General features: G+C 41.3%; 7 protein-coding genes and 1 non-coding gene across 15 annotated transcripts in view; 1 reads left to right on the forward strand and 7 right to left on the reverse strand.

Annotated features, from left to right (window-relative positions):
• The window catches only part of sertad4 (SERTA domain containing 4), a 20,584-nt gene extending 19,990 nt beyond the window's left edge, over window positions 1-594 (reverse strand). Inside the window, exon 1 of the mRNA XM_054614362.1 lies at window positions 274-594. The gene's annotated coding sequence lies outside the window, so the exon portion shown is untranslated. The remainder of the gene's footprint in view (window positions 1-273) is intronic.
• A 5,342-nt stretch (window positions 595-5,936) lies between these two features.
• Window positions 5,937-40,895, reverse strand: syt14a (synaptotagmin XIVa). The gene is given in 9 exon segments (XM_054614377.1): window positions 5,937-6,250; window positions 9,638-9,827; window positions 10,505-10,954; window positions 11,042-11,313; window positions 18,757-18,984; window positions 22,346-22,498; window positions 30,177-30,224; window positions 40,801-40,832; window positions 40,834-40,895. Coding segments are annotated over 9 exon segments (1,749 nt in total).
• Window positions 40,896-41,288: 393 nt separating this feature from the next.
• Window positions 41,289-49,723, reverse strand: sdsl (serine dehydratase-like). Of its 5 annotated transcripts, none has more exons than XM_054613838.1 (10): window positions 49,688-49,723; window positions 47,778-47,959; window positions 47,585-47,621; window positions 47,359-47,498; window positions 47,170-47,258; window positions 46,833-47,066; window positions 46,609-46,739; window positions 46,321-46,407; window positions 45,788-45,892; window positions 43,406-43,480 (listed from the first exon to the last, which is right to left on the reverse strand). In XM_054613838.1, the coding sequence occupies exons 2-9, from the start codon at window positions 47,922-47,924 to the stop codon at window positions 45,789-45,791; spliced, it is 969 nt and encodes a 322-aa protein (XP_054469813.1). In that variant the 5' UTR covers window positions 47,925-47,959; window positions 49,688-49,723; the 3' UTR covers window positions 43,406-43,480; window position 45,788. The 5 variants fall into 5 exon arrangements, with proteins under 5 accessions (XP_054469812.1, XP_054469813.1, XP_054469815.1 ...); XM_054613840.1 differs by lacking the exon at window positions 49,688-49,723 and adding an exon at window positions 48,934-49,019; XM_054613839.1 differs by lacking the exon at window positions 49,688-49,723 and adding an exon at window positions 48,897-49,003.
• Window positions 49,724-49,924: 201 nt separating this feature from the next.
• LOC129103128 (apoptosis-stimulating of p53 protein 1-like) lies at window positions 49,925-94,186 on the reverse strand. The gene is given in 24 exon segments (XM_054613425.1): window positions 49,925-51,825; window positions 52,757-52,956; window positions 53,077-53,243; window positions 53,696-53,829; window positions 55,091-55,228; window positions 55,416-55,450; window positions 55,453-55,782; window positions 55,906-55,943; window positions 56,326-56,476; window positions 56,808-57,020; window positions 57,142-57,363; window positions 58,152-58,353; window positions 58,572-58,639; window positions 63,681-63,876; window positions 63,970-64,110; window positions 64,199-64,366; window positions 64,473-64,552; window positions 64,808-64,928; window positions 65,271-65,327; window positions 67,078-67,173; window positions 77,998-78,059; window positions 80,374-80,481; window positions 82,551-82,698; window positions 93,971-94,186. Coding segments are annotated over 24 exon segments (3,126 nt in total). The 5' UTR covers window positions 93,980-94,186; the 3' UTR covers window positions 49,925-51,783.
• A 3,154-nt stretch (window positions 94,187-97,340) lies between these two features.
• Window positions 97,341-112,289, reverse strand: LOC129103296 (protein tyrosine phosphatase type IVA 2-like). 4 transcript variants are annotated; one of them, XM_054613692.1, is made up of 9 exons: window positions 112,206-112,276; window positions 102,656-102,708; window positions 102,277-102,409; window positions 101,106-101,231; window positions 100,174-100,922; window positions 99,973-100,065; window positions 99,688-99,818; window positions 99,323-99,397; window positions 97,341-99,145 (listed from the first exon to the last, which is right to left on the reverse strand). In XM_054613692.1, the coding sequence occupies exons 5-9, from the start codon at window positions 100,267-100,269 to the stop codon at window positions 99,034-99,036; spliced, it is 507 nt and encodes a 168-aa protein (XP_054469667.1). In that variant the 5' UTR covers window positions 100,270-100,922; window positions 101,106-101,231; window positions 102,277-102,409; window positions 102,656-102,708; window positions 112,206-112,276; the 3' UTR covers window positions 97,341-99,033. The 4 variants fall into 4 exon arrangements, with proteins under 4 accessions (XP_054469667.1, XP_054469668.1, XP_054469666.1 ...); XM_054613693.1 differs by having other exon boundaries at window positions 102,277-102,412; XM_054613691.1 differs by having other exon boundaries at window positions 102,277-102,467.
• LOC129103295 (gap junction beta-4 protein-like) lies at window positions 104,181-109,405 on the forward strand. The gene is made up of 4 exons (XM_054613689.1): window positions 104,181-104,304; window positions 107,099-107,287; window positions 108,293-108,594; window positions 109,063-109,405. The coding sequence occupies exons 2-4, from the start codon at window positions 107,117-107,119 to the stop codon at window positions 109,403-109,405; spliced, it is 816 nt and encodes a 271-aa protein (XP_054469664.1). The 5' UTR covers window positions 104,181-104,304; window positions 107,099-107,116.
• A 243-nt stretch (window positions 112,290-112,532) lies between the features above and the next one.
• Window positions 112,533-112,614, reverse strand: trnas-gcu (transfer RNA serine (anticodon GCU)). The gene has a single exon. It is a non-coding gene; the product is annotated as a tRNA-Ser (tRNA).
• A 1,040-nt stretch (window positions 112,615-113,654) lies between these two features.
• Window positions 113,655-116,563, reverse strand: marcksl1a (MARCKS-like 1a). Its single transcript, XM_054614126.1, has 2 exons — window positions 116,224-116,563; window positions 113,655-115,079 (listed from the first exon to the last, which is right to left on the reverse strand). Exons 1-2 carry the CDS (start codon window positions 116,314-116,316, stop codon window positions 114,531-114,533), a joined length of 642 nt encoding a protein of 213 aa, XP_054470101.1. The 5' UTR covers window positions 116,317-116,563; the 3' UTR covers window positions 113,655-114,530.
• Window positions 116,564-144,179: the final 27,616 nt, after the last annotated feature.

A 144,179-nucleotide genomic window follows, 5' to 3' on the forward strand; every position in this document is an offset into this window, starting at 1 on the left:
CTATACTGTTATTGCACTTCCCTTAAAAGTACAATAACAGTCTTCCCTTAAAAAAAAAAAAATGTCTTGTATGGATTTTTTTTTTTTTTTTTTTTACCAAAACAACATTAACTAATACGTTATTGTTTAACTCTCAGTGTAAAGAACAGATGTTCAAAAAAAAAAAAAAAAAAAAAAGACATACTTTTACTTTTCCACACTAAAGCCACTGATCCTGACCCCCACTGGACTCAACACGGGGACACATGGGGCTCGGGGACACGGTCATCTCACCTGTCTTCAATGGTTTGGACCTCGTCCTCGGCTCCACACTTGCTTTGTGATAACGACACAAATCCAAGATGTGTTGGTGAAAAACGCAAAAAGTCCTATTGAATAAATACCACCATGTCCTCTGTTCTAATCTGAGCCGACTGGCAGACGCACCGACTGTTTCACTACCACTTATGTAATTACCAGTTAATTGGCTCGTTGTCTAAATAGTTATCATTAAGCGCGCGCGTTTCTCTCACTATGCCCGCGCGGAGCATCCCCACGCGCTTTTCTTCCCCGGCAGACGTGGACGGCTGATGCGTTTAGTCCGTTCAGGGTGGATTCCCGTGCAGAAGGGTCCGCGGAGCCGACAGTTCACGTTGATCTGAGGCGGAGAAAACAACACCAGCGACGCAGCTCCATCGCTCCCAGCCAACTACTGCTGAGGAGTTCATGCACGGCTCGGAATTTCCCCCTTCCTTCTTGTGTCCTCAAGTTTTAACTGGATAGACAGCGACTACTGATTGCAACTCCATTCAAAAAAAATTGCTGCAGATTGTTTTCCCGATCCACTCAATCGACTTGTGTTTCGGTTGTAATTATGTTATATGTCTTTCTATTATTATTATGAGTTCATAGTTGTCCTGTGCGTTTGTAGGTTCTATTAATACAACAACATAGCCATGCTTCAGCACATACTGGCTTATTCATCTTTTGTTTACCTTTGTGGGAATGTCTTAAATGTCCTAGATGTCACATTAATATTAATTTGTTTGAGCCTGTGGACGGAATCTATAATTGTCATAATTCCGCCAGGACTTAAAGGCAATCTTACACTTTTTTTTCGGATGGTTTGTGTGTTGGAGATCTGCTCTGCAGGGATGTGAACGACAAAGAGAGGGGAGGGAGCAAGCCCCTCTCATCTGTCATGCATTTCCCCTTTGATTCAGCTGCAGCCACTGAATCTTATTTTCCAGCATTTTTTTTCCCCCTGGGCCCTTTGTTCTGTTTTCAGTTGAGGAATGTGCTGGAGAACACAGTTAATTGTAAAAACAGTATCCCTGATCTTGCTTTTTTTATGTCTTTACCTTTGCTTTATAGCTAAAACTACCACTGAAAGATGCAGGTTTTCTGGCAGGATCGCACAAAGCAGAGGCGTCAATTCACTCAGACTTACATCACAGCCAAGTCTCTGCAGAGTGGAACAAACATCTCTGGCATGAAATATATTATCTGTCTGTGTGATGAAATGTAGCTTACAAAAGAGATCAGCTAAGATAAATCACTGCTCCCAAATGTTCCCTAATGTTATGCATTTTGATTTGTTTTACCTTTTCAAAACAAACAACAGGATCCAATTTGGACTCAAATAAGGAAGGTGTAATGGATATAATGAATATCCACCTGATAACAAACATATTTTTATTTTAAATATATTTGTTGGCCTTGAATATTTTTTTCAATTTCACCAGTCACTCTGACCATCTACTCCCCATAAGAGCTGAAGGCAATCTGCTTTCAAACAATAGAAAAATTCAAAGTTTACATGTATTAAATTAGTGAAGGTCAAATTTGCAAAACACTGCCAAATAAGCAGCAAAAAGCAATACTTGCTCCACCTGTTGGTTGTTTTCTGGCGGTGTGGATGTTTTGTTAAATAACTGTTTTAGGGCCGAGCTGCTCCACTATTTCAAAACTTAACAAAAGTTGTGTACAAAGTACAAAGTAGATGTTTGCTCATATGAACACTAGTGTTGTTGCTTTAGGGTAAATGCCAGTATGTTAACACACACACACACACAACAAATGTTATAAGATGTAGAACAAACTGCTCCAACACAAGTGTTTTTTCTTCTTTTTTTAAACAATAATATCACATATAAATTCTCTCTATCATAAATTAACTTGTAAGATATTTTACAAATCAAACCCAGCCTAAAGTACAGAAGATAAGTACATGTAGAAGTACATTAAGACACTGTGACACAAGGTTGCTGAGTGAAAAACAGTAAGGCACCAATGCCGTCTGGGGCACAGGTAGTTTCAAAATAAAAAGGAACAAAAATTAATAATTACCAAATGAACCCAGCATTAAAAAACAGCCTTTTTTTCCAAAGTGTTTCAAGAAAATGAATGCAAAAGAAACAATACAGCAAAGCAAAAACGTATTGTTAAAAAAGTGGAACACATCTTGTGAAGCAGAACAAAGAAGGAAGGCTATAATAACAAAGCCTGAATTTGAAACGCAGCCGACCTTGTGGTGAAAATAACCCCTATTTTACTGTATACGTAACGTTGAAATTTAATTTCTACGGAATAAATAGCATTAAAATACAGTATTTTACTTGATAACCATATATCTCAATTCAAGTTGTTGGGATTTTTCAAAGCTATAAACTCAGAAGTAAATTATGTTGTGTCTTCAGTTCCCCTCTAGACATTCAGTTGCTTGTAACATTAAAATCCCCTTGGCCTCTTTTTTCTTCCGTAGATTTGTCTTAAAAATAAGTGGCACGTTAATCACACTAACAATAGGATGTGTGGAGCTCTAAAGAAAGTGAGAGTCAATATTTTAAATACATTTTCACTTGCTAATTCTTTCCAACATAATTTATTTTTGTCACCAATGTTCATCAATCCAGGATGCACAAAAGGCAATTTCTTCACTAATAAGTCTTGACTCTGGCGCATGGCTGCCATCACACACCCACTGACAGTGTGAAAGATCACACTCTTATATTCCGGCACACCTTCTGTTGATTCAACACTTTCTGCAGGCTGTAAAACAGCCATGCATAAGAATAGATTTACCAAAGTCAGATCAAACGATCCGGGCTGATCACAAAACAAATATTGCAAGAGTGGATTTTTACTTTTTTGATCTCTACGCATACAAGTGAGCCACTGCCGTGCTATCTTTCACTCTGTGTGTTTCACTGTTGTGCTGTAAAGTCTGTACTTCTGTGTCACACTGTTAAAAAGCATCAAAGCTGAAAAGTCTAGACAGATTGTTTTTAGAGGAGCTCCGAAGGGAATGTGAAGAGGACCAGAGCTATAAGACATAACTGTGTTACTCTCTTCTCTAAAAACATTAAATAATGTACCGGAATAAACAATAGCAATCCAGAATAGTATTGCTCACAGGGTGGGTTCATATTTGATTCACTATTGGACTGTCATTATTGATACAAAAATAGATATGAAAACATTTACTGTATATAAAGTATATGGCAGACAATCTAGAAGTGGGTTACTTTGTTCTAAATACCAGTAATTAAATTCAGAATTGTTACACAAGAGAAAATGCCACAACTACCTATATCACAACCCCCCCCCGACGCCCCCTTTACTGTACCTTTCCAGTCATGACACACTCACACACACAACTATACACATCCACTTGGTAAAAACACTGCACAAAGCTAGCTTTCACCACAACCACAGGCACAGTAAAGAGTATATGTATTTTCTGTTGTCTGTAAATGAAATGAAGTGAGTAAGATGCCGCAGCTAAAAATACAGCCCATTCGCCTGTAGACATTCTGAAAGTCTGTCAATGGACACTGTGGCTCCAATGAAAACAGTTTGAATTCCCTTCGGTGAGGTTGAGTGGTGCTGTGTGTGCTTTCTGTAATTATGGATTCAGGTCTGTGTGCTCTGAGGGTGTGTCCGGGTTTGTGTTTTTCTACTGGATCCGCTAACGGAAATTTATGAACTGGCTTAACCGTAAGGCAAGGGATTCAGTGTATGCAGCCACAGCACTTATTAGCACCAGAGCAGGTTAAAGAGAGCAACAGGTACATTTGCTCTTCTCATCTGTTAAAATAACTGTGATGTGTGACTAAGTTATTTTTTTAATTCAATAGATACTCATATATAAAAGTGTCTTTGAATATGCTTTTGACATTCAGTGTGACTTTTGAGTTATGGATGGAAACTCAAGATCACACAACCACCACAAAAACGACTTGTTTTCTATATATAACATATGTCAGTCTGTCAGTGCTTCCACAAACTGGTGTTTTATAAAAAATACCTAACAATGTGGAATGCAAATTTCTTCTGAGAGATCACTACTCAACTCCATCTCAACATCCACCACGACACTTCCACCATCAGATTATATGTCGTGAATTTGATTTGGCTGACAACAAATGTCTACAATGATTTAGTTGATGGATTGTTTGCTTAAGGTGAGGCTCAGACAATGGTGGGATGTTTTGCCTCCGCAGTGTCGACGGAGAGGGATCCATGAAATTGTTGTAATTCAGATCATGTCTCTAAATTAATTCTTTATAAGTTTTCTCACTAATGTCTTCCTTGCACGGAGGAAGTGTTTTACATTTCTTGCCAAAATTGGTTGTGATTAATACATGACGAATAGGGTAGCTAGAATGACCAGTGTGGTAGCTTCATGAAGCAGCACCTCTGGCTTAAACAACAGGCATCTGGATAAATTAAAACTCACCAGCTTAGTAGAAAAGGTCCCTGTTGGTGTTGTTGTTTTTTCTCAGGCAGAGCATTGCATTGGTGCTTCACTGTTCACAGGTGTCAAAGGAAAGTTGCTACAAGTAGCCAGCTGTGGATTCTCCTACCATGAAAATAGCTTAAAGTTTTCAAAGCACTTCTCCAAAACATTAAATATGAACTAATAAATCACCAATAAATAGCCAATGTTAGGTTTGGAAAAATATATAATTTTGAGTTACTATTCAATAAGAATGAGCCACTCCAACACTGTGGGTGTGGTTTGTTTGAGGTACTAGCAACTTAAGCAAACAATCCCACCACTGCCAACGGATTTTGATTCAAATGTTTTCTGACTCTGACAAGTGCATGTTAATACATGACATCACCTTCTTGCAACCGAGCCACGCCCTAACCAGTGAGAAAAACAAGGAGCAAGAAAGCAAATATAGAAATCCCTCATGTGAAGTTACCAAAACTGTTCTATCTTAAGTGGAATATGTTATGTTCACGTGGGATTACACCGTAGTAAGTTTCATAGGAATAAACTGAGAAAGACTGAGAAAATAGGTTCTTAAGGCTTTTAACAATGGTGGTGCAAAGTTCATGACTAAGTGTGAAATAATTAACCACAATTGATGTGAAAAGTGGAAATGCATGTCCTGTTCTGGCCTCTAAAAGGGAACGTTGTCCTTGGTCAACCCTTAAATTCATGATATACACTTGTTGAACAAGTTGCAGAAAAACAAAAGAGAGGGCCCATGTTTCCAGTTGTAAACCTGTCTGATAAGATTAAGGATAATCCTGATGTCATTTGTTAGAGCTGGAGGTGTGTATAAACAAAATGATTGGATTATAATTTCCTCAACAGTTGTATCCAGAACCGGTTTCTTGGAACAGGTCCCAGCTCGACCAGTTCAACACACAAAAACAGAGTGCCATCTGCAGAAACTTAAAGGTCATTACAAGGCAATCCATGAAATAAAAATGACATGACTATTCAATGGCTGTCAGTGATTTTACAATGAAAATACTAAATTGAACACCACTGAGTGCAGACACATGTTGTTGTGTGTCTTTTTCTTCATCTCCACTGACCCTGGATCCCTGGACATCCGTCACACTTTTTCATCCCAGCTGAACTTGCGCCCATTTCTCACCCGGCTGGGACGAAAACTGCTCTGTGCAGTCATCCCTCACTCGCTGCTCCCCTGCTGCTAGGACTCCAACAAACTGTGCCAGCGGCAAACCTGCTGTCCTTTAGACTCCTTCATCTGAGTCCAGTGGGTGAGCTCCTCCTCCCCGGAGCTGTTGAGGCCGAGCGAAATCCAGCCAATCATCTCCTTGCGCTTCATGCTGCGCTTGTTGTAGACGGAGAGGATGAGCGTGACGTCCGATAGCTGGAAAAGAGCTACCTGGAAGACAAACGTCTCTTTGTAGGTTGGGTTGGGCTGACCTCGACAGATGGAGGTCTTACACTTGGACATCTCGTGGCCCATGGAGTTCAGTAGGGTCAGCTTAACATATGTATCTGAGCAAGAAACAGTGGGAGTACACAATTAAAGGGGAAATGATGTTAACCTTTAGAAATGCTTTATTAAATGTATGGCACCTGACTTGAGTGCGTGATCATTTGTGCAAAATCCTTATGTTCCTCCGATGGTAGCCTCTTTGCATTAAAGTGCTACTATCTGCTGCAAAGTATGACCCATTTTACCCACAAAGTGTTTTTTCTTCTAATAATGCCACTGCAGCAGTTGATGTATAAGATCATGACGGCATAGGATGTGTTTTTTTCTCCCTCTAGATCAAACACACAACGCAGCTGTGTGTGTTCCTGATAACAGAGAGCGAGAACTTGAAAGGGTGCAAGGAGCGTTACTTCTGTCTTGTTGCTATGCAACTACTGTATGTCTAACCTGATGTAGGGGATAGTGTTGAAGATGAAAAATGGACTAGTTCAAGTTAGCAATACGTCTTCCTGTGCTTAAAGGGTGAGGAGCTTCTTCTAAAACAGATGATGTTGCTAAAATTAATGTTCCTCATCAGGACAGCCCTGCAGGAGCTACTATTATTTCCTCTGACTTTGACATAATGTCAGTGTCATGACATAACACGTGCACAGACTTTTAGAGCCCAGGGCAGCATCCCAAAACATGCAGCATCCATCATCCACAATGTGATGCATGCCTGCTGCAAACAAATTAGATGGTTTAAACAGATGCAATAATTGACTGGTGCCTAGTTCTAAAACATCATGACAATGATATTAAATAAAAGTAAAAATAAAAATGCTCAAGATATTTATAACTGAACAGAAAACATAATCTTTGGACCTGTTTCACATTAGCAGTTATGTTACTGTTAATTTTGTTCTGTGTGACATTTCCCATCTTTTTCCCCAGCTTTCTGTTCTATTGTAAATCAGTGCATATTCCAAAGAATCATTCCCAAAAGAATCCCATTTATTTTAATAGAAAAGACAAGAAAAAACAGTGGTATTATTAAGTGATACAGCATTCACGGTTTCCTCATTTCCATGCAGAAATCATGATATAAACTGAAGCCACAAATCCAGCAGGAAAGTAAACGAGGCAAGACTAGCAATCACAATGGGTCTTTGAGAGTGTTTCGCCCCTCGTCTACAACCATACTCAATAATAATGCTGTGCATTATGTTCCCGTCTAAGGGGGAGTATAAGGAATGAATTGCCGAGGCTTTCATGCTGTCGAGTGCCAGCTGCCTTCCAACGCCTCGCTCACCGCCTTGAATCACACATTCAGTTGCTCTCTTTGACATAAAAGCACAGTGAAAAAAATAGCCTTGATTTCTTTTTCGACTGCTGCTGAATGGTCTCTGTAGAGCTGTGGATGTCTTAAGTGGTCAGTAGCGGTGATGCATGGCTCTTTGGTATTGTCGCTGAATGAGAGGGGCTGCGACTGATGATTAACTTGACTTGTCGGCTCGGTACTGTTTTGAAATTGTAGAAAAGGAGCTCCGAAATTGCATCTTTCACGCGCTCTCTTCACTTTGTGAGACGCACAAAGTCAATCAAGGCCTTCATAAGGATTTTGCAAAAAAGATTCTTTTTTTTTTTTTTTTTCAGTGTTACCAGATGTGACTATTTTCTACCCTCAATTTGTATACAGCATGTGGATATGCTATTCAGGAAAGCACAGACAATATCAAAATCTGGCAGCTAGTCAAGGAGACATTTATAAATACGAGGAACGCGGCAATTAATGGGAGGACAGTGCGGTGAGTCTTTCACATGAATATTTATGATCTACTCCGTCACAGAAGTCCTGTTTCTGTTTCATATGCTGTAAGCAGAGCTGAAAAATGTAAAATAACACCAAAAGCATGCCAAAGTGTACTGTTTGAGAAAAAAAAAAGCCAGCAGTCGATGACGCATAGCCTTTCCTTTTAGCTGGCCATCGGCCACCAAGCAAACCGGATTGAGTGAGCATGAAAAGTGTTACTTCTGAGTGAAAACATGAAAGAACTGCAGGCATCACTGGCACTAACACAGAACAGTGACACGGCACAGGTAGCGAGAGCGGTTGCAGGACTGGATGCATAACACATACACATTCAAAACGGAAGGGAACAGGGTTTACAGCAAGCAGCCATCTTCATGGAGAAGTGTGTGTGAAGGAGTAACAATGAAAATGTGAAGTTACTGCTATAGTTCATTATGCTAATTTTTAGTAAGTTGATTTTGGAACATCTTTTAATTTTGTATAATGAGAAGACTGATAGAACTCTCATGTCTGTCTGCTAAATATGAAGCTGATCTTCTCATCTCTTATCTCTCCGGAGACACACACTTTTAGCTTTGATTCTTGTGATTGTAAATTTCTTGGTTGTCACATCCTTCGTTTTTCCTCATAAACCATTCATTTTTCAAACTACTTCTTACAAATCTTGTTTAACAGACACTATCACAGAAACCAAATTAAAACATAAAAGAGTTGAGAAATGTAAAAGAAATGTGGGCCAATGAAACATGCTTTGTGTTTGATTGACTGCATCCATGAAGATGGGTTCAGGATTCAAATGATGGCACGTCACTTTGCGGCAGGACAGAGACTCACCTCTGATAATATAAACCTGTCCACCTATCAAGTGTTTTAGACAACAGAACAGCCCATCTGACAACAAGGGTTGGACAGCAGTAAGAAAAAAACAACGGACCGAGATGTCAAAAAGGTAGTAAGGTGAGAGAATTTCAGGTGCAGACATAACAGAAGAATGCGAGGAAAGAGAAAACAGGGTCAGAAGGCGAACAATAATGCACAAAGTTCAACAAGAGGCAGTTTTTGTTTGAACTTGCTGCTCGGACCCCTGGAGACTGACCGGTAAATGAAGGGAACCAGGGATCAAACCAGAGGAAAACTGAAAGGCAGGTAGTGCAGCTGAGATAGAGCGGACTATCTCTCAGTTGGAGGAGTTACAAGCTGTGCATAGTTTATCTGTGGCTCAGTCTTAGTTGGAAAAATGAAAGCAAATAGCATTGCATAATCTTTCAAGTCAGTTTTGACCACATTTTTCCTAAGAGTGATTCAAGCTCTTCTTTTTCTACAAGTGTGCAAATGCCATTAACAAATTGAATTAATAAAAGGGGAATTAATGAGCTGTATACTGACAATAGAGAACATGTGAATCTATATCTTTAAAAACTAACTAACATTTTGATGGAGTTTGGTGTAGCGTAACAATATCATTGGTTGTGACATTTACTTTAGAAGCAGATTAGAGTGGCGTTATTACATGGTACAAACAGGCTGCCTAAACATACATACCTATGCACAGACTCAACTTGTCCTTTATTTTCCCTGGACAGTTTGAGAAATTGCTCATACTGTTCACTGCTCTTCTGGCAACAACTCAAATAAAACGTTTTAGAGTACTTACTGGGTGGCTTGTTGGCAGCCAGGTTTTTAAAATGGATGCCTTTGATGATCTCCACAGAGAGACGACCTGTTGTGGCGTTGTACACCAGGCCCACGAGGATCTCTGGTGTGGAAGTCTGACTGACTGACTGGAATGATGAGGCGCTTTCACTGCATGTCATATCGGAGAGGCTGACCTGGGATTCACCACCCTGAATATTGTTTGCAGACATTTGGAAAATGATTCACTGGTGCGCATATCAAAAATCACAGCCAACATTCCCCTATCTAGTAATAACAATATCATGAATGTTTATTCGTTCCTATCACCACTTTAGTTCCTTAGACTATTAACAGCCTTTGCAAAGCCCAGTGTAAGATAATTCTGATGACACTACTTAGAAATATCTGACAATTGACTTTTATGACTAATATGACTTGCTTATGTATTTCTCCACACATTATGTTGCTCCTTTGCTAAAGCACAAAAAAACTGGAGAACCAATAACAGGCCAGTAAACCAATATATGATACATTTCTATGCATATGCTGCTTTTCCTTTTTGTAATCTGAAATGTATTTAAATTGATGTATAATTTTAAATTCTAGGAAAAGGAAAACAAACCACCACAAATAAACTGATTGTTTTATTCCCTGAAGTGACAGGGAGGCAGTGCCACACTACCATGTATTCCTCTGACACATTAAACCAACAATTCAAACAGAAGAAGCTGGTTAGATCTTTAAACTCCCTAACACTGGAAATTATAACCACATTCTGAAACACAAATGTTATCCAAACACCTGAAAGATCAATAAATGTAGAGGCCTAATTAGTGAGGTGTTGAGAGAGCGCTTGAAAGCCAACACCTGCATTGATCCTACTTACCGGGAGAGCACAGCAGGGGTCTAATATGACCGGCACAGACACTTTGCCCTGAAGGTTGAGCTTGGTGAGGTAAAACACCTTTTCCCCGAGCACCTTCTCCTTCTTCATCCGCCGCATGCTGTAGAGGCGGAATCGGATGGCGTAATTGCTGATCATCTCCGACTCCACGTGGCTGAAGCGGAAGGTCTCGGTGAAGATCGGGCACGGACCTCTCTGGATTCCCGTCTTGGCCCTCTGCTTTTTGGTGGGCAGCAGCACCAGGTGGACCTGCCAGGAGATGTTGCCCGTGCGTTTCAGGGCGGGAAGATCCGATACCGCCATGATGGTGAGTGCCAGCTGCTGGTCCTCTGAGTCGTAGTCAAACACCACATCCAGAGTGCCGTATTTTGCAAGTGGATCTGGATCGTAACCTTTAGGGAGCCGAGCTGCTGATCCACGGGCTGACATGTCCTAAAGAAACCAATGAGATGCTCAATGTGCAATAAAAAAACCTCAATATGTACATCTGTGGTCACATCTTGAGCGACCGTTTTTTACCTCTGGGCTGAGGACAGCCGTACTGTCACTGGGTACATCCTCCTCGTAGCCCTTGTTGAGGTAACTCTCCGTCTCCTGGCCGTCGCTGTACTCACTGGGGCATTTGCCAAAGGACATGTGGGGACTGCCGCTGGTATACGATAGATCACACTTGGCGTCCCCCAGGTCAGACAGCGTACAGGACATCCTCGGAGAGCCGTTCTCATCCTGATAGGGAGGGGGCTGAAGTTCGTCCAGCGGCGGCGTCCGTCTCATCCTCTGGATGCAGTTGGCTGGTTGGAGGGAAGTCAGGAGGGAGATCAAGGGTCACAATAATGGACTTTGTGTTAAGTATCATATGACATAGGATTTTAGTTTGAACAATGTGGAGAAAGTTAACCGTGGTTCTTGCAGCATTAATCGGCGCATGACAGAGTGCATAGTGGCGGCCTTGAGCTAGCCAGTGGGTCGCGCTGACATGCACTAACATGAACTAAAAGCAAACCTGGCTGGCTCATGTAAACAAAGAGGGGAGTGACTTCACCCTCTGCTAAGGTAGACATTACTCCACTATACCTAACAGTTTCAACTTGATGTTTGCTGCTACATTAATGTTCGGAATATATCATTTAGTACCAAGCCTACGACTTTGGGAATCCCTGACATCTCATGTCAAAAGATTTCACTCCCAGCAAATTGTCTTCCTAGGATCAGGATTCTTATTAATCCTAAAGAAGGCAATTTGCCATACATTGATCTGTTTAATTGAGGTGAAATAAAATCTTTTATCAATGGCATGTCATACTGGCATTAACATTTAGTTGCCTAAGCACAGCCTCACAGAGCTGCAGGCATGACTGTAGACATCTCAACCACAGCCATCACTGTAAGCGAGGCAATACACTTTTATTGGAATAACAAAGTTTCAAACAAACAAGAACATGCTGAGAAAAAGCAAAAAGGAAAGAGATAAAATAAAATGAATTGCAGATTTAAAGAAACCCTAATATTTAAGTAAACCCAATGGCAAACAGATATTTTAGATTTGATTGAAAGCTGAGACATGCTTCAAGCAAGTGCAGCTAAAAGCAGCCTGGCCATTTTATTTAACAACATGCTGATAAGCACTTGTTTTATATAAAACCAGACAGAGTCGCCCTCTGAAATATCGTAATCCACTTTTACCAACAATAGAGTTAACAGGAGAAAAAGGTCACTTGTGGATGTGCTAATAAATTGCACTTAAGCGAGCTACAGTGTGCGAACCTTTAGCGGTGTTTTCATTGCTGTCTAAAATTGGTCCAGCACCTCCTTCATAAGGTCTGGATGTACCTGACTGTGGTTAACACAAGCTTAAGAGATTTTAATGTTTTTTTCTAAGATATAAATACTTCAGTAGATAACCCTCTTGTGTATTTTCAAGTGTCTTCAAAAATGAGGCTGCTAACAAGTTGCTAAATGAGGGTACAAACCGTCATCACTCCGACCCAACAGCTTCAGTTGTGTTATATTGCTCTCATGAGACCGTGGTGTAGTTTGTTTATAGCCCAACATTCACCCTTGAATAAGCATAAAAGTGATGTTCATTTGTTAAGATTATATTACTAAACAAATCGTGTAAGTATCATAAACTTGTGTTTTCCACAGACCTAATTTACTGTAAATATCCAATGGAAAAATCCCATTGACTGGCTCCCTGTTGAGGGAACCAGTGCGTAGCTAACTTCCTTTTTGGTCTACAAAAATATCTCCTTCCTGCAACAATTTATGAGTTTACAGAATTCTTTTTAGATTACAACACAGGCTGAATTGACTGACAGTGAAGCTCTCCTTACTAAAGCTTTACACAGACATTAACGCATATGTACTCCTGCATAGCCATTTTATTTTATTTTACATTTTATAAATAAAGGTTAGAGTAAATGTTTTATCTGTAGCTGCACCTCTATTTTCTTTGCAGTATAATGTTCAACGTTCATGTAATTCTTTAGCATTAAGTCGTACACCGTTGTGTGCAATTTATCATATAATTCATTTTCACTCTGTGGAGAGGTGCTCAACCTGCCCCTCCTTGTGAGCATAATGTGCTCTCTGAGAGGAATCTTTTGAATGCACAACCTAAATAAAACATCAGAAATGCACCATTAAAGGACCAAACTGAATACTCCTTAATCTGCCACAGATTTCATGCCTCTCACCTTTCTAAATGATTCAGTTTGCCTGGAAGGCAGAGAATAAGGCTATACTGAGAGTCTCTGTGCCACTTATAAAGAACCTGAATAGTGTTGTCAGCTGCATTCTCAAATCTGCCTCCCTTGTCCAATTTGGATTCACAAAAATTGAGCAGCCGATGCTAATACTCCCACAGGGACACTGGCGAAGAGTTCTTTAAACCCCGGTCTCTTGCAAAACAAAAAAAGACAGAAAGAAAGAAAACAAAAGATAAAGAACAAAATAACTTGGGGGGAAAAAAAATCTTCTTTTTCTGTCTCCATAACTTTTGGAAAAAGCCAACACTGTGATGTGACGTAATCCTCTCCAACTTATTGTTCTAGCTTTCTCCCAAGTTCTTGAAACTTTCACTCTTAATAATGTCAGTGTGAGACACCACCTCAAAGTGGCACATAACAGTGGAAGGATGGAGGCAAAGGAGTCTTAACTAAGTGTCATGGAGGGCTTGATAAAAGGAGCAAATCCATTTTGAGCAGCTTTTTTTCCCTCGCTGAGCCGGGGGCGGTTGATTTGATAGAAGCTGCTCTGTAAAAGCACTACTCTTTTCTCCAGCCCGCTAATTGGGATGGTTACCATTCCTCCTCTCGTCTAACCCAGCCTTCCTTCACAGAGTTTCATCCCCTCTGTACTGCCAGTCGCCTTTTTTTTTTTTGCCTTCTTGTACCTCTGTATGTGAGGAAACAGTTTGTGCTTTGTGAATCTTGACTGTGAAACTCAGGTATAAATATCTTTGGTGACAAATAAGCAGAGTTGCACTACATTGTCCTTTCCACGGCTACAAGGACCCCTCCTTGAGTGTGCCCTCACCCAAAACATCATGACTGTTAATCAGTAGCTATCAATAATGCAGGCAGTAAAGGCTCCAACACCTTTAAGCAAAAGGCCAGTATCATTTTATGTAGTATGCTACTGTGTAATGAAGGCTTGTAACACAATGATTATCACCTTGATTAAAGGACAGCAATTTCTGAGTGAGGAAATTTCAAACAAGGTTTAAGTTTTAATACCTAATGTGTTGTTTTTATGGATCTGTACATGGCTTTACAGTTAGTACATGTAGTGAAAACAGATTTACAAGGGGTTTTACTAGATACCCCTCTTTGTGTGTGCCCCTGAGCAGCAAGAAAACACAAACACACTTGTTTGAAAAAGGTCTCAGGTCTGTGGCTCCCTTGTTGTCAACCTTGGTTAATGTGTTTCGCTTTCTTTCCCAGAGTAGGATCAGAAGGTTGAAATCATTCTCCGTGCGTTAAGTGTGGAGATGGAGTTAGGATGTAATTAGCTTAGCTTAGCTTAGCATAAAGACTGGTAGTAGGAGTAAGGGAAATGTTCGAGGGAGTGATGTGTTGAACCTAGACTGGTAGAACTAAACGGCTGTTAAATAACTACAGTAGTGCGCTGTGTTGAAGACTTTCTTTAAATGTTTCAGGAAATGCTACTGTTTCCTAGTCTGGCTAACCATTTTTACTCAGAGAAACCTTGGACACATTCGGCTGAAAGTCACCAGTTAACACGGTCACTCGGTAAACTGAAACACCTAACTTTTTATTAACAATTTTGACAGAATCATTTAACTGACACTGAAATAATTCATTAAAAAATGAATGTGACGTACCAAACATTGTCCTCATCGAGAGGTCATGACAGCAGGCTGACCCCAGAGAAGCGAGCGGAAGCTGTCCCACAAACCTCCGATTATTTCTTTCTTACAGCTCACTTCCTATTTCGGGAGGCTGTGCGATGCCACCGGAGCACCCGCCCTGCCTGATACTGCAGCCTCTGCACAATCGTCCTCATGTATAATACATATGTCCTGAGGATAAAGCTCTTCATATTCACAGACAAACACGCAGCAGTGGGAAGTCGAGAGAAAATAAAACAGACCAATTGGTCTTTTTCATTTGAAATGAAGTGCACTCTGTCGTCTATATCACAGAAACTATCCAAGTCTACATTTCTGATGTCTTTTTTTTTCGTTTTGTGAGGGAAAGAGTGACCTAATGTCATGACTGGTGTGAGGTCACTGCGTTGTCGTTGCTGATCCATGACGGGTTAGTGGGAGAGAAAAGCGCAGCCATCACAGCCGTACCTCAGGGAGGAAAATAATGAACCTCTAATACTTTCAACCAAAGAGCAGTCATGGATGAGCGGAGTTCTCGCTCCACTTCCTCCCTGGGCAACAGATCAGGTTACTGCATTGCTTATTACAAGTAAACTGATTACAATAATCTGATGATCCCAACAATTTTAGAGAAACTGCAAACGTATCCGAATTTCCCTCCATGGATACGTCCTCTTAGTGAAATAATCTGATTTCAAATGTTGAATATTCTTTAGAATCCTACAAACCTTTAAGGCTATTTGACTCACACAAAACCAAACACAAGACCTTTCATGGCTAAAATGTTGGTGTATAAATAAACCAAGTATATTTTTAAATTATTGCTGTCAGGCACACATGACTCAAATCCCTGCCTCTCTCTCTAACAAGGAACACTGACTGCAGAATCTTACTGCTACTAAAAAAACAAGTCAGTGATGACTTTCACCAAAAAAACAAAGGTCTTAAATCCAGTGTGAACTGCTTCTTTGAAATACATTAAATAAGAAGTTACAGTATTGTTCTCTAGTCATATCCCCACATATTTTTCGTAAAGGACCCTGTGCCCTTGACTTAAGAATATAATAATAGAGCCATTTCCTTACAAACATGATCACATGACGCATTGTGTCATTTAGGAGGTCAATCTTCTAAGCCAGTTGGACCCCAGCAATACGTTGCATGATACGAGCTGATTAACACAAGTAGAGAGCATGTTTGTGCTACACAACGCTGTGCTTAATATTTTAAGCTTCCCTCTAGTCTCTGCTTTTGTTCTTGTAAATTACCTCCTAATTAAATTTCTTTGGGACTTTTATTCTAATAAGACTGGTAGACATGGGTTGGAGTGGAGTTGATGGTGTAGTTGAAATTATTTCTTGATTAATTGATCAAAGTAATTCAAAATAAACAAAAAATCTATTCATTTTGATAACCGATTTGTCATTTCAGTCATTTCCTCCGACAATACATTCAAGCTTAACATCCTGTAGGTCCAGCTTCTCAAATGTGAGGATGAATATCTTAGAGTCTTAGTGAATAAAACGAGCAATTTCAATTAGTCATAATGCACGTTTTCACTATTGAGACATTTATAGACAAAAACAATGAATCTAATAACTGGGTAAATAGACGAAGTAGAAAATGTTGTTTTAAAGGGTCCAAAATAAATAAAAATGTTATATAGTGGTTTCTTTTAACTACATTGCTGTTTGATTTGACTGACAGTTAATGAAGCTATATTTATGATCTGTTTTTTTAAGATTTAGAAACTAAACAGAGTATTATGAAAAATGTGCAAGCTACTGAAAAATAATCTTGCTCTGAATGTGTAAGTGGCCAACCGCTCATCAGATATGTGTTAAAGGCGACGTCTTCGTAGCTTGTGTCCTCTGAATCTCAAAATGAATTACTGTGACTGAGAGACAGAAAATAAATTAGGCCATTTTGTTTAGATGATGCACGTCTCCGTTTACCAAAAAATATCTTTATGTAATATCACTGAACAGCCCATCTGGTTCAATATCTCTGAGCCCAGACTGAGGATGACAAGGACCATCTAGTGGTTATGAGCAGACATACAGCTTTGGCAGCACTTGCATAACGACTTAACCTTGTTCAGCACGCTGCTTCTTTACTAATGGAGACAGAAGCATGTCATGCGCTATTTATCCCTCAGCTACACATTCAAACATTGCCTTAAATAGATTGTGCCAGACACTCTGTCTTGGAACCCAGTGTCTTATATAACACAAGGCTGGTTCAGACATGATTCACCAATTGAGGACCCTGGCAAAGATTAGATTGTTTTTGTCTTTGAAAAACGCTGGCAGACATCAACACGGCGGATTTCTGTCTGAGTGTGTTAAACACAGGCATGTCAGATTTCCATCTTTGTACGTGTCCAAACAAAAATACAATGTTAAAGTCTAATACAGATCAGCAGGATATCCTCACCTCTATATTTATTAAACAAAAACCCCATTGCATGCAGCTTTACAATTACAGTTCTTGCCACTATTAATATTGACAAATTTTCCTGATTTCCTTTTGTTCTAGTTTGTTCTAGTCTAAAATTTACTTGCAACAGATCAAATGCTATTGTTCATACGTTTGTTTCTTCCCTTGAAAGCAATAGTTTGACATCCGGGAACATAGGTTTATATGCTACTGACAAAACAATAAGATTGACTCCAATCTCATTACTGTCTGGTAAAAATAAAACTTCAAGCAGCAGCATAGCTTATTTTAGCTTAGTATAAAGACTGGAAGCCGGTATAAACAGCTAGCCTGGCTTTTTTCTGACAGTACATAAAATAAATCTCCTACCTCCTACCAGCATCTCTAAAGCTCACTATGAATTATTTATTTTTTTGTACAAATTAGACAAATTAGATAAAATATGTTAATCAGTGAGCTTTAGAGGTGCCAGTATGCAGATGTTGTTGTATTTGAACAGAGTTAGGCAAACTATTAATGCTAAGCTAAGCTAACCGGCTGCTGGCTGTAGCTTTGTGTTTTAGCGAGGTGAGAGTGGTATTGACCGTCTTATCCAGCACTCAGTTTTCCCAACAATTTTTCCTTTTCCTTGAAATACTTTATCACAGATTATTTTTCAATGAATTCATCTTCTCAGCCTCTCAATCATTGTAGCACCATTCCACCTGAATGCATGAATCGAATGTAACAAAAATAACTGCAGTATATCATATGATATCATATGATGTCAAGTGTGTTACAGGCGCTAAATGATTGATTCACATTCAGGGTGCAAGTGAAGTGTGCGTGTCAAATAAAAGACTGATCCAAATAGGTCAGTGCTGGTGTTCTCCTGTGACTTGCTCCATGTTGAAATAAAAGAAAAACCTGCCTTCCATCCGCCGCGGTAAAACGCCTTGTGATGGAGAGTCGGGCAGATGGGAAACAGAGATGCATCAAAAGGGAAAAAAAATAAAAAGAGAAGTGGGAGGCTGCGGCTGTGTAGATTATGCAGACAGTTGACTGTTTCACAACCCTCCCACGGAGAGTGTGCTGAACGGGAGCTTCGCTTTGATCACCTCTCTGGATTAACTGACAGAGTGTGTGAGTGTGTACGTTGTGTGTGCGTGTGTGTGTGTGTGTGTGCGTGGTGCATTTGTGTGAGTTGGTTTGGAGGTGAAGAGCAGTCTGTGCATTTGACTCAAGCTTACAGCAGTAATGAGGGGAGAATCTCTGTGTTAATCTAGTAAACAAGCTATATTTACCATTGTTTCCTTTGTGGATGTTTTTGGAGAAAATAAACAAAACAAAAATCTAAGAGAATATGAATAGCAATAACCTTAAAGCTGCACTGTCTCTATATCTGAATACTAGCAGGGAAGAATACTATAACTCCTAATTTAATTCAGTTTAATTCAGGGTCTACCGTCGTCAGCCGAGGCGTCGCTGCTGTAGCCGTTATAGTCAGCAGTCAGAGGGCTGTACTTCCGCCGGCTCTCCCAGCTGAAACCTCCTGCGTGTTTGGTACTAGCGGCTGCCTTGGCTCCTCCCCGGAGGCCTTGGGAGCGGCTGACCGCCTCCTGATACTGACCCATCAGTTCATCCTCGCTGTCCGATGACGAGCCCTGCAGGTCGGCGTCAGAGTAGGCCTTGTCTGTTTGGGACGAAGAGAGATGGCCATGTTACTGTGGCACAATCCGAAATCTCCACAATCATGGACTCACAGACCTTAAAAATGCATTCCTGTAAAGTCCCACGGTTCAAATCGTTGAGTGTTTGAGGGCTCCTTCGCAGACATTTTGAGCTCTTTTATGAACCCTTTCTGTAAGGCCTCATTCCTGCATACTTTGACTTAGGGAATTACCCAGAATTCATAGCAATGTGACGTTAAAACACAGGGTTACCAGTTGAAGCCGGAGATGTAAGAAGAAAAAAGGTAAACAAAGAGGACGGCACATGTGTGGTCAGACTGGCATTTTAAATTGTACACAGAAACATTAAGTATCGAAAATAATACATAAAAACAAATGAAATCAGAGGAATGCAAGCATAGACTATATTACACAGTTGGTTTATTCATCAATCATTTATTTTCATTTTGTTATTAAAGCTGACAAAAACGAGTGAATAGATTATTTGAAATCACCTCTCATTTTGTGAGTAGAGAGCCTGGAAAACGTTTAAATAAGGCAATAAAAAATGTTAAATAAATACCCACAATTGTACCCAACATGTTATGATGTTGTCAACTGATATGTTGCAGCAAAGCTCTGTCCCATTCGTATTTACACCATTTCAAGCCTTTAAAGTTCCTCACAGGGGGTGTCAGATATGCCGATGAGGGTTCAGGGTTTAAGGCTTTAGAGGGGAGGTTGGGCTTGGGCCTGTGGGACAGACTGAGATGTAAAAGATCAGGTAGACTGGCAGCCTCTACTGGCCTCAAAGCTGTACTTCACAGGAAGTCTGCTGATATGCTTTATAAAAAGGTAAAAACTTTAAAAACATTTCAAGCATAAATCAAGTGTCAGACTAAATCTCAAGAAAATAATTTCACCAGACTTTGTCTATGAAAGTGTCACTTAAACTAAACTTGACAGATGACAAATGCTTGAACAGAAAAGGAATGAGACACACCTTAATTTTAAGGTTGCGGGGTCCATTATCTGGTAATTATTTTTGTCTCTTATTTTACTCTATTTTGTTTGACTTTACTTTGCTTTTCTATTGTTCCTTCGTTGTTTTTAAATGTCATGACTCCTTAATTGATCTTATGTCTTTAAAATGCCACTGTGTTGAAGGTGCCAGACTTGAAACACTATGTTTAAATGTTTTATTAATCGCATTATATCAAACTAATTACAATAATTGTGGTCGTGGCATATACATTTGGGGGAAAATAATACATTTACATATTGTATTGAAGCATAAAAGTATGAAATACATTCATCCATTCACTGCACTGTAGTGTTTGGTTGAGGCAGCTGTTGCTGATTGGATCATTCATACGGAGCGCTTCGGATCATTCAGTCACACTTTGTTAAGGTGCTGCAGTTAAAGAGACATCTGCACACTCACCCTGCCGTGCTATTTTTTCTATTTTATTTCATTTTTCCTGCCGCAAATGATCTAAATTATCCTTCCAGTGTTTTGTACGTGTTGAATTCACTAAGATGACTACAAGGTGACGCGATTCATTTTGTTTTATGGCTCTGGGTTTCATCACACACGATTTCATCCATTCTTAAAAGATGATGATGTTTAGTTTTTTTATTCCTTGTCAAGTGACTCAGAGATGTGGAATATAAATGAGTCCTGGAAATGTACATGAAAAAAAAGGAGATTTAGAACACGTAGACAAGATTATTAGCTATAATCAATTTTGGATATTTAAACAGTTTTGTGGAATTGTAACAGTATGTACTGACTTTTCTACCACCTAAATCCTTTATTAAAACATGTTGTCAGAATGGCTTTGGTATTTTCTATGAGCACATTGAATTCTACATTCTGAGTCACAGATATTTGCACACAACAACCAGAAAAATAAAAAAAGGGATTCATTATCACTGACGTTGCCATGGAGCTCTGTTTATAATTAGGCACATTATGCAACAAAGTGCTTTGTTATGCAACGGAAGTATATTTATAGAAATATAAGTAATACATTAATATGTTGTTAATAAGTTCTGAAATTAAAGTTTGTTAGATACTGTAGACCACTGGAACAATGATATATCTGTGAAACTTCAATATTCAGTGTCTCTGTGGTGATTTTTGAGGCTATAGTTACATAATGATGTGGATTGATTTGGACTACTACTGATATTCTTCTAATGTTTGGGCCACATGTGGGGAAATTATGAACAAAACAAAGGAAAAAAATGAAGAAATCTGAAAAGCAGGTGAAGAACAACTAATATATTTGTGTATGTCAATAAAACAGTCACTACAACATTCTTTCTTTTTCTATCCACCAACCACTGAAACACCAGTTGTAGCTTCACGTTTGTTCCAGCAAGGGGCAGCAAAGCTTTAAAATGACTTTGCATTTCCGGCGCAGACTGAACAATCTCTCAGTGTTCAAACTAACTGTATTTCCAAAATGCATTTAATTTCAAGAGCATAAAGTAAAAACTAAAATGAAAAAATTATGTATCTATCTAAGACAGCAGTAAAATATTATTTCACTAGATTGCATGCTTGACTCATTTAACACAATCAATGAAAAATAAACACAATTGTCCCATGCTTTTGTTATACCGGACATTACAATGCAAAAAGATAAACAGGAAAAGACTACAAGAACAATCGCCTCACCACTTCAACCTGTTTCCTTTGTTTTTAACTGAATGTTTACCAGGCGGTAGAGCCAACTCCCTGTGCGGGACCCCCTGGGGCCACCAACCTTTTAAACTTCTGAAGCCCTGTGGATGGATGACAAGTAAACAGGCCTACATCTGTCAGCAACAGTAATCCCTTCATGGGTTGAGAAAGGCCAGTGCCATTGGAAAATGTCCCCATGCAGAGGTCAGGCCTCATGGTGCAGTCGGTGGCATGGGCCCATCGTTTTATGGGGAAGCTGGATAACACAAATTACAAAACTCTATGTTTTCTAGGACCTGGGGGAGGCCAGGATTAGATATCTGAACAATCTTCTGGTACTGTTAAGAATTTGTGCCCTAAACTGCTAGTGTAAAATATATATTAAATATATTTATCCTTTAAATCTATTTGGTATGCTTTTGTTGCACTTAAGTGCATCTACTTTTGGTTAATTGTGGAAAAAGTAGGATATCAGTCCTGTCCTCAGCTGTCAGAACATATCTGAATAGAGATCTCTAAATTGTGTTGCTCAACAGTCAGGCTAGGACTATTGGTTATAGCCAATAAAAATGCCATTTGCCTAGGGGCAATGTGTTATATTAACACTTCCAAGATGTATGTGACATGTTGAAATATTTGTGAAATGTGCCTTGAAACTGCACAAAATCGCAGGTATGTAAAAGCGGGCTCACCTTGAATCTCATTCTTTTTCCTGAAGTCATCAAGGCACTGAAGGCTCCCTGGGTTCTCCAGAGACAACTTGTTGTTGAGGTACCAGAACAGGAAGGTCATGAGGATGATGAAGAGTCCGATGGCCGTCAGAAACCCCAGCACCTCTGGAGAGACTGAGACACAGAGAATCTAATTAAAGTTGCTCAAATTAAAATATATGCACACTATAGCCAAAAAACGTTGGTTTAATTTGGGCAAAGGGATTGGATCATGGCTAAATGTATTTCCCAAAATGTTGCACTATTCTTTTAATTTGTAGGAGAAATGTTAGCAAAGTAAGCTAACATGAAAATGACAGCAGGCAGCAAGAATTCTGGTGCTGGAAATGCATACATTGTGGTAACCAAGACAACTTATTTTGGCCATAAACCATCGTATTTCCTCCAAAGACGGCTGGACATACGTAGAGCGTAGAGGACGGTAGAACCAGTCTTATTAGTTAAGATAATTAGTTTTGAATATTATAATTATCTTGGTATGTTCGTGTTCAAAAGCAGCATGATGCACTGTTGTTATTTAACACTCGAGTGCACCTTAAAAAAACATGTAAGCCACTTTCCACAAACATCAGTGAGAGAGACAGAAGCAGGTAGATTGAAAGAAGCCAGGAGAGACAGAAAACAAGTAGAAGTGAGCGAGAGCGGGGTTGTGTCACTGTAGAGAAACAACCGGTTTGTTGCCATAGCAACAGCTTCAGGTGCAGCTTCACTCCATACTCCAGACACACAGTCAGATCTCATTAAACGCAACGCTGACTGCCTCACATCAGAGGAAACGGTTTGATTTGGAAACAAACACAATCTGATATGGAGACGGGATTCATATAAGAAGAATGAACATTGTTGATGACGACAATCTGAGAGAGTTCTTTTTACAGACGACAGATATCTGTATGACCTTCCACCTCATATTTGACCTTCCAACACCCTTGGGTGTGGTTACAGGGGAGACTTCCCGTCTTAGCTACCAGAACGTACTTTTTCCTGTCCTCTCTGATTGCATATCAACCCTAGCAATCAAATGAGCTTTATATCTTCGTCCTCAAATGCTGCCCACAATTTAATGTCCCCCTTTCAAACTTAAATTACTGCCAAAGTAATGAAGCGGAACATTTTTTCAATTCATAGCACTCGACAAAAGTTCAGGAGCAGTTGACCTTCAATTCCAGAGATTGACAGTCACCTCCTGCAGGGAGGTGAGGTAATTAATTTGACATTTTACACTGGCAAAATAATGTGTGGTAATCTGGGACACACAGAGGGGGTCACAGAGGGTAACTGACTGTTCACAAGCTGTCGCACATTAAAAGCCAAAAGTGCTCCATAATACTAAAATGATATCCCCCAGCTATGAATATTGTAGAGAATATATATAACAGATCCAGGAGGAAACTGACAGAAGGGCGGGGAAAAGTCTTACTTACGAATCTATCTTCTACTTCAGCACCACAGACAGTGCCGTGGATTTATCGATACACAAGCACAGTCAGGCTGGTGATGTTTCAGAGCCGTGGACTCTAACTTGTTCCAACCTCAGTCAAATAAATTAGCAATGAGTCAGGCAGACTGGACTAACATATTCTGCCCCTGCACTCTCTCTGCTTCGAGGAGGTGGAGAGAGGGGGGTTCCAGGTTAATACCCAGTTAGGGTAAAACAAATGGACCCCTATTTATGCCATTTCTGTTGAGCGTGACTCATTGCAAAGACTTTTCCAAGAATGATTGTGTCTTTGCAAATTATTCAAGAATGGAATAAAAGTGCCAAATTGTGTGTGTGGTAAGTAAGGAAACGGTGAATTATGGGATTAAACAGCAAGTCAGTGTTCTAGAGGAGATTTGTATTCACAGTCTATCATGCAGGCTGCACCTAGGGATTTATGTATGAACACTGTGCACTATCCAACACTGCATTCAAACTTTATCACACAAAGTTTGGGATAGAAAAAGCAAAGTTGGGCATTGCTCTTTATTCTCTGCAGGACATGATGAAGATGAGAGGGATTTGGGTTGTGGAATGCAGTGGAAAGGGAAAAGGATGCGTCCACTCCAGACCAACTTACACTTGACAAAACCTACAATGAATGGTTGAAAATGATCAAAGTTTTACTATTTAGGATTTAAAATAGTCAAGTCAAGCGTGGTTATGTAGCTCCATCATGTACACATAATGCTATAAAGTTGGGTGACTTATAAAACAAAGCTAAAAAATAAAAGAAATAAGAGGCCGATATAAACTGATTTTTAGCTCCAAAAACACTGGATTCTACAACTCCCATAATGCCACCAATGGCATGATTTAGTTTGACTCTCCCTACCTGACATATGTCCACATCTTTTAAACTACAGGTTTGTGATGCATGTTGGTTTTATATAAATGTTTAGTTTATGAGCATAAGGTGATTTGACATTAATGATATCATCAGGGTTATTTTATCAGACTTTAGAAAGCTCCCTCGAGAGCCACAAAAGACACAATACGATCCTAATGATGAGTTAACTAAAGCATCATGGGAGGACTGATATAGTTTGAACCCCTGACTGGTAATAATTAACAGAATCAAGTGTTAAAAAGTACCAGTCAAAAGTTTGGACACACCTTCTCATTCAATGGTTTTTCCTTATTTTTTTACTTTTATTTTTTCTACATTGTAGATTAATATTGAAGACATCCAAACTATGAAGGAACACATATGGAATTATGTGGTAAACAAACAAATGCTCAAAAAACCAGAATATGTTTTATATTTTAGATTCTACAAGGTAGTTGAATGAGAAGGTGTGTCCAAACTTTTGACTGGTACTGTATATTTATATATATATATGCCCACAGAACATATAGTTCTAGATGCTTTACATAAGCAACAATCAGCATTGCAAGAGTCTTTAAATTTACACTAAACTACTGAAGAGTCATATCAGGAAGAAGAAGTGATAAAGGAGATACTATTATAGCAAAGGAGAAAAAAGGAACAACAGTTTTTTTTTCTGTGCAATTAGGAAGAATAAATTGTTCACTCCTAAAATTACTGCTGAGTTCATTGACAATGATGTATTGAGCTCTTCGCAACACGGAAATCACTGTACGCAAAGTCCATTTAGTTATATTAAACCCAACGACTGCCTTGGTACAGATGGAGGATAATGAGCTCATTTGGCAAGAAAGTGTACTTAGATGACATCTTATTTTCCGATCAGTGATGATAATTATGTTTGCTGTTATTTATGAGACCCACATAATGCCTGCAACAATTAACTGGACTCAGCCAACCGTGTCGCTGTGATCAACCTCACTGCCTGCACTCCTGTATTTGTTTCAGTCTGTAGTGTAGTAAAGGCTGGTTTCTATTATTTTATCCACATACATGATTAGTTATTCTTATCTTTTTTTCTCCATTATGAAAACAAGGAGCTGCAAACTGTTCTTTTTGTTAAATATTTACAGCCACACTCAATCTTTCCGCCTAAATAACCAGAAAAGAAAGCTACATAACCTGCTGAGCTCTTTATTTCCAGCTCCTGTTTGACTTTTTAGCTGTGTTCTGTGTTTGAAAAAAAAAATGAAAAAATAATAGATTGAGTAATTGTTTGTAAAATGTGCCTGGGCTGTAATGAGCCCTGATTATTGTTGGTAGCCCACAGTGTTTGGTCACATGGCGAGGTGGGAACAGGAGGCGTTATCCCACGGGAATGCCTGTCTGCTCACGCTGTACCAGCTTCTCACTGTTGACTGAATTATTCACAGCACAGATGGAGCCGGATTCTGCTCTCTATAATTCCCCAACTGGCTCAAACAGGGAAAAGAATATTAAATCACAGAAATCTACAGACAGTGTCTCTCTTTACTTTTGGCTTCCTGACTTAAGACCACAATATTCTTTTTCTTGTTTTACTCTGTGTTTGTATTCAACATTGGTCATGATACAAGCACTACAATAAAAGTGACGTAACACAGTGTGAATGTTATTTCTCATTTTCCTTATTCATTTTTACTAAACAGAAACTCACTGCTTAATTGAAATTCAACAAGTAATTTAGAGCGTTTGAATTTTCACCCTACATCGGAACAAGTTGCTTGTCATTTAGTATTCAAACCTGCATTCACTAACTGGATCTAACTAGAAGTGTTAAGTCAAACATTATATGATTTAATAAATTAGTCAAGGTAAGATGTGTTTACTATAAGCTAATAATAAGAAAGAAAATGAATTTGGAAATAAATTTGTGAGTAAAGCAACAACAAAAAAAAGACAGTTTCAGCATTTACAACATATTTAACCAAATCTACTGTATTCAATTAAAAATACTGAGATAGCCGTTACACAATGTGTGGGTGACTGACTTTGTTACACAAGAAGCTCAGAGATCAATAATGTGTGAGAGCAACCTTGTCATGGTTACAAATAGTACCACGCACCTTTGTAAGAGTCTTTAGTTAAAGACACATTAAATTGTGTCTTTAACAGAACCGTGAGAACATGAGAATAAAAAATGCATCAATACAGTAAAATGATTCACGATTCACACTGCCCCCTCATCATGATGATCACAGTTAACTGAGGAAAGGCATTATGGGTGGATCAGCTCCTAATAATATGTTGAATACTTTTAAATATATGAAAACTATGTTATGATAACCTGCAGGGTTTATGATGCATTGTATTACAGTTTAATCCAGACTGTGTTCAGATGAAAGTTCAGTTTTGGTTCAGGCAATTTAAGTTGATAATAACCTGTTGCAACAACTGATTTGCATGAGACGCTGACCCTGAAGGTGGAGACCAGATATTAAGGATTAACTGGTAGGTTAGAATGTAGATGAGGGAGGCGGTGTCAATTTAACTCTATCTCCCCCAGTAGATGATATGACAAATTGAAAATCAAGAATAACTTTAATAGTATTTTGTCACCCGGCTGAATGACATGAGGAAGAAGTGAAATGCATTTATAGGGCAATTTGTAAGACTGCCCAATCAACGTCCAAGGACACAATGACCCTTCCTTGTGTTAAGCACATGGAAGGCATGTAGGTCATAGAAAGGTTTCTGCACTGTGCACCATGAAAATTACATCTTGACTAGGGATGCACCGATCTGACTTTTTCAGTCAATTCCTGAACTTTGGGTATCGTCCGATACAGAGTACTGATCCGATACAAGGGTTTGATCAATAAACTGTATGCCTCCTCTTGTGAAAGTGACAGGGATTCACTATTTTATGAGAAGGCATAGTCAAGCTTGACTTAAAAATTGCGTTTAAGAACAAATTAATAAAAAATGAAAATAAATGTACCGAATTAATACTTATTATTAAAATAACAATTTGTACACCAGCAACTTAGTAAAAAATCTTCTAAATTAACAGGAATTGCAATTACATTTGCATAAAATTCTATTCAATACCACAACAAATTCCAGTAAAATGTATACAGTAGAACTGAGTGAAATATATGGGCTCTATTGTCACAGATACCCAATCCCCGATGCCCCGATATTGATATTGGTGCATCCCTAATTTTGAACCGACCAAACAGAGGGAGCAGGGGGTCTCATCCCTAGAACTAGGTAACCTTGATTTGATCTGACAGTTGTCACGTTGGTCTAAAATAAAACTACAGTGGCTACAAATAATGTATATCTTTAGTTAGAGCCAATAAAAAGCATGTTTATAATATTATAATCATAATCAGGACAATCAAAGACAACCAACAAAAAAATGAGAGCAGGTGTCCCTTTCAACTATCATGCTTTGACACAGAGATAACTGATACACTGGAAGAACTACATTCCCCACAATCCCTGGGAGCACTGAGGTAAACTCCCAGGAGCAAGAGGACGTTGCTGGGGAAAAGGACATCTGGGTTACTTAACTGACCTTGTTGCCATGGCGACCTGACTCAGGTACGTGGCTAAAAGAAAAAGATGGATGGCTGGTTCATGATGCTGTGCTGATGCTGGGTTCTTAAAAATGTCAGTAATGTTTCGGTGTGTAGGTGTCGGGAGGTTTTTGATAGTATTTGCTCATAAATATTGTACATGCGGTAAAACCAACCGCACATCATTTGAAAACTAATGTATATGTGCTTTAGTCTGAAGTTCTGGGAGTCGCTTTATTGTATTTGCTGGGTTCTGTCCGCATGGAAACAGTTGCCATGTTGAATGTCAAAAAGCACAAAACCATCTCAAAACCACAAAAACACCCACACACTCTGCAGGCAGCCCATAAGCACTCTCACCAGCACTCCCATACACACTCCCACACATGTTCATACAATGCCTTGAAGCACAGTACCTAGCCACAAACCTGTCCACACACAGACCTCTAGAATCACAAAACCAACGATATAACCCAAATTATTTAACATGCACACACTCACATAACCAGCCAGACCATTCAGGTGGCTCATACACGTTGATAAGCACCCTCTGAAACTACTTGTGCATTTATTTGTTTTTTTCTCCATCCAGAATATGAACACTGCCATGGCAAAGAGAGGCACTTAGTGCTCTGACTCAACATGCAAGATTATGATTATTCTAACCAGCCTGATTTGCTAAAAGCTTGTTATTACAGAACTTTATAGATACGACGCCATCATGACCTTCAATACATCCAGTTACATAAAAAGAAAAAAAATCACATCTACGCACTTTTTTGTCATGACAGTACAGTAAATGTTGCAAACTATAAGTTTAGAATTACCAATGTAGTGAAGTATGGTTGATCCATTTAGATCTTCTTTACAAAACGAATAAATATAAATCCACAATAATATAATATGGTGACATTTCAGATTACAACCTGCAGATTTCAGTGTAATTATGGGTATATACAGGGTATAAAACATAATAAATGACAGTGTTAGTACCTACTGAACAATAACTGTACCATGTAATTGTTACTAGGTAACAAGACAGGGAAGAAGGATAAAACAGGCTTATACTGCAAACAAATTAGTTACTGCAGTATTATTTCAATAATAAAATATGATGGTTAAATGGTTAAAGTACTTATTTATTATCAATAGTGAGTAAATCATTTTCGCTGGGGCAAAAAATATTATATATATATATACACACCTGTGAAGAGGTTGTACTGGAAGATCTGAGGATGTTTGAAAACCTGTTTATAGCTTTCTGGTTTCTACACTACAAAATTCAATATCTTTCTTTTTGTTTTCATTACTTTGTTTTAGTACAAGTGCCATGTGAAGTATGTCCCCTTTTCACGACTTTGCTATTGTTAAAGACCATATAGGAAAAACCTGTTATTCTACTCTCTGCACCCTGTAATTATTCAATACGTACTAGGTGATTAAAAGATTACGCATGATGTAATTTATTTCTATGTCCATGCGTAATACACATTTGTAATTCCCTTATTTCCTGTACTTTTTCCCCCAAATAGACAACAGTGTTTCAATGGTTCTCCCATATGTATGAAATATTACACTGTAATTTGATGGCTGTAATTTTAAGTATGACCATATTCACCATGTGCTCTAGTCTGACTAGAACTTTAAGGTTTAAAGATTATTCATTTAGGAAAAAAAATTTCAGTTGACAGTTCTCGAAAAAAATAAAAATTGTACACAAGCAGTGAGCACACACAACACAAAACAAGACTCAAACAAAACGACACAGTCACACAAACAGTGAAGGCGTCACAGCCGGGACACAGTGGAACAAGAGAACAAGGACGAGTGTCAGTGGTGACAGCTTTACAGTAGTAAACGCTGATGAGGAATATGGGGGGGGGTCAAAGGTCAACCTCCCAGAGCTCTGATCTGCCCTACCTTTTCTGACGCAGATCAGCTCATGCACTCCACAGTTACGCTCGCCACCTGGAAAGACAATGCAGTTTCAATGAGCCACACTGTGACGACGGAGACGGGAGACAGAACAAAAAACATCATGGCAGCACATTCACATATGCTGGAACATTTAGACAAATACCTTGAAAAAATGACATGAACAACACAGATATAAGACACCGACAGACACTGGATGGTGACAGTCTGATGGTGTGGGTGGTGTTCAAGCTGCTTGACTTCAAATTTTACTGGTAAGACTAAGAACAATAAAGACAAGTCAAACAGCCTGTACATGATGGCTAAAATATATCTTTGTATGGCACTGGCATGGAGTTTAATTGTATTTTCTAATAATAACTGGAAAGCTCTAAATGCCTACATACGGTCCCCAAATGTTTGAACAGAAGCTGATGACAGCAGACTGACAGCTCCAGCTTGATTTGTGCTCTTCTGTGGACAGAGGAGCTTTACATGATTGAAGGCTGGTTTTTGTTTTTATCGTAAGGGCGACATGAAAGTTTACACAAATCCATCCAATAGTTGTTAGATATTTCATCCAACACCACAAATGTAAATCTCTTGGTGGCGCTAGAAAAAAAGTAATGGGATCACAAAATGTCATTAGGATTCATCTTCTGGGGACCATAAATCCATTCCATGGCAATGCATTTAATAGTTGTCAAGAAGTAAGTCAGTGCCCAACAGCCAGACCAACATCATTCACAAAGCCACTAAATGAATTTGAAAAAAAAAAAGTAAATTACAGTGTTTTGTAAAAGAAAGACGATGGCTTCCAGACAGTAACTGTAGTTCAGAACTATTACTCACTCTTGTGAGGGCCTCCCAGTCTCTGAGCTCTGCCTCTGGGATCATTCTACAGGTTGAGGTTTCAAATAGCTCGGGCTGCCCTCAACTGTGACACTTGTTAGATTTGTACAGCTCTGTACCAAAGCTACAGAAACGGTAGTGTAATGGTCGCGCCACATGGTCTTTGCTTCATTTCATTTTTTATACCAAGCTAAATAATGACGTATCAAAGAAAGATGTAGAGCTTTAGTAAATGCTTCTTTTTTTTTCATCTTAATTGGCAGCAGAGAACCACAAATGTAGAAATACAAGAAACAGTATAAACATCTGATATAAAAATAAATTTCATATAGTGTATGGAGTGGTGGTGCAGTGTATCACAAAACAAACTATTTCAGATCGCATCGTGGTGTCAAGTCATGGATCAGATCAGCAGAAAAAATAGAGAGCCAATATTACTTTTAGAAATGCCGACGTCACGTTTCTTTGTCACTGATTGTCACGAATGTCGTTAGTAGATGAGCCATATCGACCGATACAGATTGTTTTTGTTGTTTAGGTGTTTTGTTTTGGCTTTGTTGTTGTTTATTTTCAGGAAATCGCATTAATGTCGATCTCTCGGGTCAATTGCATTTTTTTACTGAATGTTGGCCATCAACGAGCGGCAGCATAACATTACTGGGTGGGAGTGTACCTGAAGTCAACCCAGGGGCTTCCCTTTTTTCTACAGTTGTCTAGTTTGACTCCAAGAGCACCTGGAGTTTACCTACTTCACAACCGAAAGCACCCAATTTCCTCTTTTTTACTGTCTGAAAATCTTTCCTGCACAACTTGGAGCTGAAAGCAGAGTTGTTGCTGTTATCCAGCAGATCGATACACCAGCTGTGTGTGGGAGGAAGCTCCCTGTGCTCTTTCACTCCTCTTTCACTCACCACACACCATACTTGTCAAAAATAACATTTTCTTGCAATGTGCTCTTGAAAACGTTACACAGTGCTGGTTGCTCATATCACACCGCAAGCAATCTCTCTCCCATCTTTTAAATAAAGATGGAAGTTCCTTTAACCAGCACTATAGTTCCCTACGTAGCATTCACAAGATCTACTACAGAATGTCATACTTTATTTATTTTCAGGACAAAACATGAAGCACTTTCATCCCCTAATGTCTCATCTTAAATATCTACATGAGTATATTTAAACATACTCTGATGCAAATGAGACTGTCAAGTAAATGCATTAATGGTAAAATATCTGCATTAACAAACTTATCATTAACAGAAAGGGAAATGAATATGAAAAGAATGACAAATTATACTCATTAATACATAATGTATTCAGCAAGTTCTTGCAAAATCCAATCAATTCGCTCTTTGACTCCTTCCAAACACAGTAGTTTGGAGTCAGTGAATGGTTTTAATGTTCACTTTAAATCTGAGCACACAACCAATTTCACACATCAATATCTGTTTATATATGAAAAGAAAAGTTGTATGAAGCCTTTTGTAGCTCCAGAGAGAGCTGTGTGAAGCTGGTGTTAATAAGAATAATAAAGTTGTTGCCATCTTGGTGCAGACTACAGAGCCTCTGTGTTATTATTTTATTACACTCATAAGGAACAGGTGCAACGTCGCCCTCTGCAACACCAGCTAAAACCAAAGCTGTCTGTATGTAGTCCGACTGTTGAGCTTAGTTTGCCACGTATTTTTTAAAATTTTTGTAAGCTTAGTTCCGGAGGAATGACTGATACTTACTGATATCTGTGTTCTTCATTCTATATAAACTTCAGTCAGTAATGTATTTAGATTTTGTTCGAGTGAAATTTTAATCAATTTATAAAGTAACTTCACTGTTGTAAACATTACTGTTGCTGCTCTAGAAATGTTATTAATATTACTAATTCAAAGACAACCATGCTGACATAGGAGATGCATGGCTTCAATATTTGATCATTTTTTGCAAGTCAAATCTTCATCTCAATATTGAACAGTGTTATCGCAGATATTCCACGTATCGTGCAGGCCTAGGAAGCGCCAGGTTTTGACCAATGAAAATAAATGCATAAAAGACGATATCTCTGGTTCTACTGCATCAGTTTTGATCTTTTTTTTTTTTTAATAGCAATGCTTAATCGATGGTGTACATGAATATGCAGAAGAAACAACTCTAGCAGGCAGAGAGAGACAAACAGCGTGTAGAGAAGGCATATTTTATACATATATCTTACTCTGTAAATGAAAGGATTATTTCAACCAGACCAGAGTTGGTGATATTTGGAAAAGTGGAAAGTGCTAACAAAGATGTTTTTTTAGTTCATTTAGTTTTAAAGTTTTAAACTACGAACAAATAAAATTATTGAAACATTAGGCTATTTAAAAGTGTCTGAATCTGCTCTTTTGATTTCAAAAATATTAGCAAAAAATGTACAGGGCTAAGGCTGCATTATATAATATTCCAAATTGATGTGAAGTTGCATAGTTTTAAGACAAAAAAAGTTCAAATGTTCTCTTGGAACTACCCCCAAACGGTTGGTCAATCAATTGATTAGAAAGTACATTAAATGGCAACAGTTTTGATATAGTTTTGAATTCATGGTTTCAACTTGATGTCAAACAAATATCCTCATGACAAATATGCTGGACATAACTAACCTAAATAAAGTCCAAAAGGCCAAACAAGACCAGACATAAATCCCCCTACAGAAAGAGGAATTTGAAACCAAGCACCAACACAAACGTTGTCTCAGAAACATCCTCAGAGTTAACCCAAAGTTACATTTACACAAAAAAAACATGGCAGAACAATCTAAAATCCCATTATGCAGAATAAGCCGAGAGAGATGAATATTTTCAGACAGACTGATGATCAAACATACATCTGGGGGTATGTTTCAGCTGCTGCAACTGTGAGGAAATAATCCTTCACACTGGGTGTAATGCAGTATTTGTGAAAGAGCTGTCACTCAGACTGGCATGTGCTTGATTATCTGCTTCCCCATGATTTCAACTCTTGTCTTTTGCACTTGTGACAATACAGTGCCCCATTACTTAAACACAACAACTACTAGGTGAGATATTTTGAAGAATGTGTTTAGGTAGGCTTCACTTTGTCTACCTTTGACCCTTATGAGAGCACACCGAGCAGAGAGCAGTATCTCTTTAAACCTTATCAATGCATCAATGAGGTTCACGTGATCTCTTCTTGTGTCTGATAGAAATCAATTTTAAGTAACCAGTTGTGATCAATGTGTGCTGCTACTGAGTTCTTCTCGCCCTTTGCTTCACCAGAGAGCATGTCTCACTTCTTCGAGCTAAATCAAGGTGAAGTCTGTGGCTTCACAGTCTTCCCTCATGCAGACAGCTGGGGCCGGGCTGGCACGTTTTTTTTTAGGCTTTGTCCCAGTTTCTTTAAGGAATCTCCTCTACCTGCCCCCTCTAATCAGGCTGCTGAGGCCAACGCGTCTGGGTTGAGGAGAGAGGGATGGGCCGAGTCTGTGACACAGTGAGTTGGGCTGAAGAAATTGACCTGACAGATATTTGGGTGTTTGAGGTCAGTGGAGAGTACATGCTGTGAGAGAAAAGGACAACGGAAACAAACTTTTGGTTTGGCCCCATTAAGTTTCAAGGCTATTATTCACTTTCTTTGCAATTTCTGAGGAAAATGTCCGGCACTTTAGCGGCTTTCTGCTATACTCTGTTAACCCAGCTAGTTGTTAACTTTGCCAGTATGCAGTTTGGTGCTGGGCAGGTAGCGTTAGGTGAGTATAGGTGACTATCTGCAACTTAAATTTAGTCACCGAGAGGCTGAGTAGGGGAGACTAACCTGCGAACGCGCTGGCGACCAATGAATCAAAGATCCTTTGTTTTATTTGCAGGAAACAAACAAACGATTGTGTTGGATAACAGGCATTCCAAAACTTTCTAATGATTTTCGTAACAGTGTACAAAGGCAATCAACAGGGTATACAGCGTCCAATAGCGATAATAGCATTCCTAACAGCAATAAAAAGCATAAATAACTCAACCAAATATAAGACTCACTCTCTCAACCCCTCTTTCAATTCAAAAAACTAAAATACTGAACAGCATATATCTCGATTGCTAACCCCAACACCACGTTACTGAACTACGGTAAGTGACCAAAAAGGTGTACAAAATGGCACAGGCTATACCTGACTCCCACAATGAGCTTAGCTGTTTTGCTAATGAGAGCTGAGTGCTAATGTTAATGAAAGCTGAGTGAATCAAAACAGTAAAGTTGAGGGCTGTAAACCGAAAACAATGAACTGAAAGATGCTAAAACGCTTCGTACACCTGAAGTGGACAACAGAGTTGGTTGATCCTTCTCTGTGGGTTCGTCACCAGAGTGACCACTTTACTGACCTTCAATTTGTCATTTTATCCAATTTTAATATAAAAATGTTAATCAGTGCAGCTTTAAGATTAAAAACTAAAAGTAGGCTTGCAGGAAGTCTTTAAAATAGACTGGACATAGGGAAGTAAGTCATCTTAATGTGCACTTTCTCAGCTTGCGTTGCTTGGTGTCACTTAATTTCCTCTCAATAATAGCAAGAATTGAATCATGAGCCAAATTTCTTGTCAACGGCTATTAACATAAAAAAATCACTCAGTCTCTTCATTGAAACTGGCAGAGGGAAGGTTTTTGATACATTAGGTTGTATTAGGTAAACTTGTTTGTGTTGTCATGACGGGTGCCGGGGAGAGGCTTCAGGAAGAGCTCCAGCTAAGCCAATTAGTAAATGGAGGATACAGTAAGTCAAAGATTAGCCAGCTTATCCGACGCTTCAGCTGTAAGTTCACAAAGCAGCGACCTACACACTAGTGTGTGTCCGACACACTACAGCAGTAACACATACACTGTTGCACAGACTTTTTCTTGTGAAGACCTGTCACAGCATACTATTACCAGCTCTATATTACCAGCACTGCCCTTCGCTTTGGGCAATGGAAACACACTTTCAAAGTAGTGCAGTTGATGCCTTATTTTTAGAACGGACAAAGACATATATACCCAATTTAGATCCAGAATATTCATAACAAAAACACTGTGAAGTAGTAATAATAGCTTGAGCCTCAAACAAGCAAGCAGACAACGATACAGAAGTACAAAATATAAAAATAAAACCTGAGAAATATGCATATGAAGTTTTTTCTTCCGGCAAATCTGTTATTCCCAAATCCACCTCAAACCTCAGTATCAAATGCTTTTTGCAGCCTTTCTCTGTACATTTCTATTGGGACAAATTCATCAGTGTTTGAAAACAAGCGTTGGATTAACACTCAGTCCCGCTCTAAGAAGGATGAAATGATCTGAGCTCAGAATGTCCCTCTGTTTCTTGCGATACAACTCCCAGCTTCCCTCGCCATGTGTCAACTGGAGAGCCTATCAATAAGTCATCTGCATAAAAACCCTTCCAGCTACAAATCCCTCCCTTTGTCTCCCAGCCAGACAACAAGCCCTGAGACGACAGAAACATCAAATATTAGGCTTCAGACTCGTTTCTAGAGATCATTTTCCAGGACATGTTGCAGTGATGATCTAGCTAGTATTCCACAGGCAATGTCCATCATTTTCAGGGCCTCAATACGTTAAATAAATAAATCATTACTTCATTAATCATAAAACTTTAAGCTGCATTTTTCTTTTTTTGTTACTTTGACCAACTCAACAACAAGTTGAAATAGTGGCATATTATTGCCTTAGTTGAAATAGCCAACATGTTGACAGACAGCTGCCTCTTTACACATTGAGCAGACACAAAGCAACATTAGCATTTATTAAGAGCTGTGCTTATTATTTACTCTACTTTTAGCTCTGTCTTAGTCTGACTCCCGTTGGAGTCTGTCTCGCTGCTAATGACTTCACTGCGTTCACAATCTAGTCGCTAACTTTGTCTGTCTGTCTGCCTTTTAGTGCTAACAGGTAGTGTACAGTCATCGAAAACTGCTGCTTTGGGCTGAAGGGGAAAAAATGACCTTTTACATTATGCATAGTTATTTCATCCATTTTTAATATAAAGATATTGATGAATGTAGCTTTAATCACATCATAAATAATCAAGACTGTCAATGTAAAGACTGGCAGCCTCCTCACGGCCCTTTTAGCGTGTGCAACACTGAAATGTGCAGCTCAGATTTATGGCCCACATCAGGAACAGTTTTGAAAGTAATGCATTGCTCTATTCCAGTTGCAATGTTTCATTGCACACATTAGCTCAAATGGTCCGAAGACATATTGGCTATTATCGCCACATATCCTGTTTCTCGCTCTCCAAAACAAGCAGACATGCCAGGGAGGAGGGGAGGGGAGAGGAACTGAAAAAATAGTCTTTGACAGGAAGCAACACGGTTAATGGATTGGGAAAAAACAGTGTACTCATATTTGATCTACCATATATTTCTTATTGGATTTTAGCTCAACTGGTTGACAAAGGCACCAGAGGACCAACGACACGACACAGGCTCTTCAGTGAGATTTGAAGGATCTTATCAAAATGTCAGCATGAAGAGCTCCTCTGTTGCTGTCATTTCAACACATCATATTTCCACAGCTAAACACCTCCTGCTCCGCCTGCTCTGTACTTGGCTCCAGTTCAGGGTTTGACAAGGCTCTACACACACCACACACATTGAGAATACCAAGTCCTGCCGGCGAGAAAACCGGGCTCAACCAGGATATGTGAAAGCCATTTGGGCCTGCGATCGATCCGTCTACAGCTTGTCACAGGAGTTGATGCATGGAGCTCAGTCACTGGGCCGAGCAGTGGAGCAACACACAATATATACCAGTCCTCCAGAGATAGCATTTACACAAGAAAATACTCTGATAACAGCTTCTCTAAAAGTTGGTGAATTTCTGATTAACATTTTTCCCTATTTTGATTTCTATTGCATTCACTTATTTAACAGAGAGCTACCGTGACATGTACCCAATCTTGGTTAAGATGCTCAGTGATCTTTTCACAGAGTGAATGCTGTGAATATCCAATTAATTAGCCTAAGGAGCTCTGATATTTTGGGAATTATAGGCATCACGCTTTGATGATGGTAGTTTTAAGATGATGATTCAGAAACAAAGCACAACCTGTATGAGCAAAATAAACAGACTTGATCGCACGCCTGGATGTCAATTAATATAACAACAAAATCTTTAAAAAATCCCCCAAAAAATCTGAGTAACACTCAAGTCTGTTTCCTAAAACTACTGTAAGAGGAAATGTTGTACCATTTAATAGAAATAATTTAAATCTAATGCAATGCTTGAAATGCCACTGGGCTTTTAATTTACATCTTAATTGATAATGGAAATAATTGTTAGTTGCAGCTGTATTGTGCTGTTGTATGTATATGTTGTTTAAAAAATTAATTTGTTTCCATTTAGTGACCGTGTCGGCACAGAAAACCTTATGGAGTTGCACTTACACGCATGTAAACTTTAAATGAGACAACAGGTTGAACCACTTCTTCCCCCTTCCTACCCCATTACTTCTGACGATCTTGCTCGGACCACAACCATCTTCAAACTCAACATTCATTTTGATGTTAACTACACACATTTCGAGTTCCATGACCACCTCTTGCCCAGTTGTGATACTATTGTGGTGAAGAAAACTGGTCTATAGACAGATTTACAAACATCTGGCAAAGTACTCAAAAGTGCTGCCACGACAGTAGGTTTCTCAAGGACAACATTTTGCCACGATGACTCACACACAGAGTTGCAAGGCGAAAACAATATCTACGTCACTGTCGCGGCTGGGAACAACATAATAACTGGCAAACACTGATTCCCGCAGCAACAAAAAAAACATCATAACATCAGTCTCTAAAATGTCAGGCTGAAACAACTTGTTCCTGTAGTTTTTGCGACACCCCATGATGTTCATACAACCTTACATCACAAGTACACACAGAAACACAGCCTCCCACTTGGTGTGGACCGCTCGGCCTCTGGATGCTGCATTTGTCAGTCAGCCCCGCAGCTGGTGCATAAATCTCAGCAGAGCCAACAAGTGCAGATGAAATATTGCTCACAGGGGCCCCTTTTAATCACGGCCTTTAAGGTAATGGCACTTTGCTGACTAATGTAGTGAGAAGTTCAGGACAGTGGGCGGGGTGGAGTTAGCTAACTCAGGCGAGGTGTGGCAGCCTGATGAGGAGTTATGATGACAGTTAGACTACTGTTGATGGGGCAGGGTGAGATTTAGTAAGGCAGGGGTAAAGAACTGCCCCTCATAATGTGTCTAATGGTGACTTTATGGTTATGGTTATAAGACCCTTTTGTTCAATTACTTCTTTATGTGCTCTACCCTAACGTGTAGAAAAAAAAGACTCCATCTTGGGGGGAAAATTTAAAAAAGTCCATTATGCTTAAATGAAATTGAAAAGACTGGGATCAGATTTGTTTTCACGACCTCCATCCAATCGTAAAATGTCCAATAAATAAGTTCCAGATTAGTGCATGTGGCTGTGATTAAACAACACAGAAATGCAACGCTTAGCTTTGGTTCAAACCAAATGAATCAAACTCTCGGTGTAACTGGCATTTATATAAACATATTTTTCAGATTCTCCATCATACAAATGATGAGTCTCATGCCAAACGATGTGTTTCTTAATTTCACAAGCGGTATTAGTAAAGCCCCGAGGGCTGGTGGGTGGTCTAGTTGCCTAGTTTACACCAGGAACTGGATAGTTCACATTTACTGTGCTGGTTTCCAAACCCAGCTGTCCTGTTTTCTTCGTGGCCTACTATTTTCCCTCTTTCTCCTCAGACTGGTACGGACCTTTAACCTTTTACAGGTTCGGGGCGTCCTACTGGCCTAGTGGTTTAAATGTAACCTACTTACCGTGATAATGGCGTTCTCCCTTTCAATCAGACAATGTAACAGACCAAGCACCAACATTGATTGATTTTGGGAAGTGCATAAGATGGTATTTTTTAAGAACAAAGCTTTATATTCTGATCGAAAAGTGCAAATGCTTCCATTTGTAATCGAGCTATGTGATGTCCTCTTTTCTAGTGGCATTTAAAGTGCTGTATTCCACGGCTGCAAGCATTATGATATTTAAACTGATTGAATAAACACAAAAGCTGCTTACAACCTGAAAAAGTTATATAAGCAGAGAAAGGTGTACAAGCACAAATCTGTTGGGAAAATCACAGCAGCTAAAATACAAAAATCATATACACAGGAAATAATCTACTATGCAGCAACCATGAGCTAAACCCAGTACTTTGGATATTACAAAGCTGGAATAGAGCTTTCCAAAGCATAGGCTTTCTATCCTGGGCTGAGACTTGGCATGGTATCACACTCTGCCTTCACAATTACACCCACTAAATAAAAACCTTAAAACCCCATCTGGGTGAAGTTTGCTCCCTTTGACCCAAGTTGTAAAGTAGCAGCGAGGATGCAGAAAGACCAGCAGACTTAAGCGAGAACCAGATGACATGATAAATGAACAGTAGGGAACACAGGGCATCGGATAGAAACACAACGATCCAGTCCCTCTCCATCTATGTAAAAGGTGTACCGTTGAAATAGCGGAGCTGTCCTTTCAGCACCACCGTCAGAAACCACACCGATCCAAGATCCATCTGTCTCTACTGACACACACACACACACACACACACAGCGGAGGGGAAAAAAACAAACAACTTTCCAAAGACGAGCAGCCTTCTCCTGAAATCAGTGGCAAGAATTCCGCTGTGGTGCATGTGTTATTTCCAGCTGAGGTTAATTACGAGGAAAGGAGAAGCGTTATTAGCCTACTTACCATCAATCGCCATGATGTTCTGTTTGGGCTTCCACCGGAGCGGGCGGTGAAGAAGGGGGAGCGGCCCACTGCCAGGGGGGAAGGGGGAGGTTCATAGCGTGGTACAGTCCATGAGACACCGGGAGAGAGCTGCCTGTCCTCTCTCTATACATCCATGCATGAAACAAACAGGCGCTGTCTGCATTTATAATCATAATCATTTACAGTAAATAGAAAAAAAAACATGCTGCAGAAAAAGGATGGTTATTAATGTTGCAAGTGGTAGACAGTCTACATTTTTAGAAAGGTTAAGATATAGTTTTAGTAAATTGCATTAAAATCTAACATGCTTCCACAGTACCAGACAAAAGTTTGGACACACCTTCTCATTCAATGTTTTTTTTGAATTTATTTATTTATTATTTTATTTTTTTCTACATTGTAGATTAATATTGAAGACATCCAAACTATGAAGGAACACATATGGAATTATGTGGTAAACAAACAAATGCTCAACAAACCAGAATATGTTTTATATTTTAGATTCTTCAAAGCAGTTGAATGAGAAACTTTTGACTGTATGCTATTAGGTTTACAATCTGACTTTCATGAACTTCATTTTGTTTTGAGCTTAGAGACATGTGGCATATTGTTCATGTAGCCCACTATAGGACGGTGTTCATCTTCTCAGCAGTGGTTGTCATCTCCTCTTCATGTAACTCAGTGCTGCTGGTTCACCCCATAACGTTACCTTGGTTTTTAAATCCGCCCCCTGATTGCAGATGGCCGGAAAAAGAAACCCAGCATTGCTCTGATTCCTGAGAAACAGACCGGCCGACCCTGATTATGTTTGTGTCAGCCCCCCTGAACCACAGAACAAGAGCCTCTTCCTACACCGTCTTGTTGACAGTCATACAGGAAGACATCCATCATCACAGACCTTAATGGGAGCTGCGGAAAGGAATTCTGGGAGTCACAGGACAGAATAACTCCTCATGACAATGTATCTCCTGAAATGATCTGATTAGTACGATGACATAGAGGAACGTAGAAGCGCGTGATTGATGCTTGCTTTGTGTCCCTGTAGTGTGCATCTTAAAGGTCAGGTGTTCACTACAGAACTGGAGTAAAATATTCGTAAAGCAGACATTAGGCACTGTTACTAATGAGAATATCTGTTCGAAACAGTGTTGTTTCCATTGCTGCTGTGCTTCTGCTGGTAATATTGATGTAGAAAAACAGCAATGAAGTTGAAGGATATATTAAAATATAACTTGCTTTAAATTTTTCATCCAATCCCACAAGCGGCAGCACAGCCCAATATGTTACTTCAAGATGGTATTCATGTTTTTAAGAACCTCAATGTAAAAACCCATTAAGTCTCAGAGGTTGGATTGACACTCGCATGCCTCATCAGGTTGCCATGGATACATATAGCAGCTGCTGAGCTCTGCCTTGTGATTCCCTGCCAAAAAAACATTAGCAAACATCACCAAATCGAGGCATTTTGTAACACACTCTCTCTGTTGTGCCTCTAATTTTAGAACCCTTATTTTCAGTCTAACAGAGCTGTGTAACAGTATTACGCATAGGGGCCCCCGTATAAAGATTGTGTTCCTTGTGATGCACTGACACACGTCGATTACATATTTGAAAAATGCTTTGTGATCTTAAACCATCTTTAAACAGAAAAGGGAGATGTCTGCTCAAAGCCTCACAATAATCAGGGAGGGCAAACAAAATCATCGTGCTTTGGCAGTATCCTCCACAATTTCCTCACCTTATGAGTGCAGCCAAAAGATGTCTGATATTTGTGCACTTACTGACATTCTGCAAACTGAAATAACTCCTTTATAATAGATAAATACAAAGTATTAAAACAACATATTAAGAAACATCTCACTGCAACCTTTTGTCATAGGTAGCATGTCTGAGTCAATCAAAGAGTCATTTTCCCCATATACGTTTTTCATATACATTATTTTTAGTGGCCTGAAAAGGGCAAACTGTTTTTCTGCTTTTGTGTACAAGAACCACATAAAGTTCATTTACAATTGAAAAAGAGCAAATTACCAAACCATCTCAAGAGTAATACTGTTGGCTTCAAATGCAAACTTGGCCCAGTAGGCTTTTCCTCTTACCGTTAAGTTAAAACTTAAAGTTATTAAATGAGCAAATTTACACAGAAGGACCAATTGAAAACACAACCTATATCGTGTTAAAATAATAATAGTGGCTTGCTCTTATCCAGATGTGGACAGCTGTGCCCAGGGTGGAATAGGTTTGATTTTGTTGAAGTTGAAAATGTTTTTATCAAATTATAATTTACTGATAGAAGTATGGCTGTTTTTTGATGGTTTTCACTTTTTGCAATTTAACAAAAAACTTGGATGGCACAACATTTAGAATACAGTCTGTCAGGAAAAGAGCCTGCTGGTTGAAGACTGTGCAACACGAGCCAAACAAAAGCGTGCAGGAACATGTCCATGTACATTGACATGCGTGTACCGTTTCCCTCTCTGCCTCTCCTCCATTCATTCTTGTTTACTTCGTCCTATTTTTAGCCACAGCTCGGCTCAAATGCCCTCTGCTGGGCTCATCAAAGCAGCTCCTTCCTGTTGTCATAGAAATGAGCTGGCACGTCCATTAGCTTCTCCGTCTGCAGGCTGTCCAATCACACTCACCAGAGGAGGGAGCACAGCTGTGGGACAGGTAGATCATTGAGACCAGGAGAGGATGTGAATAATCCATCTATGATTTAATTGAAAAGATCATTTATAACGATGTAAACATCTCCAATTAAGCCCTTTACAACAACACCTCCTAGTTCAGTCTTCTCTCGAATTGTCTGTGAGGCAGTTTTTGTCACAGTCTGACACGGGGAGGGTCAGCATTTACAATACAATCATGTTCCCTCCATGTATGACTTTGCGCTGTAGACACCAACGGTGCTCCTGGGAATTAAACACTTCAATCAGCCCACTGCTGCTATGGTGCCGCTGGGAGGATTGGTTATTCAGAGGATGTTGTGAGTGAAAGAGAGGCGTTTCGTAACTGCAACATGCGGACTAATAACACCTGTTTTATAATAAAGGTCCTCATGCAAAGGCAAGCAAAGGTGTTTGCTTAGCAACAAGCACCTCCGAATATACCTTACCCTTTTATTAATGTTGTAAATGTCAATCAACCGAGTCAAATCCCTTGTATCTGCGGTGCACGCATACTTGGCCAAATTAAGATGACTCTGATGAAGGTCATTACATGCTAAGGGCTGTAACTGATGTGGAAAATATATTCATATACAAAAGATGTACAGAGCTTTAGGATCACCTTCCCTCAGGATGGATTTGATAAGGGGAACTAGTGAGTGAGAATAGATTTTAAGCTCTTTAATATTTTTAGCATTAAGTGTATAAAAGGCTTGAGAGTACTATAGTTGGTAGTATTCCTCGAGGTAAAACTCCTCCAGTGCAGAATGATTGATCCGACAGAAGAATCAGTTGTATTTTTGCCCACTTAAACAAGCCAGGTGATGGTGTATACTGCAGACTTTTATACAAGATGTGCACTTTTTACAAATCTTGGAAAAACTATTTCAAAATAAAACCAGAATTAATATTCTGTTTGTCAGTCATTCAGCAGTGGCTATCATGAGCATCAAACAGTTACTGCAATATAGAGTAAGAGATGCATCGGTAAAAAATATATATCTTTGAGTTGTATTCAACACCAATTGGGAGAGGAAATAAAATCAAATATAACTACTACAGTGTGAAATATGTAGGATAAGTAGGACTATATTTACTTTTTTGATTCAATTGGTTGTTTTCTTTTAAAATATATATATTATACAGTTGACCTGTTGCCAACCATTTCCATGACAACTGAGCAAACTCCATTTGCAGATGAAGGCCATGTAATGTGGCAGCTCAATGCTCCAGAAGAAACCTTATAAGTAGACATTGAGTTATGAATTCAAACTGATGAATTTACCAGTGCAAACACCTGTTCACATTTATTACAGATAAGTCTCCTGATCAATAAATCACTAAAGGTGCTATTTAATAGATAAGGCTATGTGATAGCATGTTACTGTTAGCTATAAAGTGTATTTTCTGCTTGTACTCTTCGTGAACCCGATATCTTATGCAACTGTCTGAGAGTTAAGAGGGCAACGATTACCGCAGGGTTGTTAAATGCAACACTTTCCACTGACTTCTCTGACGCAGGCCGAGCAGTGAGGAGCTGTTTCCATAGTAATAACTTCCTACACATGGCAAAAATTGACTGAGCTGCTAACTTCCATGTGATGGTGAAAAGGTTACAAAACAATTCAGCACTTAAGATGCTTTTATTTAAAATATGGAAATCATTCTGAGGCTGCAAATGTATTTATAAAAAGAACCAAGGGAAGATTAGAATATACAAATATTTGGGTGGAGTGTAATATTTTGTAATGCTTCAGAGTGGCAGGGCTAAAGTACAATTCATTTACAAATGATATCACATCAACAAGTATCTGTTTAAAGCAAAAATAAAGCCTTGTGTTCTGTATCAGACTCTGTGGACGGCCATTGTATTTTCTGAATAGTGACAATGACACCACCATGTGGTGAAATGTAGTAATTGAATCCTGACAGTTCATTGAGATGAGCACGGCTGAAACACATCCACCATGTAATAACTCTCTGAATTATTCATATCTTAAGAAATGTGGGTTTTCTAAGGAATCTCATTTCATTTTTTAGTTTTATGTGACACTGCAAATCACATCATTTGCTGCTAAATTAGATGATACATAATTTGTATTATTCATTTATCCTATTCATCCAGTCATACATTCACACATCATGAGTTGAACTGATGCTATCTTGTAGCCCAACATTAGACACACACACACACACACACACACACACACACACACACACACACACACACACACACACACACACACACACACACACACACACACACACACACACACACACAAGCTGCCACCGTACAGTACTTTAAGCCTGCAGTTTGTGTCTGAGGTGGGTCAGCTGCTCCATGTCGACGCAGCTGCCACCGCACACGATCACCAGCAGGGGGCCCAAGAGAGCCGGCAGCTGGCCTAAAAAAATAAAAGAGTAGTGCAACAAAACTGATCATCTTCCCCAGAAGTTTCCCTTCATCAGAAAGGAATCATTATATACAAAAAGTTGAATCATATTAACTATTAATATAAAAACATATTCTGGGAACACGGTTGTAGTCTCAAAATATCTCCTATAATGCACAAATGTATGAGAAAAAGAACCACGAGAAAACAAAGAGCATTAAGATCTGCCACAAGACGAGTTTGCAATGAATTGTCAGAAACAGATTACTCGGCTGAATTGCTGTGTTTCATTTCTGGTCTCAATAAATGTAAATGTTGTAGCAACAAATGGAAGAGTTGTAAATTGAGAGGAACCAATAAGGAGGTTTGGTACACGCACAAAAGAAGCATGGTGACATTATATCCCTCTAAGGGTGATGATGACTCCACAGAGTAGTTACCTTCCTCCTGTAGTCTGCCTATGAGTCCACTGTAGACAGCTGCTAGTGCCGCTCCGCACGCCATCTCCACCAACACACGCTCCTCATCTACAAAGTGACACCAAACAGAGTTTAAGTAAAACACAGGCAAAGCCAACATAGAGCCAAGTTCATTAGAGACTTATGCTACCAATTAAAAAAAAGGAAAAAAAAGGATTATTCATTTTCTTAGATGATATATTGGCTGTTCATTCAAATCATTACCGGCCAAGAGAAAATTAAAACGCACGTTCAGGCAGACACACTAACCTAGGAATGTTTCCACAGCACTCAGAGCCTGCTGGTCAGTCACAAGTTCGGAAATGATGGTGAGCTCGCTGCATTGGCTGTATTCAAACGCTTTCTTGCAAACTGTCTTAGCTCCGAGACATTTAGCCTCACTGTGGAGAAACAGAGGAGGATGGAGTCAGTTCGGATGCACTGGAAAACAAACGTAAGCGCCAGAAAGCATTCGAACACCCTTAACCTCTCACCTGGTGATGTCATCCAGGGTGACCAACCTCCCCGCCTTGACCGCTGCGTTGAAACAGTCGGCCCCCGCCGTCTCCATGGCGACGACGGGTACATCCATCCAGCCCACATCCTTCAGGCCCTGGACGACGCCGCAGAGGAGCCCTCCTCCGCCCACAGACACCAGCACAGCTCCAGGCTTGGCGCCGGGACCCAAGGAGGCCGCGACCTCCGTGATCATGCTGGCGTGGCCCTGCCTGGGCGTGTGTTGTGTGAGGAGGGAGTCATTTATTATTGAGATAGAGTTTTGCAGTCGCATTGCAGGAAAATGGAAACAATAATTGTGATGAGTGTTTCTACCAGAGCAGCGGGTGATCGAATGGAGGAACATAGGTGAGTCCTTCGGTCTCCTGCAGTCTGAGCGCCTCTGCATTGGCATCATCCCAAACCTAAAAAGATATGACTTCCTTTTCTCGTCTTTCTTTATTCTAAAGACTGATGTGTGTGCCACAAAGACAGCACTTACATATGTAGAATATTATACCTTACCTTGCCTGTGATCTTGACAGTAGCACCGTGATCCTGGAGTCTCTGAACGATCAGCTGAGGAGACGAGGAGGGGACTACGATGGTGGCTGGTATACCCATTTTTCTGGCTACATAGGCTGCAGCCATACCTGCATTACCACCTACAAAAAAGGCCATATTATATTGTATTATAGTCAGTACGGACACCAATTGATACTGTAGTGTGCATATTAACGTGCTGTCTCACCTGAAGAGCAGACCACTCCTTTGGACTGTCTGGTGAGCTGCAGAAGAGAGCGATAAAATGAAAAAGGGAAAGTATGCTTAGCTAAGATCTACACCCGAATCGGTCAACAATGGCCTTTGAGTCAAACCTCCTGATATGATGGAGGTGAAGTAACAGCTTTTTCAAGCATCAGTGGAGGGTGGAGGGCTCCTACCTGCTGGCAGAGGTGTCCGATACCACGGATCTTGAAGGAGCCAGAGGGCTGTGAGTTCTCCATCTTCAGGTACACGGTGGTTCCCACACGTTTGGACATGCTGACGCTCTCCAGCAGCGGTGTGTTCAGGTGGAAATGCGTCGCCATGGTGCACCTAATTTTCCTTAAACTTCCCAAACAATCTGTTAAGATGAGTAGAAGGTTAAATGTGTGATGACAGCTGAGGAAATGCCATCTTCTGACGAGGACTGTGAAATGTGGTTGAGAGCTCCAGATAACAAAACTACAGAGTGGACCATGAGATAAGGTCAAAGTGGAAAGTTAACCACCAGTACTTCAATCTGTCTTTCAAAAAAGTAGGATAATTTTATGAAGTTGGTCTCGAAATTAGCAGGAGGCAGCAGGTGGTCCACAGGAAAAACCTACTTTACTACAGATGTTTTACATGTTTTACACTGATTTCTGTCCTCTTGTGTGCAAGGCACGGCCTGTGCTGCCTTCAAGTGCGGCCAGAGACATTGTAATAGTACGCATGTACACATGGACATACAATTTTAGTAGTTTAGTAAACATTTTGTAGATTATTTTCTCTAGTTGCAACACTTAATGAAACAAGCCAACGTTAAAGATGAGAAATAAGTCATTTTTTTGTTTTAGATAAATAGAAACATAAGGCCTGATAAGGACTACAGTAAATAACAAAAACAAGAGAGAATCCCACAGAAAATAAGTGATCTGTCAGTGGACATTTAGAAATGAGTTGAATCTCTTTCTATCATGTGCAGGTAGACATAATCAGAAAACATGTGCTCCAGATAAAACCTCTCAAAGTGAGATCTGGGAATAATCCTGAGTAACTGTGGCAATATTCCTGTAAAGAAACATCTCCATTCATTCCACCATTGTATTGAAAATATATATGAGTATGTATTTAGATTATTTTCCAAGTTTCCTTCACACAGTAGAATCATTTCGTCCAGAAACACAAGTGTAAGTAAAGCAGCAAAATCTTACCAACACTAATAGAAACGTGCAGAAACGTGAGGGGTAAACAAGGACGCAGCGTTACGTCACACTGACTCGCACTGTGCGTCATGAGGTAACACATTGTTGACTTACGTTTGAATGACACGTGTGGGTTGAACGAGCCTCTGACCTTTAAAGGATACGCTGGTTTAGTTCATGCAAAGTGAATCATATCTTCAATGCACGCCTCTGACGCCGGGCTATAGCAGATGAGCCTTCATAACAGCACAACAACACAAAGAACTACAAAAACACTACCACTTCCGGTTCAACTTCAAAATAAACTTGGCACTTGATTCACCTTTTTTCAGTAAAAGTAGTAGATATAGAGCATCTTTGATAATAGATATATCAATTGCAATAGTAATAAAAAAAATAATCTTCAATATTTTCTCATCATATACATACATACATATAAGATTTTGTCATTTGTATGGGCCCAACTCCAATGTTTTCTTGGTTTTAAGTTTTGTCTTAGTGTAGGCCTACTACATTTTTTGTCTTTCCTCTGACACAAGCCAATATTTATTAAACATTCACTGTAATACCGTAATTGACTGCCTGAGAATATCTATTCTATTTTAAAAGGTAGAAAAAAAGACGAGAGGACAAAATGAGCAGAAACCCTTGAATCTATAAACCCTTGTTTCTGTGTCACCTTTGTGAAGGACAGACTTGTATTTTGTTGTTCCACCAACTTGGTAGTCTGTTCTTTCCATATCAGTATTTTGTGAGTGTGCGGTCACCTTACACACAAGTTGTACCAGCATGTCAGCATGTTTTAGCTCTTTAAAGAAAAGGGAACGTTGCACGACAAACTCAGTCCCAGTAAGAACGGTACAGTGTGACAATAATAATATTCATTTAAATAGAAATACACTCACATGTGCAGAGGACTGCTGTCGGTGCAGAGACTTCAGTGACCCGTGAACTTTGTTTCCCTTCTAAAGTCCACTTTTATTACCAAGGCTTGAATGTGTGCTTGTTTGTGTGTTTCTCTGTGTGTCTCTGCAGATGTCACAGACGGTATATGTTGATTTTTCTTCTCTTCTTTATGTTTTTATCACACACTCATAAAATTCTTGAGTGAGTCAGACACAGTCACAGTGTTTATTCTCGGTAGGGATTATAATTTCTTTATTATTGTTAGTATTAATATTATACATTAACAGAATAGTTACAGTTTGCATGTACACAAATGAATGGTTCGCACTCCTCACACCGATAAGCCATTCACACTTCAAACATTACTCATCTTACTGCCTCATATTTTACACAGCATGTAAAAGGAAGTGACGCTCTGTGTCAGAACCTTTTCTGTACACTTGGTGGCAGCAGTGAGTGGAATCAGCACCGAAAGATACAGAAACAAGAGCAATGTGTACAATAGAAAAAGAAAAAAACAACAGTTTAAATAAAACAATAAATCAGGGGAATAATACATTTTAACAACTACTGAAATATGAAGAAAAAAAACTGAGAAAAGTCTAGTTGTTTTCACCCTTTAGGTTCATTCACGCTCGGGTAATTCAGCCCCATTTTAACACTAAAGCGGTTCGCCCAGGGATAACGTATACATTACATTTTCAACCTTTTTAACTCAGTTTTTTGTTTAAAATGTGCTGTGCTGTTTTATAATATTGTTAGTGTTAGAGCCTGGTATCAGCACTGCCCCAGCATGGGAACCAATATGTGCCAGGCCTTAGTCTGGACTGGAAGCGTTGTGTGTTAATGGGTAAAACTGGCAGAAGTTTTATAAAAAATGAGGAAAATATTGTCTCTTTAATTCCTCCTCCTCCTGCTTTCCATGTCGTAGCTGCTTTGGTTTCACAAAATCATTTCAAATACACACTTCTCACTTTCTTGTTTTCCTTCTTTCCTCCTCTTTTCCTCCTCTCGTACCAGCAGCAACCATGTTGCAGTTGAACAGATGTTGCTATGACAGCATGCACCAGTGCTGAGTCAACATAAATACAGACTAGTAGTAAACGGTTGAGACATCCTTAACTATTCACAGATGCTTCTTTTATCATGTTGTGAAATCTGAATTGAAATATTCTTTTTTCATATACCATGCCATGATATTATATCGTCAACATCTGTTCGTGCTCGTGTGGGTTGATGTGGATCTGAGCCACCATGCACCAAAAGCTTGCTGGGTTCTGTTTTTTTAGTCTTTGGGGTTGCACTTCCATCATTATTCCTGACCAACACTGCTAATAGCTGCTCCATTTACAACCTGAAAAAAAACAGACTTCCTTCAACACACATCCAGAGTCACTCTATCTGTTCCTCTCCTCTCACTTTCCTTTCTCCAACTTCACATCTCACACATACTTTCACCTCATCCAGCCTGTAACTGTACTGCATTTAAATCCTCTCACCACACAGTGTGAAAGTGTTTACCGACAACATACTCATTTGTTCATTGCTATGCAACCGATCAGCTCGGCTTCATGAAGATCCATCTGGGTGTTTTGAATTAACACCATACAAAAATAAAGTGGCATTATTGTGATGAATGTCAGATAGAGCCTTTTAGAATCCAAGCTCGTGTTTTCATGTTCTGAGCTCAAAGCTGCTTCCAAACGATAGATATTTCTCTTTTTTTTTTGTCTTTTCATTTGCAGCTTCTCTCATGCGGCTGAACTCGTGTGAAGTTGCCAAACTACTGTTTCTAAAAATAAAACCCAGGCAATTTGTTTTTTACTGCAGCAACTCAGTGAAAATATATTATGATTCTAGCATAAAGTGGCTCTGTGGTTCCAGCATCACATCCAAACAAACAGGAAAACGTTGCTCCGTTAGAGCAGTGAGCTCCGGCTTTGTTTCCCTCTGTCTCTGCCTCCCGACTACCTCCATCCTCTGTTCTCTGTTCTTTCATTTCTCGGTTAATTCTTACGCCCACATGCTGCTGTTCCTCTTCTGCTCTGTGTGCATGCGCCCTCTGCGAGCGTGCACGTGGCTCCTGATCTGGGCTTTATGCCAGTGAGCGTTGTCTGGGTTTGATCCTTGGATACAGCTGGAGAGCGAGAGAGAGAGAGGGCAATGTCATATCATCATGTTAACATTGTTCTCAAGGTGCCTGAACATCATGAAGGCTGACCGTAAGACACTGTGTGGGGATAAATCCACCATTCAAGAAGGTGATTCCTCTGGTGAATCAGTTAATACGCTCAATGAGTTTTGGTCTTTTGTGTGAATTAAAACTTAACATGTACCTCCTACTGTATATCCAACACTCAGTTATCACACCGAATGGGACACAGTATAGTTGGTTGGAGGTTGTTTAAGGAGCACAGTGATGGACAGATTAATTGCAGCTATATTGTTCAGCTTTACTGGTACAATAACTGAGTTCTGAGCATTTGAGTGTTTACATACTGTACTCACTGAGGCTTAGATGGCACTGTGCATAGAAACACAAACCCTGTCCAATAATGCATAATTCTCTTACCCTGTGTTAGAGCCAATAATGTTTTTTCTCATTGTTTCATTTTTACAGTTAAATTGATTTTATTATCGGGTAAACATTGCTTGCTAAACTCCCACGGATGAAATCTGTTAATTATAATAATAAAGTTTGATCGGTTCACCAAATTTAATTGAATTAGTTATTTTTCTCACAGATCACATCAACCTCAATGATATGCTAAATCAAGATATATATATGTATTTTCTATTTAAAGAATCATTGCTTTTACTTTATTGTGACATAATTATAAATAAAAAAAGTTGATTTCTCACAAAAAATCTTGATATGCTTGCCGTGCCTAGTTATGGTTGCTAAGCACAGCCATTGGACATTCGCTGTTTATTCATACATATATATATTTTGCACACACATTATTGTGTTTTGATGGGAACTACTTGACACTGTGCACATTACCTGTTAGCCAACCAACCCCCTGAACTATGTAAAGGCGTCTGTTGCAATGTTAGTGTTCTCTTACCCCCAGCAGGTTTCTGGGTACGTATCCCTCGCGGTCGTTAAGCCGCGCCCACCACCACTCCGTCTCAGTGTCGTCACGCCGACGCAGCACGGTGAGGGCGTCGCCCTCGCTGAAGGACAGCTCATCAGCCTGCTGGGCCGTGTAGTCCCAGAGAGTGTAGACCAAGCCTTTGTTCATCACACCCAACTTTTCTTGAACACCTGGGAGAGATACAGATTATTCTCTGTTAAAAAAACCAACTGTCGCTTTCAGTGATCGTTCAAATGTCTTCCCCTGTGGAGGGTACCTGTTCCGTCATGTGTCTGTCTGTATCTACGTACCATAGAGGAACTGAGAACACTGTGTGTAGCCCTCCTCCATTTCTTCACATTTGTCCGCCGCAGTTTCAACGTCGCTTATGGTTGTGGCGAAAATGGCGGCCCCCGACTCCACCAGCATCTTACAGAGGTGGACGCTGTTACATGAAGCTGCACAGTGCAGAGGAGTCCTGGGAGGAACAACAATAAAAACATGACTTTAAACAGATTTAATCCCTATGCTAGGCATAGTTCATTCATGAAAGGGTAAAGATGTTCCAGTAATGCACTTGTATCAAAAATCTAACACCACAAACACAATTAATATCATCATCAAACAGGCTGACGTTGAACAGACATGAATTCAGTCAAATGCATCAGTAATTAAATAAAGTAACTTCTGAATGCGGATCTGCATTAGACTTGGTAATCTCTTCCTTCAGTACAGCTGAGGCGGCTGAGTCAAAAAATTAATTTAGAAACGTTATTATCTCCTTCATTGTTGCCTCCGAGCTGAGCTCCAGTCTCGCTGCCACAGAGCGTGTTCATTACCCAAACACCCTCTAGCCCTTCAGCAGCCACTGTTCTATTATTAGTCTGCTCTATTGAATGCATGATTGAATGGCTGGCTGAAAGTACTGACCATCCGTCGCTGTCGGCTGCATTTACATTGACTCCAAAGTCCAGCAGGAACTTAACAATGTGGTGATGGCCGGCGCAGACGGCATTATGGAGAGGAGTTATGCCTTCATCGTTGGGCATGCTGGGATTTTCAACCTTAAGGACAGAGATAATGAGAGAATGTGAGACTGATAGAATGATTGGCTATAGCAGTAACAATGAAAGACACACAAGGTATCAGCCTTGAGAAAGCCTTCACTTAAACCCACTGAAGAAGTGTCAAGCACCCGGATTTCACTGCAAATCCGGGGATAGTGCAACATTTTTCGAACAGCTTGGAAGTCTTTGAGTCTTACTGCCTCGGGGTTTGATAACGTCAAACTGAGCTTGAAGCATCTGCATGTTTCCTTGAGAGTATCAGCTGAGGTTTGGAGAGTCAGTAAGCACTTTCGTCCGCTCTCCAACTGAGAGATGTCGGGGATAGACGGGGGTTTGCCATGAAAGATGTAAGGCTTTGTTCTCAGGAGCTCTGTGCTGCTGTGATTCAGAGTGTAAGTGTGTCTTCAACAATAACTTTCCCCCACCTGACAACGGAGACTGACTCTCCCCTGACAGAGCTGCTGAGGATCAAAGCAATAATGCTTAATAAGTGCTGACATGAAGTTATTTATAAGCTTCAAAATCTTCCAGCTATCTGTTGAGGAAATTTGTTGCGTGGGAGTACAATAATCTTTGCCATGTACTAATGTTCTTCTATTGCATAAGGAAATGTGCTTTTCCATTCAACACAGAAATGTTTCAAAGGCCCAACATTTTAGAAATTTAGTAACAAATTAGAAGTATTAGAAACAAACTGTGTCCAATAATATTCAGCTCTATTTGACAAGACAGCAACACAAAGTGCTGCATTATGTTTTTCATACTATAAGGTCGGGGTTTAGACCAAAGAACAGAATTGAAGACGTGTATTCAAAACATTGCCACTTTCCTCTGAACACAATTCAGATTCTGACCAATCAGACGATGCTTAACTGTGAGGGCTCCTTCTTGATTGGCCAGAGAGTTAACAGCATGGCACGCATCAGACTTAATAACGCGAGGGAACTGTAATTAAATACGTTATTATATATAAATTAAAAATAATATATTGTGCAGCCCTATTTTGAATTGCTTCTCCACACAGTAAGTTTCTCTGTAGGATTTCTACAGGATGTTTTTACCTGTTTTCTTGCAAAGCACCAGATGGGTTTTGAACCACCACTAATGTAGGCTTGTAAAGCCCTTTGAGCCACTCTAAATTATAACTGTGCAAATAAAGTGGCATCGATTAGATGTTCAGCTTTCAGACAGTAAAGATGCGTTCCAAATTTGAAATAAGAGAATTTATTATAATAAAAATAACATAATCTTGTGTTACCTCATATATAATCCTCTGCACCAGATCAAACTCGCCCTCCAACGACGCGTCCAGCAGCAGAGCCAGAGGGTTAAACTTCACTCTCAGACCGTGGCCTGTTCGCTCTGATGACGGCTTCTTCAGGTTGGTTCGCTTCACCTGCAGCACACAGGGAGGGAAACGGAAAAGTGTTGACGCTGCAGAATCAGAACTGCCAAGTAAGTACTTGCTGCGCTCAATCTGCCACTACAGCTTTTGCAGAGAACAATTATTTTGTTGAGGTTACCAGTGACGAATAAGAAAGTGTTAATATGTGTACCCGATCCCAGATACAAGCCATGCCTACCTTAGGCAGTGAAGGGGGGGCAGGAGGTGATGGAGCGGGGAGGCGTGGCCTACAGAGTTGTGTGCAGGACTAGATCCTCTCTTGTTGTTATTGTTCTGGTCCTCTGGCCTCTCAGGTGCAGGGGTCGGCCCGGTTTGGGCCGGTGGAGACACATTAATGGTAGTATCTGCTTTTGCCGTCGTCTCTTTGGGTGTTTCTATCACGACGGAAGGAGGGGACAGGCGGCGGGAGCCAGAGTTCAGGTTTTGAACCTCGCCCTCCACGGGTCCCATACTGACGTGCTTGTCACCAGGTTCTACATTTCCATTTGCCGAATGGATGTTGTCCATTTCACCCAAAAGGCATTCAGGCTGGTAGAAAGTATTGCCTGGAATTAAGAGGGAAACAGCTGATTTAAGCACCATCAACGCCTAAAGATAAAAGGGAACAAAGGGAAACACTTTTCAGACCAACTGATGCATCCTTCACTGTTGTCACATCAGTGTCTCACCTGAGCCTCCCTCCATGCCTCCTGCCAATGTGTTGAACCTGCACAGCACAACAGAAATGAGCGTTAACCAAGCAGCAGCAAACTTCATTCATTATCCAGCTTCTGTTTCACATTCAGTTTCATAAAAATGTATATTTGTTTTAATGGTGCAGTGAGAAGCAGGGGTTCTAAAACGTTTTGGGGCCAGGGACCCTTCACAGGGGATAAAATAGTTTCAGGTTAAAAATAATTAACTTATTGATGTCCGTGACAAACACATCAGTAGTTTCTATTGGCCCAAAGCTAACGTGGGTGGGAGTCATGGACACAATATGCTTGTTTCATTAGCGCAAATGGTCCCCATCAGTAAATATGTACTTTTTAAAGATAAAGCACAATTTTATCAATTATAGAGTAACTCGTATACAGTTAAGAACAGACCTCTGGTACAGCAGTTTTTGGATGTTTGGCCCCTGTGGGCCCTCAGGCTCAGTGATTGAGCTCCGTTTCTTCAGGGGTCGTGGAGCGTTGCTGAGGCGACGGCGGAGAACCTCCAGGTCAGCATCACTCTGGTAACGTAGCTGGGAGTGGGCTGTGGAAGGGAAAGATGGAATTCTGTATTGTTTAAAAACTGCACAGGCCTTCTTTTGTTATTTGTTTATTGAAATTATGTCATGAACTGCTTTTTCCCCCCCTCAGATCCCAAACCATCATTTATTTTGCACAGAGGATTTAGTAGAAACAATTAAGAAAGTGATCACAATGGCAATGAGCCCTATAACTGAAAATAAAGTAATGTAATGTTAAAGCAAGTGTAGTGTCACAGATAGAATAAAAACTTATTAGACAAGTACAAAATCTAAGATATCAGATGGTAACAAGATTATGGCAGCACACAGTTTGATTTATTTTCTGGTACCTACCAACTGGGGTGAGTTTAGTGGGACTGAGGGGACGAGGGATGTTGTCCACAGTGGGCGGTGGGAGGATCTGCCCATCGCTGCTCTCGCCTCCTCCTTTCCCTCCCTCTTTATCCGTAACATCGTCACCTCCTGCTTTTCCTCCTCCTCCCCCCTGGAGAAAAGGGACAGGTGACGGAGAGGTGGAGGAGGTGGGGAGGATAGGTTTGCCATAGACTATGGAAGGAAAGAAAATGGCACAGAGCTCAGATGGATTTTTGATTGTGGACATTGTTTCAACATAAAAAAACATACACCTTTATATGTAAAAACATATCTTAATCTGCTGTTAAATTACCTGCTTTGACAGTAGTCCTGTTGCTGAGAGAGCCATAGTTTTTGGCCTGAGGGTGCTGGAGGTACATGCTGTAGATGGAGCTGCTGTTCATAGTGGCGGGGCCCTTCCTGGGGGACTGGGGTCTGGAGGGGTGGTCCGGGACGTAGGGACGTACAGCCACCGCTGGAGGGGGATCTGTTCGCTCTGTTTGCGGGGACAAGGGTGATGGCTGGGAGGTGGAGCCTAAAGGTAGAGACAGTGTAGGGAAAATATACAATTAAGTGATAAAATAATATATCATTTATTTATTTATTAATATATCAACACCGACATCTCCATAACATAAAAAGGTATTATTTGAAGAGTTCATCATTGAATATTTTTCTACATTTCAGATTTTTTTTCACTTTTGATTTTTTGATAATTTTATCATATGATTATTTATTTTTATTTTATTTTTCTAGTTAAAAATTTAATTTAAAGGGTTAACGTTCTGAAAATGTATGTATATTTGTTAGTTATGGATTGTTAAGGACTGATGTTGGTTAAAATTATTAACTCTGTTAACGTAGTTTGAAAAGCATTTAAAGTATTTTTATAGCAGTTTAAAGAAAGGGGACATTTTTCCCATCAAATCTGAAAAAAAAGAACAATCAAAAATCAAGGTTCTTGCTTATCGTTGGCATATTCTAGACTGATATTTTTTAATTAGTCCAGTATTGAGCAGGTGCATTGCAGTGTTATCATATGGGATTACATTGCAGCCCGTTTAATGGCTGCTGGCTTCAGCGTTCCAGCTCAATACTGGACCAGTATGAATTTAGTTCATTTGAATTGTTAACCACGTTAGTCACTTAGTCAGGAAAAAACATGAAAAAATTGATTCTGGTTAAATGTTTCTCCCTTCAAGTCTTTATAGAACAAAAAACTCCCGCACACTGTCTTCTTCACTTGCGTATAAATATATTTTAGTAAAAACGTTTCGGTACGTAGACCTTCATCAGGTTATTCCCTTTAAGTCTTTAAATTACCTTGAATTGAACTTGGAGGGACGGCGATCCGTTGCTGTATTTGTTGTAAAGCTGAAGACGATGAGGATGAAGTGGCATTTGCAGCATTGGATCGGGGCCAGCCCAGTGTACCAGGGGCAGAACGGGGCAGGGAGCTGGTGGCACAGTGATGCCCTGCCGCCTGGTGGGTGGCACTGGGGTAGGTACCATAACCAGAGGGAAGCTGGTGAGAGGGAGAGACTTTTAAATGAAGGGTGACAAGAATTTTTTTTTTCTAAAGCCTGACTGCATTCAAGAGATTTGAAAAGATCAATGTATTTAACTTCACTGGTCTTTAAAGTGGGACAAGGCTATAAACAAATTCATAAAAATGTGAATAACTATTTTCATGATAACGTTCACTATTATCTCCCCATGTCTTGTGTAGAAACGTTACAGTACCTGTTCTGGACTGTTGGTCCTCCAATCCGACACATTCTTGCTGATGCTAGGCCATGACGCTTCATTAGCTAGACAGAAAGAATGTGTTGAGAAAGGTTAAAACGAGAGAGGCAATTTAGGAGAGGAAGAAGCATAGAGAGACACAAACTTAAGGGAAAACAACAACGCATGTATGTTAGAGAAGGTTAAAGTAGGGAAGTTGTAAGACAGAGTTAGAGACAAGGCGGCCCCTTGATATGAAGGTAAATTCATTTGTTACGCTAAGAAGAAGTTGGAAGCGGTATGGATGCTTATATTTAACACTACTGCCCTCCAGATGCGGGTAGGATCACTGAAGAGGGTTCGCTTTGGGGAAAAGCCTGATCGCTGCGGCCATATGCGCCCTTAACCGCAGCCTCCATATTGTGTGACTCCATTGACACATACAAACATACAAGGAAAAACAAATGACTAAAATAAAACCATATTATTATCTAACATATGGTTTACTCCAAGAATAATATAAACATGACCTTCAGGCTTCATTACCTAGTATCAAATAACAACTATGCAATAATTGAAACAGACTCCATTTCATCATGTTATTTATAATCTGAAATAGCTTTCAGTTGTTTCGCCTCAACATAGCAAATGCTGTAAAGCAAAAAGACAAGTGGTAAATAGCTTAACAACTACTCTACATGTTTAAATGGGTACCCGGGCTACGGCAGTCTCCAAGACACTTAACCAGAGGTGGTATGAATGTTATTTAGAATGGCAACCAGCTACTGATTGTAAGCATAAAAGCGTCTGCTAAATGACTGTTCATAAAATTAACTTTTGGGTGCTGTTCTGTTAGTTTTAAATAAGTTAGATCAAAATTTGAAAACGATGAGCCTCAATTTAACTACCACCAGAGGTGGTGTTGAATAACAATTCATGCAGCGCTAAGGTCACAGTGCAGGTTGATCACTAAATCTTGAATGTTGCTTTAACAGATTACAGTGTATGCTCTATTGCAAACATGTGTTTAGCATCCTGTAAGTAGCACAGATCGAGCACTAAAGTGTCTGGTCATGTGCCTGGTTGCTAAATTTATGGGTAGTGTATAGTTGTTGTCAAGGTAACGACTGTATCTGATGATAAAAAAGACAAACAATCCACAGCGCGGCTGTGGCGCAGTGGAGAGCAGGGTAGTTCTCCATTCAGCGGTTCGATACCCGGCTACGGCAGTCGATGTGTCCTTTGGCAAGACACTTAACCCCAAGTTGCTCCCGTGTGGACTGGATGTTGTATGAATGTTATTTAGAGTCTGACGGGCAGGTGGCACCTTGCATGGTAGCCCTGTCATCAGTGTGTGAATGGGTGAATGAAATGTAATGATATGTAATATAAGCTTTGAGCTACTGATTGTAAGTCGCTTTTGATAAAAGCGTCTGCTAAATGACTGTAATGTAATGTAATGTAATTCATAGTAACTGGCAATTTCAGTCATAAAATTAACTTTTGGGTGCTGTTCTGTTAGTTTTAAATAAGTTAGAAAGCTGCTCCCTTATAGCTCTAAAACGGATTTAGCTGACTGTGCTAAAACGATGAGCTCTTAGAAAATGAAGCCTGCTTGCTATGAACTTGAATTTAACCTCTTTCTCCACCACCAGAGGTGGTGTTGAATAACTAATTCAATGCAGCACTAAGGTCACAGTGCAGGTTGATCACTAAATCTTGATCCACTGTTGCCTATTAACTAGTGACAATCATGGAGGTCCGGGGTCTAGCTTAATGCTTTACAGTTTCACAGCCGTTTAACCTCACCTTACCTCCATATCAACTAAAGACTAGCTTTGAGAAAATTGCCTTGTGAATCTTAGCACGAAGCTATTTAGTTCTGATGAAGAAAAAAAAATGTGTTAGTGTGCTAGCAGGTGTTTTTAAGACTGATACTGATACCAATCTTGTTCTGAAGCTTTAGGCTGCCTACATTTCTACATTAGCATTTACAAAAGTCTTTGTGTGAGCATGTGGGAATGTCACTCTATTTGCTGGTACTTGAGCGCAAAACAAAGTATTGGAAGAGTTCAAATTTGACCTGGTGATGGCGCTCTGAAAGTCAGGGGATCACCAAAGTTATTACAAAAGGTATATCCAAAGTGGTGGGCCAACCAAAATGGACAGATAAGCATTGCCATTTTCAGAGCCATGTCGCCAGACTGGCTAAAAATAATAGAAAAAGTCCATTGCCATGTTGGACGCATGTCTCAGACGTCTAAAATTCAGCAACTACTCATTTTAAGCTGATACCTAACCATTTGGCTTAGCTATCGGTGGTACAGCCACGTCCCAGTTTTGGCACATACCAGACTAATACTGATTAACTAGTGAACCTGGGAGTCCTGCAGTCAGAGAGCTGTGCTGCCTGTCGAAAGCGTTCACTGCCGCTGTAACCTGTTGACCTCAGGTTGAAAAAGGTCACAACAGGAAACAAACAGCCAGCTCTGTGGGAGGTGGAAACTTGGCCATCTGCCTGATTGCCAGATTAAAGGCAGTCACGCAGTGTCTCAGAGGAAAGACAGTACAGTTAACAGCACTGGCACCATCACAGTACTTCCTGATGCAAAAGGCAAGCAACTCAGGTCAGGGTTAAGGGTTTTAAGAAGCCAATCAAACTCATCACTACTCACACCTCTGCTTTAGGTAACATATAATGTGAGTTTATGAAAGCCAATCTCTGTATTCTTCTCAATAATAAATAGGAAACATATTCATGTTATGCTGATCTGATCGATGTCTCATAGTTCAACCTTTTGGGAAGAGAAGACCACTCTTGTATCAGTACCGTAAATATAAAGAACGGAAATAATATTACATTATTACATTAAAAAAAATAAAGGGGTGAGTGACAAGCAATTTTTGCTGATTATTGGCATTATAAATATTCATGGCTGGTTATAATTATGATTATATGGTGCCAACAAAATCAATTAATATTTAAAGATGAATAAAAACTACATTTAATACTGCATAGTGCGTACTGTAATCAATCAAGCTGAACCTACCTATCGTATCACAGGTAGACAACACTTACTGGACCAGATCAGAATTGAAATAAAAAGACAAGTTTATCTGAAGCACTAGAACATTTGTTTTGGAAAACCTGGCCCCTGGATACTGGTACCACTTTCCAGAAAATATTAGTTTAAGTCAGTGGAATACAAAGCCATTTCCCTCAATCCAGCAGATTTTCAATGAATTAATACATTATTCACTCCTAATGCTCATGGGAACCCATAAAATTGTGATTTGATGCTAATACTATAATATCATTCATACAGCATAATCTGTATTCAGCGCTAACATTTGTTAGCGAGCCTTAATCTATCTGATGACAGCAACAACAGCTACCTTGACACCCCCACCCCCCTTTCCTAAAATCTCTCCTTATCTGACTAACACAGACACACACACTCACACTCACACACACACACACACACACACACACACACACACACACACACACACAGAACACAGCCTGTTTATAGCTACAAGCGAACCCCAGACTTCCTTTCATTCATTTGTTGTGTCATTTGTTTGACTGTTGAAGCGATTTACAACTATGTGTTTTCCACATTACATAAGCTGGGACAAAAAATAGAGCTGTGGTATTTGCTCTGGCATTCAAGAGCACAATGGGATTTGTATCAGTGCTGGTTTAAGACACTTAAAGACACTTAAATCAAGTAGTTTAACTAAGTGAGTAGAAATGCTTTGCTGCTTCGAGCCTTGGTGTACTGACGTAGTACTATAAGCAAGTGTCTGACGGGCATATTAGAAAAGGCCTGGTACATACATGGTCATGGTTAATGAGGCAGGGCTATGTTATGTTGAGGGGATTCTAGTTATTTGGAATGGATGTTGACATTAATAAATTAAGCTAGTGTGATTATTAACTAGACTCAATAATGTGCCATGTTAGAGGAACGGTTGCACATTTTGGAAATACACTTATTCGCTTGCCGAGCTAGGGGGGCAGAGAAGATTGACAACAATCTCATATAATATGAAGCTTCAGCCACCTGATGTTAGCTTAGCTTAGCTTAGCATAAAGGCTTGGAACAAGGGGAACCAGCTACAATTTACCCTCTCAAACCAGGGAGGAAGACGTAAAGAAACAATCCAATGTGTCTTACTCCAGACTGTGGTTTGGCCTCGGTTTATTTTCTTAGGCTGGGCTTCCTAACCCTGAGCAGCTGCTGGCTATCAGATGTCATGTGACTCATGTCTGTGTCCTTATACACATGATCCTTCAATTCCGAGGTCGTTTTCTGTCGCTGATTCAATTATGTTCTTCTAACCATCTGTTCGGTTTAGTTAGACGAAAACACTCCGCACCGTGCAATTTGTCAGCCCAGCACTTAAACTAAGAACATATCTGACTTTGGATTAAGGCTCAATAAAACAAACTACGGAGATATTATCAACACGCCAACAACACCTTAAAGTACAGATGAAAGGGGTGGGGAAGCGGGTGCTGCTAATCTAACACCGATGGAGATGGTGGGGGGTAAGTTTCTCTAGCGCCTTCTAGGGACTCACTGTTGTTACTGTCGCCCCCCTGAGGGGACCGAGGCCCCTCCCACGTCTCAGTGGGCTCTGACAGGACGACGTCTAAATCTGACTCTTTCCATTGGCTGGGATGCTTCCTGGTGCCACTCCTGTCCTCTTCTGCACGACCACGCCCACCGCGAAAGACAGTAACAAGAACAACCACGACAGTGACAGCCACCAAAACGACATCAACACGAACATCATCACCACCGCGATGATGTCACAAAACAGGAACAGGAACAGTCACAACAGCAAGCACCACAACAACATCGACACGGGATAAAACAATGATCACAAAAACACCATCAACATTGGGACATAATATTTAAGATAACATCAACAGAGAAGGGAAGAGAAGAAAAAGGAGCACACAGACAGGAAAAAGAAATAGACAGAACGTTAGAGCCCAGACAGATATATAAGATAAGAGACATAAGACACTCTGAAGTAAAAGGCGGCAAATAAATCAAACAATGCTAGTACAGTGCTTTGACAACTTCAAACAAAGAGAAATGTAACTCTACCAACCTGAGAGGGAGCGGATGTGGCTGAGCGGCGTGGGTTTGGGCGGTGGGTCAGGTGGCAGAGGGTACCTCGCCTCCTGTCTCCCCTCCGCTGGGACCTGGATGTAGGGGCAGACAGCCGCCACTCGCCCCGAAACTCCAGCACCCGGGTGGGAAGAGGTCTGAGGCGAGGACGGGCCTCCTCCGTTCATACGGCTCAACTGAACATGTGCAAGGATTGACAGACAGAATTAGATCTACAGAAACTGTCAGGCTAACTTTAAACCAAGAGAGACTGAAGTTAAGCTGCGTACTTCTGCTCTCTTCTTATGCAGTCGTTCTCTGAGGTCGCCGATGCGTTGATCCATCACCGTCACCTGGGCGTTCCTCTTGTTCAGCAGCTCCTTGTTCTGGGCCAGCTTGCTGCTCTGCTCCAGGTTATGGCGGTTACGAGCCTGAAACGCACAGCATCAGAAGTCTCATACACTCTTCTCCCCTCCCCAATGCTGTAAAAAATAGGAGATTATGATTCGGATAATTTACCTGCAGCTCCTGGTAGAGTTTCCTCAGCTCCAGGGCTGCGGGACCAGACAGGGGTGATCCTTTCTGGCCAGTGGGGGCCCCCTGGGACCCGGCGTGTGGCCCCTGAGCTGGTGAGACAGAGTGCAGCTGAAGGCGTCCTCTCCTCAAATCATCCAGCTGCTGGGTCAACTGGTAAGACCATTTAGAGAGGGCTTAACAACTTAGTTTTGCTTGATTTTGACAGTTATCCCAAAGACTTCACTCCACCTGAGTGACAAACAAGCCCCCACGTTACCTGGTCCACTCTGACCACAGCAGACTGCAGCTCTGCCTGCTTCTCCTGAAACAGGCTGCTAACATGGTTGATCTCTGCAGCTGCACACAAACACCAGGACAAGAGAAACGAGACAGAAATAGTTCAAGTTAAACCAAATCCCTATCATTGTCTTTGCCTACAAATTAAGCCTATTTAAGTTTGCCTCTATGTTTGCATGGCTGCTCACATCTACAGCAATGTGAACAGGGTTCCCTCATACCATACACTATTTTACTATTAATATGTAATCATAAACTGCAGCGTCTGTAAGCCATAGTCATACTGTAATCTCTGCATAATGTGGTTGTGCTTACAGAGGTTTCCGTTGATCAGTTTGCTGTAGTCGACTTGTCCTCTCATTGCTCGGATCTTCTTCAGCTTGGCTTCCTGAGTATCCACCCGCTCCTTCAGCCGCTGCAGCTTCTCAGCTTCAGACTAAACAAGTGAGGTAAAAGAAAAAGACAAAAGCTTAAATACTTATTTGCATTTTCATCTAATTTGAATCAGCATTTAATGTTGCAGAAAGAAATAAACGTGTTTCCGTAACTTTAGTTGAATCAACAGTGTCTATTCTTAAGTTTTCACGCTATACCAAACATTCACTCAACAGATGGTATTTAGTGAACACTAGTGATTAAAGTGTATAGATTTAACAGTGGGGCTTCGACTAATAAACCTTGGAGCTTACTCCTGGGTTAGCTTGCAAAAAAGTGTCTTGACTGACCACTCTAATGTATAAATGCAAAATAAAAGACTGATAAAAGACGAACAGCCCACCTGCGTCTGTCCCTGGTTAGATCTGCCTCCCTGGTGAAGATACCTCAGTCTATGCTCCTGGAAGAAGAAAAAAACAAAAGTTGAGGACACACACACTTAAGTTTACTGTGTTTCAACAGCTTCACATTCATCAAGTTGTCTTTTAGAATGTTCTCACTGATGCTGTCAAAAAAGAAAAAGAATGAAAATGTTGCAGTTGCAAGTGTCATTTGTTATTACACTGATAATGGCATCATTTCCTGTGATCATAAAATGGAGAATATTTAAATCAAATACAATTTACTAGTTTGTAATGTCGCCATTGAATCACTTATTTCTTCACGAGAGATTTAACGTAATAATTATGTAAGCAGTGATATCCAGAGACCTTGCCATGGATTCAATGATGGCAGAGTAGCTGGAAGATGACACATTACACATTTTTTTTTTTACATGCAAAAATGAATTGTCTTAGTGAGACCTTATGTCATACTCCATGCCTCTGTACTAGCACCACCCTCCCACCCTTTTCACCATGTCATGTAAAGTTTCAGAAACATAATATTTGATAATAAATTGATTTATTTTGCATCCTTATTTCTATACACACATTGTAAAGCAGAGGAGGAACAGACAGACAGACAGGCAGAGAGAGAGAGAGGCCCGTCCTGTGTGATGCTGACTGAGGCAGTTTGCAGCTCTCTCTGTATCGTGCTGGCACGTAGTACAGCTGACCTGTGTGTCTCTCTCAACGCACAAACACACGCACACACGCAGAGGAAGAGAGAAATGGAATGTTGGCAAGAAGCCTCCCATCATTCACTGGACACACACACACACACACACACACACACACACTGATAACCCATTACATAACAGTAGCTTGTTTCACTAAATAGGCAGGGGCAGGGATAAAAGTGCATGTGGTAGGTGCCAGTACAGTAGCTGTGTTTAGAACTTTCTTCCTGGAAGTCGTCAATAAATTATATTAACGTTTCGAGGCTAGATCTGCCTCTACAGACAAGGAAATACTAGAAACACTTACACAATGGAAGGACACACTTAATAGCTGTCATTAAGCAGGGGAACTGCTGCTTTTGAAAATGCTGAATATCAGCATAATGTCGCCAAATAAAAAAAACGTCATACCACAGTTGGCCTTGAAATACCCGAATTGGCTAAATCAATGCTGTGGTGGTTGAAAATATCCCATTTCACTTTAGGGAAATGAATGGAGAGACTTTAACTATTTGAAAGAATCAGATTTTTTTTGTTGGTTCCCCTTTCTGTCCCCTTCCTGGAGTATAACTCTGCTTAAACTTCCCAGCAGCTCCCCTATGACCTAATTTCCTGTTAACTCAAGGGTCATTTCCTAGTGTGGGAATGGCCATGATCGGTGTCTCACACACACACACACACACACACACACACACACACACACACACACACACACACACACACACACACACACACACACACACACACACACACACACACACACACGCACACACAATACCTAAAGCTGAATGGTTTTCCATTGGCTCAAATGGAGCTGTTCTTTTCCTTCCAGACCTTAAACCCTGACCTGATCACATGTCCTGTTTTGCAAGGAAGATGTATGACCCGAGATCCTCACGCACTCACACACACACATATTTCTCCAAGGCTGAATGGGGCCTCAAAGCCGACCATTTCAGACAGACTCTAGTATATAACCTTACACTAACTGACAGGCAATCCATCCAACAGCTCTGTCTCTGTGTGTGTGTGTGTGTGTGTGTGTGTGTGTGTGTGTGTGTGTGTGTGTGTGTACGTGTGCACAAGTTACCTTGGCGACCAACATCTGTTGCTGAGCCTCTATTTGTTGCTGTTGTCTTGTGGCCATTTCCTGGAGCTCAGAGAGGGTCAGCTCCACACGAGGAACCTACACACACACAAACGTTACATATATTAAAACAATAAGTCCATAGAAATAGCTTTGTGTTTCTCCCTGTGTATCTCTAATTACGGTTTCCATACATCACACTCAACTGAGTTTAGTCACTGACAAGATGAAAACCCAAACGGCTCAAGGAGATAAATGCTAGACTACAGCGCACAGCTGCACACACATATCACCTCACACTTCAGGTCGCAGAGCACCTCCAGTGTGCTACAGAAATGTTATTAGGCTAGCAGCTGGTGGCCTTGGCAGAGTGACAGAATTATAGTGTGTGTTCGGGTGGGAAATCGCCGGAATCCTATCTGCTCTGGTCATTTCAGGTGTGTGACATCACAGACATCAACATCAGCTGGAAAAAAATCTAATCCGGCTGATCATTTTCGCTGCATTGTACTATCAGAGGAGTGTTTTATCAAACGGGGCAGAACACTTTGTTATGTAGCTGTGTCTGTGGATGTTCTTCAGGACAAACATTTCTATGATCGTACATTGAAATGTGTGTGCGTAAGGGAGTGGGGATAAAAAAAAAAATATCTTTTTTCAGACAACAACGGAAGGTTTCTGCCGAGTCACATCCTGCTATTGTGTATGTTCACTCATGGACACACACGCACACACTACAGACGGTCTGTTTCACTCGTTTTCAGTATGCATTGAAAAGTGACTCTCCTCTGTGTTAATAGTCAACACATCAGATACAATTTAAAACTTTCTAAACATTATTTGGTTGATTATCTAAACGCTGGCTGTTTCCACGTGCCCGATAGAAAACAGCTTTCTACTAGACCTCTGACTGTATAGTTATAACACCATAAGACGTGCTGTATGACAGCGTCAGCCCTATGCAGCTCTGCACAGCATCAAATAAAGCTATAATGTAGTGTACAATACAACACAATGACAGAATATCAAGCAGATCTTTGACCATCAGCAAAACGTGTAAATGACTTAGTATGATGTTACATTATCAGTAATGCTTATTGCATAATGTATTCATTCAGGCCTACTCCAGGCCTACTTAAACATGGCTGGGACCAAAGCTGTGAAAATGTAGTTTTCTACCTGGGATTAAAAAAGACTTCTGCACCGCCAAATGGCCTCAAACAGGGGCACAGTTTCATCTTGTTCTTGTTCCAGACAAGAAACACTGATGAATGGCACAAAGAGAATAAGTATCTGCCATTTTAGGAGTCATTATGAGACTAATGATTATGGTTAATATGCATATCTAACACAGAGGTCACACAGAGAACAAACTGTTGTGAATATAAAGTCAGTCACACTGCAAATGTCTTAATACTCTCTTGCTTTAACCGTTAAAAAGATATAAATAAATAATAATATGGATCGCAGAATAAAAATGTCCATCAGCTATATTAAAACATGTGTTTTGCTGAAAAGTAGTGCTATAATAAATAAGAAGCTCACAGAATTGTAGTTTTGGATGTTGCCTATGCTGTAGGGCCCCTCTGTATATGGAAATGAGGATGTGTATACAGCTTTTTAGGTTAAATTAATTGCAGTCCATTGCAATGATTTGTCTTTGAAGAATGTAAATAGATCAGGAAGGGGCCTGAACTGAAGTTTTCTCCATAGAAATTTGCCCGACCAATGTTATGTATTGTAGTGACTCTTTTACTGGACGCTTCCTAAGAATTTGAGGTGGTCAGTTAATTTAAAGTGTTTATGGTGTAAATATCCTCACGAAGAGATAGAACTGTTGAAGAGTCAGTTCATCCGCATTAACAGACAACATTGAACAATTTTCTACTTTTGAGATCACTGCCAGCCCTCCGATACACCCCTCCATACAACTTTTTCATCTAAAAAGAATGTCCCAGATACACTAAATAAGACTTGTGTGCTTTGAAAAGATTTTTATCTGAAAAAAAGGTAAAAAAGGCTAAATGTTTTGTGAAATTGTATATATTAGTTGGTTGAACTGACCCTTAAGCAAGAACTTTCATCACAGTCTTGATAAACGTATCCACTCCAGCTGTCTGTACTGAGCATTGCCATGAAACATGCTGCAGATAATTACAGAGGCCTGTAGTCATTTGGATTTAAGGTTTAAGGGTCTCAAAAGGATCGTAAGCTCAATTTTGCTAAATGTTCCAAAAAGTCTTTGTATATACCAGTGGAGTCTCTATTGCCATGACTCAAGGAGGAGCTGATGAAAAACTCCATTACCCTGAAATGAGCCCTGAGGGTAATGGCAATTCTTAGATATGAAATCATTGAAATAAATTAAACCCACTGGCCATTTAACAACCCGGGGATCGGAAGCTCCAACTCTGGCAGCATGAGCGCTATGCTAAATATCAGCATCAGTGATTAATGACACTAATAGCCACTGTGCTATCACTGCCTCCAGGCTGACTCATTTCATTCTCAAAAATGTAATGCAGACTCACAGTATTTCCAACATAATGCAGACTACATCATGTTCTAGACGATGACATTACACACATTACTCTGGTTTTCCAGTCAGTGGTGCCACATGTCATTAGCTTTCTGCTGACCCGTGGGATTCTGCAGATTCTCATTTTCATGCTCATTATGAAGAGTCTGCATAAACAAACGGGTCTCTGGCTAATGCTTTCTGGTTTCACCTCAAAGGAGACCACACACCGGCAGTGTGATTAGAACATCGGTGTCATCATGACATCTTTGTGAGCAGCGATGCAGTGGTATATGGATAGATAGAGCTACGTGAAGTTTTCCTTGAACATCTATCTTCATGAAATGTATTTCACTTTGATACACTCATTTGTGAATGGACTCGTATGGAAGCAAATGAAGGACATAACAATTAGAGTTTTATAAGGGGTTGAATATGTCATTGTGAAAATGAAATACTACTAAAATACTGCATTAAGTTGAAATTTTAAATGAATAGCATTGAGACATTAAACTTGAAAACCATCAAGGTGAATTTATTCCATCTCGAATCTCCTTTTTAAAATTTCTTCCTACAAAAATTTTAGTGTCTGAGTCTTGGAGCACATCTGGTTCACAGCTAAGCTGATAGGACAGACATCTGACTGCTATTCAGTTGCCCAGATGTTTAAATATTCTTGAATCTTGAATTTTACTGACTGGATTTTTTGACTTAATTCTATTTATAAATAAAGTTTATAATACTGGACTCAATTCAATGTCTGAATTTGCAAAGTCTTAAAAAAACACATTTAAAATCAAGTTTGAAAGCTTGAATCAATCTTCTGAAAATTCAGAGAGGGGGAATTCATACCACATACATTTAGAAAGATGGCTTTCAAAATGAGGTATCGCAAAGCTATGAGTTCAGTGGCATTTACGTTCAATTCAATATGCTTTATTGGAATAAATGTTAAACAAGTGTTGTTGCCCAAACAGAACAATCAACAATGAAATACTTTATAAGAGAAGATGTAAATTTGATAATTACACTACACCTTTAAAGTTGGTTAATAATAAAATAAAAATAGCAAAATACCACCTGAATAGTTCTTATCAACTTTTTTTGTGTTACATAGTGTGCGGCTGGATGTATGAATTGTGTATATTTTCAACAATAACTATAAAGTAGTGACTAAATTTCACATTTGGTATTTAGTTGCTTGTAAGATTAAAACCCTTATGCTGTTTTTTCTTCCATTTAAGTGCATAAGATGCATTAAAAAAGTGAGTAAGCAGATATTCTTTGAGCTTTCACAACAGCATTTTACAGGAAGCCTGAAAAATGTTCAACCTAAAACCCTAAAAAGCAAACATTTAAAAGAATATGTGGATAAAATATGCAACACTATTTGCATTGTTAACACCCTCGACAACACCCAAGAGCAGTTGATTTAAAAGATTGTCATTGGTTGTAATAAAGATCACTTGTCTGTCCAAACAGTTTGGTCAGTAGTGTGACATTTGTGAGCTGTGATTTTCTGTCACTGAAGTTTATATCCTCTAGGCACTGCCTTTCTAATCTCTCTAATGATGACATGCATCCTAGGGCTACAGAAAAGTTAACAATTGGCCTGACACTTAACAATGGTGTCATTCATTCTGCTGCTCACGCTGTCAACACATCTCTGCAGACTGTGCCGCCGGGAGCGCCCCGGCCGACGTTAACATGCAGCCTCAGTCAGCCTCCCCTTGTGCTGTATTTACCTGCAGGCTGTCCCATGTGATCCTGCAGGAGCGGACTTTAATTTTGCTGCATTGTCCTTCAACAGTAAACTCCTGCACCAGATCCACCTCGTTCCACTCCATCCTCACACAGAAAAAGACCCTTTTGTGGTTTCGGAAAGGAATAAAACAAAAAAGAAACGCTGCCAGAGGCTTGACAGAGAGGAGCTTGGACGAGGGGAAACGGGAGCGATCCTTATCACAACTTTCCCTCTCGTCCGCCCGCTGATGTGCTGTGATTTACGACACTCTCTCCCCCTCTCCCTCTCCCTCTCTCTCCCTCTCGCTCGGCTCCCACCTCTTCCTCTCTCTCTCTCTCTCATACAAACTCTCTCCAGCATTGGTGTGCTCTCATATGACGTGTAAAGCCCACTAATGTGACACTGCATTCAATTACTACAGTTAACAAACATGTACACCTATAAACCAGTACAAAAAGAGGGGGAAAGTCATCACACCATCCTCTTTTTTACTCTTTTTCTTTCCTTCCATCTTTCTTTACCTCCTTCCCTTCTTACACCTCTCATCATTTTTCTGCATCACCCTCCTCCTCCCCTCCTGCCTCACCTTCTCCATCCTTCTTAATCCCCATCTCTTTCTACATCTGCATTCCTTCATCTCTCTTTCTCTCAATCCTTGTCATCCATCTTCCACCGCTTTTTTTGCTGCAGCGACATCCCCTTCTCTCTCTCTCTCTCTCCCTCCCCTCACACCTCCCTCTTTCTTTCTCCCACTTTCTCTCAGAAAGGGAAATCACTGCACCACAGACCGATGGGGCAGTAGCTGCTCTCAATCAACCTCCCGCTCCAGATGTGTGTTATGGAGAAGAAGGTGATGACGCCGGCAGATAAACCGCCGTGGCGACGTGCACGGCGATCTCCCGGCACACACTGCCACCAGGACGTGTCCTGCGACACACACATGTATGTGCACAAACTCGGACACGCGCTGGAATAACAGCTGACTACTGCAGCGTCATATTGTCCTCCTCTTTTTCCTCTGTCTCGCTCTCCGCAACACACACACACACACACACACACACACATGCACAGTGGCATGTGACTTAACTGCTGCGTCACACATTTTTTGTTTCACTCTGAAACAGACACACATCTGTCTCATTCAGATAAACACACACACACACACACACACACACACACACACACACACACACACACACACACACACACACACACACACACACACACACACACACACACACACACTCAGAGACACACACATCCAGTAATGAAAGCAGACTGGATTTTTTGCCAGTGCTGCTATTCTGGGTGCAGGCATCTGTGAAAAAAACGGTCACATTCATATTGATGAGGTATGACTTTGCACATTGCATATTCACAATTTGAACATGTTACAATTATGTTTTCAGAAAAGCCTTTTTATTCACTTTTGCCAAACGTACTTGTTACTGAGCTCTTAACTCACTTCACAGCAGGATGTGAGCATATCAGTAATCTAATGGATCAAAAGCTGGACTTGAATCATATTTCTTGCATACATGTGAAACACTACTAGATGTTGGCAGAGCTTAGTGCTGCCAGAGTGAACGGCTTTCTGCCCAGATTTTGAAAATCTTCCTCAAAAATTTAAAATCTCATTGAATGGGAAGACTTGTGATAATTTAGGATACTTGGCCAGTTTACCTTGATTAAATGTTAATGTGAATGTCAGCTCTTACTGCGAGCCAGTTAGCATAGATATTGTAAAGGACGCGCCATAGTGAATGTAATCTGCCACAACTTTAAGAAAAAGAAGAAGAGGCGTTAAGAGGGCACCGACTTGGGAAGGCTCGACCTACTGTGATTAAATCCTTATAAAAGCTTCCATTGGTTCATATAAACGACATTTTTAGTGCTTGACGTGACTTTAGCCAAGACTTTCCAGAGATTTACTTGGATAACTAACTTTTTGATTATAATAACTGGCTTTGAGTTTCCCCAAACCACAAAGCACACTCTAATAAAACAGAAGACCAGAGGAACAAATCTTCTGAACACTTTTTTCTAGCACTCATATTATTCAGCCACATAACATATCATGGAGGATCAGAGGAGCAAAATTCCTTCCAACCACAGGATTTACCCAATAATGGCCACAAAAACACAAAAACAGAATATCATATCCTACTAAAAAATAAATGTTATTTCATAAATACAAAGAACAAATAAATCTCCTCTCCAATCCAAAGCAAAAAAAACAGGCTACTTTTATGATAACTGTGGCAGGCTCAAGGCTTTGACTGGGCCGGCAACACTGGTACAGGCTTTCCAGTTGCAAAATCTTAGTGTGTCATGAACCGGTCATGTGGCACAGAAAAGTCTTCACACTGTTTTCTCTGTATCCTAGTGGGAGCGATGCCATGCAGTCAGCATGTAGAGACTTACTGTGAGGGTTTATTCGGGATGAAGGGGAGTAATGTGCAGGACAATTTATGAGTTTGATTAAAAAGTCCTATTAAGTGCTTTAATATTGAATGCAATTGTCGGCCGCTGTATTGGTGTCAATAGATTATCAAGTAGTCAGAACTGTAAAAAGAGATACTTCTGTACTAACAGCAATCATTCAGAACAACTAGATCATGATGGTCAGCCCAGCCCTCTCATGTTGCAGCTGTTCGCGGGTCTTTGAGGCCGCTTCGTATGTTGCGATCAAGGATATAATCTGAAGCACATGGGGATTTTTGACCTTCTCAGTGTGTGAGTATTACATTTCCAAACAGCGTGTATGCACACATATACGCGGCGCACACACACAGAAAAACACAGACACGTTGTTCTGATCACACGTCCCTCCAGTAATGGAACCCATCCCCTTCCCATCTGCCGTACGCCTCCAATAAAAATATTCCTCCTAATCTGCAATAACAGCCTTCAGACATTCCTGCAGCCACCGGCTGAACCAAACGGGGGAAACTCTGTTTTCAGAACCGCTCCGGTGACCAAAGGTTCACACAGCAGGGTGGCCTGCAGGTTACAGAGATCATCATGTAACTGAGAGGTCACGTCTTTGAACCCAAACCACTGACGGATCGTTCATCAACAGCCATGTGTCCTCCTCGGGCAGAGCAGTGAAGACCGGCTGCAGGATCAAGGAACGAAAACAGGACGAATTGCTTGATTTCAGGCATGTTCACTCAAGTTCTCTGGCTGACAAAACTCCAACCCGGTTCATCCAAACAGGGGCTTTCCAACAACTACAGAATGATTTTAAATGTTCTTGATGTATGAATTATATAAATTATATTTCTAGATGTCAAACTGTCATCACAGCATTAGCAAAGTGAACTTTAGTCACATCTATTGATTTGAGTCCCAGAACCAAGACTATCACATAACATACAGAGGCATTTCTAGTGATGACAGTGAAAACATTCATCTTAATCTCTACATCAACACAACCCCTGACACGTGTGTTTTTGCCAAGAGCATACAAACACACAAATACACATCTGACTTCTTAATATATCCCTCAGCAGGGCTCTCACACGCAGCTGTATGGGGTAGAGTTACACACAGTAGGATCAAGAGACTTGATTGAGTGCGTCCGTGCGTGTGTTGACTCGAAACGTGCGAGTTCTGAGTTTTGGGGGCGAAGTTTAAAGGACGCTGTCGTAAAGCGGGAGAGAGGAGGGAGTGTTGGGATAGGACACCGGAGGAATAAACGCCTTCTCTTTACTGTCTGCAGAACACTAGTGCTATTACCGAACACATACACGTTTCCTTGAAGCCTGAGAAGTGGATTTTTTGTGTGATATGGGATCCCGCTATACTCGCTGGATCTCTTGACATTGCGAGTATCAAGCCGCTGTGCAAGGTAACTAGGGACGATGAATACCTGTGAATGTCATGGCAATCAATATTTGAAAAGAAATGTCACTCTTTATCAAAATAGTGGATTTACTGACCAACTGACCAGCATTGCTACCCCTTGGCCCTGGGTGTTAGCGCGGCTAAAAAAAAGTGACATTCTCCCTACTAATTGTTTGAAAAAAAAATACATCAACACCGCCTGGTTTCCCGTTTATAGACAAGAGGGATGGCTGAATTTCTGTAGTCGTATAGGTAATATTGAAAATGCATTCTGCTGCAAAGAGTAATGTCATTAGTGTTGAGGTGAGTGATGAATAACAAATCTAAAACTGCTGTACACAAAAAAAAGAAAAAATATATATATATTTCTCACACACCCACTAATGTCAGCGCTGTCATGTTAACATCATTCTGTGGGAGGAAACAGCATCTGGTGTGTATGTGTGTGTGTGTCAGTGAGAGCTATTGGATATGATTATATATATATATATCCAAAAGTCACACCCTGACATGAAGTCATGCATCCACAGCCCTAACAAAAAAACACACACACACACACACACACACACACACAACAACACACACACACACACACACACACACACACACACACACGTACAAACAGACAAAATAACGCTGTAAAGCCCAAACACAAATGGCCAAAAGACGTCATACCTCTCCTGCACTAGGCATTCAGTTTAAACCACACTAACCTAAACACACACTGTGCTCTGATTGTGCGACACTAACACACACACACACACACACACACACACACACACACACACACACACACACACACACACATAGAAACACACTGCCAGCAGTCCCGCCCTTACACACAGACAAATCTGCCTGTCTGCCAATGTGTGCGAGTGCGTCGTGTGATTGTAGTTTGGATTGTGAACAAAGTCAGAGACACAACTTTCAAAAACTTAAAGGGGAAAAGAAAGTAAGGCACATTTACACACCAAAAATAAAAACACATTTCAGAGTCACCTCCACATTCACTCCCATTTCCAGTGTTCTATTATGTATGACAAGCTGATGGGAGAAGAAAGCAACAGAGTGGAGACTGGGTTGAAAGTTTAAGGCTTCACACACACACACACACACACACACACACACACACACACACACACACACACACACACACACACACGCTCATACAAACACCAACAGAGCAGAAACACATTTCCTAAACTCACCCCCACGCTCCTGTCTTGTCTCAAACTCTTTGTTTGGGCTTTAAACCAAATGTTTAAAAGGTAGAGGACGAAAAAAGACGGATTCCTCAAAGACGACCGTGAAGGAGTGCACTAAGTGAGAGGAAGAGGAGAGGGAGGAGGAGGAGGAGCTGTTTGGCTGGCTAACAATCCTCTTAGCCTGGTTATGTCATGGGACCAAGCTAATCCTACCTTCACTGACTGACCGACACATACACACTGGCTGACTAATCAGCAGACTGACCAACACAGATACACACACGCAAACATGGTCGGTGACTGGCTACCCGAGGCCTAACCCACATGCACAAAGCAGTCCAGTCTGGGGTTAAATACAATAGCTACCATGGTTGAAAATAGATGTTATTGATGAATGAAAAGCTGCCAGCATGAGGTCAGCTGCTCTTTTTACTACATGACTCATTATTTTGTAGGGAAGACAACAGGATAAAGCAAACTAGCAAAACACAACAAAGCCAACAGCAATTAGTCAGGCTAGTGACAAACGGCTAATTCCTATTTTAATTATTTTCCCTTTGTCTGTGAATACAGTAATTATACTGTGAGAATATAATAGTATGTACAACATGTGTGTTGTACGTGTGTGTGTGTGTGTTCGTACTTGTAGAGAACTATAATCATCACTGTCACTAATCCGTGGGCATAATCCCCTAGACTACACACATACATACAAACAGACCTGCACATACGTTGTACTGTAAATATGTGAACACTCACACACACGCAGCAAAACATTTTTAAAATGTTTGATTTGCATTCCTTGCAATAACTGAGCCTGGTTTAAGTAAGATCCAAGCTCTCTCTAACATTAAGCTTGTAACACTTAATATTTGAAGTCTGCCAAATATCACAAGCAGCAGCTTGTATTATAGGAATTTCAAGAAACATCAGCCAGTAGATCAACAGCAGGGTTTTTTTTAAAGGCGAGAGTTTTTTTTACATAGGACAGAGCTAGGTTAGCTGTTTACCCCAGCTTCCAGGCTTTATGCTAAGCTATGTTAAGCTGAACTGTTCTTTTAAAGAATATTTGAATGTGCAGCTTTAACAGGGCTTGTGTAGGCAATAGGTTTATAATATCTGAAAGGTGAAACAGAGGGTTCAATACATATTGTTCTTTGAAGGCTTAAGATTATGGACATTAGGTTTAGAGATTAGTATTTGGTAAATCTGATCTTTTTCGTACTCTAAGGGAACTGTTTATGTACAGTATTTGTGTTTATATATGCTTATTTTTATCAAGTAGCCCATCCATGAAATAAATGTGGGCAAGGTCGTTACCATAAACCCCAGGCGTATACTGTAGGTATCGACTTTACAAGTTGCAGGGCAGATATCTTTATATACACAATGCACAATAGACCTTGGATGTTGAGATTGAGCTTGTTAGAGAAGTATCCTGTCCTGGACTTTCAGCCCAGCCAAGCCCTGCTCCAGCCTGTTTGTGTGTGTGTGTGTGTGTGTGTGTGTGTGTGTGTGTGTGTGTGTGTGTGTGTGTGTGTGTGTGTGTGTGTGTGTGTGTGTGTGTGTGTGTGTGTGTGTGTGTGTGTGTGTGTGTCTCCACCTACCTCGTCATTAGCACTCTCTGTTGCTTCTGTGGTCCAGCTCTGCTCCAAAGGCTGCGGACTTCCTGCACAAAGATGAACAATGACAAGAAAGTCTAAACATGAAATATCAAACAAGGTAAAGGGTGAGTTAAGCCTTGTGGCCTTCTAAAGATAAATGGACAAGCTAGATTAGTTTTAGGGTATAAGGCACTTTCCATTACACTGCATACACATCATAAATTTACTATTTCTATCAAAATGTATGTATGTATGTATGTATGTATGTATGTATGTATGTATGTATGTATGTATGTATGTATGTATGTATGTATTGCAAATATATGTATACCTTTAACAATTGTTTTTCATATTGTACGAACATGTTTTGATATTTCTCACATCAGTCTGTTCTTGTCTTATTATTCTACAGTGTTTTCTGGTGTCGTGTACATGTTACTGTGTTAATGTGTCCTTATTCATATTCAGCCTCTCTTAAGGATGCAGAGAAAGTTGTTGGCAACTTGCCTGAAACACAAAGGACAAGGTGTTGACTGCTCAGGCAATATGGCTATATTGCAAAACTATTTAATGCCACTGGCTAAAGACAAAAACACATTCAATGTTGAGTGGAAAAGAGTGAAATCTCCCTCATCTTATCCCTACCCAGCTCCATCTTTCTCTATGTGTACAATCTAAAAATAGCATCATTCCTATTATTTCTACTAAGACCAGACAGGCTCAATGTGGGCTAATCCCAGCCAGCTCCAAGTTTCACCTCTAGTCAATAGAGCAGCCAATGCAGTAATTGAGCTGACGACTTTGTGTCTTACAATCAATAAAGACCTCAAAACAGTATTTAAATTCAGTTGAGAAGTATATTTAACAGAGAAGCCATCGTTAAAATAGTATGCTAATAATAATGGGTAATCTATGCAAACAGGTAGAAAAACACCATTGTTAGTTGGGGTGAGTCGGGATTCATGTCTGACTGATTAATTACCTCTGTTTTGTCCCAATACGAACATTTGGCTGATTATTTGGAAGGCGAGCAGTGTAAGCTTCTAAGAAGGAGGTGGAGTCCTTGTGTGGGAGGTGCAAACTCGCCACAGGCACCTTCGATAAGCCACGGAGGGGCAGAGGATGTTAAATTACCGGGGTGAAGGCAGTACATTAGAGTAATGTGTTGCTCCGCTCCATGGAGAGCAGATGGCTAGATTAAGAAAGTTATTTTATGATAATAGGTGAAGAGTCAAACACAAGTTGGCAGCAAACTGGAGGGACTGTTTGGATGATGAAAGATTGGAGGTCATTCATGACAATTGTGTGTTGAATGGCAATCATTCATATCAAAACCACATCTGTGTTATAGTCTGGTGCTGGAAACGGGGGAAAAACAGAATCTTGTTTCCACAGCAGCACTTTTTCTTTTTTTTGTATTATCTTAGTTTAGATCTCACCCTGCTGCTCCTAAACCTATTACAGATCTGCTGGCACACAAACCGCGACTGGGTGGAAAATGACAGGGATAGAAAACTGCACCAAAAACCTGTTCATAGTCGACCGACCGCTCAATAGGAATGAGAGAAGCATAAACGGGTGTAGACTTAGCTCAGATATTATTACAAACAATCAAAACACACATGGGAAAACCTTAACGGCCTCTATGACTTAGAGGCCGTTATCTGGCCAAATAGTGTTATGATTAATTTATTATTCACAATACACTTCACAGCTCACAAGCACATGGTAATGATGGGATTCTAATGAATGGTAATTATGTTTTTAATGAATGGGGAAAATCGGGAATGCACCAGCAGGTGGTGAGGTTGTCCTGTCCCTGCGGGGAGCAGACACAAAAACACACCACTGCGACAGCTATGACAGCAGCAGCCTTGCTAACATGCACTAATATTACAATATCATTCATTAATTGTTTTTTTGCTGAATAAGTTTAACAGAGAAAGGAAAACCATTCCTTGTGACTGTTTTGGTTTAGCATCAATGCTTAATGCTGAATCAATTGTGAAGTGTCTGGTCTTGTCTTTGTCCCTTTGACCCCTCAGGTTTATCTTGTTCATGTTATGTAACACTAATCATCTTATCTGGCTAATTACTGGGAGAGCCCCTGACCTCACCTCTAAATCTCATAGACACCACTAGCTCTCTGAGTTTGGGAGTTTTCTACATTTGAGTTAATGGTGCTTTATACTGGGAAAACATCTATTTGTAAGCTGTAGCTGAGTCAGCTGATATACTCATATTTGACAACTGGTTGTAATTGCTGTGTGTGTGTGTGTGTGTGTGTGTGTGTGTGTGTGTGTGTGTTGTGTGTTGTGTGTGTGTGTGTGTGTGTGTGTGTGTGTGTGTGTGTGTGTGTGTGTGTTGTTTTTGCTGTACCTTGTGTCCAGGAGGGGCAGTGTCGGAGGTAGAAGCTGACCTCCGGCCTCCTGGCTCCCCACTGCTGGAGAAGATCCAACAGCAACACCTCATGAGGGAGAACTCGCTCTGAGAAGAGACAGAGGTTGAGAAAACGTTAGCAACGCTATTGCAGAGTGTGCTTTATTGTGGTTCACCCAGAGAAGACATAAATTAGATGATTATATTATATAAATGAATATATATTATTTACATACTATAATTTGAAGTTCTACTTTTCAGAACATTTTCACATTTACAATTAACAGATACACTGTCTGAGTAAACTGATAGTTTTGATCACTCATTTATTTTATTACTATTAGTAGTAGTAGTAGTAGTAGTAGTAGTAGTAATAGTAGTACTATTAGTATTATGAAAAGTAAGTATTATTATTAGAATTATTATTACTATTATTATTATTGTCTCCTTTTCAGGGGTTTGGAATTATATTCAACCATCCCCCTGATTGGTCAGTCATACCAAAATCATGCACAGCAGCCCAACAAGATTGTAGTGTATTTTTTCATCCAATTGTAGTTCCCGAAGTTCCAAAAGATGCCAAAGTGGTCTGGATGAACTTTGTGAAAATGTGTATGAAAGTCTTGGGTTTGAATATTTGACTCAGTGTAACCATCATATATTTCAGCTTTAAAGCTAGTTAAATGGGAAATGAAAAAGTAAACTGGACGTTGATAGGTTGTATTAAACACAGCAAAGCTTAAAATAATGTTAACCTATTGTTAAAACCTTTCTCCATGATACAAATTTAAACAAGAGGTTAAACCACTCCACAAAAAATGTACTTGTATTATTATTATTCTTTATCTATAACTCAAACTCTCAAATTATCTGTAACTCTTGTATATGATTAAAGCAGACAATCTGAGTCATGTATTAAAGTGTTTTCAGAAACCCAGCAGCAACATTTTTCACAGCGAAATACACCAATCCATAGCTAACAATACACACACGTAGACAACAGCTTAGCACCCACACACACACACACACACCGGTAGTTAGGCCAGTTGTGGCCTTGAGGCATGGCCTCTCGTGGCACAAGCAACACAATTTACGCCACCATTTATTATGTGCTGCTTCACAGCGTCGACCTCTAAGAAACAGTATAGTATTAGAGCCATTTATAGCCTTCCTGACCACTCAGTCACACCACAGGGCTGCACAAACACACTGTCAATCGCCACTTCAACCTTTATGATTGAATGGATGTGGGCCACGCTTTAATAGACACAGCAGCTCTCAGTGTTTGCATGTGATGGACGGGTCTATTCAGGTTTACAATGGCATGCAATATACAGTCTGCACTCTTATTGATTTTGCAAGGTGTAGCCGTGATATAGGTCGGACTTTGTTTACAATCAGCTTCAAAGCAGACAATCTAGGCCAGAGTCACACTGTGATTATCCTGTCATATAATTCCAGATTATAATCATGTAAATACTTTAATCCTTTAAAAAGACGGTCAACAGGATGTCAATAGCCATTATATTAGTAATGGACATGATGATGAATTATTTTTGTGTAGAAATACCGGTCTGACGACTGTGAAAACAGCAAAACAACAACAATTAAAATTATAATCATCATAATTTTTTTAATGGAGCTTCAGTGGGTTCATGCTTCTCGATATCAATGTTCAACAAAAATACTCCCACAAAAAAAGGATTTCCACTCCCTCCCCTCTGTGATAAATACTAGATTAGAGTCATATCCATTTTATTCTTCTAATTATCACCTAGCAGTCTGTTGGCGCCTTGTTGCATATATACAGTATATATATATATATATATATATATATATATATATATATATATATATATATATATATATATCAATATTATGTTACTGTATTGCTTCAGATGAGCTCATTTGCTGCAGAAAGCTGATGCTACAAGGTGGATGCTAATGGAGAACCATGTAATTTATATATATACACAATAGTTTATCATCTGCATAGGCGGACACTTTCTGAAGATCTTATTTTACCTTTCTTAATTATTCTTGTCTGTTATAATTCCTTGCTTGGTTTAATTGTTTTAAATACATTCAAAATGTCAGAATTTGACTAATCTCACATGTGTAGATGTATAGATGGGAGTATATGTATGCATGGGTAGATGGCGCAGAGATGGACTCACCATGCCCATTCCATACTTCGGCTAGGTGACACTCTCCCTCCCCGGCTTCTTTGCAGTATTCGACCACGTCAATCACTCTGGTTGCCGGAGTAACCGGGACCTCAGTTAGCATCTGCTGGGTGTCATTGAGGTAAACGGTCAGGATCACCTGTAACCACAGAAACAAACATGTTAAATGTCGTGATACGTCTTAACCTTTTACCACCTTACCATTTTGGGAACATGGACCCTATCGATGATGTATTTCTCATTGATTACTGATTTGAATCACGTATGACGACATTATTAACTTGGTTAACTATTGGTTTACCAATCAATCAACACATTGTCAGTGATAACTACAAATAAATTACTCAGCCCTGTTCCTATCTCAGCAATAGGAGCAACTTTGTTAATTACATTCAGACTGAAGTGGAAAATCCAGGGGAAAACTTATGGTTAGCTCAAATAAACCACGTCTGCAGACAGTCAAAGATACATCAACAAACAGAGTGTGAATGGAGAGTGTTTCCAATCCACATAGACTGCAATAAATCCAATCAGGAGTGGCCCATTTAAATCCAGGAGGTTTAAGGCAACTTGGCCTGGAAAGCAGAAAAAAGAAACCCGAGCTGCTGATGTGAATTTGAAATCGAAAAATATTTTCAAGAAATCAAAATACAACATGTTAATGTAAAGTGATAAGAAGACCGTTGAGATCTCTAGGAAGGGAAAAGGCGCAGACTACGTTCAAAAGCCATCTATGAAAGCAGCTTGTAACATGATACAACCATTAATCTAACTAAACAAGACATTAATCACAGCTTAAATTACCTATCAATAAGTGCTTGGATATACACAGACACACGCATGCAATTCCCTCTGAGCTTTGACAAAGGTTTAACCTGATATAAATTGAATACTATGAAATTAATGGATTTTGTGTGTCCATATTTGGTCCGAACTGTTCGGAAATCAAGTAAATCTTATTTAGTTTAGTTAAGAATAAAATAGCATATGTCAATATTATTTCAATCAAGCTTTACGTTTGGTTTATCATTTTTAACTTATCTGAAAAAGCAATATATGACTTCAAAGTATCAGCTGGGTAGAAATGATCCCCTCTGAAATAATTTTGTTATGAAATTCTCCAAATGCTGCAACCAAAAGATTAAAATAGCAATCAGAAAAGGACATTCTGTGTTATCGTCCGTGATGTCATCGCCAGTGTCACTGGTGATGTCATGTCAGATCGGCAGTCGGCAGTTGAAAGATAAATTTAGGGTAATCTGGGATAGGAGCAAACAGACACACCGAGGCACACAGACAGATACATATACACTTTTACTCTCTCAATGTAGCATTTTCTTTCTCTCTCTTTCTTTCTCTCTCTCGCTCTCTCTGCTTCCTTTCCTCTCAAACATTTAAAATAACCACTGTACAGTAATCGTCAGTATTCAGTACACCTATCCCAGATCATGTGAAGTATTCTCTGTTTGCATGCAGACGGACTGAGCAGGGACACATTCTCTTAAGCTTGGATTAGACATACACACACACGCAAAAAACCCTGCAAACACAGCAGGGGTTTTACTAGTCCACAAATCATTTAAAGCACGGCTAATCTTGGCCTCACGAGGGCTGAAATGTTTCAGTTTTACATGGTGGGAAACAGCATTTCTTTCACTGAAGGGCTGTCGGCAGAGATGAAAGGGGCGTTTTATATAATCAAATCATTCAGAGTGTTTTTTTCTCATTTGAGGCAGATAGAAGCAAGACACTTTCCTAAAAAACACTTTCCAAAATTGCCCTATAAATGCAGCACATACTGTCATTTTGCGTTGGGACTCTCTGCAGTTACGCCTCTTGTTCTCATACCTGGCACCATCATAGAGGTCCAGTAGTAGTAGAAGTAGAAGGCCTGAAGTCCGTCAGTCATGCCGACTTGGAGACTTTCTTGCTGGATTCAGCGTCTTTTAGAGCTAATGCTGCTAAGTACTTTCACTGGTAAAGACTTGGCAACACTTTCTCAGTTGAATTTTACAGACTCTTGCCAGTTTCTCAACATTTGCCAAGCATAGCTTCAAAACTCTGGAAAGGTTTTGTTCTCTGTAACAGAACTTCAAAAGTAGCAAGATGAAAAGGGTCCGACCTGAGATCACTGAACTGGACACCCTCTGATATTTTACATTTGACTGGACTGCTTTCACACAGCGCTTTAGCCAACCCACCCACTCACACCCACACACACACACACACACACACACACACACACACACACACACACACACACACACACACACACACACACACACACACACACACACACACACACACACACACACTTATACGCATACACATACATCAAAAGTGGCAAAGCTACCATGCACGGAACTGGCCTCATTATTGGAGGCATTTTGGGGTTCAGCGCAGAGACTTGCTCAAGGACATTTTGACATGTGTACAGGAGGGGCCGGGGACAGGGGCCGGTTTCTGGTTTCCATCCATGCAGTGTACCTTTTGAACTGTAAATGAGCTGCTTTGTGCAGTTGCAGATGTCTAAAGTTCCTCGCTTTTTAGTATAAAATTACAATTAAAAATGACTTATCCTACTTAATCATATTGTGTATATTGTGTACTAAGAAGCCAACGCTATCTATACACAACTAATTAGATGGGCTTGTTGTGAAATTGTGAATTTCCTCATGTTAATTAATCATATAGGACATTCTCACAGCATTTTTGACTTGTCATAGAAAGGGAAGCACTGGTGTTATGAATAATATGAATGAAGGCTCAGTTAAAGTGTCCCACTTCCTCAAGACACAATACCAGCTAAATGGAATTCCTCCTAATTCATATTGGAAACCCAGTCTGCTGTGGACTTTCAATATGGCCACTACAGTGTAGATTACAATACTGACTTCCACTCGAAAAAAAACCTCTATAGATAGACCAGACTATATAGGTCAAAAGCAGGACAGATTTACCAAAACACTAAATCATATATTGCTGTTTGATGGCTACCATTAGCTTACCGGCATATTATATATATTGTTTTATTATATCTGTATAAGACTGAACATGTCCATATCTATGCATAAGAAAACATCCCAGAACATATCATAAAATAGCAATCTAAGAATGGTTTGTGAAATATGAAATAAAGTCACAAGTGCATTCTTGTTCTGATCTTTTGTGCATTTGAACATAATGAACTCTCAACGAGGACAACTTCTTTCTGTCTATCAGTGGACAGGACACATATAAAATAACACACACACACACACACACACACACACACACACACACACACACACACACACACACACACACACACACACACACACACACACACACACACACACACACACACACACACACACACACACACACACACACACACACACACACACACACAGGCAGATTGAGTTGTGGTTCCGGTGCTGAATGGAGTGACTCTGGCTATTTTAGGCATTAGAGAAGGAGAAAGAGATAGACAGAGTCAAATAGTCAGAGAAACAGAGTGAGACTTTATGCAGGCAAGAGTGACAAACAGACTAGTTTTCTCTGTTAGTGTGCCGCTGCAAAAAAAAAAGAAAAAAACACACATCAATGCTCATTTTATTAGTTACTCCAGGGCATTTTCAACACAGTGTTTCTCATTTTAGGAGGGGGTGGCGGGATGGCACAGTGGCCCCAGCCTAATACTGAACAACAGCAAACTCCACCACACTCTGGGCTTTCCTTACATACAATGCATGGCACTGCGATTTTAATTTGACCAGTCCTTTAGTGATATATCTGAGTCATAAAGTCAGACTCACCAATGGTTTGCTGTTCCTGAGCTTCTTCTTCTTCTTCGTCTTCTTCTGTTTCCTGCACTGACTTACTTTGAAGTTCTTAGACACAAACACCAGTCGCTCCAACAGCAGCCCAAAGAAACGCTTCATTGGAAAACCATCGTCCAGAAACACACGCAGGAGTGTGCGCGCGCTCGTGTGTGTGCATATGTGTGTGTGTTTGTTGTCTAAAGATCATTAGTCGTGTGATAGAGAGAAAGCAGTGTCTTTGTAGGGAGGGAGCGTGTTTGAAATGTGTGAATGTCAGAGCGCAAGGGCACGGAATACAACTATGAGAGCGTGTGTCGGTGAGGGTGGAGGGGACGGAGGGGAGGGAGGGAGTCGCCTTTCAGTAAATTTGAGGAGAGGGAGAGAGGGTGAGGAGGAGAGGATGATGGGAGATAAGAAAGAGAATCTGGACCCTTTTCATGGATGTTAGTGGGGGTGGACCGTGATATTGAACTGATATTGGTTTTTATTAGAAAAACAATATGGTCCATAAACACCATCCTCCTCTGATATGATGGAGGTGCTGCTGTTCTTATTGTTTGAAGTCAGGTGTGACATTAAAAGTAATGTGAGTCTGATGGGAGGATTTTACTCATCAGCCATGAATGTAATCATTACGAGGCCTCGTGGACCTGTACCAATTGTTTTGCCACTATAGAGGTGTAGCAAGTAACCCAGTTTAAGGTTGTCGACCAGTGGAAAAGTTTACTTTCTCATTATGGTGTTGACCCTTACAAAATAACCTAAAATAACTTTAAAAAATCTAGGAATTACATACTTTTTTGTGCTACAAAAACTGATCTTAAAGAAAAAAGGTACTACTTTACCTTATCAAGGTAAAGTAATGCAACGATTAAGATGAGGGTATAATCAGGTTATCTCATGTAATATATCAACTTTACATGTTGTGAATGTACTATATATATATATGTATATCTTTTCTAGCAATCTTGCACTCAGAAGGTGTCTTTTGTACACTATTTGTTCATGCTCAAAAGCATATCTTGCCATATTTGTTTCTGTAAACATTTTCCACATACCAACTAATGTACAATATTTCATACCAAAGTCTAGACAGCATCAGATGTGTACAAATATTACACAGCTGACTTCTTGATTAGTTCGAGCATGTGACGACTGATTTGTCGAGTCGTAAAAAAAGCCCCAGACTTCTCGATGCCAAAACATTTTTTTTTAGCTCTGAGTCCAGCACGGCTGGAGCCGGCCGGGTCACCTCGGGTCAACACTAACACCTTCACTTACAAGATCATAAAAGGGACAGTACTGGCACATATTAAAGTACCGGTACTTAGTTTAACTTCTACATGTATACTAATGATTGGTGAGCTTTTTATTTGAATTTAATAATAATCATAATTATGCCTGATAAGTATATTTAGGAAACAGTTAGCAGAACTTCTATCTATATTTAAATGAGTTAATAGTACATGTTTCATGGACGATTACTGTAAAAGAAGAAGAAAAAGCCAAAACAGTATTCTGAATGTCAGACATGACCACCAGTATTGACTTGACTTGTGGAATGTAACTAAAAATAATCGTGAAAATATTTATTCTCTTTCTTCTAAATATTGACAGTTTTAATGTTCTAATATTAATATATCTGTGTGTGTGTGTGTGTGTGTGTGTGTGTGTGTGTGTGTGTGTGTGTGTGTGTGTGTGTGTGTGTGTTGTTGGTTATGGTGTGGACTGAAGCTGACCAGACGCAGCAGCGGTAATGCTGGAGGGGAGAGATTAGAGAGGCTACACTGATATACTGCAGCATGACTGCACTGATAGACACACTGAAACACACACACACACACACACACACACACAACACACACAGAAGGTACATTGGCAGAAGAGCCGTCTCGCTCTGTCACACACACACACACACACACACACACACACACACACACACACACACACACACACACACACACACACACACACACACACACACACACACACACACACACACACACACACAAGGTCACATGTTTGGTGCATGTGCTCAAAACAGCCACATTGAGATTTCTAATGCATCTATCGGAATGACGGAAAATCAGTAAACAGTGCGGAGGAAACCAGATAGAAGAGAGGTGAAGCAGAATGAAAAATATTGTATCTTACTAGGAATTACTGTCTATCGTCATTACCTTAATAAAGCCTATATAATTACTAAATAAATTCCTCAACAGACCAACAATAAGAAACAACCTCTTCTCTTCCCTCTTGACCTCTTTGTCGCTCCTGCTGACACACACTCACACACACACTGTAAATTTTCAGTCACAGATTACTTGTCGTGTGGATCCGACTGATATTTATGTCCCACAATCCTTTGAAACTGCAGCCAGGAGATGCCAGGCTGACCTATGACCCTTGACTTGAAGCACATCACAAATCAGAATGACTTGAAAATAAAAAAGGGGGATTTTGAGCAACATCAGACAATTTGAGGTCTGGTAACGATTCTCAAAGTTTCCTGTCAAAACAGTAATTTGAGTTGAGTAGAGAACAAGCAGTGTTTTCTTATAAATGGTTGAAGCACTTTCTGTGACTGCCATATTTATTCTTACAGCACTCAGAGGAAATTAAGAGGTACTGCCCTGCCTTTTAAGAGAGAGCGTGTGTGTGTGTGTGTGTGTGTGTGTGTGTGTGTGTGTGTGTGTGTGTGTGTGTGTGTGTGTGTGTGTGTGTGTGTGTGTGTGTGTGTGTGTGTGTGTGTGTGTGTGTGTGTGAGTTTGTGTTTGCATATGTGTCTCTTAGCAAGAACTGGGATTTTTATAAACAAAATGTTCTTCCAAGTTCTTGCAAAGGGACAGTACTGTACTTCCACCCACCACAGACAATACAAACACATACCGTCTCAGATAGAAAGTTAGACTCACACACACAAAAACACACTCACACATTGACTTCAAACTGATTTAAATCAGTGCAGGATTTTAAAAAATTATATAATTTTATAGTCAAAAAAACACATAAATTTGGAACACTTTTAGTTTTTCTGTAAGGTAAAGTAAGGTCAGCTGACCAGTGTGAATGTTTGCCTCGGTTCGGCTACTAAGAGCATAGAGAAAGTCACAAGGTCACATGGGCACGACACCACATCAGCTGTCACCAACTGCACACTGAGAGGACAACCGTATAGAGTCACAACAAAACTTCAAGTTCTGTTCCAGAAAAAGCTCATTCAAAAGCCCAATTACTTTGTAACACAGCAAATAAATACAAATACAGCCTTGGATCAAAACCTCACTTGAGTTGTTCAGATAAGTATTGTATATATATATTTTTTATTTTATTTTAATATAATTTTATATTATTATTTATTAATTGTTTTTAGGTGTCTTAAACAAACACCATTTCCTATTTAATCGACTCAACGTCAAAGGAGGGGGGGATGGAATGACTTGGGAGTGTTGGAGAAAGTTTTACGGTAAAAATGAAAACAAGTCAGGATTAAATTGCAGTGGCAAATGTTCATGGGAGCTGTAGTTTTAACACAGTTTTAACGCAGTTTAAATTGTTTCAATTTCGTATAGCAAGTGTACGCTTTTATCTTGGAATATGAAAAGTACACCAAGTAAGGCTTCATTTTTTTTAGAAAGGCAGATGACAGAAAATGCGGAATGATGGACGTTATGGAGTAAAAGAGGCCAGTTGAAGAGACGCTAGCAAGGACGTGATCTCATGATTTCGTCTCACAGCACAATGTACTCTAAACCCGCAATAATGGTTTAGTCTTTTTGTTTGTTTTATTGATTATGTCTGAGCTGAGGCCTATTCAGTTGATTATGCACGGTGAAGAGATATCTACATTTGTTTTTGTGAATGTGAATTATGTAATAGATATGATTGGATGCTGTCCAGGCTGCTGTAGCATTTTTCTTTGTTTGTGCAAGTAACCCATTTTAAATGATGATGGATTCTGTTGGGATCTGGGCTGTAGCGTGCTTATACCTGCTGTGCCAACCATTCAAGGAGAGTTATCCTCCTGGGAGTGAAATGGTATTCAGTCAGTTCCATCTGTCAGACTGTCTGCCCTGTGGCTTTTGTTGTCCCAAAGTCCGGTCCATTGTCCTGACTCCTTCCATGTGTTTTGTTGCAGTTCCTTTAAACGAATTGCATCTCCTCCTCCTACGATCTTGGGCTACACCTGAACTCTCTTTGGTCTTAAATCGAATCAGGATGATTTGAGAGCAGCTGGTGGAAGCCCACATAATCTTAATTTAATTTCTGAGGCATTTCAAACAACGGTCGGCTCACTAATGATGCATCATGGGAGGGTAGAGCAGCTAGTGTGGGAGTGGAGGAAACGGCTGCCATTTAATAACCACACATGAAGTCGTCCTTTTTTTAGGCAGTGCATCAGGAGAATTAGGAAAGTATTACACACTGAGGAGAAAATAGCTCAGTGAGGCCGCTTCAAGTAACACCTGCTAATAAGAGTCTATACTACATTACAATTACACTTTAGGAACTTGGCTTTAGCGAGCAACTAAGATGAATGAACAGTGGGATGAACTTTGATTTACGTTCTGAAGTGAAAGTGCTTCTTAAATCTGCATAATCACAAACAAAATGATGCTCCTGTGGTATTTATTTCTGACAACAGAATGGCAGTGTTGGCAGTTTGAACGTGTGAGTGAGACACAGTGGAACACAGTGACAGCTGGAGGTGATTTGTGTTTCAGACACCCCAGCTCCCACTGCCCACCCCCAGACACACACTCTCACATACACACAGGGCTGTCTCTATAGGAACTGCATGTGACTGAAGAAGCACGAGCTTCCACCTCATTGAGAAAGAAAACAATCCTTTCACTTCTGAAGAAGTATACCGTACCTCCTACTGTGTGTGCCTCTGAATGGTTTATGTCAATTCATTGACTTTCTTGAAAGCTTTCTAAAAATGGTGTCTTCATTGCGTTTCCTGTACAACCTCACAGAAACCGTGTACCAATCTCAATCAGCAATAAAAATAGATTCCAATATGCCCAAAACAATTCAAAACTTGGGTCTATAAATTATTGAAACCATATTTATATTCACAGGATAAATGTATTAAACCCCGCAAAAGAACAACACACTTAAACAATCTCTATAGAAAACACAGAGCATGTTTATTGGTTCCACTCGGCTCTCGACATGGAGAAGGCTTAACCGGCGGCTAACAGCTAATGCTAACAGAACCAACAGTCTAGAACAACTGCAACAGTGCTGACTAAGCTCAAAGTTTTTGACGTTGTCGGTCAGGATGCTGTTATCAGCTATGACCACCGTATGAATGCAGGGAAGCGTAATTGCAGAGAAGCATAAAAAGAGACAGCCATCATTTGTTATCCATAGAGCTATGTCGCGATGGATGGCTAATAAATGTGATTTAGCAGGAACAACTTTGTGTGTCCATGTCAAATAACAGTGGTGGCAGCATAGTTGCCAGCTCTCTACCCAGGAGAATATGTGTTGGCTGCTCAACATTTCAGAAGAAGTTGCAAGATGATATCATGCACTGTTTTGAATTTGCTGTTTCGATCATGTGAGCTGCCCCGTGTTTGCAGAAGTGAAGGCAAAAGCTAAGAAGGAAGACGTACATGAAGTGCTTTAGGAGCCAATACAGTTTTCCAAGCAGTCTGAAGAGCTAAGTGAACTTGTTGATAGCAGCTTCAGGCGAATACTTTCACAAGGGAAGTCAGGGCTGAATGTCACAGAGCTATGGTTGACACTGGACGGTAGAAGCTAAAACTCCCTGAACTTTAGGAAAAAAAGGAAGAAAGGAAGGTCTGAACCAGGAAGAACATTCACGGTGAGGTCAAAGGTCAAGGTAGAAGGGTGTTTTCTCTCTTTCGCTCTTCTCTCTCTCTCTCTCCGCAGTTAACACATCTCTATATCTTCAGTGTATTGTCCGAACTTGACAGCAGCCCAACCCAGCCACAAAGAAACGTAGTGTTTTCAGTCTGTGTGTGTCTGTGTGTGTGTGAGAGAGAGAGAGAGAGAGAGAGAGAGAGAGAGAGAGAGAGAGAGAGAGGGAGTGATTAAGAGAGTGGAAGATTGATATAGGAAGGACAGGATGGAGGCGGGAATCCCGATGGTTCACTTATTTTACAGTTGGTTTGCAGGTAGAAACTCTGTCATGATTGAGAGGGGTGCCAAGAGATTTTTTACAATAAACGGTTACAGTTTGCCAACTTTAGCCAACATGTGCATGTCCCCAAAATCTCCCAATCTACCATTAACTACTGAGCAGGAAGTGATCATGCATCAATAGGACATCTTTAAAACTATTTGAAAACGTCATCAAATGCATGCATGTGCCATTTCAATATTGTCTAAGGGCCTTCAGTATTTGGGCTGAGTAGAAGGGCATTAATGCATTTCAATGTGCATGAGTATAAATTATGCATATATGCAATTACGTCTGTCTAAACCCAAAAATATAAAAATGTTTCAAACAATTATGAATGAGTACTTGCACCACACTCACTCACTCTCTCTCTCTCTCTCTCTCTCTCTCACACACACATATTGTCAAGACAGCAAGGAGAAAGTGGAACTTCTGATTGAAACCTTCAGAATAAAAGCCTCAGTGATAAACCAGATAGTATCTTCTTTGGAGCAATTCGACAAAAATGAAAAGCACAAATGCATAAATTAATTGCCAGAAACAATATGTATATGGAGAGTATGTAAGGTAGTCTATCTAAACATGTAACAAAACTAAATTTACTTGTCTTATACCAGAACACTTTGCAGGGTATGTAGCAGTTTCAAAGTCCAGGACATTTAACTTCAAACTGTGGCAAAAGAATTTGGATTTTGCTGATGCTACAGATTTAAGTACCACCTTTACCGGCCAGAAAAATAGAAAGATGTTTATTAATTTGTATTTTTAAACAAAAATAAATACGATATTTGTATTTTGACATCATCATTTATGGGGATTAAGTTTTTGAAAATGTGATAATTGAATTTTACATCCTTTGCACACTTAAAACTACCGTACATGGCTTTGACCAATGACCATTGAAAGTAACCTTGAGGGATTATGAACCAAATGGCCAAAATGTAAACTCCAAAAGTTAAGTTCCCATTTTGAAAAACAGCGCGCGCAGCTTCCGGTTTTGATCTGTTTCATTTTGGTAAATTGGTAGATCTCAGAGCGCTCAGACAGTAAATCACGGTGATTTAACGGTGATTTAACGGTGTTCAAACAGATTATTTTTTTCTCTAGTCATTTAATACACATTACCTTTAAGCTCCTTGTCTAACGTGCCTTTAATTAGAGATATTAAAATCATACTTTCCGGAAAAAAGTTTCACGCGCCCTGCTTTCCTCTCCATTATTTTGGGAACTTATTATTATTATTATTATATATTGTTTTATTCTAAGAGAGAAAGTGTTTCAAACGTATTCATAATGATCATTTCAAAATGCAGAATGACATTAGGTAAATGTAAAACAACTGTCTGCTCACCGCTCAGTTCAACGGGAAAGACTCACAGCCGTGTTGGTACACAGACCATACATTTGAATTAAAGTATATATAGTTTTAGTACATTTCATCAATGAGAACTCACCGGCAACATTCCTGCTGATCACTCTTCCTGTCCCGTTAGGAGAAGTTACTTTGTTTCCCTCTCCAGTCCTCCTCTCCTCTTCTTCTCCTCCTTCCTCTCTGTTTTCTCGCTCTTTCTTTGGTGGTATCAGGTAATTTTCCATACAACCAAATCCTCCTTTATTCTCCTTCTTCTCTCTGCAGACAGATATCCAGATGCCCAGAAAACTAAAACTCCTGCTCCTATCCACTTTCCTCTCTCAATCCCTCCCTCTTCCTTCCTCCCTCTCTCTCTCTCTCTCTCTCTCTCTCTCACACACACACACACACACACACACACACACACACACACACACTCTCTCTCTCTCTCTCTCTCTGAGTGTGCTGTTTATACACCGGGAGAGGAAACTACAACTAAACACCAGTTGTAGTTTCACTGTCAGATGTTTTCACTGGTTTCATCCTTTGGTGGATCAGCGGTCTGGTCTGCAGGGTGAACTGGGTCACCGTCCCGCTGATCCCTCCCACCGGCCCCCGGGCTCCTCCTCCATACAGTACCAGTCAAAAGTTTGGACACACCTTCTCATTCAATGGTTTTTTCTTTATTAAAATGTTTTTCTACATTGTATTACATTACATTCTTCAAAGTAGTTGAATGAGAAGGTGTGTCCAAACTTTTGACTGGTACTGTATGTTTATTGGTTTTATACATTTAACACAATTTTACATACATAAATGAACCTTCCCCCCAACCTGAACATATGGCAGTATATAAAATAACAATAAATAATACAAATATCACTTGAAAATAAATAAATGGCTAAATTATACAGTACCAGTCAAAAGCTTGGACACACCTTCTCATTCAATGGTTTTTCTTTATTTTTATTTTTTTCTACATTGTAGATTAATATTGAAGACATCCAAACTATGAAGGAACACATATGGAATTATGTGGTAAACAAACAAATGCTCAACAAACCAGAATATGTTTTATATTTTACATTCTTCAAAGTAGTTGAATGAGAAGGTGTGTCCAAACTTTTGACTGGTACTGTATATATATATATATATATATATATGTGATATAAAAAAAAACGAAAACTATTTTCCCAGAAATTCTAAGTCATGTTATTTAAATTGAGAGTGTGTGAACGTTTCCCCTTAGCTTTCTTTTTATTGTCTACAGTTGATTTGTGACAGTTCGGTGCTCTAATTTACAGTATCTGACTCCTAATAATGATCTTATTTTTATTTCACAATGTTGAATTTAGTATAATATCATGACTCATGTATTTCCCTAATTTTCTTTTTTGTCTTTACATCCCTCCATCTGAATAAAAAAAATATATATAAAATGAAAAAAAGCAATATTTTTGACTCCACGGGACATTGAACACACACACACACACACACACACACACACACACACACACACACACACACACACACACACACACACACACACACACACACACACACACACACACACACACACACACACAGTGTCGTGTAGCTTACAGCGAGCTTAGAGATGTTCAGCTGTCATATATTCAGCAGATTATCACAGAGCTGTCCTCTGCTGCCAAGGACGCTGTAGGCCTCTGTGTGTGTGTGTGTGTGTGTGTGTGTGTGTGTGTGTGTGTGTGTGTGTGTGTGTTCTGACTGATCCAGTGACATTGTACAATCTATATGGACTATGGAACGTGACATTGCATTACAATAGTAACTTTGCTATATTCCTCTAACACTTTGTACTGTAGGACTCTATCAGTTATTGTTATAATGTATTCTACCTTGAGAACAGAAATTGACTCACTGTTCTACACCCCTAAAAAACATTTCAAAGATTGTGAAAGTATTTATTTTTACATTTGTACCAAAGTGCAAATGAGTCAATTGTAAAGTTCACTATTTGGCAGGACGTTACCGCCCTCTACTGTCCGAAGGAGCTACAGACAGTCCACTAAACATGGAAACATTTGAACTTGACCTCCCTGCACTTTCTGCTCTGGAGCAGTTGGTATTTTATTTTTATCTCTGCATATCAGTTAAGCAGGCGGTCAGTGTAAAGCCTGTTTGATTCATTTGAGTAAAACTAGTGTTAACTGGGCAAACAGGCATTTTGCAGAGATATGTTTACCACTTACGCTCAGAAGAGACGATAAAAAAACTGCAACGACTGCTGTGATTAAAAAAGAAGAAAAAGGTAATTTTGCACGAAAAGTTTTCTTTTTTGCTGGTGTGTGTGTGTGTGTGTGTGTGTGTGTGTGTGTGTGTGTGTCTGTATCAGTGTTAGAATTTATTTTCTACTGTTGGATCACTCTGTACAACACCTAAACTACAATTATATAAGATTGTGCTCAACAGATATAACCAAACTTCAGCAAATAAGGGAAATTAAATGTTATACTTTCCTCCGACAGTGAAATCCACCTAAATATGTGTATTTCCTCTCAGTTCACTGCCCTTATGTTGTCCTGAAAACCTGCTTCATGATGTAAAATACAATCCAGTCAGGCGTTTCTTTGTGTGAACACGAATAAGGAAAAGTAATGAAAAGCAACATTGTCGATACATTCTCTTCCTCAGAGATGTATTTAAAGAATCGAGTCGTGGACATTTACTGTATTCATCCACTGTGGCTCTTTTGTTCAAGGTTAGTTCATGTGCCTGTGTGATGGCGGGTCAGTCAATAAAACCAATCAACCTTGAATTGGCTCCATGTGATGCTGTCACACCGCCACGACGGCCACGTTCACACAGCATCACCACGGCCAGAGGCAATCTCTCACTGTCACACACACACAAAGACACACACACACACATATATAGATACACACACACACATGCCGAGTTCACTGAGGGCAGGTCAGGCTCAGCATCACTTTGGGCAGCTGCCATATTACAGCTACAGCCCCATATGCAGTCCTGTTAGTGCGACATTGAACTGCGGTAGAAGCAGCTGGGCATTTAGCAGAGCTTCGTTTGAAAATATTAACAAAAATGTACTTTTGGAAATATGTAATATGGTTTCCACTGGCATAACGTTTGATATTTTTCAAAGGGATGTCACTGTTGTCAACATCTTGTTAGATAGATATTAATGTGGAACAGAGCAGCACTATATTAGTTGTTTTTCAAATGTCTCTTAATCGGAAATGTTTTCCAGAATTTGAGCAAAATATGCTTGAAAATAAAATAAAGAAGTATGACAACTCCTTGCTCTCTAAACTCACACCACAGACAGACACATCTAACTAAAATTAGGGTGAGGAAATACAGTCTGCAACAATTACATTACTAAACACTTTAATTTTCCAACAAGACTACTAGATTTTTTTTTTTTCTAGCAGACAGACATTTCAGAAAAAAAAACAAAAAAACTGTGGAATCTATAAATAAACGACAAGTACAAATAGTTAACAGGGTACAGGGAAAGAAAATAAAACCTATTAGAGAAATAATAATAATAATAATAATAATAATAATAATAATAATAATAATAATAATAATAATAATAATAATAATAATAACATCACAAGGACCCAACAGCATCTTACAAGCACAGCAGCTGACCGGTTAGATAAGTGGGTACAGAGCCGGAGATGGACGTGGACCCAAAGGTTTCAGTGGCGGCCATGTTGGCTCTGCAGTCCTGTTCTGTGTTGGTTGTAATGAGGAATTCATAAACAGACCTTTTAACATGCTGGCCCCGTTGCCTCGGTGACGTTATGAAGGACAGTGTCAAACATTTACAGCCGGCACAAGTTTGTTCTAGAGAAGCAGACTGCCTATGTCTCTGACATGGGACATACAGTAGGCGGGTAGATAGTAGTGTTTGTTTAATACAGGATACGTCACATGTATACAGCTTTTTAAACTTTTTATCCTCTTTAGCAAATTTCTTTATTTAATTGCGTCTGCTCTCTAACTTCTTTGTCAGCTGCATCACATTTTGGCTGCAGGACATCGATTTGTTCAGCGAGGAAATATTGGAATAAAAAAAAAAAAAAATCAGTCTGAACCACCGTGTGGATTGATGAGCAATATAAAACCAGCAGGCCACCAAGAGCACATTTATTCACCATTTGTGGTGTTGGTGCTTCAAATAAATATCAAGCTGCAGACCAGTTTGACATCACAAGAATAAATCAACTGTCGACAATACTTGACTACTGAAACAAAATGTTATAGAATGTCAGATCCAAATGTCAGATTAGATTTAAAATCAGAAGTCTGTTCAAGGAATACTTCACCACTTAAATTCAATTTCAAATTTTATATTTATGCATCCATTATTCACCCAGTGTTTTCTTCAGCGTTTTTCTCGCATGCCCAAAAACGGGAGAAATCTCTCGATGGATCGAGGTAAATGTGGGCCGCATTTACCGACAGCAAAACTATATCAAAACATCCGTTAGCAGACTGTCACACAACCTGTGCAGTATAATCAAAGTCTCATTTTCCACATAAACAGTGTTGATGAGTTGTGGGACAGTTTATAAACTGGTGTTTGGATATAGTTTTGCTGAGGTGAATCACTTCCCCCATTTACTTAAAAACATCTAGAATGTCCTGCGTTGTTTGATCTTTGGTTCGGTGTGGAGGCCGAGAGAAAAACCGAGGGTGAGAAACTGATAAACAAATGGTCATTTTGTTGGATGGAGTATTCCTTTAACATCAACAGCATTTATCGAAGCTGCATCTGTAATAGTGTTTTGAACTTTATAGCAGACAGTCATGCTGACAGTTAAAATGAATTCTGTGTGAGGGTGGGGTCTGGCTCTAGTGGGCTATGAATCTGTGGGGGTTTTGCTACATATTAAGGTGAGGTCACAGACCAAGGAGCAGAAACAAAAAACTTATTTTTACATAACGTCGTCTGCATATATTTTTTAAAGATTTTCAGAAATTTGACAATAAGTCTTTTCATTTTTGTAAATACACAAAGTGCTTTGATTGGATTTCATGGGCCTTAATGTAAGCAAACATTTACCCCTAAAAATGTCAACTTTCCATTTAACATCACAAGGTGAGAGACTCCTATGAAGCTGCAGTGAGGATGCATGGGGTTGGAGATTCCTACTGTATGGAGCAGCTCTGTCCGTTGGCATCTTTGGAGCGCAGACACAGTTTAGGTTTGTAGCTCTCCAGGTACAGCAGCTGCTTGGAGTTGAACGCTCCGCGACGCTTCCTGACAACATGAAAGAGACAACGTGCTCAAAAATGAGAAACCTTTATGTCTTAAAAACAATGACAGGGGTGAGCAATTGCAGCGACGGCACTGAACGTGGTACATCAGAAAGGACGGAGCAGCTGCAAGTGCGGTCGGGTGAAACGTTGAACATTAAAATCTGTGTTTTGAACTCACAGTCTTATGAAGTGTACAGCATCTTCATATTCCATCCCACACTCGATTAGAGCCAGGGCCACCAACACAGGAGCTCTGGAGGACAAACGACAAATGGATACAAATTTGGACAATAATCCTAAAGCGTAAAGCAGACTTTATGGGCTAAACTTTCTAGAACCACACAGCTTTATGCTATGCAATGCAATACGACTAAAACTGACAATGCATGCTAGGTTTAAACAGGTTTTGTGCATATTGGGGGGGAAAAAAACTACATCTGAGACGTGACTAACTTGGGAGGGATATTAATACATCTCGTCAAACAATTCATACTGTATGTGATAAACACCACGCGGTAAATATTGTGTCTCGTGCATACTAACCTCCCTAATCCAGCAACACAGTGCACAGCCACACAGCAACCCGGCTCGTCTCTAAACTTAGTCTGCAGGAGGTTCAGCCAATCATCAACCACCTGCTCTGGAGGGGCGGAGCCATCGTCAAACGGCCAATCCTGAAGGGGGACATCAGGTCGTTATTTGAGCTCATAGATTTGTTGCGACGTGCTTTCAATGTACAATGTAGGATTTAGGATTAGCATTATATTTTAGACTTTGTTCGTAAGTAAATGAGTAGGCTTCATCTGCTGCGTATCTTTTGTTACTTACCACGACTTGTATACCTTCTTGCTCCACTGGTGTCTTGTCATATGTGGCAGCACACACTCTCACCAGGGTGTTTACTCCATATGCCTTCAGATCCTGCACATCAGAACACCCTTTTAAACACAGCATGTCACGGTGGCTTCCCTTTATTACTAAAAGAAAATGAATAATGGATATACATGAATTATTACAAAGGTGCGCTACCTCTATGAACCTTCCGAGTTGTGCATTGGTGGGGTTGTGCGTAATGAGAAATCTCAGGCAGTCATAAGAGATCTCCACTGGAGCCGGTCGGTTCATGTTTAGACCCTCAGAAGTTAAATTAATACAGGGAAAAAGGGGAGGAATGTTCTCTGCTTATAAGATAGATTAAAAAATGAAATAACAGACGGGGTCTGATAGTGCTCTGATTGTTTCTAAAAATGTTTTAAATAAAAAACTTTTCTAATAAAAGAAATAACTTTTTAAGAGCCAAAAATGCAAAATCACGTTGCAAATCCGTATGACTTCGAGGCAAAATTCCTTTGGTGACAAAAAGTGGTCTAAATAAATAAATAAAAACTTAATAAATAACAGGAATAACAGGGGGCTTTAAACTTTTTCTTGGCAATGAAGGAATAATAACTAAATTTGGCTTGGTAAAAGAAAAAAGTTTTAAACTCTAGCAGATTGGAATCAAAAACACTGGAGCGGAGAACCAAAGTCGAGAAGAAAGAACAAAAAAAAAAACAAAGACAGAAAAAAGATCTGTCCTTCCTTTCTTTCAAATCTGCTAGCCCATTCAGAGAAGACTGGTCCCAAACAGAGCAGAAGAAGAAAGGGAAAGCAGAAAAGGAGAGAATCTGTGAGGAAACTCCAGGGTTAAGCCCAAGGCCTCTCCCACTCCCCACGACAGGTGACAGGCTGAAGGTTGGCTTGTCTTCATATGGGTTGAACAGGATGGCAGTACGGACCTAGGGGGGACATGGAGACGGCCATTAATGTTTCCTTCCGTATGGGCCACCACTGTGGAAGACTGAAATGACTCGCCACATATATGGACATGAACTTAAATCAGTATTGGTATCTCCCCTGATCCAGAGTACCTCTACTCTCTGACTGGAACACGTGTTCATGATGTGCCTGAATAAACACACCTGTGCACCTCAATGGCAGTGTGTGCGCCTAGCTGGTGTCTCCCGTTCACTTGTCCACAATAAGCAGCAGGTGCTGGGCTTGGCAAAACTCCCCTCCGAGCCTCGCAAACGCCATACATGTGCAGCCTGAGAGAGAGAGAGAGATGGAGAGAGAGGGAGAGAGAGGGGGAGAGATGGAGAGAGAGAGATGGAGAGAGAGGGAGAGATGGAGAGAGGGACAGAGAGAGAGGGAGAGAGATGGAGAGAGATAGATGGAGAGAGATGGAGATAGATGGAGAGAGAGAGAGAGAGAGAGAGAGAGAGGGAGAGAGATGGAGAGAGAGAGAGAGAGGGATAGATGGAGATGGAGAGGGAGAGAGAGAGGGAGATGGAGATGGAGAGGGAGAGAGAGAGGGAGAGGGGGAGAGAGATGGAGAGAGAGAGAGAGAGAGATGGAGATGGATAGAGAGAGAGAGGAGATGGAGAGAGAGAGATGGAGAGAGAGAGGAGAGGAGAGAGATGGAGAGAGGAGAGAGAGGAGAGAGAGAGGGAGAGATGGAGATGGAGAGGGAGAGAGAGAGGGAGAGGGGGAGAGAGATGGAGAGAGAGATGGAGATGGATAGAGAGAGAGAGGGAGAGAGATGGAGATGGAGAGAGAGATGGAGAGAGAGGAGATGGAGAGAGAGAGAGAGGGAGAGAGAGAGATGGAGAGAGATGGAGATGGAGAGAGAGAGAGGGAGAGGGAGATGGAGAGAGATGGAGATGGAGAGAGAGAGAGAGAGATGGAGATGGAGAGAGAGAGAGAGAGAGATGGAGATGGAGAGAGAGATGGAGAGAGGAGAGATGGAGAGAGAGGGAGAGAGATGGAGAGAGAGAGAGTGAGAGATGGAGATGGATAGAGAGAGAGAGAGGGAGAGGGAGAGATGGAGAGGGAGAGAGAGAGGAGGGAGAGAGAGATGGAGATGGAGAGAGAGAGGGAGGAGATGGAGAGAGAGAGAGAGATGGAGATGGAGAGAGAGGGAGAGAGAGAGGAGATGGAGATGGAGAGAGAGGGAGAGAGAGATGGAGAGGAGGAGAGAGAGATGGAGATGGAGAGAGAGAGGAGAGAGAGAGAGAGAGAGAGAGAGGGTAATAATGCATCGTGAGTGTGAGGTGGACACAGGGACGTGCTCCTGCAGAGGACGGTCCTCACCGTGATGAGGGTGGAGGAGATGGTTCATTGAGCGCACACAGGACGACGTGTCTGCTCCGGGATGTGGACACACCATTGATGACGCTGCTGCTCCGGGTCCTGGCTGACAACGGCCCGCTAGCGTGCTGCTAACCTGCTGCGCACGAGAGAAGACGTCAGTGGTGCTCAGCTGGTGTGTCTCCCTGCACCGCCTGTTTATGAGACAACAGCATCACACACACACACACACAGACACACACACACACACACACACACACAGACAGACAGACACACACACACACACACACACACACACACACACAGACACAGACACAGACACACACACACACACACACACACACACACACACACACACACACACACACACAAGGTTACTTACAAAACGCAGTTGTTTCACGTACAATCCAGACGTTGCTACTGACAGAGGCGAGTCTGCGAAGGAGACATGTCGAACGGAAATGTCGAGTTAGACACACGAGAGACGACGCCACTTCCGGTTAGAAGCTTCCAATAATAAGCGCTTTTAATTTGAAAGAACACTTCCGGTATTATTCAGCCTGACTCCTGTTACCTTGACGAATTTTTTTTTTTCTATCTAATAATAATAATAATGGATTTTATTTATATAGCACACTTTAAAATACAATGAAATCTCAAGGTGCTGTACAGGGTCAAAAAAAAAATCACAATAATCAAATATAATAATAAAAACAAATAAAAAATAAAATAAATGAATTAATTTAATCATAATGAAATCTAAGAATATCTAGTAAAACTGAACAACTACCCAAGAAACGCAATCTAAATCTTTGCAGCAGAGTATGCGAGGTTATGTTTATTAAGGCAAGTAGTAAGTAATAAGTAGTAGGTAAGTTAGTGAACTTGTCTCTCTCCTGTGTCACATTATATAAATCCAGGCATTACTGAGACTTCTAACTTGCTGAGTTATATTTATTTTATATACTGTTACTGTATGATAAAATAAGGCTTCAAGCAGGCAAACTTTAACTGACAAGCATTGCTGCCATCTACTGTTTGCACAAGTAAACCTACCAAGATAAATACTGGGGGAATTAATGTCACTGAATTCCATGATGACTCACACAAAACAAGAAAAACAGGCCTTTAAAAAATGTGAATGTTTTAATGTTTGCTGTCAGCCTAGTTTTTTTTTGCAGCCGTACCTTTCTATATTTACAACTTGACCTCTTGCCTTTATCCTGCTGGCATGACAACACTTTCTAAGATGTTTTAAACCATGTCTACGGGACAAGTTGGTGTATGGTTGAACTTGACTCTAGGTTTTCTCCTATGTTCATAATTCTTTATCGTCATGTATTTTACTATAATAAAACACTTTTCAGGTTTCACTTTTTCTTATGTAACTTTGCATAATTTTTCATACATCGTGACTAACTATATATATATATCATTACAAATAAACTGCTGCAACAAGTTACTGAAACTGTTAACACACTTTATTTCTTTAAATCTGATTTAGTTCTGTAAGTCTGTTACCATGTGAACACATTGCTCACTGTAAAAACACATCTGCATTACTCCCGCAAGGGTGTGGCATCCTCCCTCCTCTGTCTTTCTTACTCTCTTTTTCCTACACCCTCACACACACACATACAGACACACAGGCATTCTGTGCGGGAAGGATGGATGTTTTGTCACCCTGCTCAATAAAGCATATGTTTCCTGTTTCTTTACCTATTCATGAGGTGTCAGGTTACATAGCTCACAGGGAGTGGAGTCTCCCTGTATCATGCAGACTGACAAGACAGGGCATGTGAAGTCTGTGTGTGTGTGAGTGTGTGGTGACGTAGCAGCTGCTGAATCTCGTTTGGTAGGATTTCTGAGGGAAGGGCGAGAGAGCAGAGACAGACACAGAGAGAAAAAGCAGCAGAATAGTTTGAACTAGTTTTCACTGATCTATAATTAACTTTACAACTGTTTATGAATCTTTTCCTGCTGGTGTCGACGTATTGGGTTTTCTGTGTTTGAGTCTGGTTCCAGCACAAGGTAAGGTTCTTTTTTATTTTTTTGGGATTTCCATTATTGTTGTATCACATGCTTAAAAGGACGACTGAGCGGTAAACAAAAGACTGTAGCCAGTAGTGTTTAAACTGAACACAGGCTGAGTTACACTGGTGTCTTTTTCCTTATTTACCCTAAAACAGGACGATAGAAACTGTTATTTATGCCAACATATGCGGAAAAAACCTCTAGGTTATTTACACCTAGAAAAAAAGACACAATGAGAGTAACATTTCCTTTTGCTATGACTAAGACACATAGTATGGCAAGATGTTGCGCAATCAGTATAAAGAAAATGTGGTTTTCATATCAACTTTAGATTCAGAACACAGAAATGTATGTAGCTCTCTTAAAAGTTAAACATTTACACACGCGCACAAACACACACACACACACACACACACACACACACACACAAGCTGATGTATATCAAGCAATCTACTTTATAAATAGCCTACCATGCAATTGGTCTTTAAATGGTAGATTTAATGCCTTCCTGAAATTAACACAGCTTCATGTGTTAACTCTACAATGACGATCTACGGTTTAATTGGCCCCTATATCCCTCACACAAACAATACATGTCATTTTAAATTTACCATGCACATATTACGTTTTTAACATTTTATATTTTGGAAACAGCCACTTCCTGTTGGGGGTTAAAAAAAATATATATATCAATGTAGAATCTGAAATGGTCTCGGGAGGCTGTGGCGTAGTGGAGAGCAAGGTAGTTCTCCAATCAGAGGGTCGGTGGTTCGATACCCGGCTTCGGTCAGTGTGTGAATAGGTGAATGATATGTAATATACTACTGATTGTAAGTCGCTTTGGATAAAAGCGTCTGCTAAATGACTGTAATGTAATGTAATGGAATGTCTCATCGCAGTCTCATTATAACCCAGCTGTATGTGTGTATTTTATTTACTGGACAAGTATCATTGCTGCGGAAATTTGTATTATTTAACCCATATGACTTGACTAATCCAGAGTGTTTACAACGAAAAGTCCTCAGCAGTGAGCCACTACGTTTTGGTGAAATCCAAATATTTGACTTGTTTCTAAACAGTGTGTGATCATTTACTGCTCCAAAAGCCATGCACGCGTAAGGATGGGGTTTCAAATCCCATTTGGGTTTTTATGACCAGTAATGTGGAGGGACTTCAAATAAAAACAATGGGGGAAATATTATATTAAGAATGGGTTATATTTTCAGAGAAGCGTACATTTCTAAAAAAATATTGTTTAAATCTGATTAAAGTTTTTGCGGTTCACATTTTCTGCACCGAAGTCCCTGTTTGATATTTGACTACCAAATAGGGTCATACATGTGGCGAAATACAGATTTAAATACACATTCTTAGTGAATGACTGTAACTGCATTTTACTCCAAGTGGAATGAAAATGAGTCAATCGAAAAAGAATAATCTGTACAATGCCAGATCCATGTTACTATTGAAAAACCTGAAAAAGTTCAATTGACTAAGCACTGACTGTGTAGCCTACATTAGATTTTGTTTGCAATGACAAAGACATATTTATCAAACACACGCACAGAGTTCATTCAGCAACGAAAAAAGCAGCGATGGTTACTATTAACGCACACAGCAGCTGTGTGTACAGAATAAACGGCGTCCAGGATGGAGCATAAAGACAAACACAGACTGTTTGGGTGGGGAAAAAATACAGCACCCATACAAGTAGCCACATTTAGCTTTGAATTATAATGATATCAAAATTTCAAACCCAGCTTCAAACTGGTTTGTATGCTTTACAAAGCACATTCTTTGTTCGCTTTCAAAAACAATTTCGCATTCGAAACGTCAGATTTTGCATGAAATGTCAGGCTAAAAGTATTAAGGGGAGCAGTGGATGATCTTTCTTTCTTTTTTATTGTTACAGGATAGGTTGTAGGTCTATGTGTTTGTTTAAAATGTGATTACAATTCTTATCATAGAATCTATGGTTTGAAAATAATGTGCAGATTGATACCACTCTCCTGTCATTACGCTAAACATGTAGCAGGTTAGCTTATTTTAGCATAAGCTTTGCATAAAAAGGGTACTAAGCGAGTTTAAATGAAAGAAACTTCAAACTTCACTGTTTTTTTGACAAGGGTTTGTGTTTGCCAGACTACTTCTTGGTCGGGAGCAGTTGCCAGGCAACCAGCGGACACTCCAGGAAGTGGCCCCAGCCAGAAATGAAACCGCAAAAATGTTTTTTAAATGCTTACAGACGCTATGCTAACCAGCTGCTAACTTTATCTTCTCTGGCCTGTGTACAGTACATCTTGTTATGTGAGGGGCCTGATACCATTAATAATCCTGAATAACAATTTATGAAGCATTGAACCAAAACATTGAGCAGGCTTTCAACATAATTTGCTGTTTGCAACAGTACAGAAAATAAAACCCCCTGCAGACATGAGATTAAACTCTAAATGTCTCTCAATGTCAGCCTCCATCTCCTGACAGACCTGATTATTAGTTGAATAATTTCAAACAAGCCCATGCACGCTCTAACTCAGACACACCTGGGTGCAACATTCACTATTCATGGAACTTGCATCAGTTGGGCGGAATGTTGCTCATCATAAACCAGAAAACTACATTCTATGTTATTGTTATGGACAGCAAAACCAATATTTTGCAATATCTAAAATAATCACACACGTTATTCAGCTATGATCTTTTGATCTTGTCATAAGGATGTGGAAACACAACCCTTTTTTCATTTTCTTTCTTTCTTTTTTATAAAGCGTTCGTTTGTTTCTATCACCAGGCCCGTGCAGCAGCAGTGATGAACTGGTCGGGACTGGAGAGTTTGTTGAGTGGAGTCAATAAATACTCCACTGCGTTCGGGAGGATTTGGCTGTCCATGGTGTTGGTGTTCCGTGTCATGGTGTTTGTGGTGGCGGCGCAGAGGGTTTGGGGCGACGAGAACAAAGACTTTGTGTGTAATACTCGGCAGGTAAGTTGATCTCTTCTATTCTTACACTTCTATTCTCCCTTTACAATACTAAATGTTTATTGGAGAGATTAGTTTCTAACAAGGAGGCCCCACATTAACATCATGCTAGTTCTAATGATAAAATCTGAAAAATGTAAAGGACTTTCCTGACTGTTTATGAGTTAAACCATTTGAGTTCGTTTTGTCGACTTTATGTGGTTTTTATGTTAAATAAGCATTCCAAAGATTTTACTCATTATGACTCAACCATTGAAAACAGCAACGTCTAGTGTTACCCTGAATGATGTCATCAGGGTTATCTCGGATCGGGACACATTCATTTTTTGTACACAAAACTTGAGTTAACTTTGATACCAGACAGGACAACAAAACAAAAGACAGTGTGTAGTTGCATTATGGGAAATGTAGTTGACAGTATTTTGTGGAATACTAGAGACTTAAGGTAAGGATTTCTCAGGCTCTGTTGCGACAATTTTGACGTTCCTCATTTTTAATTTGTCTCTCGTGAGTCCCCGAACTTTGTGAAAATGCAACACCAGATCGCCCTTTAAGGGGCTATGCATTCAGTGCAGGCAGCCTTATCATAGAAATCTGCTGACTTCTTGTGACTTTGACAAATTTGTAAGCTTACATCCGTGAATAGAAGATCATCTCTGCCAATTCATTTGGCTCACATGCTAAAGTTTTAGCATATACGACACAAGGTCACTGGTAGCCAATCAGCATTATTTATTACAGCAAACCTTTCATCAATATAGCCTTCTTTTAGTATGCAATCCTAATTGAAATATGAAATTAATGTTTGTCTTAAAAGTTCTGTTATTTCACTGATCCCCTAAAAGGGCCGCAGGTTTAGATTTATTGTAACTTTCTTCCAGTGTAGTGGCACAAAGGCAACCCTACACTTTTACTCGTTTTAACCATCTGAGACATTTAAGTAATTATAGAAAAAGCAATTGCAACACATGTTTAAAAAAAAACATGTTTTTTTAACTCTGTTTCCAGCCTGGCTGTACCACCATCTGCTATGACCACATCTTCCCCATCTCACACATCCGTCTGTGGGCGCTGCAGCTGATTTTCGTCACCTGCCCGTCCCTGATCGTGATGGCTCATGTTAAATTCCGCGAAGGAAAGGACAAGAAATACGAGGAGCTGCATCACGGCTCTCACCTGTACGCCAACCCCGGCAAGAAGAGAGGGGGGCTGTGGTGGACCTATCTGCTGAGTCTGATCCTAAAGGCCGGATTCGACATGTCCTTTCTGTACATTCTGTATCGGATATACCACGGATACGACTTGCCCAGGTAATGCATAGTATCTTTGACTTTTCTTATTTTTAATCATCTATAGCAGTGGTTCTCAACCTTTTTTCAGTGATGTACCCCCTGTGAAATACTTTTTTAGCCAAGTACCCCCTAACCAGCGCAAAGCATTTTTGGTTGAAAAAAAGATGTAATACTAAGCGCTCTGCCATCAGTGTCTGATTTATTAAACTGTCAACACTGACGATTGCATTGTTGCATTAAATTCAGTTTATGAACTTACACTTATATTTTATTGAATATTTATTAAATAACAATTTTTAAAGGATTTTTGAATGGATGCTAATTTTAAATATATTTTTTAAAAATCTCACGTACCCCCTGGAGTGCCTTCACGTACCCCCAGGGGTACACGTACCCCATTTGAGAACCACTGATCTATAGCATAGAGTGAACAGCCAAAACTGATTATTTATTGAATCGGTGTTCTTCTCTACTCTTCTCTTTAAGGTTATCAAAGTGTTCGCTGGCACCGTGCCCCAACACCGTGGATTGCTTCATCAGTCGCCCCACAGAGAAGAAGATCTTCATGTTGTTCATGGTTGTGTCCAGCGCGCTCTGCATCTTCATGTGTCTCTGCGAGATGATTTACCTCGTCGGCAAGCGCATCGCCAAATTGAAGAGGGCCCGCCAGGAGAACGAGAGGTTCCGGTTTGCTGAGGAGCACGAGCTCACCAACATGGCCCCACCCAGGTCGCAGTATCGGAAGTCCGATCCGACGCGGACGGAGAGCCAGCTCAGTTTAAACAATAATGACAAGGTCAGAGAAGGAGGTTTTAGTACGACCTTGTAGGACTCGGGGGGGGGGGGGGGTTACAGAAACAAGGGGTTTGTTTCTAACTGTCGGAAACATAACTGGAACACAAGATACCCTAATAAAGTTATTAAACCGAAAGACTGTGACCCAGCTGAACATTGGTGGCTCTCCGTTGGAAGGATCTCCGACACTGGCTGGTTGTATGTTGAACACTGTTAAAGGAGAGGCCCACTAGTATTGCTATGTAAGCTATCACTTTTCTATCTTTGTACTATAGGTCGCATCAGCTTATGGCTGACTATACAAGGACAAACATCCCGTTTTGAGTTGGCTTTTAAAAACTCATATCTGATGTTGCGTCAAAGGCCACTGCTGATTGATTTGTTGACCGCAAATCAACGTCAAAACGTTGCGTACGTCATGTCACATGTATTTTCGCACATCTATTTCCACAGCACTGTGGCAGCGCTAAAGAGAAGTCTGGCCTTCAGGCATTATCATTCTGGTAAAAGGGGGGAAACTAATGCTCTGACTTGTTTGTATTTTTTTAAGCACAATCACATTCGCCTTGGGGCGGCGCTAAGAACAGTAGTAAGGAGTCTTTAAGTCATAGTTATTTTCCCACCACATGTCTGACTAACATTAGGGTGGTCACCCACTACAAGATTATTCGCCAGGAGGAAACCCTGTTGAGGTCTCCACGTTGATGAGTTCACACAGGGTGCTCGGGACCCTGATGTGCGAGCAATGAGCCGACGCAGATCTGCCTCTGATCTGGGGCTTTTGATCTGATGGTTTGTTGCTAGGAATCAACTGAGAAGCTGTGCAGGCACTTTCATAAAAATACATTTGGCAGGTGATTGGATGAACCATCTGTATAGACAAAAAAAAGTGCCGCTCTTTGCTGTTCTGTCAATAAAGAAATATGCTCCAGTTCTGATATAACTGATGCTATTGCAGCGTCTACGCTACTCTAGGAGCTACCATTGTTGTTTTGAACATTCGCCTCTCCTTGTCATTTCGCACACACCAAAGCCACGCCCACAGCTGCAAGTAGCTCCTCACAGGACGCCGATTGCTCCGTGATCTGGTTTACCGGAAACAAACGCATCACCTGAAGCCTGACAAGATGGATTCTCATGTTATATGTGATCCTGGGTGATATCACAAGAATTCAGCTGCAGTACAAGCTAAGCATTTGTCTCTGAGCTGAAAAATCTGGAAGCGACCAGAAAAACAGGGCTAAATAAAGTCGTGAAATGAGAATAAAGGGACCAAAACATTGGTATGATGGATAACGTTGCGTTATCCATCAAGGTTTAACTTTTTGCACCATGGAAGATGGGCTAAATCTAGATTTTCTAAGAGGATATTTGTAACCAGCTTGGTGAACAGTAACTGAAATGGCAGAGTAAAGTTACAAGACAAGGTCATCATGTATGCTTTCATCTTTGGTTAAATCCCAAAACACAACTACTTCTGTTCAGACTAAGACTCAACTGGAATGTCGTAATGTGGTCCAATAGTTTATTTTAAGACTTGTTTTTATTGACCCATAGAGTTCTATATTTAATTGCTTGTAAAATAAAAATGATGATCAAGCTCAGTGCCTAGACTTTCCTTATTTGCTGAAAGGTCTATTCTGTTATGTGTCCCCGACGACATGCAGGGTTTGATAATAAAGTACATTGCTGCTCTTGATTTTAGTGTCAAACCTTAAAAAAAAAATCAGCTTAACCAGCAGGTTTTAAATTATCAATTATATTATATTCAACTATTTGAGCCCGATGGAGCCGTACCAGGTACTCTTCCGTAGTTAAGTTACAAAAAGTCAGGATGGAAGATGGTCTATTTGAGAAGATGTATGTTATGAAGTTTTGAAAACACGGAGCTTTCAGCTTTAAAAATCAGTAAAGCAATGGCATGTTGTCCAAATTATGTTTTACTATAAAGTATTTTAAACAATAAAGTCAGAATTTATATAAGGCTTGTTAAAGATAGGCAAGACCGTCACAGGCCGGCACAACTGAGATCACCATATTGCTAAGTAAATTGCATGATGGTCCCAAGCAGCAAAGTGCTTGATGGGAAATGACTTGCCTATCAATGGAGCCAAGCACTTATAGGGAGATTTTACCTCGTAAAAGCTCCACAAAAGTGTTATGTCCCAACGTACATTAAAGAACAGCACCTCCATTATAATTATTCATCATTATTAAATGATTACATTTTTGCTCTGCCCAAGAATCCAAACTGGACAGAAAGGTTTTTTGTAAAAGTAACAAGTGGTTCTGCCTTTTACAGTGCAGTATTCAACCCCCTTGTAATGATTTGTTTTAAAATGAACCTGCGTCACATTAAACTGTGTTTTTGCAGTTTTTGCAATCACCGCTGTTGCTGCTGTATAATGTTTAAAACTTGACTTTTGTTTTTTTTATTATTATTTTAATTATCGTTATTATTTATTGTATTGCTGCAGCGAAGTGGAATTCAGCCACCATAAATTGTATTATTTATACTAATGCTTTTCCATAATAAAAAACCTATTGTGCACAAGAACACACTTGTTTAGTTGGTTAAAGGCAACATATGCATCACACAACGTCATCAAACAAAAGTTGGACAAAAAATTATGTAATTACGTCCTGGTACCACTAGATGGCAGCATTGTCCAAGTTAACCATATCTGACGATTTATCCATTTATCCATCTATAGATTATACATTTTAGGGATTTTGTCTAGAGATGCGTTATTTTTTAATAAGGAGAAAGAGGCAATAGCAGCCACACTGAACACTTATTAACCATTCATCAAGGTAAGAGCACACATATTTACCCGTGTAGTCCTGTCATGTATTCAACCACGTGCCGGTGGCGTGCATCAAGGGATCTAAACACAGCTGCGCACGTGGACGGCGTGAGTACTCCAACCATACGAGCCTATAATATTGCCTTCAAGTGCTTCTTGAAAAAACATGGATTTTCCATTTTCAAGTATTTGAGTGGGCTACTAATTCATACGATGTGATGTCTTACTAAAGCGAAAACCGTGCCATAGAAGAACAATACTTATATAACGGCTATTATAACACATTTATTAATCTATTTACCTTTCCTTTTTCTACTTGATAAATACTTTAATATTTTTCACAGTGAAAATATCCGACGAGGATGGGATTCGAACCCACGCGTGCAGAGCACAATGGATTAGCAGTCCATCGCCTTAACCACTCGGCCACCTCGTCTGCTTCATGCACTCTGCACATCATAATTTCTACTACAAACATTAGTATTCTCTTTCATAATTACGGTTTTATTATAACCATAACTTATTATGGTCTGCATTATATTTAGGTGGACGTTACTGCTCTAACCTGCCTGTGTTGGACAGAAACGCTAAAGCCAAATCTACTTCTGCATCTCATTAATGCTCATTAATAAGTATTGCTGAAGATACTAAGGATAAAAAATATCTAACTTTGGTTAATAACTTAACACGAACAAAGTCTGAATAAGACGTTAACGTGTATACTCTAAGCGAGAAAGCAACAATGTGCAGATTCATGTACAATTCATATCTCTGTCCACCACAGGGAGCCAGAGACCAACTAATACAATCTGCTATTTTAAGCATCTGATAATGCATAGCGCATTTAAGTTGGTCTTAGTCCAGCATCTGATGTAAAAACATGTTGCTATAATTCATTTATGATGTAAAATAACTCTCTTATGACATGTAATTCTCTTACTCAGGACCACATAATCCACTTCGAAATGTATGGTGAAATTATGCAATGAGATGTGCGCCTAATGTGCTAAAAGACTAGTCTAGAAAGTGACCATATATATATATATATATATAAATAAAGGATAAAAAGTGAATATGAAAATATTGTTATAGTTATGCTGGAGCAGATGTGATGATCATAACATAAGGTGAGCAAACACGAGTGTGAGTCAACGTGCAGCCTCCGATGTTCATGTTCACTGCTTTTTTGTGCCTGTCTGGAGTTCAAAAGCAGCATTAAAGTTTTCATTTATTCTTACATTTTCATAATTAGCTGTTTAAATTATATAAAGCTTGTTTGTACCTCATTTAATCCAAATAATCGTTGCTTTAAATTACTCTTCATCCGAGACAGAGTGTGTTCTTCCATCCATTATGTGACTGAATGTTTGTGTATGCATGATGTAATAACTGACCTGACCTCACCATAAGTCTAGTCTTTATTCCAATCTATCACATCGACTTTGAGTGTGAATCAAAAGGCAAAACACAGACAGAGGGGATCGAACATTTATTTACCCTTATTAAAAGTTACAATAAAACCATTAACATCTTCAAACGATAGCAAAATAAAGAGAACCAAAAAATATTGGCCAAAACATATTTACAGAGACGGTTTGCAGATAAAAAGCTCACATTTTGTACACAACCCCAACCCCTGCATCATAAACTCTGAAATGTGAACACTGCAATACTCGAGAAGCTTGAATGTGGTTTTAGCCAGAAGAAGAAAAAAAAAAAGAAAAAAGAATCGAAATGCACGAACAAAGACGTTGCTCTTTTTCCAACTTCCCCTCTTCGGTTTTTTCACTTTTTCTATACATGACAAAATACTTCAAATTTGGGAATAAAACATAGGAATGTAGAATTCTAAAAACGAATAAGATCTTTTGAAAAGGTAATGTGTCCATTTAACAGTCATTTCAGAGTGAAGGAGATGCTCTGCCCCGCTCTGCAACGGTGACGATTTTTAGATCCCAAAAAAAGATGAGAAAGAAAAAATTTAAATGTTATAGGGCTGCCACGCTGTTAAAAAAGGATGCTTCTCCATGAATTGGGAAAATAAGTCAGTATTCCTGATTCGCTTCCACATCCAATCCGTTACCTTCGCCACACGCCAGTCCCCGTGTGTACCATGAGGGGGCGACACACGCCGACACTTTGATCATGAGAGGGCCCGGTGAGATTCCGTCTGTCGAAGAACTAATAAAAGGCAGTGAACTGGTGGTGGAATCAGCAGACGTGATATATCCGTTGTCTTCTTTTTCTAGTTTTGTTTATAACTTTAAGAACGTGGCACGCGTCTCTCATATATATATTTATATACTTTAATCTTGGAAAATCAGTTCAGGTGCCGTGGCGGAGGGGGTGAAGTCACTCTGCCTTGGCCTCGACCTCGGAGGCTGCGGGTGTCGTGTCCTCAGCAGGGGTGGCGGCAGCGGCCTCCTCGGCCGGGGCAGCCTCTGTGGGTGGGGCCTCCTCCGCCGCCTTGGTCTCTCCCTCAGGTGCAGCTTCGGCAGCCGGGGCGGCAGCGGCGCCCTCTTCCTCTTTGGCCTCGGCGGCCGGCGTCTCCTCTTTGGTTTCCTTGGCCGCGTGGCCGTTCTCCTCGGGCTTGTCCTCGGCCGTCGGGGAGGCGGCCTCCTCTTTGGCCTCGTCGCTGCCCTTCTTGCTCTTCTTCAGCGAGATGCCCTTGAACTTGAAGGAGTTCTTCAGGGAGAACTTCTTCTTCTTCTTGCCCTCCTTGGCAGCCTCGCCCTCTGGCTTGGCGGCATCCCCCTCGGCCGCGGGGGCCGGCTCGATGGCGTCCCCGGTGCCGTTCTCGCCCTCCGTGGCCGGTTCCGCTGTTCCATTTCCATCGGCGGCAGCCACTTCCCCGTCGGGCTTGGCTGACACCTCGCCGTTGGTTTTGACGTGACCGTTCTCCTGCAGAGAAGAGGACTCATTAGTCATGAACACAAGTAATCAAACTGTTGCCTCTGAAAAATTGGACTATCGCTCAAATAAACAGACGGATAAACTGTAGATGGAAAATGTGCAGAGCACTCCAAATAAATCTAAAGGATCTGACATATGACAGATTAGCCCATTTACTCCACTAGTTAATCCATGTTATACTTGAGGAAAGCTGCTTGCCCTGACAGTGGTTTAGCGGATGGAGGGGGGGGGGGGGGGACACAGCTGTTTGCATGACCACCAAACAGACGCACGGGGGCAGTAGTGCTGCATTCAAACGTCAACACAGCCAGCACGTTGAGGGAACAAAGGAATCCCCGTGAAACCTGCTCGCTGCTCTCATCCGAGAGCCGCAGCTCGTCCCTGCTCTGTGCGCGCTTCACATAATGATGCCTCTTCTGATCTGGGGTCTGATTCAAGGAGTCTCTCTACATGATCAACAATTAGGCATCACATATCGATTTTCAACGCACATTTTTTTTTTTTTTTTTAATTCAACTGTGTTTATACTGGTGGAACAACTCTAGATAAAGCAGAATGTAGTAATCATAGCTGGGTTAAGAGAGGAGTTTGAACTGGAGCTGTTGTGTGCCTCTCCGCGTAATGCGCCTCCAGCAGAGCGCATTTTGCGTCCCCATTTATTTTTTTTGCGCGGCTCGCTTCACATCTATTGTTCGACGTCGGAGCGACTGTCGGCCGGTCGCAGCCGACTCATGAGAGAGACCACGGTCCAAACACGCGCTGCCACCAGAATCCGTCCTTACTGCGTCGAAATGTGCGGCCAAACCCCCCCACCACCACCCCCACGACCGGCGGGCGGAATTAACACCAAAAAAAATAAAATAAGGGGGCATGTCTGGGTGCGCGCTGAGCGGGGACGAGCACGGCGGCAGGTCCCCCGGTTATAAGACGACTAATGTTTGATTCCGGCCCCTCGGTGGCCCTGTGGCCATGCGGTGCATGCGGTCACGGGTCTGCTCTCTGTGCGTAAAAAGAGCAACAGCTCGGGCGCGCCGCCGCCGCCGCCCCGCCACGGCACCCATGCTGCCGGTGGGCGGTGGTGCCATGTGGCTCCCCGCTGGCTCTCTGGGCTCGTCAGGCCTACTTTACTCACCTGGCCGTTGGCTTTGGCAGCCGCAGGGTCGGCGGCGGCTGCGGCGGCTTTCCCCTCCACAGCTACTCCACCCTTGGACAGCGGAGCTCCCATTCTCTTTCTGTAGGTGCTTCTGAACGGGGGGGGAGGAAAAAAATCGAAAAAAGAAAAACCTCGAGGAGTTTTTAAGAGAGATTTAAAGATCCAGCGCAGGGATGGGGTAATGTCTTGCCAGAGAGGTTTAAAAAAAACAATCCGAGCGGATCTCCTTCTCCCTAAACTAGGCTCTGGAAACGAGAAGATCCTCCCTTTGGTGAGTGTGGACCCCACGGCGGCTGAGCTCAAATTAAAGGATGTCGGTGATGAGGCTGTGAGTATTTCAACCGCGCCTCGAAATCGACCGGAGTCTCCTCCCAGGGGCGTGGCAGCCGGGGCTCTGTCCAATCAGACGGCCGGGGGGGGGGGCTCCTTTCCCCCCCTCTGTCACTGCAACAGTCTGCTTGCTCCACTGGACCATCAGCAGGACTTCTTCCACTGTTTCACTTCTCTGGAGGGTTTTGAACTTTTTCAACTTTGTTCATCAACAGCACTTGTTGCAAGAAACTGAGATAATACGGATAATACTGACAGTTTTATCTGATAAGAGTTTTGTATATAAGTACGACACCGTGATGGACAAACAATGCAATAAATGTTATTATTAATGCTATAAATGTGACAGTGAGAACAACATACACACCAGAGGAGTATATACTTCAGATCAGTGGTTCCCAAACCTAAAGCTCAAGGGTCATTAAAAAAAAACATATCTGCCTTTCAACCCAGCCAATCTGGGAAGGCAGCATCACTTTACGGGTTCAGTGTCCAGCGTTGCAAGACACATGCACCTTAAAGAAAGGGTTTCAAATAGACCTTTTTAGCTAAAAAGCACAGTGATTATTCAAAGCACATGATTTTAAGACTTCGCTCCCCATGTTACCCCTCGCGGTAAACTTTGTATGAAAATTACGCCAACTCCTTTACAGTTTTAAAGAAAACCCTAAATGATCTGGACAATCAAATTTTTCAATGCAGAAAACACTATTTGAAAGCACCGAAGGCTCCATCAATGGCCCCCGTCCTGTTTTTTTTTAAGTGACAGGCATTGGCTTTCCAAGAGTACATTTGTTACATAAGTCCTGCACTCGGTGGAGTTTCTGGGATGGCACTGGGGCTGCTTTGTCACCGACACAGACAGGGAGACATTGAATCAGCCTGTCGGCCACTAATGAGGCCTCTTGGCCAGGCGACTGAATCCCACGATCGCAACAATGACACTGCATATTTTTTTATTGGGAGCCCAAAGCTGACGGGTTCCTCTTGTGACCCGGCGGGGTCAGGGGTCATCGTGTTTTAAGCTGAGAAATAAAAAGCCGGTTCACTGCTTCCGTAGACCGGCATGTCACTAGACGGGGTCGTACATGCGTTGATATACACCAGCTGCGTTGTTTTCAAGCCATTACTCTTAAATGTGGCAACTTTAACCAAATTATCCCTTCTTTCCCATCTAGAAGGCCCTCATTTATCTCGCAGACGAACCCGTCTTAACAAAATGGCTCTCTGTCTGCTTGTCATCTTTATGGGACTTCATTAAGAGGAATTTATGATTTCCTCTTATGAAAGTGCCGTATTCTTGTGAGGCACCCCTTTATAGCACCATCTCTCTCTCTCTCTCTCTCTCTCTCTCTCTCTCTCTCTCTAATTGTTTACACCAATTCAATGGCACACAGGACGACCTCCTCCATGCACACTGACACGAGCACGTCACGGCCGTGGTATGCGAGGCATGCGTGCACCAACCGGAGACTGATCTCCATCCACTCAGTGGGCCGAGCTTCCCCCAGTGGAATACACCCTCAGGGGGTTTTAAAATCTGCACCGCCTCCAAACCAACCACCTCCACCACCACTCCATACATTCGCCCCAAACCGAGATAAAAAGGAGAACAACATGTTTAACCCCCACCCCCTACCCCACCTCCTCAGCTCACCATCCGCTGCATGCACATAGCTCAATCATGTCTTTGGAATTCCTCGCCGCCCTCTGATGTGGGCCGTCTGAATCGGGTCCTCGTTCTGATGAGGTCTACACATTGAGGTTGTCAGTTTTCAAAGAGGATGTTCCTGGTTTGATCAGCACAAGAAAGAGATGTTTTCACAGCAGGCCATCCAAGCCCCTATGGAGAGACTTGGTTAACCTCATTTTGTCTGTCATTCATTACTAACTTAAGTGATATCTTTATAGATGTGGATCAAATTGAAATCATATTGGTTTTCTCCATCTTGATTTAAAATGAGTGTTTCTGACAACTGAAATGTTTTTAAAATCGCCCTTGAAAGGAAAACATCTGGAAAATTGTGTTGTTTTTCTTTTTATGATGATCAAGATGCAACTCACTGATGTAACATCTCTGGCTCATATTGTCCGTGCAACTCAGTGGAAGCATTTCTTGTTTTGTTCTGTCAGCATTTCAGTGTTGACAGTAAACTTTAGAAAAGTATCTGTAATTGCAAGTGTGAAGACTTTCAGCATCCATCACTCCAATCATTTCCTATATCAGCTTGAATGATTGGTTGGAAGTTTTGGTAAATACAATTATTAGCATTCTTACAGAGATGTAGATGAGAGGACCGTTTTTGTGCTTCTCGCCGCTATAGCTACATATTTAGCATACATGAGAGCCGTGTGAATTTTCTCATTTTGCTTATGTCAAACTCTTTGTCTTACACACATATTAGTGCAGATGCAGACTTAGTTAATGAGCACACACACTTGTAGTGCACACACTGAGGTGATGACAAGGCCTGAGGACTCCCCCTGTCCTCAACCTGCCTACTTATTTATGTCACGTTTAACACGGCGCTTCTTCTCCTCTCCACACACTATTCCGTCCTCCGAGCTAGTCAATGACCCTGTTTGTGTGATTGCCCACTTTTCATGCCCTGACACAGGATGAGCTCTCAAATCCAGCTAAAAGCCTCCATTGTCTCTCTTTCTCTCTCTTTGCAAGACAACTGATGAGCATCACAAGTAGAAAGAGAGGAAAAAGAAGAGAGAGAGAGAGAGGAGGACTGGAGCGACGGAGAGGAATCAGGTGTCTCTGGGGTTCCTTTTGGTGAGGGAGGAGAAAAGTTATCTTTCTGACAGTCACCTTGAACATATTACTTGGGCATATCAGCGTGATGAATATGTAATTTCCCTTGGTTCCTCAGTTTGTCGCAATTCATGCATACACAATCACAAAAACAAGAGTGCAGGCTGTTTCCTGTGGGTTTCCTATTCAAGACATTGATGGTAACATATCTGGCAAAGCTTCAAAAACCTCAATACATTATGCTATGCCATCCTATGAGGCACAATCATAACATAGTGTTTACACTAAGAAATCATTTGTGCAGAAAAAAATATTTTAAGCCACAACACAGTTTCAAACCATGACTTTTTTTTTTATCACGAATGTGTTATCCTAGCAAACATGTTAATTAGATTTAATAAGTTTGATTTAGTCTGGTATAAACAGAACATTTGCATTGCCAAGCACCTCATTACAAGGAGAATCAGGTGCACAGCCCTCTTCACAGCCATGAATAGGGGTGCGTGGACTTAAAAGAAAGCCCTTTGTAATGCTAATTGATTCGATCAACTGGCTTATTGACTGCAAAAAGGCCCTCACCAGCAGGCAACCACAAAGCTGCACATGGCAGCCATCTTGGCCGGGGCTTGTGCAGATGTATCTGTCTGTCGGTCTCTGGCAGTGGCTCTCAGACGAGGAGGAAGAGGAGGAGGAGGAGAAGAAGGTGGAGGAAGGGATAGTAGCTGGGTGTCCGATGCTCGGCCGAGCCTGCATGTTGGACTCGCCTCATTGATAAAACAGTTGTTGGAAGCGTGCAAACACAACCTCTAAAAACCAACAGTAATCATGTTGATGCGAGTAGATTTCACTGACCTCCCCCTCTTTATCTCTCACTGTGCCTAAGGTGGCAGACATGACGGGACACAACCCCTCCCTACATTTCTGCGTGCAGACATGCCACAGAGCCGGTTGCCATGGCAACTGCTGCTTCCATCGACGTCTCGGGCTGATGCGGTTTGGTTGGAACCCAATGGTAGAGGATACGGCTCTGCCGTTTGTTTTTGTTTGCCTTATCATCTCTGGCTTGTTTATTTGAGATGACTTTGACTCCCACAATTTACATAGCCGAGACTCTCAACCTCTGTGACTGCAGAGAAAGAAAAGTGTGGTTTCCTTTGAACCTTCACCCTTCACCATCTTCCCAACAGACTCCATTTTCCCCCTTCCTCATCAAAACATATTTTTTCTAAGTGTTGCCTCTCCATGTGTGCTTCTCTGGCATCAGGACTTTACAGGCAAATTCACCCAGCGGTGCTTTGTTTCCGTCTGTGGTCATAACATTGCGGGCCAGGTAGGAAGGCAGCGAGGAATAGAAACAGATGGCGAGACTAGCAAAAGGCGAGGGTGAGGGGTTAAAAAGTACCGAAACGTTGATGAGTGAAGCAGAGGGAGAGTGTGTGTGGCTGGGCAGAGTGTGAATGTGTGTGTGTCTATGTGTCAGACAGGGGCATACAGTAGTAAGGCAGCTCATCCCCGCTGCCAACGGCACTGCGGCGTTACTAGGTCAGTGTGCCATCATCTCATTCATCATTATCACAGCCTGCTCTTCCTCCTCCTCTGCTCTCACTCCTCATACCTCCCACGCTTTCTTGCAGACGCTCTCTTCCTCCCACAATGGGAGACACGTCGAGCTACAGAGGCAGAAAGGAAGGTGAAACTGACACCCCTGAGCAGAAAACGGCAAAGTCATCTTCCTTTCATGAGCAGACGAATAACAGAAATGTGCACCCCAGTGTATGCCGAGTCAGACAGAATCAGAACCATCACTCATATCTGTGCGTTTAATGACACTTGGACCACGAGGCTTAGTTAGCTTAGCTTAGCATAAAGACAGGAGAAAACAGCTAGCTATTTGGTTTGGTTACAACAACTTAACCACACATTTTCTTGCCCAGGTCGGGCCGAGTGTCTTCCTAAAGTTGGTTACATGACAAGAACTTTTGCTGAAGTAGTAAGGCCTTAGAAAGGGATGCAAAGCTGGAACCCTGTGACCCCTACTAAGGACTTCCTTAGAAAGTGGTATTGAACAGTATAAGCACCTCTGAATGACCTGTCGCCTCCGTTCAACATCGTACACGTCTGTCAAAAATCACAGAATGTCAGACACCCTGCGAGAGACAGAAATCAATTATCCCCGGTGAATTTGGTTTAATTGAGCACGACACACTCCAGACCAATGGAGCATAATAGGCTGTAATTCATGACAGCTTTGCATTCCTGCATATTAGAGAAGGGCCGGAGTGATATCGGTCCACACAGACATCTCCCCTGCTGCTCAGGAATAGCTGGCAGCAAAAGTGGCGTTTGTTTGGTACACACAAAGACATATATACGACAACAAACACTTGCATGCAGCCACATGCAAATGCATTTGTCCCCCCACCATGGCTACACACACACACACACACACACACACACACACACACACACACACACACACACACACACACACACACACACACACACACACACACACACACACACACACACATTAGCTCTGGGTTGTCTGCTAGCTGGGGCTTTTTTTTCTTTTTGGGCCAATCTGTGAGATCATCACTCTCTCTGAGCTCCCGTCAGTTTTTTTTCCTCTCCCTCGGCTCCTCAAACCCCCCTGCCCCTCCTCCTCCTCCTCCTCTACCATATTCATTGTAATGCAGATTTAAGGATCGGGTGGGGGATGGGAGCAGAGAGAAGAGGTTTGTGGAGAGAGGCTGGGGTTGGTGTTAAGTATGACCTGGCAGCCCTGCTGTGCCTCAGCGGGCGGTCCAGCGTGGGCTGGGGGGAGGGGAACCAGAAAGAGAGAGAGAGAGAGAGAAAGAGAGAGCTTTGAGGGGTAATCTGACAGCCTGTATGCATGACTCAGACATCAGATATCAACATTCCGGCCTCTTGAAATAAAAGATGGCAGACGCGCAGCTCGTATTTCCATTCACCATAATCTCATCCAGGAGTGGAACTGAGAAGAATAGGCTGTTTTAATGGCGTTTTGCTCTGTCTAGACATACTAAGCTTATTGTCACAGAGGTCCTGTTGTTGTTCCCCTCTGTCATACACTAATACCGTGTCAAACTAACTGGGAAATAAATAGAGAGCATAATTTGCAAATGGCAGTGCTTTAATCTGTGTATTTATCTGTGTGGGGGCAGTGAAGCCATTACCGAAACATCACTAATTTGCCCACGCAGATTGTTCAGCTGTTGCTGAATGAGGTGTTGTGGTAAGTTTATTTTTGCTTTTTTTCTGCAAATGTGTCAGGGTGTGTGTCAGTGTGTGTTTAATCACCATGTGTCTCTGTGCATTTAGGGGTCTGTCTTGTTCTTAAGACTACAGCTTAAGCTATGGCCACGCTCGTCCCAGCTGTCCGAGAAGTCAAACCTTGACTTATTTACCGAGCGCCTGCCCTCCCGTAGCAATGCACCCCACCCCTCCTAGCAAACACACACACACACACACACACACACACACACACACACACACACACACACACACACACACACACACACACACACACACACACACACACACCACTATGGAGGGCAGAGATGGTAGAGAGCAGTCTAAGTGCTGCGTCGATACTGGGCCATTGGGTTTTAATGAGCCATGTGTGGGATGGATTCATTGACTCTGCACCTCTTTTTGTGCTGAAAAAAAGAGCCTGTGGTTGACTCCTTTAACCCGTTTGATTACACTGAATTGCACTCGAAATGCGTAAGAACAAAGTAGCGCACAGTTGGGTTTGTTTGAAAAACCCAACTGGCTGTTTGAAATAGGATTAGACTTTTATTATAATAATTATAACTATGTGATCATTTGTTGTTGTGATTTGCTGGCCATCCTCCACATGGATCTGAATGCAGGTTCAATAACAGAGTCACAGAGTCAATGGCACATAAGAGAGGTGGATGTTTGCCAAAGGATGGAGGTCCTCCAGTTGAGGGATGCCCTTCCAACTCAACTCAACTCAGTCAGTTTTTGTGTAGTTTTCGCTCAGCTTTGGCGCAATTCATTCTTCGGTTGTCATTTTTTGCTCCAGTTTCCCAGTTCTCCCATCTGCCATTGCAGCTGTGTTGTCATGGAGCATTGTTGCGCTTGTTTGTGAGTGACCTATTTATAACCCACCCCTACAATCTCTTGCCCCCGATTCCCTCTCTCGTCCTCCTCCAGTTTATAAAAACATGGTTACGTAAAAAAAAGAAAAAAGAAAAGAAGACAGCTCCTTTTGAACCATCGCCGGGTCATCACGGTGGCATGAACATCTCTCTGGGTTATTAAATAATTCAGGAGAAGGGGTTAGGTGTTGAGTCTGGGTTATTCAGAGATATTCTTAGCTTAAAAGTGGCATAACGGAGACTTTTTCTCACGTGTGAAAGTCACTGAAGCTAGAGCTTCCTCCTCTTTTTTCATTTTGATTTAAAAAGCACCATAATTGACACATATCAAGAGATGGCTGAATTATTAACACAGGGACACATTACTGAAACTCTGAAAATGTACTTTTCTTCATCTTTAAATGTCCGCTGTATTTGTGGGTTTGGGTGATCGTATGAAGGCCCTAAATGTCAGTCATGCAAATGAGGGCAGGAGTCTCCGGACTGAAGATTAACAACTATAAGTCTACAAAGACAATGGCTGCCGCTTGTCAAAATCTCACCCAGCCTGCTATCATTGACCTCGAGCCAGCCCTCACAGCTTCATGACCACACTGTCAGTAGCATTGCACTAGCTGCTGGCCTTGTCTCTCAATGAATCCGCAATGTTTCTCTCCCTCTGATTAGCCCTTTAACTGATCTACAACTGACCAACTGTGTTTGCAGGGCAGCACTGACCTCATCTCCACTGGTCTGCTGAGACAGCTAGCATCGATCTATTCTAGCTTGACCAACCTGCCCAGTTGAGTCTGCATTAGGCTCCATCTAGCCCACCGGTTAGACGTCACTACTCGCTACGCTACGACCCAAAAGTGATTGCAAGTGATTGATTGGGGATTGATTGGTTGAAACAGAGGAGTGGGAGGGAGGTGAAGTGAGGCAAGGCTGTAGGTACTGGGGAGCGGTTATTTACGCTTTGTGTCTCATCAGGAAATGGGCGCAAGCGGAGATTTACTGTTACTGCCCATATTATTGTCTCGAACATTCACTCCCTGTCAGCGCCTGAGATACCGCCCTGGCAGAGAGATACATTAAAAAACAAAACGGCATGAATATATCTCCCGCTGACAGGTTCAATATGAAAGACACCTGCTCCGACGAGGGGAGACGAAAAAGCCATTTGTCAGTTCCAGAGGGAGACACTTCCTTTGTGTCACTTCTCCCTTGGGGGGCTTACTAACAAGGCTATCATGGGTCACTGATGAGCTGGGACCGGAGATCAATTGTAGTGGTTAGAAGACTGTATCTGTCCAAGATGGGGATCTCGTCATCAGAAATGGATGGGGCTTACAGCAGGCGTTGTATTTGGGTCAAGGGCATCGCTTGGCACAGGACACAGGAGGTTTTTGCTCCGTATGATCAGGTGCTCCCGGCGGACTTCCATAGCATTTGCAAATACCCAACATGTAAGCCGATCACGCACCATCCAGGACCGTGTGGGAGTTAATCTGCTTTAACCCAACGACAATGGGTTTGATATATATAGGCGGCCGCAATTTGATGAGATTGTCAGTTTCTTTATTGATGTCATTCAGGATTTAAGCCCATGGATGTGTAACATAAGCACATTACCTGTGTCACGGGGAGACGACGGGGAGCGACGCGGTGCACGTTCAACAGGAGCAATTTGATCGCTGTCCATTGTGGCCTGATTTCTGTCGCCCTGCTGGTGAGGCGTGCCCTCGGGGAAAGTGGCGGGTTTCATTATGGTAAGCAAAGACTGTTGAACTATCAAGGCTATTTGATGGCACGATTTTGTCCCTGCAGCGTATGATGGATGTCAGTGTGGCTGGTGATGGGGGGCTCCTTTTTCATTTGCTTAAGAATCTGCCCAAAAGGGGCTCATTCCTGAAACATTCCAGGGTGTCAGATTATATCCTCGAATTTTAAAGTATGGAGATAAACAAAACCATCATACTCTTATATTCCAGCTGTAGGAAGACTGGGAGGAAATAGGAAAAGATCACAAGAATTGCCAGAATCTTTGTCAATCCCAGGTGGTTTAATAGATAGGAAATAGGATTTAATAGATGGTCAGCTAATAAACTGGGCATTTGAAGGGCTATCTGCTTTTACGCTTTCTAAGGAACGTTCGGAGGATTCTTTAAGGGAGATTTATGGGAGCGTCATGGGAAAGTTTGCCGGTTGCAGGCAAGTTGTCCCTCCTAATGGGTCGAGTGACCTCAGTCTCCTCAAGGTCAGGGTAATCTGGAGTAATTAACGACCAGGCGCTCTGACTGGCTTTATCTCGGCTCCGGTGCTTTCATAAAAACATCTCAAGAGGGTCCTGCTCGGCTCAGAGTTGACTCAACAATCCTTTGCACACCTGTGTGTGTGTGTGTGTGTGTGTGTGTGTGTGTGTGTGTGTGTGTGTGTGTGTGTGTGTGTGTGTGTGTGTGTGTGTGTGTGTGTGTGTGTGTGTGTGTGTGTGTGTGTGTGTGTGCCGCCCACACGTCCCCGCGCTCACACAGACACTCTCAAGGTTGTCCAAGGACGCAGTCTTCGGGCTTGATCAATGAGCATGTCACAAGCGTGTGTGTGTTCCCAAAGTGCTGTGTCACAGTATAACAAGAGGTTGTTTTAGGACAGTAATGGCTCGGCTATAGGCGGAGATAAAGCTTAATGAGCTGAATGCCTCGGCATTCACAGCTGAACATAAACGCCACACAGAGAAGCAGCAGCTCTCACTGCTGGGCATGTTTGTAGTGTCTCAACCTATAGACCCATCTCCTTCCTCACTTGTCCAACCACAGACTCAATCGCCTTATAAGGGCTGAGAAGGTTCGGAGCCTCGAACAGCTTGGCAGAAAGCGGGTGGCTGTAGCGCCTGATGTATGGCCTTGTTATTCCGAATAGAGAAGAGGGAAACGGCTGATTATTGATATCTGCTAAGTGTCCAGGATGAGTAATGTGGCTGTCCAGCCAAGCAGCTGTTCACCAAGCTTTTGGCAGGTGGAGAAAATCAATAGCAAGACACACCTTTCAGATGAGTATAACGGATGACAGAGAGGGGGGCTGGGGGCACGGTAATGGAAAGATTCCCATCTTTTGCTTTGGCTCGGGCCTCTCTAGCAATTGCACAGACAGTAATGACACGGCGGTGATGAAAGCCAGTCCGAGAGATGTCGGATTTCTAAACGGACTGCTTGTTTGACCAGCGGTGTCTGCGGTACTGTTGAGGTTTTGCAAACAGACGCAGATGCTTTCCATGTTCCCTTCATCAATTCACTGTCGGAGGTAGTAGAGCCATTATCGCTCTCAGAATGGAATCAGCCAGAGTGACTCTTCCTCCAATTGTCTTCCCACCTCCCATAGACTCAGATGCATCCTCATACAGATTAAGGCAGCTCTCCCTGCAGACATTTCCTATCTAAAACCCTTTTCACTTTTTCATCAGCTCGCATCATTACGCGTCACATCTCATCCATTGGTTCGTTACGGATGTGGCGATGCGGTTCCATACCCATTTGTGGTGAGTAAGATGTACAGTGGCACCCAAGGGTCCCTGGCTTCTCTGTCTGCCCGATTGTCACTGTCTGAGTGTAAAGGATATAGTAAAGTCAAATTACAGCAAATGCCACATCGCAACTCTTTCTCTACCTTTCTTTCCCCTCTCATCCTCCCCATGTTGGTCCCACCGGTCGCTCCTCTCTCCCCTGTGCTGCCGTGCAAATGGATTAATCTTGTAGCTCCCAGTCTGAGGGGAGGGTAGAGTGGTGCACTTGTGTCAGGGAACAGTGAAATATGCATGTGTGTGTATCCACGTTGTGAGTGTGTGTGTGTGTGTGTGTGTGTGTGTGTGTGTGTGTGTGTGTGTGTGTGTGTGTGTGTGTGTGTGTGTGTGTGTGTGTGTGTGTGTGTGTGTGTGTGTGAGAGAGAGAGAAAGAGTGATACGAAAACGAGACAGAAAGAGGGAAACGGATGGAGGACGAGGAATTCAGTGAGATGAAATGCAACATGTTGTTATGAGATGATGAATATAGCGTCTTCTCTGCATTTTTTAACGTCATGACAAGGAGGAAAAAGGACAGAATCGTAAATCTACGTACTGATTAAGTGTGATCTGTACATATTCTACTCTTTCAGGGGATCGTTTCCCACATGGAGTCCTAAAATAGAGTCATATCCATTAATAAACCATGTACCTGCTGTGCATCCCAGCTCTTTTCTAGTACCCCTGCAGCAGAGAGCAAGGAAGGGACAGTCAGGTGGGTCTGCCTGTTAACAGAGCTGGATCTGTGTAAAGCCCTCAGTCACTGGTATCACTTGTGTCAGCCAGTGCTAGCAGCTCCTCTCCATTATTAAAAACGGTTTAATGGTCAAATCGCATCAAATATTTACTCTCGTCTCGTCATTCACTGTTAATCTCCCCGTGTAATTTCTGACTCCACATCTTCCCCTTGCGACCACCTGCTGCCCTGATATTGCTTTCTCCTCACTCTCGCTCTCCCTGTTGACTGAGCAGCGGCATCAATGACAGGGGATCTCAGTGGTTGCCATGACAATGCCATGACGACAATGATGGAATTCATTTGGCATGGCGGGGTGCACATGAATGAATGAGTTTGAACCTGAGAAACCTCACGTCTGGTAGCCATCTGTAGACGGTGAGAAAGTAGACCCCATCACCCCCCGTCTGTAAACACAGATATATGAAAACAAAAAGCTGAGAGATGGAGTCAGTATGTTCTACTTACTGTGCTCTGTTGCATATGTAAGTGTTGTACAATTCCACAAAACCTCAGATCGAATTCAATCAATTTTACAATTCCTTTTTTCTACAATATCTGTGCAAGATACGGTTAACTTTAAGGAAAATGTGTGGCTATGGCAAATAAGTTAGAATTTAGACATGGTTCGAGTTAGTTAACTAAAAACAAGTGGTTAAAAAAGCACTAGTATAACGCACAAAGTATTGATATCTGAGTAATCCAAAAACACTGTCAAATGTACACTGTAAGAATCTTCATCCAAAACAGCCTATGCACACACATTTTGCTTTTTTCATTTTGGCTGTTGGAAACATAACTAGTAGCTGTGGGGCATTGCACCCCACAGCTACCAAAGAAAGTAGCACTCTGTAGTTCTTCCTTGCCATCACGACATCACTGTCACGTCACTGGATGCAAGAAGAACAATAAATAGACCGAGATTGAAAACATTAAACATTTGGTTAAAGTTGGGGAAAGATCATTAGCACTGAACATAAAATCTGCGGTGCGTAATTGTTCACTGTAGACATAATTCTCATGGATACCAGGCTGGTTTAAGAAGAGTGTTGGAGAGCTGGAAGCTGGGCCGAGGCTTTAATATATATGTAGGACAGATATGATGAACTGAAGCAAATGGATACGACTCTTCATATTACAGCTACGGTGTGTCCTCTTTTCGGTAAGGAAGCTGGTTTTGCAGTGAACGATCTGCACACCGCATAGCACTCCCCACTCACTCCCCCACACTCACCCCTCTCCTGTAGTCTGCAGCAGATGAGGAATCATGGGAGGTCAGGGTGGGCGGGAGTTGCGATATGACATCACATCCATCATGGCTGCCACAGGCTCCCAGCTGCCACCAGCTGTTGTGCATTAAGCAAAGTGCAGCAGGCGGATTTGGCTGAGCCAGTTATGGGATAACTCAATAACATTACTCTGTTAGGGGCCTGCCTTGAGCTCTTTATTTCATAATGCTTCGTGGTTTTACCGCCCGGCCCGCCATCCAACCCCTCGGGAGCTGTCGCGAACTTTTAAGCTGATTACCGTTTACGGGTCATCATGATTGGCCTCTGCTCGCCAGTCAAGTCTTACCACACCTCGTCGTGTCTATCTATGAAAACAGTGTTGACATTAGGTTATTGTGCCGATGGAAGTGCTGAATTTCATCAAGTAAGGCCATCAAATCAAACGCTCCATGATTCCCTGGCCCCTGGCTTACGTCCTCAACTTGACTGGGTCTTAATGCTTTCATGGAAGTAGGTTAAGTGCCTTGTGCCAACGCAGAGTGCCACACAGCGAGCCCGCATTAATCTGAGCCACCACCACGAGTCCCAACACAAGAGTTCCTTGGCGAGTTCTGGGAGCTCACACAAACTCTCAAAGACTACCGAGGAGGAAAGTTGTGAAAGAAATGCCAACGTTTTTTGACCCCAACTGGTTTCGCTGTTGGTCCGGGTGTGTGTTCGATGTGTGTGTGACTGGGAGAAACAGAAAAAGAGGTAGAGAGTGTGTGCAATATGTAGCGGGGCCTTTTGACACTAATTGTTTGGGATGGAGGTGGCAGCTGTGGGAGAACTCGGGGGCAGAAAGGTGATAGTTTGACCCTTCCCCACCCTCTGGGCTCCACTCAAGCCGTGTCCACTCTAATGGAAATACATTTGAAACACCATCTTCTTCTCTCAGTTTTAACCTTCATCCATACTAAATTGGGCCTCAAAAGCAAAGCTAGAAAAAAACTCTGGGGAGCGTACCATAAATAAGCTATGGAGAAGAGGAAGATTTAGCTTTTTTAAAACGGTTATGAAACCTTCACACACCTTGTTGAGTGTGTCTGCATAGCAATTAAGTTAAGAAGCCAAATATCGGTCCTCCAATTGATCACATTAAATCAGTTAATGGAAAAATATTTATCCTAATGCACATAATGTAGGGGTCTTTATATAGACATCTTTTGGGGCCCTCTTCGAACTGAAATGAACATGTATTTATGCTCATAGAATATTTAAGTTTGGTATTCAGTCAAAATTGCTGAATGCTGTGAAGGGACTACAACTTGTATCGCACATAGTCTTGTTGCATTTCTTCTGCCATTCAGATTATTCAACAAGAAAAACATTTTCCCACTAGTATTTCCCTTTTAAGAAATTTGCTATATCTTGCTGCCAATCCGAGGCACTTAATTATAGGTTTTAGTCAGTATTTTGTCCATAAAGCACGAATTACATCAGTAATAGTGCAAGCTTATCCCTTAAGCAAAGATTTGATCCAAGAAAATTGTTTACAGAGTGCCAATAAAACAAACCATAACACTAATGAAATGTATGATAAAGATTTGAGTCATTTTTCTAAGGCTCTGGGTTTGTTTCCCTCTCCAGTCCAGAGACTCATTATTGCCATCTACTCCAAATAACAGCTCCCGGCGTTAACTATCACCTCCTCTGTCCAGACGCCATCAGACAGCCTCTACCTGCTCTTTGCCGCCAGCGCCTGTGACATGGTGTCTGGCTTTGGTTCGGATCACGGAGGAGCTTTCTAAAAGAAAATGCTACCCTCGGATTCTCCATCTTCACTTTTGATTGCATGCTGTCTGGTTGAGCCACCTGGCTTTATTCCTCTGCCTCTATATTGGCTGTATACGCTTGTTAGTCTGGCTCCTTGTCTGTCCTCTAGCCGGCTCAAAGGGAGGGTATAAATACCTTTTACAAGCTTCCCTCCAGTATCTTTCTTTACCTCATCCTGTACTTCACATCCTTCCCTCAACTTGATTCGTCTTTTCGTCTGCCTTCCTTCCTTTCTAGTCTAGTTTCTTCTCTGTGTTGAGAAAAACATGCAGGATGTTATACAAAACATAATAAACATTATATATGTATAGGGAGATATCTCTCTCTATATATAGTAATCTATATATATATATATACATATACTATATATTATATCATACTTTTGTGTGCATCTCAAAAAACACACAGAACAAAGGAAGAACAGGCTGCACTGGTTGACATTTTTACATTACGTCCAGCCTGCAAGCGCAGCATTCTGCAGCAGCATGTGTGAATGTCATCAGTGGTTATGGTTAGCCGTGGACATGGAGTAGTCTTCTGTGACAGTTTCACAATGGTAAACCCAGTGGGCATGAGTGAGGAGAGAGGAGTGTGTGTGGCTCACATGCAGGCCTGGGGGCCCCGCGCTGTCCATGGGTGTGGGTGCGGGAGGTGGGAGGTGGGAGGTGGGGGGGTGGACCAGAATCTGCTTCGGCCGTTACAGCAATCTGGGTCAGTCAGAGGCTGAGAGAGAGAGAGAGACATAGAGAGAGAGTGACCTCATTGCTCCTGCATTATCATTTTTTTTCCCCAGTCAGTCAATCCCTACGCTGAGACCCAGGGAGACACTGCACCAGGAAATACGTCCGATCCCCCCCCCCCCCCCCGTGACAGCACATGTGCGTACACCCACGTGCACATACACACAGGGGAGAGGAAACGTAGTTACGACAGTGCCAAAATGAGGGGGTCGAAGGTTACCATTACAAATGGTTCGCTCTCACGTTCACGCTCACTCACACGAACACGGGGACCCTGAACCCGTCTCTCCTGCGGCGCTACGCGATCACACATCTTACACGGGTTGAGGTTTCATTTGCGGCCACGAAGCGGGGCCCCATTTTCTCACCATCTAAGTGCCCTCCTCTTTAACCTCTCAGGCTCTGTGCATGAGCAAAACAAGTTAGATGAAGCACCGACGCCATCAATGAGAGAGAGGAAAGAAAGAAGAATGTGCCACCTCTTTAACAGCACATCTGTTTAGATCTCGAGGACACAAACCAGCAGGCTTTTCCTCTCTCTCGTAGCCTCGCTGGCACTGTCTTTTTTCGCTCCATTTCTCCAGACTCTCCCTCCCGAGCCCTGAACTCCTGCCAATAACTGCTGGCGGGATCTGATTTGCGTTGATTGCATTAACATTCTCCAGATGTTGGTAGTCAAAGATCTGACACCTCTGTCCCACAGCTGTGTTGTCACAGAGAGCGAGGAGATACAGGGCTACGTCCCCGCCAGAGCTGCGAGGGAGTGCGGTATCCTTAACGGAATACGAGCCGACGTATGAGATGGACTTGGACTGGGTTCAAAGCAAATGAAGTGTGAGCTTTAAAGAAAACTATAGAGGAGGTGTACAAGAGGAGAAGAAGGGAAAGACAGAGGGAGTTGGACACAAGTGGTTAATACAGAAAATAAATGAGCCTCGTTAAACAGAAAGGAGCTGAACAGAAAAGTGTGCAAGAATAAAAGAACAACAAAGAAAAGAGAGTAACCTTGAGAGAAGGAGGTGAGTCTGTGCAGAACAGCTTTGCTTTGAGAGGAAATACTCAATTCCCTCGACTCCGTCCAGTCCATCTGTTTGGTCTTGTCTTCACGGTGTTTGGGGCTTGCCGCATGGCCACAGGAAGTAGCCAGCCCCCCTGGGTTTTCAGCAAGGGAACGTGATCCCTTTAATAAGCCCTGAAACGGTGCTCCACCACTGCCCTCCTCTTCAAAAGTCCCCTCAGGCTCCGCTGTAAGCCCTCACTCTGGCCTTTGAGAAGGCTTCACGCTCAACGCCACACAGGGATCAACGCGGAGGCCAGACCCGGCCTCGTTAATAAAGCAGACATTTTTTGGGGGAAACAGAATTACGAGCTGCAAAACATGTTGGATGATTCGTTACTAGGGGGTCACAGGTTTTGTACGGAGTGGGGTTACCTGTACGCTACGAGAGGCTCATGGATCTTACCCATATCAGCAGACAGAGTGTTACTATCGTGCTAGTTCACCCATGTCTCCTATAAATGATGTCATGCGCTATTATTTTGTTTTGATCAGAGGTGTAATTCCTGGTAACGCAGGACTTTGAGAGACGGGGGTTTGCATCCTGAGATCGTGGTTGGGTTTATGCAACAAAATCACTTTGGCTATGTTACGAACTGTTAACTATTTGCTTGAATTGGTAATCAATCCCACAGTGGGACTGTGGGTAAAGACATACTGTATAGCTGGTATGAGGCCTGAACTGTATGGTGTGACATGGGCGTGGCATCACTCAAAATAAATCTAAAAGCTAATGCTTCATAGTTGAATGGTCTAAGATTGGAAACAGTTTGGGCATCTTTACTGACAGCCCTAGATGTGATCAAATGTGCGTGTGTGTGAGTGATCATGTTTCTACCACATTTTCCTCTCAGCACATTCCAGATCATCCTCCATGTGTTGTGCATGTATGCGTGCCATGTGAAGCCATGTTGTACTGCAATGCATCCTGTAGTGGAGATCACAACTGTACGTAAAGTGAAATAAATGAAATAGAAAGTAAGATCTGATAAAATCCCATCCATGTTCCAAAGTATTCTGTCACATATCAATGAGTATTCCTTTGTAATCGCTCAGTTCTTATCTTTTTCACTATAGTCCCTGGCTGGGATCGAGACCAGCACTTCAGATGCAGAGAGGGAACTACGCTTCATACTTGAAGTTCCTCTATATCTTTGACTGTGCACATACGTGCGCATGACTTTCTGTGGAAATTTTTTGTTGTTGTTGCATGCTTTATCCGACTCCTGTGAGATCCAGCTCAGATACTATCCTCCTCCCTTGTGGCTGTTTGAAAGAGGAGGAAGACAGCAAGCGGATATACGTGAGTGAAAGATGAAGAGCAAAAAAACCAAATATGGATTCTAACCTCAACTGGACTACAAAGCACCTGCAGAAAAATGTCAGTCCCTTGGAATCCATGAAAACAAAAAACCTCACTGGCGTCAACATCTGGTTACATGTCGTGGCTATCTAATCCTCAGCATTCTTACTGCTTCATCTGAGGATGGAGGAATACGACCGGAGGAGAACCTCTATCAGCCATCTGTAAACATGGACAACCAGAGGAATCTGAGCTATGAAAGCTAGGGGTTAGGTACCGTTTACACATGCGTGCAAAAGCACAAAAACACACCATACCGCACGCACACGCCGATAACAATGTGGTGCAAACAATCCGCCACTTTTGGGGTGCCAATTTTCACAGCGGGCATGTGCGTGCTTGACTGCATTCTTTGTCACGCCTGTGTCAGAATAAGTGTCATTTTTGTGGCACCTCCTTCACCCGAGAATGGAAATCTGTAATCTTGACTCGCTCGGTGGAGATTTTCTTTCACAAAGAAGACGGGAGGATACTTGTTGACTCTGTATAGTAATTATACAGCTCGGCCGTAAGTGCATTCTTTCTTTGTTTGGGATTCCCAGTTGTCGGGGCCTTAGATGAACAACAGAAACATCACTTGTGGTCGTGCTGACCTTGAACCGCTGGTTAAAGGTGTGAATCCAGCCGCTCTGTGAGAACAAAACCTCAGGAGCTAGACAATGTGAAATCATTAAATCATCAGAGTGACCGTACATCATTATCAGTTATTGTATTCGTAATCATTGTATTATCAAATGTTCAAACTCAATGTAGTGTAATGGTTTATTCATCCTGTGAGTCATTTTATTCCACTACAGTGGAATTCACTAGTGAGTTAAAAATACAATAAAATAACTTGGCTTCCTTTTTCTCTTGAATCCAAATGTGCACCCTCTGCACTTTCGGGCCATGTCTTTGTTGACTTTTGTAATGCGTACCATGGCACTAAAATAAGGGAAGTGCGCTATGAGATGGGACTTGAGTGTTTCAGTGGAGATTAATTGAAACCTGACCCTGTAACTCATTGTTAAATATGTTTTTATGAATGGTTCTCAACAGTATGGGTATTGGCAGCTATCTGCATGATATGTGCAGGGCCTGCTGCATGACAGCGTGGCTTACAACTATTATTCACACTAAACCCTCAACTGAGGATCCTCAAACCGGAAAAAAAGTGTCAATAACCAAACTTTGCCCACCAATCTCTGCAGAATATAATAAACCTATCCAAATTATGAAGACTATTGAAGTTCTGTATGTGAATTATCAACCTTTGCTACATTAATTCACTGTAGTAAATGGCAGACAGTCATCTTGAGGCCCCTTGATGAATTGTGGATTTTGATAGCCCTTTACCCTTGCAGACTTGGCTGCAAGTATGGTGAAGTCTTTCACCATAGCTTTGTAGAGGGGTCTCAATAGTTTTCAGAGACACTTTAAATGTGTTAAGTTTGATATCCAGAGCTTGTCTATTGCCTCCACACCGCTCTAAACATGGAGACGGCTTAGCGAACGGTGCTAACAGTGCAAACAAATGCCACAGTGCTGACAGAGCTAGCCGTGTTAACCTGGGGCGGAATCACAGGGTGGGCGTTATCAGCTGTAACTGCTGTATGAGCGCAGTGCAGAGCGGCATCTCTGAGCTAACCGGCGAGGCATGCTCACATGCACTAAAAGGTGCATGTGGCCGGCCCGGCTATGTTAATAAAGCACAGAAAAAGTACAAGGCAGACAGATGGAGAGCGGCTTCATGCTCTGCTCATGTAAACATTACTTTACTCACTATATCTTTACAACGAGTTGTTTTCCTCTACATTAATGCTCTGAATGTCGAATAGAGAACCTTTGAACTTCACATCCTTACACGATAGCAGAAGAAAAGGCAGCTTCAAACACTTTCTGTCTTGCACCATATAACACCAGGATATGTCTGCCTGTGAACCAAGCTCAATTTGCTGCTGCTCTACGTCAGAGCCCATAATTAAAACAAGCTCTGTTTTGCTCTCTTTTTACGACCATAGGCTTCAAGGTGATCCAGTCTTACAATTCATTTCTCTCTGAATGTTGCCAAAATGATGATCTTAACCATTAACATTAAAACATGACGGCAATTAGGAAACCATCTTCTTCACACCATCGATTGAATTCTAATGATTAGATTTTCTAACGAGTTTTTTATTCCAAAATATTTCATTTTGATTAGTTATATGGCATCAATGGATAGTGGGTAGAAGCTGTGTATTTTCCTCATCTGGAACCATTTTGGTTGAGTCTTAAAATAGCTCCATGGCAACAACAAAGTGGAACAAAACCTGCTGAATGAAAATTAACGGACTAATGACTTGCATATATGTGAGTGAGGAGCCACTGCAAGCTCATTAATTTCCAGTCTCAGCATCTCTGGGGCTCTCTAAGTGATCCCTTCATCATGTCGTGATGATGATCTATATTCAGCCACACACAACACCTGGGCTGCTGCTCACACTTTAAAAACAAATCATGATTTTTAGCCACGTTCGGTTCTTTCTTTAACCTCTCTGCCCCCCAGGTCATACAGGAAGCGACAACACCCCGCTGGGCCGCAGAGCATAATGCAGGAAGCCGGGTCAATCATCCCCACAGGAAGAGGAAGAGACCCTACATGTTTTCCCCAGAGATACGAAGGGATGACACACTTGTGAAGCATCGCCAGGGAGAGACAGAGCGAGATTTGAGGAGTCTGAGTGGCAGGCTGATAAACGTTCAAAGAATTCACAACATCTGCAGGAGCCGGGATCACAGGATGTTGGGTAACCGTGGCTTAGGCTGAGCTTGAGTCACAGACTGCTGAGACTCCTTAGACCAAAATGCTGATAGCGGGCCATTCATTCTCAGAGACAAAAGGAATGAGCCACCCAGATAAGTGGAATCAATGAAGTAGCAGATATGAGCGATGAGGATATGCAGTCGAGGTCGGACAGGAACGCTTCCGGCCTCGGCTCCTGGGAGGAGGGAGGAAATCCTTTCATAAGCGATGAGCCTCCACTTGAGACCAACAACAGTCTGATAACTGGACGGCAGATTAATCATCTCCCTTCATCCTTCCCTGACTTTGCTAACCTTTCAAGGAGCATCTCAGTTTAGCGGCTTGCTTATGTGTTTTCCTTTTTACAGTTTAGAAATGTGTCGTCCCACCAGGTTTGACAGCTCGTATAAACCGGCAAAGTGTTAATGGCCCTGCAACACACTCATCCTAGGGGCTAACGGGCTGATCAGAAACCAGCCAGTTTGTTTGCCTGATCCTGCCCCATCAACCCCCCCCCCCCCCCCCCACCCCCCACCCCAGCAGAGATCAGAGATTTTCTTTGTCTGAGTGAATGACCGGAGTACATTCTTTCACAATTAAAAAGACGTGACTATCACGTCAGTCATCTCACCACACACAAACACACAGCCCGTTCAGTTGAGATGGGTGTTTGGATGTTTTTCTTAACTGATTCTCTCCAAGTTTTCCATGCAGGTTTTTTCATCGGACAAAACCTCAGCGGACTGTTTAAATAAACGCACGGCCCAAAGGCAACAAACCGTTCAGTCAGTTACAAGCCAGTAACAACAACTGTTGAAGAATTAATATTGGCTCAAGAGAGGCAAGACAATGCTTTTGTGATTTCATTAATTGAAAAAAATTGACTTGTTTAAAGCATCTCCATCCTTCATCTTGTGTCCCTCGCTTTCTGTCTTTCTTTACATTCCTGACATGCTTGAGTGGAGCGATGACACGCGCCCATAAGAATGCCGACTGAGGGTTTAAAGGACTCCTCTGTGTCTCACTCCTCGTGTACCTCCGGGCCTTTAATCATCACAAGGAAAAAAACGAGGAGGGGGCTCACCATGTTATTGAAGGGAGCTTTTTATGCTAGATAAATCAAATGGGGGTTTATTTCTTTCCATTTCACCATGATTCTCTCAAACGTGAACATAAAACTCATAAAAATTATATTATACCCTACTTTTGGGATATTTCGCTCACAGTGTTCCTCCAAGCTTTTCCCCCGTAGCAGAGTGTGTTTTCCCAGAGCGCTTGACAGCCCAGCTGTGTGAGCACGGGAAATCACACATCTTTTGACAGGAAGTTCCATCGACTCACACACGCCAGCGAAGTCAGGAAGCTCTGCCAGCTCGGCCCGCTGGTTCATTCATACATCTTGACACGAAAGCGCAGAGCGTTAGCGGTGAGCAGACAAAGCTTTGTGCTTCGGTCTGAGATGCCGAAATTTCTGACAGGATATGGGAAAGGTTGGAGGTCAGCGGAGAACTGGGTTTAAGTTGGGATCCGTGTGGGCGGTTTTAAGGGTTAAAAAGACAGCGACTGGATCATCCTTTGACTTCGGATGCATCCTGTACGTCTTCAGACGGAGCTGAGATGAGCCCAGAGGAATTTCCTGGAAAGATGCAGATCACATGTGTTGATAGCTCAGCTTTTCAGCTCAGCTATTCAGCTCGCTTTTGTTCATTCTCTCTTCCGCGCAGAGAAGGTTCATGTAAAAGGTGACCCCTAAGAATAAATGCATTTTACTGTGCAAGCAGGGCAGTAGATCATTATAATAAAAAAATAGTCAGATTTCAAGGGCCTTTTCAAAGTTATAGAGCATTTGGGAACTCCTCTGCCATTTTATTTTGACAAGAGTCTGACCAGCTGTTTATAGGAGACCATAAAAGGACAGATATTGCAAAATGACCTCCATCGGCGCTGAAGAAATATCTTCCTTAAGTCGTAAAGCTATACAGCCTTGTACATCAACACTCGCATACAGACCCTCTTTCAAAAGGTGACATCACAAAATGAGCCTTAACATCACAAAAAGAGCCTTATTTTTCTCAGAAGGGGAGAATAGTTAGACAGACAGTGAGAAGTGCGGCAGAAATGTCTGAGGAAAGACTTATCTGCCTGGGCTTGCCCTTCCCATGGCCGTGGTCTTGAGTAATGAATGGGCCCGTGTGTGTTGGGGTGAATAGTATGTGTGACTACATGTGAGTATAGGTGAATAACATCTGTCCTGTGCCGCCTGTGGGTGATGGTGATTTTCAAGATAGGAGGGGAAGTTTCTTGTCAGTCAGAGGAAATTTGAGTTAAAGTTCAGGAAACTAACAGGAGGATCCGCTACATCACCGTCATGACTTTTGACCTTTGGTCATCCCATTCGAGGTTCAACAAGGGGTTTCTCATTTATGCCCATTAAAAAGAGTACCCCACCAATGAAGCACTCCACTTTTATAACATTATTGAACACTTATTGTTTTTAAGTTGCAGATGCATTCAGTTTTAAATTTTTAATATTCAACTTAACCAACCAACGCTGACTCAAACGACATCACGCAAGGGAATTTCACACAGCTCTCTCTGGAGACACAAAATGCTTTTTGCAACTTTTTTTTTTCACATGTGCAGTAGTAGGCTTGTCCCCAAGTCCTGTAAACAGACTTTGATGTGTATAATGAGCACAAATGAGGATAGCAAGGAAGAGGAGCTGGGGCAAAAGAATGTGTGAGGGATTGGAAGCTCAAGAAGCTTTCTCGGTTCAAATGTTGCTGTTTTTGAGGGAAAAAGCGTATTTGCTTTCTTCCCACGAGTTAGATGAGAAGATCCATACCACTCTCATGGCTGTACGCTGAATATGAAGTTAGAGTCAGGACAGGATTAGCTAAACTTGGCACAAACGGTAAGACAGGCTGTGCTTTTTAATGGTGTTTCTTTATGCTAAGCTAAGTGGCTGCTTGTTGTAGGCCTTTGTGTAACTATCAACGTTCAAGTATAGCTGTCATTCTCTTTTGTGACCTTCATATTAAGGTGATTGGTGGCTTCAAAATGAAGATGAACTTCAGATGAGTTATTCTGGGTTTTCTCTTAAAACTCCCTCCTGAAACCATAAGAATAAAATGATTCTGTGTGAGTGTCTAATGTTAAAAAAGACATCACTATCTACTCTCAACAAGGAAAACAAGCTCCGATATGGTGCGTCCCTGTATCAGTGGTCCTCTCCCACAACTTCCAGGGTCATCACCTCCTCCCTCCACCTCTCCCAGCACCCTCTCTGACCCCTCCTGCCCGGGATGCTCATCCTGTTTCCTATAGTTTCCTCTTCCCTGTGGACAGGAAATGGCTGGAGCCAACGGATACTCACACAGGGGGGAGGCGGCAGGAAGTGATCTCACTGCAGCACCTGCAACCAGGAAATAGAGCAGCCCCCAGCAGGGAGGTGGAAGAACAGGCTGTGTGCGCTAATACACACACACACACACACACACACACACACACACACACACACACACACACGCACACACACATATATTTGTATATATACACAAACAAGTGCCTTACCCACAAACACCTTCTTACTTCCCTTACAGCTGTTGGCACTGGAACCACAACACAGGAAACAGAGTGTGAACAAACTCTCAGATGCACAAGCGCAACTCCTCTTCGCTCATATTATCACTATGTTCGACTCACACGTCTGAGACATCAACTGGTGCATTAAGGTAAAAGATAAAGAATTCTGTTGGAGTCTTTCTTTCTACAGGAGCAGGGTTTTCCTTGCTCTCTTGCTCAGGCTGAGTCAGAGGTAAATAACTTCTTCATTAAAAGCTCTGATTCAATTTGGGGCATGTGTATGTAATTGTATTTGTGCCAGCGGCGTTTTCCCCCCAAGCGCTGTCGATAATCAAAAAAGTTTGAAATTCCATTACCTATTCAGGAAATACATTCCAAGGTCTTATTGATCGCGCAGACAGTCGAAATAATTTGAGCTACATTACAGTCATTTAGCAGACGCTTTTATCCAAAGCGGTAGTATATTACATATCATTCACCCATTCACACACTGATGACAGGCTACCATGCAAGGTGCCACCATCAGACTCTAACTAACATTCATGCAACATCCAGTCCACACCGATGGCAAGCCTTTGGGAGCAACTTGGGGTTAAGTGCCGAAGCCGGGTGTCGAACCACCGACCCTCTGATTGGAGAACTACCTTGCTCTCCACTACGCCACAGCCGCCCCCAGCTAACGAGGAGCGGCGTGCCACCTCGTCACGCTTGTCTCGCTCGGAATCCAGTCTACTGTTGGGTGAAGGTGGGTTGAATGTTCCCGCTGACTCCGAAATCTGATCTAAGAGCTCAGCTGATTCGTGAAATAAAAGGAATAGCTTGACATTTTGGGAAACGTGCTTGTTCACTTTCTTGCGAGTTAGGTGTAAAGACTAATACCACTCTCATGTGTGTATAAATATGAATCTACAGGGCCGCAGATTCATATTTACCTTACAGATTATCCATTATTCACTATTATACTTTATACAATAGTGTGCTCCCAGCTTTTTGGTACAGTTTACATGACAAAGCCCCCTTGAGAAGAAAAGTCCCTGTCCCAGTGGTGTAGAAGAACTACCACCGTTGGGACCGACTGTGAGCCGGTCCTTATCGGCCAACATCATTACCCAACCTCACGAATGCACTTGCGACTGATGAGGAGGAAATCCCTGCAGCAAAGCATTTCCAGAAGTGAAGAGGCTCTTACAGCAAGCCTGTTAATGCCTATGATTTACTCATCACACGCAACTATAGCATCTGAGAGTATGAAAAAGGATGTTTCAGTAGAGCGACTGTGACTTAATGAAGTTACTATGCGCTGCCCAGACCTCTTCAGTTCGTCCATTAGCCCGTCAATGGCAGTGTGCAGTGTGTGCTGTACGGGAGTGTGGAGTACGCACTCTGAATATGAATTGGCTGCGTTGGCAACAGACTACTGTACTTTGTTGCACTGAATCAGCCCCACTCACAAAGGCTGAGAGCGAGAGAGAGAGAGAGAGAGAGAGAGAGAGAGAGAGAGAGAGAGAGAGCGAGAGAAAGAGAGAGACAGATATTTGGGCCAGGCAGATAGTGCAGCCCACTGACATACATTCTCCAGATGGAAAAATGGACATTTACTCCTTTTCTCCCACCTCCCCCACCGTTTAATTAGACTTACTACAGCCAGCTCATTCCTTAGTGTGTTTGAAACCGCTTTGTATTCAGCGCACGTAAAGCTTCATTACTCTTGTGTTATTTGGTTGTCGAGTATTTTGGAGGAGCACAGTGGAAACAGATTTCTCCTTTTCCTTCTTTTTCTTCTTCTTCTTCTTCTTCTTCTTCCTTCTTCTTCTTCTTCTTCTTCTTCTTTTCTCCCGACCTACAGCTTATCTTTTAAAGTAAATCTCCCAAAGTCTCCCCAGCAGCACATTTATTTTCATTTGAACACATTCTGTCATCAGACAGTCGGAAAAGTGCAGCAGCAGGGCTTCTTCTTCGCCGGAACACCGCATTTTTGTTTCATCCCCCCCCCCCCCCAAACCCCCTCTGCGGTCCTCTTGTCTGTTGTCAGAGTAAGGACCCTTGTGATTCCTGAGATTCCAGACCGCCAAATACAGAAATATTTTTCCACTAGAGCTCTCGTATATCGGTATGTATATATTATAAACATGCCACTGTTGTTTTTTTTACGCTGTAGGCAAAGGAGTGAAAGAATAGTCAAATAAACCAAATAAACACACTGCAGATATTTATAAGATGGGTCACCCAGAGTGTTTCCTTGACGTCGCACGCAGGATTGAACACTAACACAAGAACGATGCTGCATCAGGAGAGTGGGCGATTTACTAATCTGTTGCCTTTGAAGGCTTGGCACGCTGGGCCTCTACTTTACAACACTGCAAGTTTGGATGAAGTGCAGTCGCATACTTTCACACGGCCGTTATGATTTAATACCAAGTTTCTCTCCGCAATATTAGCTAATGTAAACGTATTATAGCTCAGCATCATCAAAGCCTTGCTACTTTAAAACTGTGTCCAAGCTGATCACTTTGGTGAGACCACCCTACTGTGTTGTGCGTCCCCTCTGGCCTGCTGCAGTCTGTCTGTCAGCAGGATGTTGAGTGGAGCAATGCATCCTGGGAGGAACAGACCTACGCTATCTGCCACTACTGCCATTCCACAACCCCCGCCTCATGTGGGGACTGTATGTATGTATCACTGTATGCCCAAGAGACACAAAAATGGGCCTAAGGAGGAGGTCAGGGTGGATGAATGAAGGCATCAACAAAACATTGGACTTTAACACGGGAGACTGCTGCTGGTTTCCTGTTTATGTTTGTTGTCTGTCAACCATGACCAGGATCATTCCCCAAATGACGAATAAGATAATAAGATAACCTTAATAAAGTTTAACTGAAACCATGAAGTTTCCCTAACCTTAACCAAGTAGTTATTTTAATCCAATGATCTCTCCTAAGTCAGATGTTCTTGTGCGTAAACCTAACTAAGCCTTAAAGCCAAACTAGTTACATCACAATAATATTTATACATTTTATTAAGGAAGCAAAGGGGATAAATGTAAGTTAAACAACACAATTTACCTAACCCAACATCTGCCACCATATGCTTTTGGTCATACCAACAGACTATAAAAAGTAGATGTTGTGACTTTGGTAATAATAATGTCACAATTAACTTTCATGAAGTGAAAAATAAAACGCTGTGAAAGGGTTAAAGTTGTAAGACGAAAACACAGCTCCTCACAAATTCCCAGACCGGACAACGCCGTGGGGAGGAACTGTCAATCACATGGTAGCCACGCCCTAAAGCATACCCTGTTTTATGCAGCAGGGACCATCATTTATGCAATTTTTAGCGAGGTAATAAATCAAGTGAGAAGGAGGGTCATACTCTCTGACTTTACAATCAGACTACTTTTGGGCTATTAGAAAGAACACAACTTAAAAGGTACCTCTGCATTGGCTTCACTTTTCAGAGGTTGCTGCCTGGTCATACCAGACCAAGTAAAGCTTGTGCCACAGTGCTTTGAACTAAGAGAGGGTGCATTTTATTTATTTATTACTTGAAGGTTGTGGCATTTGTTCTGTCAAAAGATACTGAGGTTCACTTCATCACTCTGACTAATGTTGTCATCCTGCCCATAGAGGCGTCAGATCAGCGAAAATGCTCATCCATGTCGTTGTGGAGGGCAGCTTTGTCATTTAACTTGGAGGACTTGTTATGGGGATAATGAGCTCAAATTCAGTATTAATGATCCTTCCGCAGTCTCTCAACACGACACGAAATCCATTCTCTGATTATTTATTTCCTGCTGTAAACAAACAAAAGGTCAATAAACCAAGCAGTCCACTCAGAGCTCTCTTCCTGAGTGGACCCCCGTCATGAAACATGGC

This window comes from Anoplopoma fimbria, chromosome 15 (assembly GCF_027596085.1).
Source record: "Anoplopoma fimbria isolate UVic2021 breed Golden Eagle Sablefish chromosome 15, Afim_UVic_2022, whole genome shotgun sequence".
Taxonomy (NCBI): Eukaryota; Metazoa; Chordata; class Actinopteri; order Perciformes; family Anoplopomatidae; genus Anoplopoma; species Anoplopoma fimbria.

Coding starts and splice junctions, on each gene's coding strand:
- LOC129103295 (XM_054613689.1), top strand. CDS start 107,117: ATGAACTGGTCGGGACTGGAGAGTTTGTTGAGTGGAGTCAATAAATAC. Junction 107,288..108,292: donor TTGTGTGTAATACTCGGCAG/GTAAGTTGATCT, acceptor CTCTGTTTCCAG/CCTGGCTGTACCACCATCTG. Junction 108,595..109,062: donor CACGGATACGACTTGCCCAG/GTAATGCATAGT, acceptor CTTCTCTTTAAG/GTTATCAAAGTGTTCGCTGG.
- sdsl (XM_054613836.1), bottom strand. CDS start 48,873: ATGACGCACAGTGCGAGTCAGTGTGACGTAACGCTGCGTCCTTGTTTA. Junction 47,960..48,791: donor GCACGTTTCTATTAGTGTTG/GTAAGATTTTGC, acceptor TCATCTTAACAG/ATTGTTTGGGAAGTTTAAGG. Junction 46,740..46,832: donor ACCCTGGATGACATCACCAG/GTGAGAGGTTAA, acceptor GTTTCTCCACAG/TGAGGCTAAATGTCTCGGAG.
- marcksl1a (XM_054614126.1), bottom strand. CDS start 116,316: ATGGGAGCTCCGCTGTCCAAGGGTGGAGTAGCTGTGGAGGGGAAAGCC. Junction 115,080..116,223: donor CTGCCAAAGCCAACGGCCAG/GTGAGTAAAGTA, acceptor TCTTCTCTGCAG/GAGAACGGTCACGTCAAAAC.
- LOC129103296 (XM_054613690.1), bottom strand. CDS start 100,269: ATGAACCGACCGGCTCCAGTGGAGATCTCTTATGACTGCCTGAGATTT. Junction 100,066..100,173: donor AACTCGGAAGGTTCATAGAG/GTAGCGCACCTT, acceptor TCTGATGTGCAG/GATCTGAAGGCATATGGAGT. Junction 99,398..99,687: donor TGTGTTGCTGGATTAGGGAG/GTTAGTATGCAC, acceptor TTTGTCCTCCAG/AGCTCCTGTGTTGGTGGCCC.